The following is a 114,065-nucleotide window of genomic DNA, read 5'->3' as shown; positions in this document are numbered from 1 at the left end:
TTGGCAATCTCTCAACCAGCTTCACCTGGACTGCTTTTCCAACAGTCCTGAAGGAGTTCCAAATGCTGAGCACTTGTTGGCTGCTTTTCCTTCACTCAGTGGTCCAACTCATCCCAAACCATCTCAATCCGGTTGAGGTCGGATGATTGTGGAGGACAGGGCATCTGATGCAGCACTCCATCACTCTCCTTCTTAGCCCTTACACAGCCTGGAGGTGTGTTGGGTCATTGTCCTGTTGATAAACAAATGAATGTTCCACTAAGCGCAAACCAGGTGGGATGGCGTACCGCTGCAGAAAACTGTGGTAGCAATGCTGGTTCAGTGTGCCTTGAACACTAAATAAATCACAGACGGTGTCACCAGCAAAGCACCCCCACACCATCACACCTCCTCCTCCATGCTTCATGCTTCACATTGGGGAACCACACATAAGGAGATCATCCATTGACTTAATCTGCGTCTCACAAAGACACTGCAGTTGGAACCAAAAATGTCTAATTTGGACTCATCAGACCAAAGGACCGATTTCCACCGGTCTAATGGCCATTGCTCGTGTTTCTTGGCCCAAACCTGTCTCTTCTTCTTACTTCTTCCCCCACATTCTGAAATAGCATTTTTGTCCCCCCCAGTTTTATTATTGGAATGTGATGAGGATGTCTCCGATCGGTAGGGTAGGTTGTTTGGATAAACTGGATAAACACTCCACTTCAACTGGATATCCCCCCCACTTCTAAAATCAACGTTACACCCCTGATCATTATATTAATTCACAGTAATCTGTTAAATGCCTTTTCAGTCCTTCATCTTGCTTTAATAGTGGGGAAAGGTACAGAAAAAACGTGTGCGGGAGTTTTCCTGTGTGTGGGAGTGGTGTATCCAGGGAGATAACTAATTTTCTAAAAATGTAATTAATTGTGTTTATGCTGCCATCTATTGGAATAATTTATTAATTGCAGTAATACAGAATAAGTGTATATCCTTACTAATGACGTATTTACTAAAAATGACAAAATATATAATGCTGTAGTTCTTTTTATCAGTTAAAAACATTAAATAACCATTTATAGCATAACAATAAACAATGAAACTGACAAACCAAAAACACCATAACTTTAGTTAATTATATAAAAAACACTGCCCGTAGAACTTTCAGACTGCCATTGTTTTGGGGAAATAAGAATAATAAGAAATAAGAATAATTTCGCCAAGTATCTCACAATGTGTATATTTAGATTTTTAAAAGTCAGACACCGTTTTAATCAGGAAAATCACCTCCTTCTAATGACATACGGTTGGGCAGTGTACTCTGCTGTCATCGATCGCTAGATTAGAAATAGTCAGAAATTGCCATTTTTTTCTCTACCTCTTTGTTATGCCGACATAAGCACACTTGGCACCATAAAGGTGAGGATGTTTACTTTCTAAACAAGTTGTTATTTTTCAGTTTAATCCTAAAAACAGATTGTAGTTGTAAAATAAAAAGGTAGACATTTTTTTGGTGCCATTTAGGGAAAATGAAATTCTAAGGATCACTCCAGTCAGTAGAGGATCAGCGATGGTTCGTTTAAATTAATTTGCTATGGCCTCGCGCTGGTGTTGCAGCACAACCAGTTCTTTGGCCATTTTTTAGCTTTGGGTGATTTTTAACTCGTTCTATTGTCCAGCCTACTAGGACACAAATACATATTGGATGCAGCTATCGTGTTAATAGCTAACTCGTGTCTGACTACAACACTGTACTAACTGGCAGCAACAAACTGAAACCAACCCATGGCCATAGCAAAACATATCACAGTTGGTTGCATAGTGTAACGGTGTCACCGGTCTAAATCTAATCCAATCTAGAGCCAGTCAGTCTTCATCTGTAAAGCGTAGAATTAACTTCCAAATGAGATTGTTATTTCTCTAGTTTATTGAGGGATGATGACAATCGTTGACCCTGTTTTTCTGTTAGACAAAGTACATAGTTGGGTGCCAGACTTAAACAAAATAAACAATTTTATTTTATTCAACTCGGCAAGTCAGTTTACAATGACGGCCTACCCCGGCCAAACCCTAACCCGGATGACGCTGGGCCAATTGTCCGCCGCCCTATGGGACTCCCAATCACGGCCAGTTGTGATACAGCCTGGAATCGAACCAGGGTCTGTAGTGACGCCTCTGGCACTGAGATGCAGTGCCTTAGATCGCTGTGCCACTTGAGAGCAAAATTGATTGAGCCGACATATGCAGCGTTAAGCGGGAACATTGCCTTTAAATTTCAATCACACTTAGCAGAACTTCTTCAAAGTGGATTTAATAAAGCTCAAAGCTTCCTCTGGAATCTCACCATACATCTGCCTGTAGAAGTCAACATGTAGGAGATTTGTTTGTTGTGACTGAGTGGGGGGGGGGGGGGGGAAAGGCTGCAGGCAAGGTTCTGACTGATGGGTGTGTCAAACCACATCCCCAAGTCAACTCACGTTTGGTTTCTGTCATGGTTGCCAGCATTTCTTGAGGAACAAGCCAAAAAAAGAGGCCAAATCAGCAGTTGCAGTTCCCCTTTAAGGCTGACATGTTTGAGAGCACATAGAAAATGGACTTAGTGCTTTATGACTAAGTTTTTGAGGAAATTTGTCCACCTGCCTTCTGGCTGCTTCGCTTCCTGTGCCCCTTTGTTTCTTTGGTTTAGTTTGTATTTTTTTCTAATGATTTTAAGTAGCATGGTTATTAAGTTAAAAGTAAAGAGGAAATGGTATATGGAAATTAAGCATTCTAACTGAATTGTGAAAATGTTATTTGAATGTTAACTTGATTACTGAAACTGACTTGAAAACGAAGACATATGAAAATAAATGTTGAAAACGGTCCTGTTCGTTGTTTGTCTCTGCTTCACTCTGCTTGCTCAACCCAGTCCCTATAAAACCTGTCACTTATCTACCTTCTGACACTTGGCGTAACAAGTGCAGGGTCTTGGCCATTGAATGGGCAGGTGTGGAGCAGGGGCCAGTTGTGTTTTGCTTTTACAGTCTTGTGTTTCAGGTAATGCAGTCTCTCCCGTGGTGGTCTGGGCGCAGCTGGGGCAGAAGAGGAAGCCACCCCTGCTGGTTTATGAGACTTTGTGCGACCTAACAGGCCTGGCGTGTTAAGGTGCCCTATAAGTGAAGACTGAGCAGCTCTGTGGACATGGCTAAGGATGTGTGTGGTCTGATGAAGCCGAGGGGGAGGTTCCAGCTAAGAGAACAGGATAACACTGCCATGGGGGCCCGCAGAGAGCTGGATGGAATGGTCCACTCAAAGTGGGTGAGCGATGGGGCTGAAGCGACCAAGATGGGGCCACCTGATGCCCCAGGTCTACCAGGAGAGAGGAAACAGTGGATGGAGACGACAACAAGAATGGCCCTGGCTGCCCTAGGACACCATGTGGGAGAGCTGCTAGCTAGAAGGTATTGGAGACCTTTATGTTCAAGGGGACTTTGTTTGTTTTGAGTAAATATGGGGGGTTTATTTAAAAAAAGTGCTTTTGCTAACCGGTGTGTTAAACATAATATGTGTCATTTTGCAGTGTTTTCACTCACTCTGCGAGGAAACTCTCATTTTAAAGTGGGTGAGAATGTCACAGGAGTCACTACTTTACATGTGTAACAATCAAGCATTGCTATTGGATGGTTAACGTATCAAATGATTGAATTGTGTATTTAAATCCCCCTTCCCCACAGGAAGGGGTGTAGTCCAGAGGCATGGTGGATCCTTGTTGCAACAGAGCGTATGACCTGCCATTGGCATTAAACAAAGCCTGTGTGTACATGCATGCTGATGATTCAACCATATATGTGTTACCAACCACAGCTAATGAAGTCACTGAAATTCTTAACAAGGAGTTGCAGTCCTGAACATCCCTAAAACTAAGAGCATTGTATTTGGTACAAATCATTCCCTAAGTTCTAGACCTCAACTGAATCTGATAATGGTGTGGCTGTTGAACAAGTTGAGGAGACTAAATTACTTGGTGTTACCTTAGATGGTAAACTGTCATGGTGAAAACATATAGACTCAATGGTTATAAAGATGGAGAGAGGTCTGTCCATACTAAAGAGATGACACCAGACTCAAAAAAGCAAGTCCTGCAGGCTCTAGTTTTTGCTTATCTTGATTATTCTCCAGTCATGTGGTCAAGTGCTGCAAAGAAAGACCTAGTTGAGCTGCAGCTGGCCCAGAACATAGTGGCATGTTTTTTAAATTTAACTAGGCAAGTCCGTTAAGAACAAATTCTTATTTATAATGACAGCCTACACTAGCCAACTGTGCACCACCCTACGGGTACTGCCAAACACCACTGGTTGTGTTACAGCCAGGTGGCCCAGGGTATCTGTAGTGATGCCTCCAGCATTGAGATGCGGTGCCTTAGACCACTGCACAGCTCAATATTAGAACAGTTAATTCACATACCGGGAGTCAAACCTGGGCCACCTGGGTGAAAACCAGGAATCCTAACCGCTAGACCATATGGGAACCAATCATGTCTTGCTCTTCATTGTAATCAGAGGGCTAATATAAATACTATGCATACCAGTCTCTATTAGCTAAGAGTTGAGGAGAGACTGACTGTGTCACTTCTTTTTATAAGAAACGTGAAAATGGTTTGCATAGTCAACTTACACACAGCTCTGATACACACATTTACCCCACCAGACATGCCACCAGGGGTCTTTTCACAAACCCCAAATCCAAAACAAATTCAAGAAAGCGTACTGTATTATATAAAGCCGTTATTGTATGGAACTCCCTTCCATCTCATATTGCTCAAAAGAACAGCAAACCTAGTTTAAAAAAAAACAGAAAGCAATTCCTCTCCCCCTTTTGACCTAGAAATCGTGTGTATGTATTGATATATAGGCTATGTGTGCCGTTTTCAAATGTATGTAGTTCTGTCATTGAGCTGTTTTTGTCAATTAATGTTCTGTATAATGCTATGTTTTGTGTGGACCCCAGGAAGAGTAGCTGCTGCTTCCGCAACAGGTAATGCTTCAATCAACTCTGCCTCATGCCCCACCACTACAGAGTTTAGTTAGCTTCATAGTTAGCTGTAAAAGGTGTTAGTGTTATTAGCCTATTTAGCGCTAACCAGCTAATCTGCCAATGCCACAATGGATATTGGAAATCAAACCATCGAAGATGCCTCCAAGCCCAGCAGCAATGATGGTGCTGAGCTCCATATGCTGAGCTCCAGAGCCCCCCCATTCACATATGCCGCCAGGATAATGGCTCCACAGTCCCCTCCACCCCTGACTGTTCCTGACAATCTTGGAAGAGGAGCCAGCCCAGATTAGCCTAGAATCCTACCATAACAACATGTTTTCTGTCCAAAAACATTCATTTAATATCAACTGCTTCATAGGAGGAGAGTGGCTGGAATACTCAGTTACTGCAGATGCTGTATTTTTGTTCCAATGTCGAAAGTTCCGTATTGGGTCCATTGCTAATGCAGACAAGGCCTTCACCCAAAGCGGGTATTCTAACTAGAAGCATGCTTTTGATGAAACCAAGGGATTCGCTAGGCACGCATCAAGCATGGAGCATTTGAAATGCACTGCACCGTGGAAAGAAAAACGAATTGTATTCAGTTGCATTCACATAGGCTGTTTGTAATAGGTGAATTACCCCATCTATCTTGTAGCCTATATTCATTGGCAAATAGGCCTTGCTTTACTGTGTAAGGCGCTGTCCATTGTGCTGATACAGTGCAGCGGAGATGGGTTTATAGATTTCGCGCCAACCTGTCACTTCAAAAGCACTCAATGGTCTCAGAGTTTTGTCATTTTAACTTTGTTTGTGGTATAGCGTGATATAATCAGAATTCAATATATTTCCAATGCAAGAACCCCCCCCCCAAAAGTGTGTCCCCTCACCGATTTCAACTGTCCCCTTAGTCACTTTAACTTGCCGCAGGGTCTGTGCTGTATGACTGGGAGAATCTCAATGGCCTTTTCTGAAATAGATTTGGTCAACTCCTGCGTCCTCTCTCCCGTCCTCTCTAACCTCCTTTTGAAAAAGGTCAAAAGGTAATTGAGGAAGCCGCTAGGAGAGGGATCATGGACGAAGATGCGGTTGTTTGAAATCAGACTCTCCTTTTCCAATCGCGCGTCATAAATGTATAAAGTGATAGTTGTGCAAGACATTTTATAGATAAAAGGATCATTAGCATATTGTTTTTAAATGGTTGCATGCTTTTCTACTTCGAGTAAACAATAGCTGATTCATAGGGGGTGTAAAACGATTTCCAATCTCTTCCGCGAAGGACTCAGGTTGTGCTTCCTCGCCAATAGCAGGCTATTGAGGAGGGGACCGTGTTCTGTTTTTCCCACTAATGAACTGAAACATTCCTCGGCCACTTATCGGTTTCCGGCTCACTGAGGAGTTTGCCCAAAGGAGAACTCCAATTGCATACTCATGTCCTCTCTCCTCACCTTCCTTCTCAAAGAGAAAAAGGGTATACAGAAAGGAAGCATTCTAAGTGAATTGTGAAAACGAGTTGAGAATGTGTTGAAACTTGATTACAGAAAGGAAACCATGTCTTATGAAAATAAATGTAGAAAACTGTCCTGTTTGTTGTCTGCCTCTGCCTCTGCTTCACTCTCCCTGCTCAACCCAGACCAACCCTAGAACCTATTACATTTCCAGGCCTAGCAAAGGCAGATGGTAACCAAATGGTAGCATAGCCTACATTTGGTGACTAGCTGTGTACATTGCCTTGTTATCCAATTTAATTGATTGTTCACTATCTCCTCTGAGAGAAATCTGAGAAAAGTTAGGGGTTGGCTACCTACCATGAAACAAGGACATAGGTCTTTAAAAAAAGTTATCTTTAGGGTTTATACAATTTCGTATAAGTGGGCTATAGATTCCAGTTTATACGTAATGAATCATTATTTCTTATTACAGATTTACAAATGATCTGTAAACTAACTATTTACACTAGACACTCAAACTAGACACTAATGTACTTGTCCTCTTGCTCAGTTGTACACCGGGGCCTCTAACTGCTCTTTATATTCTGGTTAGAGACGCTGTGCGCTGTTCTGTGAAGGGTGTAGTAAGCAGGGTTGTATGAGATCTTCAGTTTCTTGGCAATTTCTCACATGGAATAGCTTTCATTTCTCAGAACATGAATAGTGTGACGAGTTTCAGAAGAAAGTTCTTCTGAACCCACAAATGCTGATGCTCCAGATACTCAACTAGTCTTAAGAGGGCCAGTTTTATTGCTTCTTTAATCAGAACAATAGTTTGCAGCTGTTCAAACATAATTGCAAAAGGGTTTTCTAATGATCAATTAGCCTTTTAAAATGATAAACTTGGATTAGCTAACACAACATCCCATTGGAACACAAGAGTGATGGTTGCTGATAATGGCCTCTGTACGCCTATGTAGATATTCCATAAAAAATAAAAAAAATCCAGTTACAATAGTCATTTACAACATTACCAATGTCTACACTGTATTTCTGATCAATTTGATGGTATTGTAAATGGACAAAAAAATGTCATTTTCTTTCATAAACAAGAACATTTCTAAGTGACCCAACATTTTTGAACCGTAGTGTACATATCCCAACCAGAAGTCAAGGATTACAGGCAACATCCGCATTGAGCTAAACGCTGCCGCTTTCAAATAGTGGGACACCAATCCGACACTTAAGAAATCGCACTATGCCCTCAGACGAATCATCAAACAGGCAAAGCGTCAATACAGGATTAAGATTGAATCCTACTACACTGGCTCTGACGCTCGTCGGATGTGGCAGGGCTTGAAAACTATTATGGACTACAAAGGGAAACCTAGCCATGAGCTGCCCAGGAAGCTTATAGATAAAAGGATCATTAGCATATTGTTTTTAAATGGTTGCATGCTTTTCTACTTCGAGTAAACAATAGCTGATTCATAGGGGGTGTAAAACGATTTCCAATCTCTTCCGCGAAGGACTCAGGTTGTGCTTCCTCGCCAATAGCAGGCTATTGAGGAGGGGACCGTGTTCTGTTTTTCCCACTAATGAACTGAAACATTCCTCGGCCACTTATCGGTTTCCGGCTCACTGAGGAGTTTGCCCAAAGGAGAACTCCAATTGCATACTCATGTCCTCTCTCCTCACCTTCCTTCTCAAAGAGAAAAAGGGTATACAGAAAGGAAGCATTCTAAGTGAATTGTGAAAACGAGTTGAGAATGTGTTGAAACTTGATTACAGAAAGGAAACCATGTCTTATGAAAATAAATGTAGAAAACTGTCCTGTTTGTTGTCTGCCTCTGCCTCTGCTTCACTCTCCCTGCTCAACCCAGACCAACCCTAGAACCTATTACATTTCCAGGCCTAGCAAAGGCAGATGGTAACCAAATGGTAGCATAGCCTACATTTGGTGACTAGCTGTGTACATTGCCTTGTTATCCAATTTAATTGATTGTTCACTATCTCCTCTGAGAGAAATCTGAGAAAAGTTAGGGGTTGGCTACCTACCATGAAACAAGGACATAGGTCTTTAAAAAAAGTTATCTTTAGGGTTTATACAATTTCGTATAAGTGGGCTATAGATTCCAGTTTATACGTAATGAATCATTATTTCTTATTACAGATTTACAAATGATCTGTAAACTAACTATTTACACTAGACACTCAAACTAGACACTAATGTACTTGTCCTCTTGCTCAGTTGTACACCGGGGCCTCTAACTGCTCTTTATATTCTGGTTAGAGACGCTGTGCGCTGTTCTGTGAAGGGTGTAGTAAGCAGGGTTGTATGAGATCTTCAGTTTCTTGGCAATTTCTCACATGGAATAGCTTTCATTTCTCAGAACATGAATAGTGTGACGAGTTTCAGAAGAAAGTTCTTCTGAACCCACAAATGCTGATGCTCCAGATACTCAACTAGTCTTAAGAGGGCCAGTTTTATTGCTTCTTTAATCAGAACAATAGTTTGCAGCTGTTCAAACATAATTGCAAAAGGGTTTTCTAATGATCAATTAGCCTTTTAAAATGATAAACTTGGATTAGCTAACACAACATCCCATTGGAACACAAGAGTGATGGTTGCTGATAATGGCCTCTGTACGCCTATGTAGATATTCCATAAAAAATAAAAAAATCCAGTTACAATAGTCATTTACAACATTACCAATGTCTACACTGTATTTCTGATCAATTTGATGGTATTGTAAATGGACAAAAAAATGTCATTTTCTTTCATAAACAAGAACATTTCTAAGTGACCCAACATTTTTGAACCGTAGTGTACATATCCCAACCAGAAGTCAAGGATTACAGGCAACATCCGCATTGAGCTAAACGCTGCCGCTTTCAAATAGTGGGACACCAATCCGACACTTAAGAAATCGCACTATGCCCTCAGACGAATCATCAAACAGGCAAAGCGTCAATACAGGATTAAGATTGAATCCTACTACACTGGCTCTGACGCTCGTCGGATGTGGCAGGGCTTGAAAACTATTATGGACTACAAAGGGAAACCTAGCCATGAGCTGCCCAGGAACACAAACCTACCAGACAAGCTAAATCCATTTTATGCTCGCTTCGAGCCAAGCAACAGTGAAGCATGCATGAGAGCACCAGCTGTTCCGGAAGACTGTGTGATAATGCTCTCAGTAGCCGATGTGAGCAAGACATTTAAACAGGTCAACATTCACAAAGCTGAATGTTGGGCCAGACGGATTACCAGGACGTGTACTCAAAGCATGCTCGGACCAACTGTCAAGTGTCTTCACTGACGTTTTCAACATCTCCCTGACCGAGTCTGTAATACCTACATGTTTCAAGCAGACCGTAACCTGCCTAAATTATTACCACCTGTAGCGCTCATATCGGTAGCCATGAAGTGCTTTGAAGGCTGTTCATGGCTCACATCAACAGCATCCTCCCAGACACCTTAGAACCACTCCAATTTGCCTACCACCCCAACAGATCCAGCAAAACACAACACCATCATTAAGTTTGCTGATGACACAACAGTGGTAGGCCAGATTACCAACAATTATGAGACTGCCTATAGGAGGTCAGAGGAGGAGGTCAGTACCGGTTCCCCCCATATATAGCCTCGTTATTGTTATTTTATTGTGTTACCTTTTATTATTTTTTACTTTAGTTTATTTGGTAAATATTGTTTTCTTTCTTGAACTGCATTGTTGGTTAAGGGCTTGTAAATAAGCATTTCATGGTAAGGTATAATACCTGTTGTATTCGGCGCATGTGACAAATAAAGTTTTAGATTTAGATTTTAGATCAGTTTTGTACTATCTCCACTAATAGTTAAGGTTAGGATTGGGGGAGGGGAAGCTGATATGACTGTATATCTGTACCTAGGGGAAACTTCACCCCGGACACGTATGTTTACCATCCTATTTCTATAGTACAATTCATATTTTTACACAGTTTTCCTAGCCTGGTACCAGATTTGTTTGTACTGTCTCGCCATGTCCTCAGGTAATTTCCACATGAAGCAATTGGCAATACAGCACAAACATACAGTATCTAGGACGAGGCTACAGTTCTCTCCTTTGCCTTGTAGTAGAAATAAGATAGGGAAGAGCACTGACCTGAAGGAAAGCCAGCTAACAGGCATCTCTACCAGAGAAATGGTACAACAGAGATCCACATCTTCAAATAAAGTTATGTACTTTGTCAAATACAACTAAAGTGGTATTCACCCCTGAAAAGCTGATCAGTTAGATTGACCACCACCCTTACATCAAATAGTCAAAAGTGGATCAGTCCACACAGTCATTTTAAGTGATTGAGGTTCACGCCCCCCCCCCCCCCCCGAAACACAAGTCAGTTCAATTGACCCAATCACACCCACAAGAAGAGGTCAAAGTGGTCCAGTCCACATGCAGTCATTTTAAGTGATCCAGAGGTTCGAAAGGAAATGCTTTACAGTCTCATCTTCCTCTGCTAGAACACTGCATAAACTTAATCCAAGATGTGCTCCTTCAAGTAGCCTGGGCAGGATTCTCCATTTTGTCTTCAAGTCATTTGCGATTACAGCTCGGATACGGAGGGGGAGGTGAGTAGCTGTCTATCCTGGGTGGGGTGGGGGTGTAGGGAGGGGGGCGCATGGCCGAAGGGTACATCTCATAGTCATAGGTGTAGGGGGGTGGGGGTCCTGGAGAAAGAGAGAGAGGCAGACAGACACAGAGAGAGAAAAGTGTTTATCATCAGTAGTTGCTGGATAAAGAAAGATTATGCCAATACACACATACAAGTACAGCAGACCCTGCCATGTCATTGTATCTGTTTTGATGGGCTTTAGAAACCAGTGGAGACTGCTGAGGAGAGGATGGCTCATAGTAAAGACTGGAATGGAGCAGCTATAGGAGTACAGGCTCATTGTAATGGCTGGAATTGGGTTTTTGGAACTGTATGAAACACAAAGACAACACCAGACTCCACTGGAGTCAATGGAATGATTTCAACCAATGGAAACGATGTTTCGATACCATTCCATTGTCTCCATTCCAGCCATTATTATGAGCTGTTCTCCCCTCAGCAGCCTGTATTGGTAGAAACATTCTAGACTTCAGTATGTGTTGGTCATTGGTGGAGGAGCAATGTCCTCTAGTGATGGAATCATTGTACTGCAGGGAAACGGGTAAATTGGTTTTCGGTTCAGCCGGTTAGTGGAGGCACAGTGGTTAAGGCACGTATTCATAAAGTCTCATAGTAGGAGTGCTGAGCTAGGATCAGTTTGCCCGTTTAGACCATAATGAATAAGATTAGGACATACACACCAAGCAGTGTCTAAGGAAGGCCTGAAAAATGACCAAAGACTCCAGCCACCCGTTCTCTCTTCTTCCGTCCGGCAGGCGGTACCAGAGTATCAGGTCTCGTAACAACAGGCTCCGAGACAGCTTATACCACCAAGTAATGAGACTTCTACACAGATAGACAATAGCTGCCCACCCCCACCAAGGACTATATGCGCTGAATGTAGAGTACCAGTCAAAAGTTTGGACACACCTACTCATTCAAGGGTTTTTCTTTATTTTTACATTGTAGAATAATAGTATAGACGTCAAATCTACAAAATAACATATGGAATCATGTAGTAACAAAAAAGTGTTAAACATATCAAAATATATTTTAGATTCTTTAAAGTAGCCACCCTTTGCCTTGATGACAGCTTTGCACACTCTTGGCATTCTCTCAACAAGCCTTACCTGGAATGCTTTTCCAACAGTCTTGAAGGAGTTCCCACATATTCTGAGCACTTATTGGCTGCTTTTCGTTCACTCTGCAGTCCAACTCATCTCAATTGGATTGAGGTCGGGTGATTGTGGAGGCTAGGTCATCTGATGCAGCACTCCATCACTCTCCTTCTTGGTAAAAATAGCCCTTACACAGCCTGGAGGTGTGTTGGGTCATTGTCCCGTTGAAAAAATATATGATAGTCCAACTAAGCGCAAACCAGATGGGATGGCGTATCGCTGCAGAATGCTGTGGAATCCATAATGGTTAACTGTGCCTTGAATTCTAAATAAATCACAGACAGTGTCACCCCCACACCATCACACCTCCTCCTCCATGATTCACATTGGGGAACCACACAAATGGAGATAATCAGTTCACTTACTCTGCGTCTCACAAAGACACAGTGGTTGGAACCAAAAATCTCAAATTTGGACTCATCAGAACAAAGAATAGATTTCAACCGGTCTAATGTCCATTGCCCACGTTTCTTGGCCCAAGAAAGTCTCTTCTTATTATTGGTATCCTTTAGTAGTGGTTTCTTTTCAGCAATTCGACCATGAATGCCTGATTCACGAAGTCTCCTCTGAACAGTTGATGTTGAGATGTGTCTGTTACTTGAACTCGGTGAAGCATTTATTTGGGCTGCAATTTCTCAAGCTGGTAACTCTAATGAACGTATCCTCTGCAGCAGAGGTAACTCTGGATCTTTCTTTCCTGTGGTGGACATAATGAGATCCAGTTTCATCAGAGAGCTTGATGGTTTTTGCGACTCCACTTGAAGAAACTTTTTAAAGTTCTTGAAATGTTCCTATTTGACTGACCTTCATGTCTTAAAATAGTGATGGACTGTCGTTTCTCTTTGCTTATTTGAGCTATTCTTGCCATAATATGGACTTGGTCTTTTGCCAAATAGGGCTACCTTGACCCAACACAACTGATTGGCTCAAACGCATTAAGAAGGAAATAAATTCCACAAATTAACTTTTAAGAAGGCACACTATTAATTGAAATGCATTCCAGGTGACTACCTCATGAAGCTGAGAATGCCAAGAGTGTGCAAAGCTGTCATCAAGGCAAAAGGTGGCTACTTTGAAGAATCTCAAATATAAAATATATTTTGATTTGTTTAACACTGTTTTGGTTACTATATGATTCCATATGTGCTATTTCATAGTGTTGATGTCTTCCCTATTATTCTACAATGTAGAAAATAGTCAAAATAAAGAAAAACCCTTGAATGAGTAGGTGTGTCCAAACTTTTGACTGGTACTGTATGCACACTCACAGGTCTCTACCCACATGCACACACTAACAACCACATACATACACTCGCAATCACGCACACTTATGCTGTTGCTATATTGGTTACTATTATTATTATTATTTATCCTGCTACCAGTCACTTTCTCGTAATCCCTGTCTACATGTACATACTGTATCTACCTCAACTACTCCATTATCCCTGCACATTGTACATTTGGTACTGGCACTGACCCTGTATATAGCTTACAGTCTTATGTTTTGTTATTCCTTTATTTCTCAGGTTTTTTTGTTATCGTATTTTGATACTGAATACTGCACTGGGCTTGCAAGGTAGTAACCCTTCCCACTCACAGCCCCTGTCATCCTGTATACGGCTTGAAAATGGCATTGATAAGCGCCTGCAGTGGCTGTACAGTAACATGCTATACATGACGTCAGAGCTCAGGTTCTCCTCTTCACAGCGTGTATGGGTTTTGACTGACAGCAGTTATAAACTTGAGCACTGACAAGAAGATCCTACCATTCCTCCCTCTAATTGTGCTACTTTTGCACATTTGTTGTTGTCTGTGTGAGGGAAATGCTGTAAATAGAGAGGAGTGGATGTGTTCTGAAATATGAGACATTGAGGATTATAATAAATACAGCTTTGATGTCATACAAGGAAACCACAGACCCGTGAGTACAAATATGCACTTCATTTTTCCATATTTGGAAACTCATGTAATTTTCAGTATCAATGTTTGTGACCACTATGTTTGATTCACAGTTACAAGGATGACATGCATTAAACCCTGGGTTGTCCTGAACAGATTTGGCCTATGTTTGTCATATTATATAAATAAATATCCACAGAGCATGCACCTTTTTTAACATGCAATCTACCTGCAGTGAAGCTGCTCAGCATTTACATTACTTTCAGTCATCTAGCAGACATTCCCACCCAGAGTGACCCACAGGAGCAACCAGGGTCAAGCGCCCCGCCCAATAGCACAAGAATAGATCCCTACCCAGTAAAATCGGGGACCCGAACCAGCAACCTCTCGGCCACCGGCCCAAGCTCTCAAATGCCAGGCCTCCAACCATCCAAGAACCCTCCCATAAGTTCCCCTCAAAAAACCTCCCCCCACCCCCCATCGCTATCCTCCCCTAAGCCACCATCCCCCTCCAACCCAACCAAAACCACCACCGACCCAATACGCCAAACAACCAACAAAAACAACAAAAGAGAGAAAAAAACAAAAACAAAGGACAACAACAGAAAACAAAAATCATGACAGCAAGGCCAACTGTATGCATTTGTGTGCATGTGTGGCACTATTTACATTTGTGTATGTGTGTGTGTGTCCGTGTCTGTGCACGTGTGTTCGTTTGAATGCAAGTGTGTGTATGCATGAGTACATGCATACAAGCGCTAGCATGGCATCAGTCTTAGGCAAACAGGCATTTGATGTAACAATGTTCCTTTTTAGTTCCAGTTAAACATGCACTTGAATGCGCTAATGACTCCATTCTATGTGCATCAAAATTACAATCTGCTTGCCTGAAGTGCCTTTTGAAAGCCTGACACGGTAAGATTTTATAACTTTGATGTATTTTATAACTTAGCTAATGACGGGGCACACACTGGTTGAATCAATGTTGTTTCCACGCCATTTCAATGAAAGAAAAGTAAATGTAAGTTGCACAAAAAAATCAACATCGACTCAGTGGGTTTTGTCCAACATATCTCCAGACCTACTCACTGCCACAGTCATACTCTGGACCTAGTTTTGTCCCGTGGAATAAATGTTGTGGATCTTAATGTTTTTCCTCATAATCCTGGAGTTAATCCTAATCCATAATCCTAATCGGACCGACATTTTATTATGTTTGCAATCGCAACAAATAATCAAATCAAATGTATTTATATAGCCCTTCTTGCATCAGCTGATATCTCAAAGTGCTGTACAGAAACCCAGCCTAAAACCCCACACAGCAAGCAATGCAGGTGTAGAAGCACGGTGGCTAGGAAAAACTCCCTAGAAAGGAGTTCTGCTCAGATCCCAACCAAGGATCATCAAACGTTGTGCTATAAATTATCGGACAACCCAAAGATTCCTAGATGCCCTTCCAGACTCCCTCCACCTACCCAAGGACGTCAGAGTACAAAAGTCAGTTAAACACCTAACTGGGGAACTCAATTTAACCTTGCGTAATACCCTAGATGCAGTCGCACCCCTAAAAACATTTGTCATAAGAAACATCTCCCTGGTATACAGAAAATACCCAAGCTCTGAAGCAAACTTCCAGGAAATTGGAACAGAAATGGAGCTACATGAAACGGGAAGTCTTCCGACTAGCTTGGAAAGACAGTACCGTGCAGTATCAATCATCCTATTTTTCAAACTTAATTGAGGAAAATAAGAACAATCCCAAATGTATTTTTGATACTGTCGCAAAGCTAACTAAAAAGCAGCATTCCCCAAGAGAGGATGGCTTTCACTTCAGCAGTGATAAATTCATGAACTTCTTTGACAAAAAGATCATGATCATTAGAAAGCAAATTACGGACTCCTCCTTAAATCTGTGTATTCCTCCAACGCTCAGTTGTCCTGAGTCTGCACAACACTGCCAGGACCTAGGATCAAGCGAGACACTCAAGTTTTTTAATACTATATCTCTTGACACATTGATGAAAATAATCACGGCCTCTAAACCTTCAAGCTGCATACTGGACCCTATTCCAACTAAACTACTGAAAGAGCTGCTTCCTGGCCTTCGCCCTCCTATGTTGAACATAATAAATGGCTTTCTATCCACCGGATGTGTACCAAACTCACTAAAAGTGGCAGTAATAAAGCCTCTCTTGAAAAAGCCAAACCTTGACCCAGAAAATATAAAAAACTATCTCCCATTCCTCTCAAACATTTTAGAAAAAGCTGTTGCGCAGCAACTCAATGCCTTCCTGAAGACAAACAATGTATATACGAAATGCTTCAGTCTGGTTTTAGACCCCATCATAGCACTGAGACTTCACTTGTGAATGTGGTAAATTACCTTTTAATGGTGTCAGACTGAGGCTCTGCATCTGTCCTCGTGCTCCTAAACCTTAGTGCTGCTTTTGATACCATCGATCACCACATTCTTTTGGAGAGAGAGATTGGACAAGTTCTGGCCTGGTTTACATCTTATCTGTTGGAAAGATATCAGTTTGTCTCTGTAGATGGTTTATCCTCTGACAAATCAACTGTAAATTTCGGTGTTCCTCAAGGCTCCGTTTTAGGACCACTATTGTTTTTACTATATATTTTACCTTTTGGTGATGTCATTCGGAAACATAATGTTAACTGCTATGCGGACGACACACAGCTGTACATTTTGATGAAACATGTTGACGCCCCAAAATTGCCCTCCCTGAAAGCTTGTGTTTCAGATATAATAAGGAAGTGGATGGCAGCAAATGTTCTACTTTTAAACTCGGACAAACCAGAGATGCTAGTTCTAGGTCACAAGAAACAAAGACATCTTCTGTTGAATCTGACAATTAATCTTGATCATTGTACAGTCATCTCAAATAAAACTGTGAATGACCTCTGCGTTACTTTGGGCCCCTGATCTCTCTTTTGAAGAAAATATCAAGACTGTTTGAAAGACAGCTTTTTTCCATCTATGTAATGTGGAAGGACCACTAGAGGGCAGGCTGGGCTCACGGATAGTAGCCCAACAAAGGCATGGGAGGCAAGGTAGCCAGAGGCAATTAAGCACAGCTGACAGTACTAATGACATATTCTCCTTCCCCTATAAGAGAGAGTATGGAACCAGCAGAAAGAAGGGGGGAAAAACGATCTCTGGAAGATGACCACCGAGACAGAGGAGCTATCCAGGAAGAACCATTAAGACGTAGCAATCCCGTGACTTTTATTGTAGTTTAAAGATAATCGTATTGTGTTCCTGTTTGATCTGGAGAAGAAGATGTATGTTTTGTCCTTGGGAGATATTCATTAATTATGTTGGAGTGTTTGTGTTGCCCAAATGCCTTCAATAGAGAACTGTGTTCAATCAAGAAAACCTACTCCTGACTCGTTTATTCCACCTTCCCGCTTTAGAGTGACGCCCAATTACTTGGTCCGCTCACAGTAACATTGCAAAAATCGGAAACTTTCTGTTAAAAAATGATGCAGAAAAATGAATCCATGCTTTTGTCACTTCTAGGTTAGACTACTGCAATGCTCTACTTTTAAAGCAGTAAATAAACTTCAGTTAGTGCTAAACATGACTGCTAGAATCTTGACTAAAACCAAAAAATGTGATCATATTACCCCCGTGCTAGCCTCTCTACACTGGCTTCCTGTTAAGGCAAGGGCTGATTTCAAGGTTTTAATGCTTGCCCCTACCCATCTGTCCAATTTGGTCTTGCCATACATACATACACGTACGCTATGGTCACAAGATGTAGGCCTCCTTACTATTCCTAGAATTTCTAAGCAAACAGCTGGAGGCAGGGCTTTCTCCTATAGAGCTCAATTTTTATGCAAATGATCTGCCTATCCATGTGAGAGACGCAAACTCAGTCTTGACCTTTAAGTCTATATTTTAGACTCATCTCTTCAGTATGTTTTATGATTGAGTGTAGTCTGGCCCAGGAGTGTGAAGCTGAACGGAAAGGCACTGGAGCAATGAACTGCCCTTGCTGTCTCTGCCTGGCCGGTTCCCCTCTCTCCACTGGGATTCTCTGCCTCAAACCCTATTACAGGGGATGAGTCACTGGCTAGGAGGGGTGCGTCACTTGAGTGGATTGAGTCACTGTGATCTTCCTATGCGGGTTGCCCCCCCCCCCCCCCCCCGGGTTCATGCCGTGGGGGAGATCTTCGTGGGCTATACTCGGCCTTGTCTCAGGATAGTAAGTTGGTGGTTGAAGATATCCCTCTAGTAGTGTCGTCGGACAGGGCCACAGTGTCACCCGACCCCTCCTGTCTCAGTCTCCAGTATTTATGCCGCAATAGTTTGTGTCGGGAAGCTAGGGACAGTCTGTTATATCTGGAGTATTTCTCCTGTCTTATCCGGTGTCCTGTGTGAATTTAAGTAAGCTCTCTCTAATTCTCTCTCTCTTTCATTCTTTCTTTCTCTCTGAGGACCTGAGCCCTTGGACCATGCCTCAGGACTACCTGGCCTGATGACTCCTTGCTGTCCCCAGTCCACCTGGTCATGCTGCTGCTCCGGTTTCAACTGTTCTGCCTGCATATATGGAACCCTGACCTGATCACCGGACGTGCTACCTTGTCCCAGACCTGCTGTTTTCAACTCTCTAGAGACAGCAAGAGCGGTAGAGATACTCTGAATGATCAGCTATGAAAAGCCAACTGACATTTACTCCTGTGGTGCTGACCTGTTGCACCCTCTACGACCACTGTGATTATTATTATTTGACCCTGCTGGTCATCTATTAACATTTTAACATCTTGGCCATGTTCTGTTATAATCTCCACCCGGCACAGCCAGAAGAGGCCACCCCTCATAGTCTGGTTCCTCTCTAGGTTTCTTTCTAGGTTCCGGCCTTTTTAGGGAGTTTTTCCTATCCACTGTTCTTCTACACCTACATTGCTTGCTGTTTGGGGTTTTAGGCTGGGTTTCTGTACCAGCACTTTGACATCAGCTGATGTAAGAAGGGCTCTATAAATACATTTGATTGATCGAACAGTGTAATGTTTGGAATCAGTCTCGTGTAAGGTGAACTGTTTTGTCCTCACCTTTGGTCTGATAATTTCCGCATAATCTCCAAAGTGTTCTCTTTCAATTGCTATCATGCTAAAGCATATGCTTTTTATAGTTATTCTTAAATATATATTTATTTGGCCCTATCCATAAAGGCCAATTTACACATGTATAAGGGGTTAAAGGACCAGTGCAGTCAAATGTGATTTTCTTGTTTCATATACTGTATATTTCCACACTATGAGGTTGGAATAATACCGTGAAATTGTGAAAATGATGATAATGCCCTTTTAGAGTGACATTTCTGGGATCTTTTAAGAAGAAACATGGGACCAACACTTTACATGTTATGTTTATCTTTTTGTTCCGTGTAGTTAATAGACCAATAAGAAAGAGAGTTCCAAAACTCTCTGACAATAACAGATCGTTTTCAATTTTCCCCTCCCCACTCAGACCACTCCCAGACAGTCGTAGCAAAATTCTTGCTTGAGATATTGCTCTTTGCTAAGAACCTAATTTTGTTTATTTTTTTGCCATTTGAATGGAAAAACAATCACATTAAGGTACTTAATTGTTACCTGGAAATTATTTGATATTGAGATAAAAATGGCTGGATTGGGATTTAAGCATTTCACTGTACTTGTGCATGTGACTAATAAAACGTGAAACCATATGGACTCTGAGAGCTGGCCTAGGATCAGTTTAGCCTTTTGATCATAATGAATAAGATTATATGGACAGGAGGGACCTGATCCTAGATCAGTCTTACCTGGGTAGCCCTGGGACACAGTGTTGATGTAGGAGGTGTTGAACACATCCACCCGGGCCCCGCGCCCATTCTTCACACACATGCACACACACAGGAAGAAGGCCGCCAGCGCTCCCATCAGAAACACCACACCAAACACGATGCCCGAGATCGCCGTGCCCCTAGAAAACGTACACACAAACACACGTTTGTCACTTTGACTGAATACTCCCCTTTTCATTCTAGTTTGTGGCTGCTGGTAAGTCATCTCATCCAATTAATCTTCTCACAAATCAATTCTGCACGGAATTTCAATTCACCTCCCTACCTCCTTAAAGAGTTAAAGAGTATCTTAAATAAACCTCACGGCCACCCCTCCCCCCAAAAAGGCTATTTTGTTGAAAACGACTTTGTTGAGGGAAAACGTACTTGCTAAGATTGTGATATGTTGTTGTCTCACCTAGCTATCTTAAGATGAATGCATTAATTTAAGCCGCTCTGGATAAGAGTGTCTTCTAAATTACTCAAATGTAAATGTATGATGTGACTTAATTGAAAAGTGAATTGACCCAAAGTTTGGGTCATATTCACTAGACACCAAATTTAAAAAAACCTGACTGAAACAGGGAGGGTCTACCTGGACACGTGCAATATGAAACATTTCAGTTTTTATTGCCAAATGTTTTGCTACAGTGTGCTACAATGAATACAACCCTGCTCTATAGAGAAGCAGTGCATTTTGGGATAGGGCCATCTAGGGCTGAGAAAAGGCTGGGAGCAGCTGCCTGTAACATACACTGGACCAAACATGTCTGTGGGCAACCATGGAGATCTGCTCAACCATCGGATTATATGACTCAGACCTGTGTGTATGTGTGTGAGTATGTGTCTGTGTTAGCGTGAGTGTGTGTGTACATATACGTGTGCTTTTGTGTATGTATGTGGTCAAACTCCATTTAAAAGGCTGTGGAGAAGCTGTAGAAAGAGATGAGATATCTCTCCTGAAACAAGGAACCATTATTCCTCCCCATTACCTTATGACAACCATGGCCTTGAAAGAGCTACATTATATGGATAGAAAAAAACGAGTCCACATTCAATGGGCCTATTCAATAGCACTTTTTTTTTGTGAAACCCCCACTTATTTAGCATCAGCTTTATGAGTCAAACTGTGAATTTGGGAATTTGAACTGTGACATGAATTAACGTTGCATGCATACACAACACTTTAATATCATGATTATCTTCATTGGTGGACTGTAGCAGGTAGCATGTGTTATACTCTGGTGAGAAAGAGGACAGAGAAAGTGAGAGGCCAGCTCTCTTGAGCCAAATGACGGTCAAACCTCTCAGAGGGGTCATACGCTGCATTTGGAAAGGGCAGGTGGTGAAGTGGTAGAGAAGTGATTTTGTGTGTGTGTAGTTGGGGAGTGTGTGTTTATAGATGGAGGGTGACTGAGCATGTGTGTATGTATAGAAGGTGACATTGTGTGTGTGTGTTTACTTACGAGAGGACATCTCCCATATAGGCGTAGTAGGAGCAGCAGAAAGGGGGAGAGCCTTCACAGCAGTACTCCACACAGCCATCACACTGGGCCTCACTGTGACCTGCAGGAGAGATGCAATACATTATATGGAGACGCCATACACACACACCTACCTCTACTACGGACATATGCACACACTCACTCTCTGCATCTAACATGCTGAGTGAAAGGTAGACTGTGCTCTTTGGAATCAAGATTTCCAAAACCCTTTAAATGGACAAAATCACAATGCTGTGTTCATATTACAAAAGGTTAAAAACATCATGGAAAGCAGCTAAGGCAGATACACTTAAAACGTTGTCTTTCGCTTAATTGAACCTTTTCTAAACATGGAAATGTCACTAAAATCAAGGCTTTTTAAAGAGTAACTTAGCTAGAGCAAAACAACCATATTGCACATAAACTCACAAAACAAGAATTTGACTTTAACTTCCTGACTGATGTCTTGAGATGTTGCTTCAATATATCCACATAATTTTCCTACCTCATAATGACATTTATTTTGTGAAGTGCACCAGTCCCTCCTGCAGCAGAGCACCCCCCACAACATGATGCTGCCATCCCCGTGCATCACGGTTGGGATGGTGTTCTTCGGCTTGCAAGCCTCTTACCTTTTTCCTCCAAACATAATGATGGTCATCATGGCCAAACAGTTATATTTTTGTTTCATCAGACCAGAGGACATTTCTCCAAAAAGTACGATCTTTGTCCCCATGTGCAGTTGCAAACCGCAGTCTGGCTTTTTTATGGCGGTTTTGGAGCAGTATCTTCTTCCTTGCTGAGTGGCCTTTCAGGTTATGTAGATATAGGAGTCATTTAACTGTGGATATAGATACTTTTGTACCGGTTTCCTCCAGCATCTTCACAAGGTCCTTTGCTGTTGTTCTGGGATTGATTTGCACTTTTTGCACAAAAGTACGTTAATCTCTTGGAGACAGAACATGTCTCCTTCCTGAGTGGTATGACGGCTGCGTGGTCCAATGGTGTTTATACTTGCGGACTATTGTTTGTACAGATGAATGTGGTACCTTCAGGCGTTTGGAAATTGCTCCCAAGGATGAACCAGACTTGTGGAGGTCTACAATTGTTTTGCTGAGGGCTTGGCTGATATATTTGGATTTTCCCATAATGTTAAGCAAAGAGGCACTGAGTTTGAATGTAGGCCTTGAAATACATCCACAGGTATACCTCCAATTGACTCAAATTATGTCAATTAGCCTATCAGAAGCTTCTAAAGCCATTACATAATTTTCTGGAATTTTCCAAGCTGTTTAAAGGCAGTCAACTTAGTGTATGTAAACTTCTGACCCACCTGAATTGTGATAAAGTGAATTATAAGTTAAATAATCTGTCTGTAAACAATTGTTGTAAAAATGTATTGTGTATAGTTTGTTAACAAGAAATTTGTGGAGTGGTTGAAAAAGGAGTTTTAATGACAACCTAAGTCTATGTAGACTCCCGAATTCAACTGTAAGTGGAAATATATAGTCCTTATAGAGGGTTTATGAAGGCTTCATTAAGCCTTAAAGGGTATTCATCCTGTAGAGTGGGACCTAACCCTAAACCGATAAGCACACAACACCACACATCAAAAAGGGTTATAACAATAAGATGAGTTGTGTGACAACAGGGCTATGTGGATGGAGATCATACAAGACATTTCAGAAAATATTTTATTTTTTCAACTACACTATTCACTAACTTCACCTGTGTTCTTTCTCTCTGCACTAGTCTAAACCTGCAGATACCTCTCTCTCACCAAAGCTTTCCCCTTTGTATACCCTGGTTTTCAGTGGTTTAGTCAGCCTTGGTTGGGTGGAGAGTGTGTGTGTGTAAATATATATATGTATGTGGGTGTGTGTGTCTAAAAAAAGGCATTTCTCTTTTCTCACTAGAACTGACTTTGCTGATAAATACTTTGTTGAGGGAAACTGTACCTGATACGATTGTGATGTGTTGTCTCCCCTAGCTACAGTATCTTAAGGTGAATGCACTCATTGTAAGTTGCTCTGGATAAGAGAATCTGCTAAATTACTAAAATGTAATCTAAAAATGTGTAAACCTGTGTATAAACCTTCTGTGTATGTGAGCACGACAAAGATGAAGCACTGAAGGTTATTACAGCCCCTCTGAGGCTTTGGAGAGCTGGTGGTGAGAGTCCTTCAGTGGAGAGACACACGGATATGTGACTTGAAATGAAGGGGATGGCTCAGGGAGAGGGGTCTCAAAATGAGAAAGCACTTGAAATAAAGAACATTTGGAAACACTACTTGTGGTTTTGTATTTGATTATTTTTGATATAGTATTTGAACACACACGGTCTGTCTAAAGGATATGTGTCCTATATCTGACTGTTTGCCCTCCTCAACAACCACATCATTTAACCCAGACACAGCCCTGCTTTTTCTCAACCTTCAAGCATACTGCCACAAATTACTGGTGTGTGTGTGTGTGTGTGTGTGTGTGTGTGTGTGTGTTCAATGATTTTCATCTTCATTCCAGCTTTGTTCAAAAGGATGGCATATTTTGTTTTCCAACCCTGAAAAGGCGTGTGTGGGCCTACAATAGTAATCTTGAAACAGAGTAGACATCATTTGGGTACATCCCTCTTCCCTATATACAGTAGTGCACTACTTGTGACCACAGACATTTGAGCCGCAAACATATTCCTCCCTGTGAAGTGTGGAGTGTAACCACTTTGATGTGTATGTCATCGATGGTAACGATGGTAGTCTATATGGGTGGTCCCTTGAGGTCTAGCTCCTTACCTCAGGGTCCTGTCGCTTTTTACGCTGGGGACAATGGCAGTATAGTTCTGCGACTAGTGCTGAGCAAGCCCCCCCGCCGCCACACACACACACACAAGCTCGCACACACTTTTTCTTCTTCTATGTATATCACTTCAGAGTTTTGATATAAGGTTTTATGCATATTGTTTGGTTACATTTATGAGATTCAAACTCAATTGAGTCTTTTTTTTTTATTGTAGGGGTAAACGGTAAACTACAGCACTTTTATTTATCGAGGGACTCTTTTACCATTGAGTACATGAACGGTAGTATGTCTAAGTTAATGATCGGCTACATTGAGGCAATGTTTTTTTTAGATAGCTACCATTCGTTTACGTTGTGAAACCATCCATGCATTGGGTTGATGAGTTCACATTCACAATTAGCCTAATAAAAAAGTAAACCATTGTTAAATGAACACTTCTGCTGATAATAACACATTTTCGCACGTTGAAGACGATAAAGCATCCTAGAGAACCAGGGACAAATGAACGAACTCTTACCGGCAAAAACACAAAGTAGGAGAGAGTCCCGTAGGAACTTCCACCCCGCTGCCTCCGTTCTTTCCATATCGACTGATAACATAGGCCTACTTGTTCTAAATGTTGCTCACAGTTATTCCCAAACGATAAATTCCGTGTTTTTCATTCATATGCGCCCACGAAGAAGACTATGGGATATAGTCGCTCACCGAAACATCGCTGATATGCGCAATCAATTGAGTTCTCTAAAAAGTTCAATCGAAGAGAGCCATGAACGCAAATTCATGGATCTTTGCTCCAGTCATTAAAATGCTTAAATCAGAATGAAAAGTCTCATTCGTTTTTTCTTTCATGTGTTCGTATCTCTAAAAGTGTCTCCTTCAGTCTTTCCTCGTTGTTTTCTTCTGTTCCCTTTTTCCTTGGAGTGGGTCCTAGCGCTTCCCCTCCCCCGCAACAGCTATTTTCTCAAATTACTGTTGACTGGGTGGGAAAAGGGATGGAAGTACCTCGATAACATTTGCATCTCTCCGACATAAAGGACGCCACCGCCCCCACTATCATGACCACTTTGAAAATGAAAAATATATTGGTCTATGTCGTGTACACACACATCTCAGGATAATTTTAGAGGAAACTAACTTTTTTTTAAACACTGTTTACCAACGTCCCTAGTCAGAAACCAAAACATATCCACCCGCCCCTCTCAATATGTCATACAAAACATCCATGAACCTCTATTTTAAATGTCCAAGGAGCACGAAGTTTGTTTGATATAACTTAGAACTAAACGATTTCATCTCGTAAAATGTAGGCTAAATGGGTTGCTCAAGCTTGTAGGATTGAATGACCTCCCTCTCAAACACCATCTTTAATCAACCTAGGCCTATTTACTTTGTGTGACAGTCAAACATGGTTATGCCTTAATATAGGGTCACTCATTCTGCATAAAATACTAATTGTTTTAGGTGAGAAGAGTCTAGTATCTCTTTATTACGAATTTATATCCTAATTCTAATAAAGACAGAATAAGCTTGAATTGCGGTTTTGGCTTTGCCATGATGCATGAAAGGAGAGCTTGTATACATAGATAGATTCATTCTAAAATGTAATGCAGTCGTTATAGTTAAAGTTTCCTCTAGGTGCAGATCTAGGATCAGCTTCCCCACCCCCAATCATAACCTTAAACGTTATTGGGGGAAATGCAAAACTGACTCACGACCATAGTCTAGGGGCAACTTCACCCTACACCTCAGAGTGGCATCTTGTCATTCTTAACTTCATAGGGAAACGTGACCTTTTACAGAAATGCCACCCATTCATAATTGTTCACAGATGTCAGGGGTTTTCGGCAGATAATTAATTGAGAGTGTGTTGGTGGGAGTTTTTGGTTTTGTCTTGCACCGGCATGCAGAGATGGGAAAACTAAACAAAAGTACAACAATAGTGTAATTGTATTCTATAAAGAAAGTCCCAGTTCCCAAGGAAATAAGCATTTTCCATTGGCAACAACAGCAACACAACTGTGGTAGGCTAACTCGGTGGCAACTCCACAGTGCTTATGGGAAGAGCACAGCATTTAATATAGCTAGTCCTATACAGACTCGGTTGTAGTATATTTTAAATGCTCTTTAAATAAATTGTAAGTCAGTCTTTTCAGTGGTTGAAACGGTATGTCACTGTAATGTGGACAAGTTAGCATTGAGCTTGAAAGGTTTGGGCTTCTCTTTTCATTTCCCTTCTTTGGCTCTTTTTTTCTTATAGTCAGCATAAGCTACATTTAGAGGGAATACCAATCCAGGACATTCTTTTTCTGTTCTGCAAACATGTTGTTTACAGAATCTGCTGACACATTGAATGCATCCCAAATCGCACCCTATTCCCATTATAGTACAGTACTATTGACCAGAGCCATATGGGCCCTGGTCAATCAAAAGTAGTGCATTATATAGGGAATAGGGTGCCATTTGAGATGAGAACCATTATGGTGCTACCCAAATTACAGTGATGTTGGAGTCTTGTTCTCCCATAATTACAGCGTAATGACTTCCTTTGAGTCTTGGCCCATAATCACAAAGCGTCTCAAAGTAGGAGTGCTGATCTAGGATCTGGTCTCTGCTGTCTATATAATCTTATTCATTATGGACAATAATTTTTGCAAATCCTATATCCAGGGGCCATATTCATAAAGCCTCTCAGAATAAGTGTACTGATCTAGGATCAGGTTCCTGCTGTCTATGTTATCTATTAATTCATTATAGACTAAAAGGCTAAACTGATACTACATCAGAGCCTGTATATGAGTGCTGAGACCATAATTAATAAGATTACATGGACAGGGGGTACTGATTTGAGATCAGCATTCCATTCATTGGAAAGCAGCTGCGGTCATCCCCCTCTTCAAAGGGGGGGACACTCTTGACCCAAACTGCTACAGACCTATATCTATCCTACCGTGCCTTTCTAAGGTCTTCGAAAGCCAAGTCAACAAACAGATTACCGACCATTTCGAATCTCACCATACCTTCTCTGCTATGCAATCCGGTTTCAGAGCTGGTCATGGGTGCACCTCAGCCACGCTCAAGGTCCTAAACGATATCTTAACCGCCATCGATAAGAAACATTACTGTGCAGCCGTATTCATTGATCTGGCCAAGGCTTTCGACTCTGTCAATCACCATATCCTCATCGGCAGACTCGACAGCCTTGGTTTCTCAAATGATTGCCTCGCCGGGTTCACCAACTACTTCTCTGATAGAGTTCAGTGAGTCAAATCGGAGGGTCTGCTGTCCGGACCTCTGGCAGTCTCTATGGGGGTGCCACAGGGTTCAATTCTTGGCCCGACTCTCTTCTCTGTATACATCAATGAGGTCGCTCTTGCTGCTGGTGAGTCCCTGATCCACCTCTACGCAGACGACACCATTCTGTATACTTCCGGCCCTTCTTTGGACACTGTGTTAACAACCCTCCAGGCAAGCTTCAATGCCATACAACTCTCCTTCCGTGGCCTCCAATTGCTCTTAAATACAAGTAAAACTAAATGCATGCTCTTCAACCGATCGCTACCTGCACCTACCCGCCTGTCCAACATCACTACTCTGGACGGCTCTGACTTAGAATACGTGGACAACTACAAATACTTAGGTGTCTGGTTAGACTGTAAACTCTCCTTCCAGACCCATATCAAACATCTCCAATCCAAAGTTAAATCTAGAATTGGCTTCCTATTTCGCAACAAAGCATCCTTCACTCATGTGGCCAAACATACCCTTGTAAAACTGACCATCCTACCAATCCTCGACTTTGGCGATGTCATTTACAAAATAGCCTCCAATACCCTACTCAACAAATTGGATGCAGTCTATCACAGTGCAATCCGTTTTATCACCAAAGCCCCATATACTACCCACCATTGCGACCTGTACGCTCTCGTTGGCTGGCCCTCGCTTCATACTCGTCGCCAAACCCACTGGCTCCATGTCATCTACAAGACCCTGCTAGGTAAAGTCCCCCCTTATCTCAGCTCGCTGGTCACCATAGCATCTCCCACCTGTAGCACACGCTCCAGCAGGTATATCTCTCTAGTCACCCCCAAAACCAATTCTTTCTTTGGCCGCCTCTCCTTCCAGTTCTCTGCTGCCAATGACTGGAACGAACTACAAAAATCTCTGAAACTGGAAACACTTATCTCCCTCACTAGCTTTAAGCACCAACTGTCAGAGCAGCTCACAGATTACTGCACCTGTACATAGCCCACCTATAATTTAGCCCAAACAACTACCTCTTTCCCAACTGTATTTAATTTTTATTTATTTATTTATTTTGCTGCTTTGCACCCCATTATTTTTATTTCTACTTTGCACATTCTTCCATTGCAAAACTACCATTCCAGTATTTTACTTGCTATATTGTACTTACTTTGACATCATGGCCTTTTTTGCCTTTACCTCCCTTCTCACCTCATTTGCTCACATTGTATATAGACTTGTTTATACCGCATTATTGACTGTATGTTTGTTTTTACTCCATGTGTAACTCTGTGTCGTTTTATCTGTCGAACTGCTTTGCTTTATCTTGGCCAGGTCGCAATTGTAAATGAGAACTTGTTCTCAACTTGCCTACCTGGTTAAATAAAGGTAAAATAAAATAAATAAATAAAATTCCTATCCTGAGACCCAGAGGAAGTCAGGAGGGGCCACCGAAACACTGCCATCCAGTGGATGATATGTTTATTACACACTGTCCATAAGAGAAATGTGATCAGACAATTAAGTATATATTGGGATTAGGTTTATTACACAAGTCCGCCATATATTTGCTGACGAGGGCCATGTTTGTGAGTGTGTGTGCACGCGCATAGAGTGGAATAAATTGAGGTGTGTGTATAGTCAGATATATTGAGGTGTGTGTGTGTATGGATGTGTAAGAATACCAAGACACACCACACATGACAACAGTATATAGGTCAACGTGATATTTTATTATTCATAAACCTAGGACCATATATATAATACTGTATAAATACTCTATATACTCTACATCCTTCTGTTATTTCAATATAATAACAAATAAAAATACAACAATAATAATAAAAGCAACAAGATTATACTTAACAACAATAAATAATGTTTGGATATTCTGTACAAAACGTCATCATAACAAAAAAAACCTTCTCGGAAGGCAGGAGACTTACTTATGAAGTAGTAGCAGGAGAGAAGCCACACACACACACACGCTTGCTCACACACCTCTTTGGTCTAGGACGGGGCGAGTGATATGGCTTTGAAATTGGTTTTGTTCAGTCCAGGATGCATCTTGAATAATAAGTGTATTGGAATGAGTCTATTGGGAGATTCTACTGGAATGTTAGCAGCACATATCAACTTGTTCAGGAATGACCGAAGTTGATTGAAATGAACTGTATTGAGTTAGTTTGGTTGCGTACAAAGTCGTATGGATTAGGAGGGACAATCCGGATTGTCTTTTGTTCAGCACCCTTTGAAACAGGAAGTGCCTCCAACCAATACCGGGAGTGGAATGTGTGGCAGTGAGACCATTCATTTGTTTCTAATACATATACATACATCCTCACCCCAAGGTAACCAATTCTGTACAGTGATACATATAGTCCCCCCCCAAGATGTCTGTCCAGTCCAGCTAGGACAGACTGCCCCCCACCCACACACACACACGAACACAAGCATGCCATTGGCACCTAAAGCAGCATGCTTTTTCGAAAGAGAAGTGTCCATTTAAACTCTTCCTCCATCTCAGCTCCACTGACATGGGTGGGGGGTGGAGGGAGGGAGAAGGGCGCAGTGTGCCTGCAATGTGCCCCCGTGCCAGCCCAGCAGGCAACTGCACCAAGTCTATGCGGTGTTCTAGGGGTGGCAGTGCCACGGAGCAGACCCAAACAACACTAAAGTCTAACCTCAAAGTGGCTGGAGGGAGTTGAGAGAGATGTTGTTGGCTCTGCAGTGTCAGTCAATCAGTCAGCCACTTTGGACCCATTGGACCCCAGAAAACACCCACGAAAGCACTCTGCTTGGGATGTAAACATTCTCATGATAGGTCAATGTGTTTTCAGATGCAAAGTTCATGACGATATGGTTGTTTTAGTCTTTTTCTATCTTTCTTTCATGAGTTGTTCTTTAGGGACGTAATAATGAGGTGGGCTGACAAACTTAGCAGGTGCTCTGGTTGCACAAGTCCAGCAGTGGTCGAGGCCTGTCTTTATGGTCGCAGCTCTCGTGGGCGAGTGTACGCCCGTTGTGTCCCACGCAGCGTAGCGGCCGCTTGCGGAACCCGCGGCCACAGCTCTTGGAGCACACCGACCACTCCCCCAGGAACCACGAAGGACAGGGGTCTGGGGCGCAGGGGCATGAAGCCAACGGGCGCAGCTCTTCCGGGCACTCCCGCGATGGCCGCCCCTGGGGATCCAGACACAGCACCTCCCTCAGTTGAGTACCGCCCCCACAGCTCTGCGAGCATGGGCCCCACTCCCGCAGGGTCCACTCAGCTTCCCCCAGCTCCCGGATGGCATTGATGGACTGGCGGCGTGCCACCGTTCCGCCACTAGGTGACGCCAAAACGGGTCTTGGCGCAAAGTAGCTGTATTTGACACGGGGGCGGGGCGAGTCGCCTACAGACAACACCTGGATGGTCAGGGCCTCGGGGAGGGGTGAGAAGCTGCGTAGACGCTCCAGGGAGGCGGAGCTACCGCTGTATCGTAGCAACGCCCCCTTGAGGGCGATGTCTGTTTCGAAAGTCATCAGCTTGTAGTCGCCGTTCAGGAGGTAGGTGCCGTCCTGGCGCAACACTGCCAGGTAGCTGTTGTCATGGCGACCCCCGCCGGGGGCACGTTGCTTCACGTCCAGGTGAGTGGCGCCAGCGGGGATGGTCACAACGTTCTGGTAACCAGGCCTGAGGGACAGAAACACACAAGGGTCAAACATAGCCAAGGGTAAAAAGTTATGCATAAGTGTAAGAGTTAAGTCTAAGAGTAAGAGACTGAGTAAAAAAAAATGTGGCAGTACTAAGAGGTGTGATAGAGATAGATTCATTAGAGAAAGATAGGATTCTACAGACTGTAGTAAAATATATTAAATGGGCTCAACTAGAAAACAGTCATTAAAAGTCAAAGATGGCTGTTTTGAGGTCATAGGTCATTGTTCTCACCTGGCACGCTCCAGGGCACCCGACACTTTCTTGCAGGTGGAGCCGTTGCCTCCGCACACGCTGCACTTGTCGAAGCGACGGCTGGAGCCGATGATTCGGTCACAGCCCGCCTTCACACATTGACCCTGAACACACACTGAGGTGGAGTCCGGGCTACAGGGAGTACCGTCAGCCACCTGACAGTTGCAGAGAAACAGATGTTAGCCTAGATAGTGTTTGTCTACATTTTTGCAAAAGTGTCTGTGGTGTGACCTGACTAACCTTTGGTTTCAGAATGAAGAAGTAGCCCGTGCCCTTGGCCAGGCAAACCAGCTTGCAGCGGTCTTTGGGTGAGACGCCGGCATATTTGGGAACCCACTCCACGCCCTCTCCCGAACCGAACGACACCTGTGCCGAAATATCGTTGTGGGCCAGACACTGCTCCTCGCGGAACGACAGACCTTTAGAGAGAGAGAGAGAGAGAGAGAGAGAGAGAGAGAGAGAGAGAGAGAAAGAGAGAGAGAGAGAGGTGTGATATTCACTGTTAGTTTAGCTTGAGCATTATGTTTACTTTACAGTAGGCTGTGATATTCAAATATGGCTATTCTCGAATGTGTAGAAAGCATAAGTATGGGTACAATATGCAAGTCAGTGGCCTATGTGCCTAAATAAGAATGTATAATATCAAAGTATAAATATATGAATGTGTTTAATAAGAGTAATTAGTGTATTAGCTATGTAATAAGCATGAACTAAGTATATAATAAGTGAGGCTAGTAGAGGCTCTTACCGTTGCTCTCAGGGCAGATCTCTGTGTTACAGGAGCGATATTGGATCCTCTTGCCCTCGCAGTACTTGCCCCCGTTTTTGGGCAGGGGGCTATCACAGTCCCTGAAGGAGTACTGCACCCCTCCGTTGCAGGTACGGGAGCAGTCTCCCCATGGTCCCCATACACCCCAGGCACCGTTGACTGGGGTCTGCAACAGGAGAGGACGCCATCGTTATTCATAGTCACACACACTAGCCCATATAACATTTCAATAGTCCTATAGGTAGTCCTATAGCTAAAAAGCTAATAGTAACCTTCACTTTAGCCCCTATAACAGGGGTACTCAACTCTTACCCTATGAGGTAAGGAGCTTGCTGGTTTTCTGTTCTACCCGATAATGAATTGCACACACCTGGTGTCCCTGGTCTAAATCAGTCTCTGATAACAAGAGAACAATGAAAAATGCAGTGGAACTGGCTTCAAAGTCCAGATTTGAGTTTGAGGGCCCTATAACATTTCAACACTCTAATAGCTAGCCTGATATTAAAAAAGACATAACATTGGACCTAATCCAATGTAGCTAACAATAACCAATCCCAAAGCTGCATTATGCTTCCTTTCCCCCCAATGGACCAATCCCATCACTCCCATTGACTTTAAGACTTTGTCATAGGGCTATGTTATAACAGTCTTAACACCCACCTGGTGACGAGCGGCCTCCGTCTTGCTCAGACACTGTCCTGCCAGGCAGAAGCTGTCATGGCCACACAGCGTCCCATCCGCCCACGGGAAGTTCTTGGTCTGACAGACCAGAAGTCCGTTGGTTGTGGTCACTGTGCACCACAGTGCCACACATGTGGTACTCAGGTCGGGACAGTGCTGTGACTCCTCCCCGAACGTCAGGCGACATTGGCGGTTGGCGTCGTACACGTTTCCGGGTAGCATGGCAGGGAGCGGCTGGGGCTTGTGGGGCTTGTCCAATAGGCACTGGCCGTGTCCGTTGTCCATGAAGGTGGTGACCATGAGGGCGGAGCAAGGGGACCACGGCTGGAGTTGGTCCAGGTTGGACAGGGTGGACGCCATCATGTGCGAGCCCCAATGGTCACCGTTGACGCTGGCACACTGCTTGGAATCGTCGTGGGGCATGTTGAACACGTGGCCTAGAGCGCAAAAGAGAGGGAGGAATGGAGAGAGGGGAGACAAGGGTTGGTTTGGGACTGAGAGAGGAGATGTGTACTGTGTGTGGCTAATGACAGAGATGTGAATATCTGGTGCACATGTTTCAGCTTGGCATCAGGGTGGCATCTTACCGAGTTCGTGTGCCACAGTGAATGCCGCCTGCAGCCCGTCGTCCTCGATGATGGAGCAGCTCCTCTCCGGATCGCACACCGTGCCCACATCCGCCATGCCTAGTGTGTCACAGGAGTGGGCGCCGCACAGGTCCTACAGGGGGTGAGAAGGGACAAAACACATCTGTCAAACTCACTGCTTTCCCACATACAGACACAAAACCGATATCATATAGCAGGACCCTGTTTCAAATCAAAAGTAGCGTACTATATAGTGAATAGGGTACCATTTGGAAAGCAGAATCAACCCTAGTAGTTGTGAAGGTGTTGCCTGTTACCACGGTAAACATTGGTGTAAAAACATTGTGAAAACAGTGCTAAAATGCAAAAGCAACATACCGTTCGGGTGAAGAGCACGGCCGTGTCGTAGTGCTCTGGGTGGCGGTCGCTGGGCGGGTTGTGCTGCCGCTGCCACTGGCAGAAGTTGCGGAGAGTCAGGGCAGCGTTAGACGACACCTGGGGGCCGCTCTCCTCCTCGTAAACCACCAGCAGCTTGACCACGGCTAGGCTGATGGAGTTGTGGATGGTGGGGTGGCGGTAGAGGCGCGATGCCACCGCCATGATGGTCAGCAGGTAGGGCTTGAGGCCGGCACCGTGGAACTCGGCCATGGACTGATCGGCCACGATCATGATCTCCACGAAGCGAGGCGTGGACACGAAGCGCTTTGACCTCTGGTGGTGGGCTGGTTGGAAAGAGAGAAGAAGGGAGAGAGGTCAGACACACTGGCCTAGAATCAGACTTTTAATACTGCTCTCTTGTGAGAGCCTGTTTTCTCTGGTTTAAATTGATGAACTGTTAGACACAAAGATGAAATGTCAAATTGCTTATGGCAAATATCTGAGTAGTCACAAGAGATTTTATGTGAGTTGTACCATGTGATACTACAGGCCAATCACGGGTTTGTAGGCTACACATGTGTATTTTCTAAGGCAGATGAAGAGCTACTGAGCACTGAGCAGATCATCTCTCCAGATGTGTGTGCTCCTTGGGTGACTCAGCAGCCCCTTACAAAAACTCACATGTATTTCAAATGTGATTATTACATTCCCAAATTGACTTTCACTGGGCGGAAATTATGCGTGAGCCGGGGGAAGAAAAATAATTCTGGGAAAATGTCTTGACAGTGCTGACCTGTAACGTGCAGTACCAGGAGGCGGCGAGACTAGTTTCCACGTATCACCCCCACCAGCCCCCGTCCCAGGCCCGTACCTCCCTCCCTCGTTCACTCCCCGCTCACTTCCTCCGAGCCTTACCCTCCCCCCTCTTGCCTGCGTATACTGTCAAAGCTGAGCCCATTCCCCGTTAACCCTCGTTGTACACCGGTCAAATTATCGACTTATCCACCCTTACCTCAACATTTAAATATATAGCCTGCGCTGTGTAATTATTAGAGTCTCAGATGTTTGCGTAAAAGGGGTATTTTACGGATCACTCCAAGACAGAAGTTGAGGTAGTTTGGATAGACAAATCCTCCGTTCCAGGAATTGAAGCCAGGACACAGGAATTGGTCCAGAGTCCATTTCGTTTGCCATACATGATGTAGACACATAACACAACTAAGTGACTATGTGGAACAGCTTGGCTTATTGTTTTTCTTACTAAAAGACGTAGGCCTATGAATATGATCTAAAGTCAGCATATTCCGAAATGGATCCAGGTCAAAGGTTTTATAAGTGTTAATGCATACCTGGGTGGTCGGAGTTAGTGGTTCCATGGTTTACTTTTGTCTCCCGATTCTCTGGCAACCTGTCCTCTTCCTCGTTGACCCCGCACTTTGAGCTGCTCTCCTCTGCAAAATATTCCCGACCTCTCCGGCGAATGAGGTGGAGGTCCCCATCCATAGGCTGTGCATCACTCGATTTATTGGGATGGATGAAGTACTCTTCACCTTGGAGGTAGAATCCGCCCCGTAGTCCGTGACACAGGTTGAGAGCAGCTGCGGAGTCCTCCTCCCCGTTCACCGTGCCCGAGAAGAAACACCGAGTCTCGGCTGCGCTGCTGTCAGATTCCCGCTGCGCCTGCGACTCTGGGCTTCCCACCACATGGAACACAAACCCAGGTGCCAGGAAGGTCTGATCCGGCTCTAGCTTCAAGACCACCCGTTTGCCAAATACGTCTAACCGGTAGACTCGCATCTCCGACTCCTTTTCTCGCTCCTCTACTGAAAGGGTCCGGCCCTGCTCGGCATCCCTCTCGGGCCGAACCGGGTCGAGTCTGACCGGTACAACTGTACTTTCCTCCCATGTGCCGTGCGCCGCTCTCACGCACAGAGCCGTAATCAAACTGAACGAGACGCAAACGAACGACATCATATTCCGTGTCAAACCCTTCTAACTGAAAGAGAAAACTATATTGAAGTGTCTGGCGGAAGCAAGTAAAATCCGTAAAAGACTCCACTAATAACTAAAAAACATAAGTCCAAGAACTAAAACACCTCCAGTAATGAAGTAAGTCTAAAAAAAACTAAAACGGAAACAAATCCAGTGCAAAACCCATTCAAAATAGTCTACAGCTCAGACTTCATATCTTGGTGCTTCAAGCTCGAGTCTTATATTCTCTTGCTCGAAAAAAGCTCAGCAATAGATCAATTCCAACTATTCGGAACGTTGGTGTTTCTTTCAGCCCCGTCTTGAATACTCAACAGCTGTTTGAGTTTCTATGTGACTTCGGGGCAGTAATTGTTTTCTACTGTGCCGTCTAGTTTCTGCTCATATTTCGCATTAAAGGCGGACAGACCCCGGCTCCCTATATATCCCCAAACTCGGGACCACCCCTTCCCGAAGCCGCTTTGATCTTTTAGAGGCAAAATCTCGTGCGCAACAAAACGCAGACATAGAGACGTGCCATAATAATCAATCAATGTGGAGTGGGACGCGTTTGGCCCAGGACACTTTTTTTCCCCTGCTCCGCTTGTAGGCGGGACTACAGCCCTCACTCCTCTCCCCATACCCCGTCCTCCCCCTAAATGTTCTCATCATTTACACTAAAAACTCTCATACTTTTCGCCCCTGCTACTTTTACGCGGTGCTCATATAGGCTATAGGCTATACCCACACGTTGAATGTAAATTATACTTCATGAGGGTAGAAGTGGTTTATCTGTGGCAGGGTTGTGGTGTCTGTGAAACTGGAGATCTGGGGATAGCATGTCATACATGGCATCTATAGCACCGGGGCTCGATACCCGGAGGTTGGAGTCGTTTGCATCGCCGCAGTGTCAATCGAGCGCCGTGGCGGCCTGGTGGGATTCCGTAGCTCTTCGGGGAGAGGGAGCGCAGAGGGGCCGGTGAGTTCTTAAGGTGGAATAGTCCCTTGGACGCATCTCCTCCACTCAACACTCCGAGGCCGTGGCCCCTCTCCTTGGGCGGACACCCCCCCCCCCCTCCCAGCCCCCCCCCCAGCCCCCTCAAACATATGGTGCAAACCGCATCACTTGTGTAAATCCAGAACTCTGGAACCTTCCCAAAATAATTATCGACGGATTACTCGCCCCCTCCTAGTGACCGAGAAATGATTTGCTAAGTATTATATATCACGTTTGAATAATGATACATGACACACCAATAAAATACAAAACCCAGCCGTGTCTATGTGTAGTAAGCCTATTTACATGTGCATGTTAGTCTATTCACCCAGATGACAGGACAGACAAGTGGTACATACCGTATGGGAACAAAACGAGACGTCACAGGTACAGTGCAGGAACACCAATAGCCAAGGGAAAAGATCAAGAGATAAGATGGATAAAGTTTCATACACGGTGGTCTCGCCCTCTTAGTGAACTGCGAGTCTGTTATGAATATGGCCTGGCAAGAAGAGTATATGAGGGAAACATTTATAATCAATTCACTAAATGCGTTTTTAACGCATTAGTTGGAGTCCACATCATGCTAATTTAACTTACCATTTCGAGGGGAGAAGCGTGATGGGCCACCTTAAGCGCAACAGGCCGGGGAGAGGGAATAGTTGTCGTGACATAGTTCTCCAACAGATGTCAGGCGTGGACCGTGGAAAAAGTATCCAAAGGACAATGGCTATGGCTCCACTACTGCCATAAATCCAATACATGGCACATGCTACATGTAAGGGACAAAAATATGAATTGGCTGTATGTAAGATCATAACTTCGATCTTTATTAACCCAGTTATGGAGTCATTAGGGATTCTAAATCATGTCCAAAAGGGCCACAACATGAACAGGGCCATGATACCACCCTCAACTGTACACTTCTGTGGCATAGAAGGGCATTTAGTCCCAATTCTTGTTGAAGGGTCATTGATTGCCAAATCCAATATCGTTGAATTAATTATGTATTACGAATGACATCTTGTCCTGTATGGCTCAGTTGGTAGAGCATGGCACTTGCAACAGCAGGATTCGGGGTTCAATTCCCGTGGGCCACCCACACAAAAAACTATAAGTCTAAGTAAGTTAAAGAGTCTGCTCAATGGCATATATGTATATGGCACCTCTGCTCTCTCTAAGTGTCTTATTCTGAGGTCCAATGTTATTTTGGGATCACAAGTGAAGGCAATAGGTTGTTGTTGTTTTTATTGGGTATTACATTTAGGCACAGAAAAGGATTTGCAAGGCGTAGTCATATAGTATTATTGTGTATGTGAAGATCATTTCTGCAGATGGCAGCACAACATCACATTTGACCTCAGTGTTCTGACTTCAGTACCACGGGACTGTAACTTCCATCAATGCAAACACTCGACAGGCCACATAGGTGACATACAGTGACTCTACAGCCCTCGTACTAGTCCCTAGAACGGATAAATAAATTACACTAGAACATAGTGAACATATCAGCCCTTAAAGGGGCAATCTGGGATTGCTACATACATTTTTCAACTTTTAAATGACTGATCACTGAACCCCTGTGAAGGGAGACAGGGCTATTATATAATAGCATATGCAGCTACACCATGATTGTTGTACACGGGAGTAACAGTTATTACGCTATCTTAGTGGACAAGTCATACGGAGAGATGGAGTCTACTACACAACATTTAGCACGCATATTCATTTATATGAGGGCGTGAAGGTTAAGTACACTACATCCCCATTGGCTATAAAAAGGAATGAATGTCACTACATTCTAGATTGTGTGTGTGTGTGTGTGTGTGTCAAATCTGACATTTGCACTTTTGCATATCAAACTCCATCCGCCGCTACTCATCAGTAGTTCATACAGTAGTCCCTGTGCCCTTTTGATGTCTTCTTAATAGCAACAGGGTAAACGCACGCACGCACGCATGCCAGCACTGCACACACGCACACACTTCTACTCTCATCTGACCTGGGATTGTGGTACAATGATCCATCATCATCGTAATCATCATCAATCGCGTAGTGAACAAGTTAAAGACAACGCCTTAGTAAATGCAGGTATATGAGGTACAGCCATTGAATAATGAGAAGGGAAGAGCAAGGGTATGGTCTTCCCTGAACTCCATGAGGTGAGGGTGACATTAAACAATAGCCAACTAGGTTTTTATGTTCCTTTTCTTAACTGTGACTTATGCTGTGAATTATAATGGTTATACTTTCATCACCTATCAGTTGTTTTCTCTCTTCTTCACAAAGAGTGGAAATAGTCTTTGAGTTCTTCTCTCCTAGCGGTTATACTGTCGCTGTTATACTGTTGCAGATCGGTGTAGTCTGGCTGTCCGTCTCCATCGTCCATTCCAATTCACAAAATGAAAAATGCCATTCATTGTCAATTGAAGAGATTTTTGAATGATTGAACTGGGATTTGAAATCAATTCCTGAATGGACTGATTACCGTACGTTCCATTTGACCCGAGTGCATTGTCACATGCTCTAACAGGAGTCGTTTTGATCACATTGTCATGGGGCACAACTTTCACTGTAACAACTGTATGCATGGTTTCATGACCATAGACCATAATCTAACAAGACCTGGCAACAAGGCTTTATCCTCTTGTATGTCATGTCAAAAGGCTGAATGAGAGGGAAAGAGAGAGAGAAGATGCTTTGCTACTTTAATTCAAGTCGCCCTTTCAAAATATGTTTCTTACCCCAAGGGTCTTTCCTAGTAAATGTTGAAAAAGTTCTGAACACGTCCAATAAATGAATGAAACAGACAGAGCTTTTAAAAATATACATGTAATGTACATATATTCATGTAGATGACTAGAAAATACACTTTTCTTAAAAATGATTTATTCTGCACAGTCATATTCTTAGTTAAATAGTAAATATGATACAACATTGCCATTATAATAAATAAATTCATCACGTTTTATTTCACATACCAGTTGTACAAACAATAAATTACAAGTTCAGTGCTGTGTTTCTGTCGTTCAACGAAAGGGTCTTTTCCCATGGGATGTGTCAAACAGTAATACATATACAGTATGTGTGTGTGTGTGTGTGTGTGTGTGTGTGTGTGTGTGTGTGTTTGTATGCGTGTGGTTTAATTTTCTTTCCATATTTATGTGTGTGTGCAAAATGTATTCTGTACATATGTTATATTGGTGTTTATATCTAAATGTGTAATTAATAATTTGGGGGTGTTGTGTATTCTTTATATGAATGTGTGTCTGTGCCTGTGTGTGAGAAATGAGAAATAGGGAGTTGTGCCTATGTGGCAAGAGCCCATATGTATCCAGTATAATGCATGTCTATCATCACTCTTGAAAAGGTGTGTGGTATAGCAGTACAAGCTCATGAGGGATAGAGGGATGACTGAGAATGGATGGTAGTGGATGTGACAGTGAGTGAAAGACTGAGTGTGAGAAATGGATAGCTTAAACAAGAATGTATCAATATGCTGAATGAGAGATGGAGAGGGTGAGCCAGTGAGAGAGAGATAGAGAGAAAGAGCGAGTGAGCGAGCTGTAGAAGTGTATTTGGTCAGGTATGACTGGGATAGTTTCCCTCTTGCTGTATTTGCGAGTATTTTTTTTAATTTTATTTTACCTTTATTTAACCAGGTAGGCAAGTTGAGAACAAGTTCTCATTTACAATTGCGACCTGAAAGTATCCAGTGCACACATTGTCATACTAGCAATCATTTCTTTACAGACAGACAGACAGACAGACAGACAGACAGACAGACAGACAGACAGACCAGACAGACAGACAGACAGACAGACAGACAGACAGACAGACAGACAGACAGACAGACAGACAGACAGACAGACAGACAGACAGACAGAGACAGACAGACAGACAGACAGACAGACAGACAGACAGACAGACAGACAGACAGACAGACAGACAGACAGACAGACAGACAGACAGACAGACAGACAGACAGACAGACAGACAGACAGACAGACAGACAGACAGAGACATGGAGAGCCAAAGAAACAGTGACAAAATGGTAGCGACCCTCTAGCACCCGCATAGTGATACAAATGGAACTGAGGGTTAAAGTCCATTAAGAGAGTTTAGGACACTGAATATGACAAAAACACTATATGTTCACACTTGTATGTTTACAACACACACACACACACACACACACACACACACACACACACACACACACACACACACACACACACACACACACACACACACACACACACACACACACACACACACACACACACACACAAATGTCAAGCTTAGCCCCACACATTATGTAATCCCATAAAATTACAACCTTTAACCTCCACAAAGGTCAGAGTTGAAGGGTCACCATGGTCTTTTGGCCCAGAGTCACTCTATAGGTGTCACTGGGCATTGGCAGTTGGTAGTGCTGAGCGATTAGTGCTTTTTGAGGTCAGTTCGGTTTTGGTTCGATTATTAAAATATCAATATTTAAAAAATATATTAAATGCACTATGCATTATCTGGGTTGAATGCTGTAACAACATTTATTCACATTACATTATTTTAATAAAATATTTCAGTTGTTTTTATTACATTTGTTTAATTTTATGATTTTATGATTTAATTCCAAGTTATTTCTATAGAGCTGCTGCCTATGCTGTCTGACAAAATCAGTATTTTAGTAGTTCTTAAAAGTAAAATAGGCTGCTGAATACCAACTATCAACCACTTAGATTATGCGTTTTCAGGTAGAGATACTTCGCAAAGTAACTGCTCTCTACCCCTCTTCTATCCCACATTCTTCTGTACTAACCTAATGTAGCAGGCATAAAAGAAAGACACAGACCGGACAAGTACGCACGCAATCGATTATCATCAATGTAGTTAATTAGCATGTTTTCTGCACTAAATTATTTCGAATATTGGCCTGTTGGAAACTACAACTCCCTACAACTACATCGCACAGTTCAGGATTCAGTTGATTTATTTCTAGAGAAACTGCCCAATGTACGCATTGACTTCACAGAACTAAATGGAATTCAAATAATTGAAACAAAGTCTGTCAATTAGTTGTTTAAAAACCAAAATAATAAACACAATTTAGGTTAATCGCTCAGCACTAGCTGTTGGGCACAACTCTGCCCCAACTCACTCCATCACTGTGTGTCCATTTTCTGACCTGGGATGTTTGCAGTGCAGTTCAACCCCATTTCTGGACTGGTTACAGTACGGATTGGTTGCTCTTGCTTGTGCCCCCAGCCTACTTTCTGGTCCGCAATCCAAACAGGAAGTTGGATAGACCAATCGTATGTGGAGGATCGGCCGTGGGAGGAGCAAGAAGAAAAAGGGGACCCCGAATGGAAGTGGAGAAAAAGTACCACGCAACAGACTAGTACGGAGGCCCATTGTCCAGAGGTGTGCAGTCACAGACAAAGAGACAAAGCGGACAATCATGAAAAACCCACAGTAGCAAGAACATACAGAAAAGCAAACAAAATGTGTCATTAACAGAGGAATACAAACGAAACCTTCAGATAGAGGAGGGATTTGGCAAGTGGGTGGTTGTTGATTGGGCGGCTGCACTATTCGGAAGTGTCCACATGTATCCGTCGTATGTCTGTAGCTATGCCAGGCAGGGGGGTAAGGAAGAGGAGGGGTTGACTGTCAATAACCAGTGTCTCTGTCTGTGTGTACCCCCTACTTTCAGGGGAGTCTAGTTTCTGGTCCTTTCAACACTTTTTCACTAGGCATTGTTTGAAGGCGGAGGGGCGGTCGCCCAGAGGGCAACCCTTGGCCAGCTTGGCCTGCGGGTCCTTGCACTGCACCGTGCGGCTCTGCCAGCCTGTGTCACAAGTCCTGGAGCAGATCATCCAGGGGCCAGTCACCCACTGGGGCCCAGAGGCCACCGTCGACACCCCTGGGGCTGTAGAGAGAGCCATGGCCGAAAACGGGGCCGATGTGGTCCTACTGCTTGATCTTGTAGAGGTGGTTGTTGTAGTAGTAGTGGTGGATGTGGTTGTGGAGGTGTGCGGGGGAGGTGGCGGTGGTGGAGCCAAAACCCGACGGGGCATGAAGAAGCTGTAGCGGATATCCAGTGGCCTCTTGGAGTCAGTGGCCAGAATCTGAACTGTAAGGGCCTCTCTGAGGGCCCCAGGGCCCATGCTGTGTAGCCACTCATCTCGCTGGCTCCAGCCACTGTAGTTGAGCACCGAGCCGTTGAGGGGGATGACTGTCTCTGAGGTAGAGATCATGAACTTGCCGTTGAGGAGGTAGTCGCCACCGGGACGACGCAGGGCCAGGTAGGCTGTGTACCGGGGCTGATCCTTGGGCTTGTGCTGGCGGACCTTGATGTGGGTGGAGCCCTCTGGGATCTTCACAACGTCTGTGTAGCCCTTACTGCATGGGGGAGGGAGAGAGGGGAGAAAGCAGTTACAGGACAGAATTTTACAAACTGACTCATTGGAAAGGTGGCATCCTATGATGGTGCCACGTTGAAAGTCACTGAACTCTTCAGTATGGCCATTCTACTGTCAATGTTTGTCTATGGAGATTGCATAGCTGTGTGCTCAATTTAAAAAACCTGTCAGCAACGGGTGTGGTTGAAATAGCAGAATTCACTCATTTGAAGGGGTGTATATATAGTGTATGTCTATCTTCACCATTAGAAGGTGTGATTTAGAATTACAAACTCATGACGTACAGTGAAAAGAAAAAGTATGAGAACCCTTTGGAATTACCTGGATTTATGCATAAATTGGTCATCACATTTGATCTGATCTTCATCTGAGTCACAACAATAGACAAACACAGTGTGCTTAAACTAATAACTCACAAATTATTGTATTTTTTCTTGTCTATAATGTATACATCATTTAAACATTCACAGTGTAGTTTGGAAAAGATATGTGAAACCCTAGGCTAATAACTTCTCCAAAAGCTAATTGGAGTCAGGAGTCAACTAACCCGGAGTCCAATCAATGAGACGAGATTGGAGATGTTGGTTAGTGCTGCCTTTCCCTATAAAAAACACTCACAACATTTGAGTTTGCTATTCACAAGAAGCATTGCCTGATGCGAGCCATGCCTCGAACAAAAGAGATCTCAGAAGATCTCAGATTAAGAATTTTTGACTTGCATAAAGCTGGAAAGGGTTACAAAAGTATCTCTAAAAGCCTTGATGTTCATACGGTAAGTCAAATTGTCTATAAATGGAGAAAGTTCAGCACTGTTGCTACTCTCCCTAGGAGTGGCCGTCCTGCAAAGACGACTACAAGAGCACAACGCAGAATGCTCAATGAGGTTACGAAGAATCCTAGTGTCAGCTAAAGACTTACAGAAACCTCTGGAACATGCTAACATCTCTGTTGACAAGTCTACGATACGTATAACACTAAACAAGAATGGTGCTCATGGGAGGACACCACGGAAGAAGCCACTGCTGTTAAAAAAAAAACATTACTGCACGTCTGAAGTTTGCAAAATGTGCACTTGGATGTTCCACAAAGTTACTGGCAAAATATTCTGTGTACAGATGGAACTACAGTTGAGATGTTTGGAGGAAACACACAACTCTATGTGTGGAGAAAAAATAAACAGCACACCAACAACAAAACCTCGTCCCAACTGTAAAGTATGGTGGAGGGAGCATCATGGTTTGGGGCTGCTTTGCTGCCTCAGGGCCTGGACAGCTTGCTAAAAATGAATTTGAAAGTTTATCAAGACATTTTGCAGGAGAATGTTAGGCTATCTGTCTGCCAATTGAAGCTCAACAGAAGTTGCGACAGGACAACGACCCAAAACACAGAAATAAATCAACAACCGAATGGGTTCAACAGAAGAAAATACACCTTCTGGAGTGGCCCAGTCAAAGTCCTGACCTCAACCCGATTGAGATGCTGTGGCATGACCTCAAAAGAACAGTTCACACCAGACATCCCAAGAATATTGCTGAACTGGAACAGTTTTGAACAGAGGAATGGTCTAAAATTCATCCTGACTGGTATATGCAGGTCTGATCCGCAACTACAGAAAATGTTTGGTTGAGGTTATTACTGCCAAAGGAGGGTCAACCGGTTATTAAATCCAAGTTCACATACTTTTCCCACCCTGCACTGTGAATGTTTACACGGTGTGTTCAATAAATGTGTGTTATTAGTTGAAACCGACTGTGTTTGTCTATTGTTGTGACCTAGATGAAGATCAGATCAAATTTTAGGACCAATTTATACAGAAATCCAGGTATTTCAAAAAGGTTCATACTTTTTCTTGCCACTGTATAGAGAGATGAGGGAGAAGGCTGGATGTGAGAGGGAGTGAAAGAGTGAGTGTGAGAAATGTATATCTTTAAGAGGAATGCGTCAATGTGTCGAATGAAAGCTGTCTTTCTCCCATTCCTTCAAATGTACTAAAGATGTACAGTTAAAATACAGTTTACTCGCACACTTTCACTTTACAATTGAGTGCAACGGAGCGGAATGTTTTTATTTTTCAAAATAGTTTGAACGGAAATGTTTTACCTATATGCACCTGCAACTTACTACAGGTGAGAGAAATTACACAATTAACAAGAATCATTGCCTCCAAACAAATATTTAGAATTTTGAATAATTAAGTAAAGGCCATTTTTGATTTTGATTTGGTCTTTTCTTGGTGACAAATACACATGTAAACACCAAGTGTTTTTTCAATTTCAGTGGTGTGTGGATTCCCTTACCTCATCTTGGTGAAGTTGCCTATCACTCTGATGCAGCCGCTGCTGTCTCCTCCACAGATGCCACACTTGTCAAACTGCAGCTTGGAGCCGATGATGCCGTCACAGCCGGTACGCACACACTTGCCCTTTACACACACTGAGCTGCTGTACGGTCGACATTCTGTCCCGTCCACCACCTGGAGAAGGAGATATTAGCATATTGGTTGTTGTTGTAGTCTTCATCATCATAGAGGCTCGCCTCGTAGGAGATTGTTGCTGATTACTGCCGAGGTGTGGTGGTCTCACAGGCGCTTATAGCTGCAGAAGCATTACCCAGGTGGGTGCTACAGATTTGGTGGTAGATTTATTAGCCTACCCACAAAGGAGGAGTAGCTGTGAACTTCAATGACAGAGGTGCCTGATGAAGAGCCTGACCGTCTGACTGTTATTTTTCTCTCGCTGGCTGTATGATGAACTATCGACTCCACCTGCACTCAACTCTACTTTACTGAACTGCGTCATTATTTATCTGTGGTAGACCATCTCCCTGAAATATATCTTTTTAAAGCGACTTTGAGATTCTGTATGAATAGCGGTACATAAAATAAATCTATCATCTTCATCATCATCATCATGGGTATATTATCATGTACAGTGCCTTCAGAAAGTATTCACACCCCTTGACTTTTTACATTTTTGTTGTTGTGTTACAGCCTGATCACACACAATACCCCATAATGTCAAAGTGGAATTTTGTTTGTCGAACATTTTTGAAATTAAAACAATTAAAAGCTGAAACGTCTTGAGTCAATAAATATTCAACCACTTTGTTATGGCAAGCCAAAATAAGTTCAGGAGTAAAAAATGGCTTAAAACACATAAGTTGCACAGACTCATTCTGTGTACAATAATAGTGGTTAATATGACTTTTGAATGACTACCCCATCACTGTACCCCACACATACAATTATCTGTTAAAGTCCCTCAATCGAGTAATGAATTTTAAGCAAAAGAAGGGCACCGATTGATATTTGTGAGGAAAAAAAAAGCAGATGTGGAATAGCCTTTTGAGCACGGTGAAGTTATTAAATACACTTTGGATGGTGTATCAATACACCCAGTCACTACAAAGATACAGGCGACCTTTCCAATTCAGTTGCCGGAGAGGAAGGATTTCACCATGCCTGTACACCAAGCATGTACTGAATAAAACATATTCCAAAACATGCATCCTGTTTGCAACAAGGCACTGAAGTAATACTGCAAAAAAATGTGGCTTTACTTTTTGTCCTGAATACAAAGCGTTATGTATGGGGTAAACCAACACAACCCTTCACTTAGTACCATTGTTCATATTTTCAAGCATGGTGGTGGCTGCATTAGGTTATGGGTGTGCTTGTCATTGGCAAGGACCAGGGAGTTTTTTAGGATAAAAAGAAATGGAATACAGCTAAGCACAGGCGAAATCCTAGAGGAAAACCTGGTTCAGTCTTCTTTCCAACAGACACTAGGAGACGAATTCACAATTGAGCAGGACAATAACCTAAAACACAAGGCCAAATCTACACTGGAGTTGCTTTCCAAGGCGACATTGAATGTTCCTGTCTATATCAATATCATCATCATCATCATCATCGTCATCATCATCATCATCATCATTATCATACTAGCAGAACGGACACTACAAGTCTTGCTAACATAGGTAGTGGACTAGTGGAAGACAGCACTCCAAAGTACTGTACCCTCACTCACACTCTTTCACTCCCCAGTGCCCTTCTCTTATTCACTCACCCTCTGCGAGAACACCACATAGTAGCCTGTGCCCTTAGCCCGGCATGTCAGCTTGCACACATCTTTGGGGAGCACTCCTGCGAACTTGGGTACCCACTCCACAAAGGTCTTCATCCCCTTAGGGTCTGTCTGGGGGCCGTTCCGCACCTCACACTGCTCCTGGCGGAAACTCTTACCTAGAGGAGGAAAGTTCCACCACACATTAGAGTGGGAACATTAGAGTTTCAGACTGTGTGTGTGTGTGTGTGTGTGTGTGTGTGTGTGTGTGTGTGTGTGTGTGTGTGTGAAAGAGAGAGTCAAAATATTTACCATTCATTGATCTATTGTAAGCCTGTGTATTTGCCTGAGCAAATGTATACTTGTGTGTGCTTATGCGTGTCTATACCACTATGTGATCACACGCGTCAGCTAGTCAATCTGCAGTGCTACACTCACTGGGCGAGGGGCACGGGGTGGCACTGCAGGACCTGTAGATGGCTCTCTTGCCGGTGCAGTAGCGCCCATTGTTTCGGGGTGGCGGGTTGTTACATAGACGCTGGGCGAACTGCACCCCTCCACCACACGTCCTCGAACATGCCCCCCACGGACCCCACGAACTCCAACTACCATGGTTAGATGCCTTGGAGAGGAGAATGAGGAGAGGAGAGCGGGAAGATGAAAGAGAAAGAGGAGATATGAGAGATGGAGGTGATAGGAAAGAGATTGAGAGAGAGATAGAGAGAGAGAGAAAGAGAGGAGAGAGATCAGAGGAGGAGAGGGAGGTGAGAGATAAGCGAGAACTGTTAAAAGTTGCCTAGTGCGCACATTAAAAGTTGGCAGCCAAGCCATGTGTAAAATGTGTGTCTGTGTGTGTGTGTGTTATGCATTTGTCTGTGCATGTGTGATGCATGTGTTTATGTGTGTGTGTGTGTGATCCATTTGTGTATCTGCATGCAGGTGATGGTCTGTGCAAGTTGAATACATTGAGAGGGTTGTGGGGTGATAGAAATGAAAGTAATGATGATGATAGAAATGAAAGTATTGTTCAAAGGCGACCCAGTACATCAAGGCAATGTCAGACTGTTGCATTGTGCTATGCTAGCTCACATGCTAGCCTACAACATCTTGAGGGTATAGGGTGAAGTTGCCCCTAGATGCTGATCTTGGGTCAGTTTAGCATTTTCCCAACTAATGGTTAAGGTTAGGATTGGGGGAGAGAAAGCTGATCTGAACTGTCTTGATTTTTTACGATCTGTCTCTATTCTTCTTTGTTTGTTTGTTCTGTGTATTATTACTATAATTGTATATGCTATAGATGTTGATATCATTATTATATAATCTAGAATATTGATATTTGCAATTCCAGAACTGTGATGACATCACAGAGATACATCTATCCTGATTTACCTCTATGACATGACCATTTACCATATATATATATATATTGTTTATATATTGTATATACTGTATATTGTTTGTATGGTATTTTGTATTGTTTTAGGTCTTGACGATGAAGGGGAGGTCACGGAGGCTGGCAGTCTCTAAAGTGATTGTCAAGTTTCTGTTTTTTACTTTATGTATTTTATGTACTTTGTTTCAGTTTGTACAGTTTCTAAACTGTTAGTAAAAACGAATCCATGATATTATTAGACTAATGGTAACAAGTTCCTCATCATGGAAAGATATAATGTTGCTAGTAGATCTGGGTTCAAATAGGCCTAGTATTCTATATCTTCAAAGAAAATATATAATACTTTCAGCATTGCTTAAGCCTGTCTGAGTTGCCAGATGGGCAGGGTTCACACTTTTGGGAGTATTCCATTGGTTCCAATGCGCCAGGCAAGCTCAATCAAGCACAGATTTAAACTCAGGTTCAGTTGTTAGATAGAATAACAATGATTCATTCTACAGGTTCTATTCATTCTAATTCTGAATTCTGTCTTACTACAACTATCAACCCATAGAATTAGAATGATTCATTCTATGGGTTCTATTCATTCCAATTCTATCCCACGACAACTATCAACCTATATAATTACAATGATTAATTATAATTCTATATTCTATCACACTACACTTCATTCTATTGGTTTTTGGGTTGTTAGTTGTAGTGGGTTCAGGCCTGGGTTCAGGACCTTGTGCTCAATTGAGCTTTCCTCAATGGACCAATAGAATTGTCCAAAAACGGTAAACCCCACCCATCTGGCACTCCAAGCAGTATAGAGCAATGATCAAAGTATTTGAAAGATTTCATATAGGTTTTGAACCCAGGTCTGAGTGGGTCATCATGACCAGCGACTGACTGTTGGGCTGAAATAGGCTGTAAAATTAACATGTACTCTCTTACTGACTTAAGGATTATCATTCTTACAGACTATCCTTCAGCTCAAAGCCATGGAGGAGGATAAGAAAAGTTCGGAGTCCAACCAGAAGAAGGAAGAGGAGTTAAGGAGGATGGAGGATGAGTTTAAGAGGAGGGAGGAGGTAATGGAGAAGAGGGAGGAGCAGGTGGAGAGGAAGGAGGTGGAGGTGGAGAAGAGGGAGCTGCAGGTGGAGAAGAGGGAGGAGCAGGTGATGGTGGAAAGGAGGGAGGTAGCGGAGGAGAGGAAGGAGGTGGTGGAGGAGAAGGAGGTAGCGGAGTAGAGGAAGAAGGTTGTGGAGGAGAGGAAGGAGATGGCGGAGGTGAGAAAAGAGGTCGAGGTGGCAAGGAGGGAGGTGGAGAAGAGGGAGATGCAAGTGGAGAAGATGGAGAAGACTGCAGGGAGAGAATAGAAGATTCTGAGAACAGAGAGGTGGCAGATTGTTCTGAAAATCAAGTGGCTGATGGAAGAGAGGATGGCTGTCAGGGAGGAGAAGGAGAATGTTCTGAACTGGGAAGAGGATGTGAAGGTGAAGGTGAAGGTGAAGGGAGAGGAAGTGGAGAGGTTGAAGCGCAGCTGGAGAAAGAGAAAGAGTTGACAGAGGGAAAGACACGGAAGATGGAGAAGGAGAGGCTGAGGAAGGAGAGAGAGGAGGTGGAAGTGAGGATGGAGAGGGAGAGGATGAACATGAATAGACTGGGGCAGGAGTCAATGTTGAAGAGATGGAGAGAGGAGGACTCTGGCAAATCAAGCCAAACTCCTGGACATAAAGAATGGAGAGATAGAGAAGAGAGAGAAAAGGACATCGCAGTCAAGGAGTGGATGAAGAAGGAGTTGGAGAGGAGGAAGGAGGAGACAGAGGCTGGTGAGTAGGATGGTCGAGAATGAAAGAGAGATGAAATCCTACAGGGACAGTTGCTATGTAGCATTAAGGTCAGGAGTAGAACATTTTATAGCCCTAACCCAACACATAATCAATAAACTAACAATGGACTGTAACCCCTCATCTTTGATCGTAGGATTAACCTAACCCCCCTATGTCCTGTTTTTATTTTGTTGCAGCTCTCAGTGGGTCGTTGTACCCCCCTCCTCTTCACCCTTAGGCCCCCCAGGGGGACCACCCTCGAGCAGGCTCCTCTCCTCTCCTATGCTCTCCTCACCTATCCTCCAATCCCATCCGCTCCCCTCTCCTCTTCCCATCCAAAATAAACATGCATATTTTCATTGAACATTTTGTTTGTGATTACTTTGAAATAGATCATTGGTCTAGATAGATCTACTGTATATTCTAGTTATTCTGTATATTCTAGTTCTAGATGTCTAGCAAGTTGGTCTAGATATACAATATAGACTGTGTTTGGGAATCTACTCTGAATATATAGTTTACCAAGCTACCAAATACTGCACACGGGAAGAAGTTAACCTACACTAAATCTACCCTTAAGAAAAATATAATTTACTTATCTAAAGTTACTAAATCTGAAATTGCAAGAACAGATCACTGGAGTCAGACGTTGACAGAATGTGTAATTTTGCCTATTAAACACAAAAACGATGTACCAAGTGAGAATTAGGCAGGTCTGCTGCTGAAAAAGAAAGGGAATTCTTGCCAACAACCATATATATATATTTTTTAAGTAGTGTATGTTTCCAGTGATTAGCTACACCACTACATGGCAAAAAAGTTATTAACTACTGAAAACACAAACAAGCTTCTGTAAAATGTGGTTAAATGACTAGTCGCAAAACATGTAGTTCACGACTCCACAACACTGAATATGTCTAGTTGGTCTAGAACTATATTCTAGTTAGGTGACTATAGCCTGACATATCATTAGTGTCAATAGCCACAAGTCAAAATATGAATGACCAAAGTATATACAGTAGGCTTTGTATATTCTGTTGACAGTGATTCAGGTGGGATGTCTCTTTTAATCATTCAAAATGAAGTGACACTCTTACACTGTAACTATAATAGAAGGAAAAGATTTTGAACGTCATGTTTCAACACAAAGACAACCAGAATGGTGGTTACGATTAAAGTATAGTGAGTTCTGTGCTGCTTGTCATAAGAGTGACTGAAACTCAGGGACTCAGAAGTTGAAAAGACTCAATAGAAACAGCCTGCTAAGAGGACAGTCTGAGAGGAGGGAGACATAGTAAACACACAGGCATGCTCACATACAAAAGAAACATTCTTTCCCTCCTTCTCCGACCTTCCAAAAATACACCCAGTCACTCCTCTGGTGATCTTGTTCCAAATGAAATTCAATGGAATTAGATTAATTGAGAGTATGTGACAGTAAAGCCTAAATAAATGACAACGTTACGGGAACCTTCTAATTCGTTCCAACTCTCTCCTACCCTCCCTCTACCGCTACACTGAGAGTACAAAACATTAAGAACACCTTGTACATGTAAAGACTAGATTCAACAAAGAATAGTCTGATGGGTGACAATATTAGCCTACCACTTGTGAATGATATATTATTACTGGTGAATGATGCCCAGTTTAAAGCAAGAAACAGTGCCTGCCTTTTTTTTGCGACTTTTTAAAATCATAGTCACACACCTCATGTAGGCTAGCCCATAGGCTATATTTTGACACGGTTTGTATCAAGACATTAAAGTGGCCAAATAACTTCTTAAAATGAAGCACATTAATCCGCTTTACAATGGGTGTACAGCCTAACAATGGGTGTACAGCCTAACTGGCGTGAATTTCAAGTTTGGGGAATAACTTTTTCGCCCTAAAAATGCACCTTTATAATAAAAGCAGTACATGCATAACCGCACTTGCGGTCACTATTGAGAATGCTGATTTCCAGCTAATGGAACATTCATATTCATACTGCCGTGTGCACATTGCTGAGCTTATAATGTGAAGAAATAGCCTAATAGTTTATCAACATTTTAAGCTAAACGTTCTGATCTGTTGTGTCAGGCTCATTGCTTAAAACATTTTTTTTTTATGCTAGTGGTTGTATTCATTTGGGATCCCACAATTGTCCCAGACTATGTTTGGAATATTTTTTTTCTTTCACAGAATAGGTCAACTTTTGTACTATGGGGGATAGTAGATTGACGTAGGCTAGTGCTTTTGCTGTTTGTTAGGCCTAATCATCTTGTTGGCTGACGAAAAGTAAATGTGGACAGTTCTTCCAATATCTTCAATATGCGCCTCGGAATTGGATAAGGACGTGTGCAGTTGCATCCCCGATGTGTCTGTCTTCACTTGTAGCCTGTGAGAAATACTCAATCACATGACGGAGAGCAATGTGAGTGAGAGGTGCTTCGTCACACAGCTGGGAGAAGGGAATTATAATTATTATATTCATCCCAAGGGCACAATGGCCACTGGCATGAACTTTTTTAGGGGGCATTACGGCCACACAAAAGGGATGGAGCTGGGAAATTCGAGGCACTATCAAGTGCTTGTCAAATTGTGAATGAGAGGCTGATGAAGTGTGTACAGCCTGCTCTAAAAAACAAAGCAGCGCTCATGCCTTTCATGCAACTTTTTTCAAACCATCATTTAAGTCACATCATGAAGCCTTAGAATGTATTAAAAATCAAAACATGTAGCCTAACATTGGAATCACAACTAAAGTTACATAAATAACTCTAAATTAAGCATATAGGAGTACCAGTTTCTTTGTTAACAGCTCAACACAGATTAGGCGCAGAATATTCTTTCTACTATATTCAGTTATTTTCAAGTCTATTCTTCATACTATACAATAATATAAAATACTGCCACGGAATTCTAAGCAAATCTTGTCTACTAAATGAACTAGCGTAGCCCACAGCCATATGGCATAGCCAGATCAGGGCCGAACATAAGGACTCAGAGTGTGCTATTCTGTTCTTCGGAAATAGACTACATTTTCTTCAAATCATGTTTCCTTAGACCTGTCTAAAATAAATAATGGATTTACTGTGATGGTGTAGCCTATATTACATGGATTTATTAGACTTAAAATGTAGATGTTCCAAAGGTCTGCATCAGTGGCTTGTAGGCTATGCGTGGAAGCTAGGAGATGCTAAATGTGTTTATGGTAATTAGGGTCAATTACCGTGATACGGGCAGTTATTTGCTTGAGAATCACAGGCTGACAAAATTTCATGACCGCCACAGCCCTACACCTACACCTACACTAAATCTTTCGTCTTGCCCATTCACGCTCTGAATGACACATGTACACAATCCACGTCTCAACTGTCTCAAGGCTTAGAAAATTCTTCTTTAACCCGTCTCCTCCCCTTCATCTACACTGACTGAAGTCGATTTAACAAGTGACATAAATAAGGGATCAAAGCTTTCACTTGGTCAATCAATGTCATTGAAAGAGCAGGTGTCCTTAATGTTTTGTACACTCAGTGTATATTTCCTGTGGCACTTGTCCACACTTTCACCTAACTCCATCCCTGCCTCTCATTCTCTCTGTCCCTCTCTCTATGCTCCCTCCCTCCCTCATTCCTATTCTCCTTGTTTTAAAGTGTCTCTCAATGCTATTGTTGGCTCTCTCACCCTACTCACCCTACTCCACAGTCCACCCGCCCCCCTCTACTACCACTCTCCCTACACTCCTCCCTCTCTCCCACTTTCAATCCTCTCACCAAGTAGTATAATTTCAGATGTTGTCACCCTATTGGGCAGGAGGTAGCCTAGTGGTTATAGGTTTGAGCCGACATGTTGAAAATCTGTTGATGTGCCCTTGTGCAAGGTATTTAACCCTAATGTGCTCCAGGGGTGCCATACTACTATGGCTGATCCTGTAAAACAACACATTTCACTGCACCTATCTGGTGTTTGTGACAATACATTTTATTTATAATTTTTGCATTGTTGCCTCCCGTTCCCTCTCTCAACACTCTTCCTCTCCTCTCCTTCCCATCCTCTCCTTTCCTCCCTCCCTCCCTCTCTAGATAATAATACATCATAATAAAGTAGCACTCATCTCTTTCACTACCTTCCACCCTGTCTATGCTGTATTGCGGTGTTGCTTCCCATTCCCTCTCCTCCCCTCCCGCCCTCCGCCCTGTCCTTACCGAGTAGTGTCTCTTGCGGGTCTTGTCCACGCACTTGCCCTGGAGGCAGATGCGACCCTTGCCACACGGCGTGCCCTCCACGGCAGGCAGCTTCTTGGTCAGGCACACCATCTGGCCCTGGCGTATCACTGCACACCACAGGCGGGCGCACACGTCCATGCCCGGGCAGACCGTGTACTCAGGCCCAAACGCCAGGCGGCACTGGCGCACGGCGTCGTAGCTCTGGCCGGGCAGCTCCTCTGAGCCAAGCATGGGCTGGCGAGGAGAGTCCAGGAGACAGTCGGCTGTAGAGGGGGAGAGAGGTAGACATGGTGTCCAATGCTAAAGGCTGTTTGTCTGTCTGGTTTGTCAAACCTTTGATCATTCTACTCTGCCACTCGATAGTTGTGAAGGGACATTGGATTCAATTTGGCAAAGACAACAGCACATTAACTATGTAGAGTAGGTGAGTCCATTGTTTAACCAAGTAAGTTATTCTCCTGACATTTACAATAAAGACTTGGTTAACTCCCTAACCATTAGTTCAGGGATAGTCAACTCTAGGCCTGGAGTGCCAAAATACTTCTGGATTTCATTCCCTCCCCTCCTCTCCTCTTCTCATCCCCCCTCTATCCTATCCTGCCATTCTTCCCTGCTCTCCTTCACTCATCTCCCTCTTCATGTCTTACCGTTGCCATCGTCAAAGAAGTCCGTGATGGTAGCTGAGGTGCAGCGGCTCCAGGGTTTGGAGGCGTCGATGGAGGTCAGGATGGACGACATGAGACGCTTGTCTGCGCTGGCGCCGAAACGCTCTTCGCAGAACTTGGAGTCGTCGTGGGACAGGCCCAGCAAGTGGCCTTTGGTTCACAGACAGAGAGACGGACAGGCAGGCAGACAGAAATACAGTGAGCAGTGAGCATTGTGTTCTTGAGAGTGTGTATTTGTATTTACTAAGAATCCCCATACTCTTCCTGGAGTCCAAACATGATTAAGGCAACTACATCACAAAAAATAAAACAGTACAACATATACAACACATTATTACACCACTACTCTACCATTACATATCTACAATACAAAATGCATAATACCACAATACAACAATATGCGTATGTGTGTGTGTGTACCTGTGTTTATGTCTCTTCACAGTCCACTTCATTCCATAACCTGTAGTTGTATCTGTTTTTTTTCCCATCAGATTTTACTGCTCGCTTGATTTACTTGATGTGGAATAGAGTTCCATGTAGTCATGGGTCTATGTAGTATTGTGTTTTCCAGAGTCTGTTCTGGATTTGGGGACTATGAAGAGACCCCTGGTGACAGTGATAGCAATAGAGTTTGGATGTGTGTTTGTATGTGCTTACGTACTTAAACAAATGTGTGGGAATGTGAGTGTGTATGTATGTATTGGCAGGTAATTGAGTGTGTGTGTGTGTGTTTGTATGCAGGTGTGTGAGCGGTGCCCACCTATCTCGTGTGCCACGGTGAAGGCGGCATGGAGTCCGTCGTCCTCTATGACGGCACAGCTTCTCTCTGGTGAGCAGATGGTGCCAACGTCGGCCATGCCCAGTGTGTCACACGAGTGGTGCCCACACAGGTCCTATACAGGGGGCACAAGCAAGTGGAAAGGGTGATATTACATAAAAATACTTTCCTGCACATTGCTTTACATACGGCTTTACTTTGTCCATCACCTGAGATTGAATGTATGTGTCATGTTAAATGTTGATTTTAAGTTAGTGTAAAGTTAGGGCACACATATGTACTGCAGGACTCACACACACACACACCAAAACACAGACAATGCAAGGACAAGCTGGAAAGATTACAGATGAGAAATGAGAGGAGATCAGAAGTCAATAGACCTTATTTGGCCCATAATTGTTGATTCACTATATTTCTGCTCTTTCTTCAACCAATCAATATCTCTCTTTCTCTCTCTCATAGGGCACTGTGTATTGCCCAGTGTTCCAGCTCCCACACAGATCTACACAGATGATGCCCAGAGGGCTTGAAGCTACTCTGCTGTGTAGAGGAATCAATCAGTCAATCAAACACTGTGTCCCTATGCCATCGACTGTCTCGTTCTCCGAAACACAGACACACATGCACGCACACGGACACACACACAGAGACACAAGTATGCATGCACACACAGACCCACATAGGCATGCACACACATAAACACACACACTCTCACAGTATACATACAGTGTGTACATTATTAACTGTAAAAGTGCACGTGTCATGTATGAATGAGATAAAGGCACACACACACACTCCTCTCCACTCCACCCACCAACCCAGGCCCCCCTCCCACACACATCCTGGGGACAGGATGAATCCCTTGATAAGTGGTGTTGACAGGCCCGTTGTGCCCTTTGTGAGAGACTCTCTGGGGTGTGTATTTACTTGTCTCAGATGGAGCACTTTAGGAACAAACCCGTCTATGTTCTGTTCTGGGCTCTCCAACACATGACCAACAGGGGGGAACGCCTCATACACATACTCTAGACACAAACTCTGTCTGTGTCTGAAATGGTACCCAATTCCCTACATAGTGCACTATTTTTGACCAGGGTCTATAGGGCCATTAGAGCCATTTCGGCCGTAGCCCTAGTGTGGTACCCTATTTACCCTATATACTGAACATCTTAGGGCTCTGGTCAAAAGTAATGCACTATGTAGGGAATAGGGTGCCATTTCGGACACACTCTTGCTTTAGACAGAAACTCTTAAAAGAGAAAGTCCCCTACTTACAAATACAGTGCAGTCCGATTCCATTTCACTAAATGCGTTGTGTTGGTCATTTTTAAGATTTTGACCCCTGATGTGTGTGCAGATGGAGAGAATAGACATGACATGTTTTCAACTCCTTGTTGTCACTATCAGATGAACTAGCCAATCGGGAGGGACATTGTAGAAACCAACATGTTCACCATAGATGTGCTGGTTTTCCTGTTTATTACTTACTAGCTGTCCCCGTCTCTCTTTCTCTCTCCCTTTTACTCTCTTTTGTTTACTTGAACTTGTTGTCCCCAACTCGCTCTGCCTCCCACTCCCCCTTACACTCTGTCCCCGTCTCCCTTTCACTCTCTTTTGTTTACTTGAACTTGTTGTCCCCAACTCGCTCTGCCTCCCACTCCCCCTTACACTCTGTCCCTGTCTCTCCCATGTTCCCTCTGTGTCTTTCTCACTTTCACTCTGTCTGTCTCTCTTTTTTTTTCTCCTCTCCCTCCCACTCTTCAGTGTGTTTCCAGCTTGGTATTTTCCTTTTTATCCTACGGGGCTTTCACAGACATAGAGGGTGGACGAGAGAAAGAAAAGAGGGAGGGTGAGAAAGAGAGAGCAAGAGAAATAAAGTTATGGAATCAGACACCTGGGGAAAGGGATGGGAGGATGGAGGAAATGAAAAGAGAGGAGGAAAGAATGGAGGGAATGGGATGTTATGGAAATATTGAGAAAAAAAAAACTCAGCAGCGGTGGTAAGGTATTTAGGTCAGGAGACAATCATATAAGAAGGCTGAGGGTGTGTGTGAGAAAGAAAGTTAGGGTGTGTTTGCATGTACATATACATGTGTATGTGTGTGTGACATGCACCTGTGTGTGTGTGTGTGTGTGTGTGTGTGTGTGTGTGTGTGTGTGTGTGTGTGTGTGTGTGTGTGTGTGTGTGTGTGTGTGTGTGTGTGTGTGTGTGTGTGTGTGTGTGTGTGAGAGTCTCGGGGTCAACTGGGGAACACACCCTAGCTTCGTTTCGAAAAACACAGTTCCACTCTGAGTAAAGGGAGAGTGTCAATCACAGACACACACACACACACACACTGTCAGTTGGTGGCGTTAGCGGTCTTGCACACACACACAAACACCGCTAATACTGTATCATGGAGAGAGTCCAGAGAGACTAACCACAACAACTTGTCACTCAAAAATCAGTGTCAACAATGTAATCGTCAACTAACCGTGAAATGAATGGCCTGCCAATCATCGGTGAGAGTGACATTAGCCTATTAAATGGCAATTGTACTAGGCTAGAGCCCGCCCTTCAAAGTTTTTCCTGGTCAGGCCCTGACAAAACTCCTGGCCCAGTGACCTATGACACACATCTAAGCGGATACTTTCATCCAATAACATGACAGTATCCTTCATATTCAACCATATCAGCCAATCAGAGAGACTGTGATTGTCATTCCAGAGGTAGGACATAAAAAGGCAAAATCCTAGAGCAGCAGTTCTACTCTGAGATGCTTTGTGAATATATATATATATATATATTTTTTTTTACCTTTATTTAACCAGGCAAGTCAGTTAAGAACACATTCTTATTTTCAATGACGGCCTAGGAACAGTGGGTTAACTTCTTGCGTCGAGCCATCCCGGATCCGGGATCGTGAATACAGCCTCAAGCTCATTAGCATAACGCAACGTTAACTATTCATGAAAATCGCAAATTAAATTAAATTAATATGCTAGCTCTCAAGCTTAGCCTTTTGTTAACAACACTGTCATCTCAGATTTTCTAAATATGCTTCTCAACCATAGCAAAACAAGCATTTGTGTAACAGCTAGCGTAGCTAGCGTAGCATTTAGCGTTAGCATCAGCAGGCAACATTATCACAAAAACCAGAAAATCATTCAAATAAAATCATTTACCTTTGAAGAACTTCAGATGTTTTCAATGAGGAGACTCTCAGTTAGATAGCAAATGCTCAGTTTTTCCTGAAAGATTATTTGTTTAGGAGAAATCGCTACGTTTGGCGCGTCACGTTTGGCTACCAAAAAAACCCGAAAAATCAGTCATCAAAACGCTGAACTTTTTTCCAAATTAACTCCATAATATCGACTGAAACATGGTAAACGTTGTTTAGAATCAATCCTCAAGGTGTTTTTCACATATCTCTTCATGATATATCGTTCGTTGAAAGCCTCCTCTCTCCTCTCAATCACTGGATGACTGCGTGCAGCTTGTAGATTACGCACCAATTTAGACAAAGGACACCGGGCGGACCCCTGGTAAATGTAGTCTCTTATGGCCAATCTTCCAATGATATGCCTACAAATACGTCACAATGCTGCAGACACCTTGGAGAAACGATAGAAAGGGCAGGCTCATTCCCGGCGCATTCACAGCCATATAAGGAGACAATGGAAAACAGAGCCTCAAAAATTCTGCCCATTTCCTGGTTGAAGTTTCATCTTGGTTTCGCCTGTAGCATGAGTTGAGTTCTGTGGCACTCACAGATAATATCTTTGCAGTTTTGGAAACGTTAGAGTGTTTTCTTTCCAAAGCAATTATATGCATAGTCGAAAAATATTGCGCTTAAAACGGGCACGTTTTTTTATCCATAAATTAAAAGAGCGCCCCCTATATCCAAGAAGTTAACTGCCTGTTCAGGGGCAGAACGACAGATTTGTACCTTGTCAGCTCGACAGATTTGTACCTTGTCAGCTCAGCTTGTCATCCCTGATCTTAACTGCTAGTTGATCATTTAACTTCATGGCATTGTTTTGTCTACTAAACAAATCAGATAGCAACAGACAGACCCCCTTCCAAAACATCCATATGTCCATACTCTATCATTCCAACTCCAGTGCACAAGCACACACTCTATCATATGTCCCGTGGAGAATTGAATATGTACGCAAGTGTATTATTTGACTTGAACAGAGTGTGTCCTGTGTGCTCTCCTGTCTCTTCTCCTCCTCGCTCATGTTTGTTTTGAGTGTGTATATGTGAGTGTGTGTCGGCTTACAGTGTTTCTGCTTACAGTGTGTGTGTGTGTGCTTTTATATTGTGTGTGTGTACTGTGTGTACAGTGTGTGTCTGCTGTGTGTGTGTGTGTGTGTGTGTGTGTGTGTGTGTGTGTGTGTGTGTGTGTGTGTGTGTGTGTGTGTGTGTGTGTGTGTGTGTGTGTGTATGCGTGTGTGTGAACATGCGCACATGTGTTTAAGGTGTGTGAGTTTCCCGGTCCTCTCCTCCTAATAGGTAGGCCTATATCTCCTCTGTTTGTTATAAGACTGGGGTATTTCACAGGTCCTATATTTCATTCCTATATAAACTCTGCCATTCAACTTTCGACCTATCACTCGGTCCACGTGATTGGTCAGGAACATCTTGTTATATGCCATAGATGCCTGGTAAGAGTGTGTGATAGGCTACTCTGCATCACAGATTATGAATGAACTTTTCAGACCCGGCACCTGCATAAGGTGATTGTGTGTTTTGTGTATACATTGACAATAACCTAAGTGTTATTGCTTTGAGCAAAGCCACTGGGCTGTGCACCACTGGGGTGACATGTCTGTCTGTCTGGTGAAACTAACAGGGATATCTGCAGGGTACTGTTCTTTAACATAGAAACAACAGTAATTGAACTTCTCAATAATGAATAAGAGGGCAGATCTGATCCTAGATCAGTAGTCCTACTTTGGGACGTTTCGCGAATACGTGCCCTTAACCTTCAACAGATATGTAACCTTAAAAAAAAAGGAGATGTAGCCTAACATTTCTATGCTTTCTTTGCTCTCTGCATACACACTCTCTCGTTTTCAGAGTCCTCCCTCTGTCCCTCTCTCTCTCCCTGTCTCTTTCTCAAAGTCCACACACACTCTCGCTCCTTCTTTCTTTCTCTGTGTCCTCTCTCTATCACTCTAGCCCCCTCGATCTTTCTCTCTCTACCTCTCTCTCTCTCTGGCAACAAGGAAACCTTAAACACGCATGTCCTAGTGCACGAGGGAACAATCAAAGAGGCTACAATAAACATCTCAATTGACAAACAGTACAGTGTAATGAGAGAAGGTGATATTGACATAGTTATGAATCACTGTTCATGACTCTGAATGATCGGCTATGAAAAGCCAACTGACAATTACTCCTAAGGTGCTGACCGGTTGCACCCTCTACAATCACTGTGATTATTATTATCTGACCCTGTTGGTCATTTATGAACTTTTGAACATCTTGGCCATGTTCTGTTATAACACCCAGCACAGCCAGAAGAGGACTGGCCACCCCTCAGAGCCTGGTTCCTCTCTAGCTTTCTTCCTAGGTTCTGGCCTTTCTAGGGAGTTTTTCCTAGCCACCGTGCTTCTACATCTGCATTGCTTGCTGTTTGGGGTTTTAGGCTGGGTTTCTGTACAGCACTTTGTGACCCCGATGTAAAACGGGTGTTATAAATACATTTGATTGATTGAGGATGTAATATTTATGGGGAATATTTCCATGCTGCATATTCATGTAATTATGTTTTCTTGGTTATTTCAAGTTGATTATTTCTGGGCTCTTTGTTTCTCTCTATGTCAGTGTTCCTAACTGGCAGCCCGCGGAACAATTTTATTCCCCCCCAAGTTTTCTCAGCGAACAACTAGTTTTTTTTTTTTATTACTTTTGATATTGTTGGACATAGACCGTAAAAACACCAACAAATCAACTCCAAGTGATTGTAATTTTGGAAATCTGTTTCCAAGTATTCTCACACATAATGATCATATACAAATATAAGCCATGTTTGAAAGGATTATGTTTTAGTCAAATATTATATCCGTTTGGCCTTCTTGTTAAGTTAAGAAGTTAAATTGCAGTCTACAAATTATTTATAATTATGTCCCGGCCCCCTGACCATCCACTCAAGAAAAAAAAAAAGGCCTGCGGCAGAATCTAGTCGATGATCCCTGCTCTATGTTCTGTCAGTAGAGAGCTCTTCTCCTCACAGTGAGGCTTTGTTTAATGTCCCGGTCCCCGGCGAGAGCAGTCATGCGTCCGGTCACACTGTGATGTAACCCCCAATAATCACACACAGGCACGTACATACACACGCGCATGCCAACACGCGCAATCCCACAAATGCACACACATACAAATTACAAATGCATACACACACAGAGTCCCCTCAATGTGTCTCTTGTTCGGTCCTGGTGCGGCATGCACAGAGCCCGGTGACACAGGCACAGGGTCAGCTCACTCAGGACACGGGGGTGTTGGAACCAGAGTAATTGGACCCATGCATGAATAACCTCATGTTCCAATAAAATCCCCCCCTCTACATCTCCAAAGAATGGATAGGTCTTGTCTCTGACTGCGAGAATGTAATATAATGATGGATTTGACTTATATTGAATGAGCGTGACTCACCCAAGCTACGACACTTACTTCTTTGATGACAAGCTACAGCAATGAGGGACAACTGAATGGAAGGGTTGTGTTTTAAAGATACAGTGATCTAACACTACAGCCAATCATGGAATCAGTGTTCAAATCCTATTGGCTGAGGGGATTCACTGACCTTTGACCTTTTGATATGTCATGCTCCACTCCAAACACCTTTCAGGTGTTATAATGTTGTTATGCTATGGAGTTGTTACTGTTGTTATGAACTGTCACTTGCCCCTGAGTAGTGCCTGCGCGAGGTATCTCCGTGCCCGTTGTTCCAACCACTGTACCATCCATGCCACCTTACCCCCTGCCGGTGACACAGAGGGAAAGCACTGCCAAGTGGGTGGAAAGTCCATGCCCATGCAGGTGGTGGTAATAGTTGGCACACCGTGCTCCGCCAACTTGCCAAGTCCAGGTATGCTCACATGGCGCTGCCAACAGCATCCACCTGGGCGCCGGTGACAAAAAAAGTTACCTTGGTATTCCCGAGGTATTATTCATTTGTAATAATGACAATTACAACAATACTGAATGAACAATGAACACTTTTATTTTAACTTAATATAATACATAAATAAAATCAATTTAGTCTCAAATAAAAAATGAAACATGTTCAATTTGGTTGAAATAATGCAAAAACTCGGTGTTGGAGAAGAAAGTAAAACTGCAAGATGTGCCATGTAAAAAAGCTAACGTTTAAGTTCCTTGCTCAGTAGACGAGAACATATGATGGCTGGTGGTTCCTTTTAACATGAGTCTTCAATATTCCCAGTTAAGATGTTTTAAGTTGTAGTTATTATAGGAATTATGACCAGTCGACTATTTCTCTCTATACCATTTGTATTTCATATACCTTTGACTATTGGATGTTCTTATAGGCACTATAGTATTGCCAGCCTAATCTCGAGAGTTGATAGGCTTGAAGTCATAAACAGTGCTGTGCTTCAAGCATTGCTAAGAGCTGCTGGCAAATGCAGGAAAGTGCTGTTTGAATGAATGCTTACGAGGCTGCTGCTGCCTACCACCGCTCAGTCAGACTGCTCTATCAAATACCAAATCATAGACTTAGTTATAATAAACACAAAGAAATACGAGCCTTTGGTCATTAATATGGTCAAATCCGGAAACTATCTGTCACGCCCTAGTCAAAGTATTTTGTGTTTATCTTTATGTATTTGGTCAGGCCAGGGTGTGGCATGGGGTTTTTGTATTGGGGTGTGTTTTGTCTTGGGGTTTTGGTGTTAGTATTGGGATTGTAGCGTAGTGGGTTATCTAGCAAAGTCTATGGCTGTCTGGAGTGGTTCTCAATTAGAGGCTGTGTTAGTTGACAAGTATAGGCTGTTTCGGTTTTCGTTACGTTTATTGTTTTGTAGTGTTTGTGTTATTTCGTGTTTACGTTTGTTTGATTAAAAATGGATCGAAATCTACACGCTGAGTTTTGGTCCGACTCTCCTTCACCACACCTAGAAAGCCGTAACAGAATCACCCACCACCAACGGACCGAAACAGCCTATACTTGTCAACTAACACAGCGACAGGAACAAAGACACTAAGGACAATCACCCACGACAAACTCAAAGAATATGGCTGCCTAAATATGGTTCCCAATCAGAGACAACGATAAACACCTGCCTCTAATTGAGAACCACTCCAGACAGGCATAGACTTTGCTAGATAACCCACTACGCTACAATCCCAATACTAACACCAAAACCCCAAGACAAAACACACCCCAATACAAAAACCCCATGCCACATCCTGGCCTGACCAAATACATAAAGATAAACACAAAATACTTTGACCAGGGCGTGACACTATCATTTCGAAAACAAAACGTTTATTCATTCAGTGAAATACAGAACCGTTCCGTATTTTATCGAACGGGTGGCAACCCTAAGTCTAAATATTGCTGTTACATTGCACAACTTCAATGTTATGTCATAACTATGTAAACTTCTGGCAAATGAATTACGGTCTTTGAAGAAATCTTCACACAGTTCGCAACGAGCCAGGAGGCCCAAACTGCTGCATATACGCTGACTCTGCTTGCACTGAACGCAAGAGAATTTCCCTAGTTAATATTGCCTGCCAACATGCATTTCTTTTAACTAAAAATGCAGGTTTAAAAAAAATATACTTCAGTGTATTGATTTTAAGAAAGGCATTGATGTTTATGAATAGGACCATTTGTGCAACAATTGTGCTTTTTTTCGCGAGTGTGCTTTTGTTAAATCATCACCTGTTTAGCGAAGGTGTAGTAGGCTGTGATTCGATGATAAACTAACGGGCACAGCTTTGATTACATGCAAAGCTGGACAAGCCAGCTAACCTAGTAATATCATCAACCGTGTGTAGTTAACTAGTGATTATGTGAAGATTGATAGTTTTTTATAAGTTTAATGCTAGATAGCAACTTAGCTTGGCTCCTTGCAGCCACAAGATCCTTTTGATGCTGCTCTTGCGTAACAGGTGGCCAGTCTGTAATCGGCCATAATCGACGTCCAAAAAGGCAGATTACCGGTTGTTATGAAAACTTGAAATCGGCCATAATTAATCGACCATGCCGAACTTACTTTTTTACTTATTTTGTGCATAATGTTGCTGCTACCATCTCTTATGACCGGAAAGAACTTCTGGACATCAGAACAGCGATTACTCACCACGAACTGGCAGAAGCTTTTTTTCCCTTTAACGAGTCTGACGAGCCTGACGTGAACGACATACTGCTTTCCTGGGAACAGGCCCAAATCCCCGAAATTTGCGTGAAGAGACAACAGAGAAAAAGAGGACGTAGGTTGTGCTGCCTTCTGAGAATTTGTAGGCGATCGAATAAACCCCCCCTGCCAGCCGTTCTACTAGCTAACGTGCAATCATTGGAAAATAAAATCGACGACCTACGAGGAAGATTAAACTACCAACAGGACAATAGAAACTGTAATATCTTATGCTTCACGGAGTCGTGGCTGAATGACGGTATTATCGACATACAGCTGGCTGGTTATACACTGTATCGGCAGGATACAACAGCAGCGTCTGGTAAGACAAGGGGTGGCAGACTATGCATATATGTAAACAACAGCTGGTGCATGATATCTAAGGAATTCTCGAGGTTTTGCTCGCCTGAGGTAGAGTATCTCATGATAAGCTGTAGACCACACTTATCTACCTTGAGAATTTTCATCTGCATTTTCATACCACCAGCTGTTTGGACGACTGTGTGGTCACGCTCTACGCAGCCAATGTGAGTAACAGGTCAACATTCACAAGGCCGCAGGGCCAGACGGATTACCAGGACTTGTACTGCGTGTCTGTAATACCAATACCAACATGTTTTAAGCAGACCACCATAGTTCCTGTGCCAAAGTACACTAAGGTAACCTGCCTAAATGACTACCGACCCGTAGCACTCATGTCTGTAGCCATGAAGTGCTTTCAAAGGCTGGTCATGGCTCACATCAACACCTTTATTCCAGAAAACCTAGACCCACCCTAATTTTCATACCGCCCTAACAGATACACAGATGATGCAATCTCCATTGCACTCCACACTGCCCTTTCCCACCTGGACAAAAGGAACACCTATGTGAGAATGCTATTAATTGACTACAGCTCAGAGTTCAACACCATTGTGCCCTCAAAGCTCATCAATAAGCTAAGGACCCTGGGACTAAACACCTCCCTCTGCAACTGGATCCTGGACTTCATGACAGGCCACACCCAGGTGGTAAGGGTAGGTAACAACACATCTGCCACACTGATCCCCAACACAGGGGCTCCTCAGGGGTGCGTGGTCAGTCCCCTCCTGTACTCTCTGTTCACTCATGACTGCACGGCCAGGCATGACTCCAACACCATCATTAAGTTTGCCGATGACACAACAGTGGTAGGCCTGATCACCAACAACGATGAGACAGCCTATAGGGAGAAAGTCAGAGATCTGGCCATGTGGTGCCAGGACAACAATCTCTCCCTCAACGTGATATAGACAAAGTTGACAAAACCTTTTTCCCCCTCAGATGAGTGTTAATATTTGGCATGGGTCTTCAGATCCTCAAAAGGTTCTACAGCTGCACCATCGAGAGCATCCTGATGGGTTGCATCACCACCTGGTATGGCAACTGCTCGGCCTCCGACCACAAGGCACTACAGAGGGTTGTGCATAAGAACCAGTACATAACTGGGGCCAAACTTCCTGCTATCCAGGTCCTCTATACCAGGCGGTGTCAGAGTAAAGTCCTAAAAATTGTCAAAGATTCCAACCACCCTAGTCATCGACTGTTCTCTCTGCTACCGCATGGCAAGCGGGACCGGAGCGCCAAGTCTAGGTCCAAGAGGCTTCTAAATAGCTTCTACCCCCAAGCCATAAGACTCCTGAATATCTAATGGAATTGCTACCCAGACTTTTTGCATTGCCCCCCCCCTTCTTTTATGCCTCTGCTACTCTCTGTTATTATCTATGCATAGTCACTTTAATAACTCTCTCTACCTACATGTCCATATTACATCAATTACCTCGACTAACCGGTGCCCCCACACATTGACTCTGTACCGGTACCCCCTTAGGCATGCTGCAAGGAGGCATGAGGACTGCAGCTGTGGCCAGGGCAATAAATTGCAATGTCTGTATGTACTGTGAGACGACTAAGACAGACTGTCCGCAATAGGCTGAGAGAGGCTGGACTGAAGGCTTGTAGGCCTGTTGTAAGGAAGGTCCTCACCAGACATCACCGGCAACAACGTTGCCTATGGGCACAAACCCACCATCGCTGGACCAGACAGGACTGGCAAAAAGTGCTCTTCACTGACGAGTCGCGGTTTTGTCTCACCAGGGGTGATGGTCGGATTCGCGTTTATTGTCTAAGGAATGGGCGTTACACTGAGGCCTGTACTCTGGAGTGGGATCGATTTGGAGGTGGAGGGTCTGTCATGGTCTGGGGCGGTGTGTCACAGTATCACAGGACTGATCTTGTTGTCATTGCAGGCAATCTCAACGCTGTGCGTTACAGGGAAGACATCCCCCTCCCTCATGTGGTACTCTTCCTGCAGGCTCATCCTGACATGACCCCCCAGCTTGACAATGCCACCAGGCATACTACTTGTTATGTGTGTCATTTGCTCCAAGACAGGAATGTCAGTGTTCTGCCATGGCCAGCTAAGAGCCTGGAAATATCTGGGAACTTGCAGGTGTCTTGGTGGAAGAGTGGAGTAACATCTCACAGCAAGAACTGGCAAATCTTGTGCAGTCCATGAGGAGGAGATGCACTGCAGTACTTAATGCAGCTGGTGGCCACACTGTTAATTTGGATTTTGACCACCCTTTGTTCAGCGACACATTATTCCATTTCTGTTAGTCACATGTCTGTGGAACTTGTTCAGTTTCAGTTGTTGAGTCTTGTTATGTTCATACAAATACACATGTTAAGTTTGCTGAAAATAAACACAGTTGACAGTGAGAGGATGTATCTTTTTTTTGCTGAGTTTAGTCTCGCTATTGTTATTTACTGCTGCTCTTTAAAACTACTTATTTGATTTCTTATTCGTATTTTGTAAACTGCATTGTTGGTTAGGGGCTTGTAAGTAAGCATTTATTAACTGTAAGGTCTACCTATACCTTTGACTGATAAAATGTGATTTGATTTGATATATGTGTTTGAGCTTTTGACTGTCCCAGCTCTGCTCAGAGAAAAAAAATGTAGGAGGGGGAAAAAAGAAAACTGGAAGGAAAAAAAACATAGGGCTGAAGGTCGGCTGCAGTTTCTAGTTGAGAGAAATATTCTGAACACTAACCTTCAGCTGATTTCAAGTTCATCCCTTCAACCCTGGAAGAATGTGCGTGCGCAGCGGGTGCGAGAGATCACATGGGCTCGAGACATTGGTTGTCAGGGAACTGGGAGAGTCTGGGACAGAGGAGACTGCCCCTAAAAACACAAGCTGAGGAAACGCTCTTTTTTAGGGTTGTTATAAGACACGCGCGAGAGCCCACACAGAGGGAGGGTGTGCAAGACAGACAGAGAGAAATAGAGAGAGAGGCGCACACTCACTCAATTTGGAAACACTAAACCGATGCAGATTTCTGCTTGATAACAACAATGTAATAAACATATTATGAGCCAAATGACTCTTGAATAACAGGTAAGAGTACATAAACGGTCTGTCACGCAAGCAGTACCATACCGTAACACCTCATTTTAAAATGCTCTAGTCCAGTGAGTGGGAAGGGATGGAGCTGGCGCGCAGTGGTCTGGGGGGGGGGGGGGGGGGGGGGGGTGCGAACTCTGTGGTTTTGTTTGTTTGTTTACCTGCCTGGTTTCTGCTTTCCTGGGAACAGGCCCAAATCCCCGAAATTTGCGTGAAGAGACAACAGAGAAAAAGAGGACGTAGGTTGTGCTGCCTTCTGAGAATTTGTAGGCGATCGAATAAACCCCCCCTGCCAGCCGTTCTACTAGCTAACGTGCAATCATTGGAAAATAAAATCGACGACCTACGAGGAAGATTAAACTACCAACAGGACAATAGAAACTGTAATATCTTATGCTTCACGGAGTCGTGGCTGAATGACGGTATTATCGACATACAGCTGGCTGGTTATACACTGTATCGGCAGGATACAACAGCAGCGTCTGGTAAGACAAGGGGTGGCAGACTATGCATATATGTAAACAACAGCTGGTGCATGATATCTAAGGAATTCTCGAGGTTTTGCTCGCCTGAGGTAGAGTATCTCATGATAAGCTGTAGACCACACTTATCTACCTTGAGAATTTTCATCTGCATTTTCATACCACCAGCTGTTTGGACGACTGTGTGGTCACGCTCTACGCAGCCAATGTGAGTAACAGGTCAACATTCACAAGGCCGCAGGGCCAGACGGATTACCAGGACTTGTACTGCGTGTCTGTAATACCAATACCAACATGTTTTAAGCAGACCACCATAGTTCCTGTGCCAAAGTACACTAAGGTAACCTGCCTAAATGACTACCGACCCGTAGCACTCATGTCTGTAGCCATGAAGTGCTTTCAAAGGCTGGTCATGGCTCACATCAACACCATTATTCCAGAAAACCTAGACCCACCCTAATTTTCATACCGCCCTAACAGATACACAGATGATGCAATCTCCATTGCACTCCACACTGCCCTTTCCCACCTGGACAAAAGGAACACCTATGTGAGAATGCTATTAATTGACTACAGCTCAGAGTTCAACACCATTGTGCCCTCAAAGCTCATCAATAAGCTAAGGACCCTGGGACTAAACACCTCCCTCTGCAACTGGATCCTGGACTTCATGACAGGCCACACCCAGGTGGTAAGGGTAGGTAACAACACATCTGCCACACTGATCCCCAACACAGGGGCTCCTCAGGGGTGCGTGGTCAGTCCCCTCCTGTACTCTCTGTTCACTCATGACTGCACGGCCAGGCATGACTCCAACACCATCATTAAGTTTGCCGATGACACAACAGTGGTAGGCCTGATCACCAACAACGATGAGACAGCCTATAGGGAGAAAGTCAGAGATCTGGCCATGTGGTGCCAGGACAACAATCTCTCCCTCAACGTGATATAGACAAAGTTGACAAAACCTTTTTCCCCCTCAGATGAGTGTTAATATTTGGCATGGGTCTTCAGATCCTCAAAAGGTTCTACAGCTGCACCATCGAGAGCATCCTGATGGGTTGCATCACCACCTGGTATGGCAACTGCTCGGCCTCCGACCACAAGGCACTACAGAGGGTTGTGCATAAGAACCAGTACATAACTGGGGCCAAACTTCCTGCTATCCAGGTCCTCTATACCAGGCGGTGTCAGAGTAAAGTCCTAAAAATTGTCAAAGATTCCAACCACCCTAGTCATCGACTGTTCTCTCTGCTACCGCATGGCAAGCGGGACCGGAGCGCCAAGTCTAGGTCCAAGAGGCTTCTAAATAGCTTCTACCCCCAAGCCATAAGACTCCTGAATATCTAATGGAATTGCTACCCAGACTTTTTGCATTGCCCCCCCCTTCTTTTATGCCTCTGCTACTCTCTGTTATTATCTATGCATAGTCACTTTAATAACTCTCTCTACCTACATGTCCATATTACATCAATTACCTCGACTAACCGGTGCCCCCACACATTGACTCTGTACCGGTACCCCCTTAGGCATGCTGCAAGGAGGCATGAGGACTGCAGCTGTGGCCAGGGCAATAAATTGCAATGTCTGTATGTACTGTGAGACGACTAAGACAGACTGTCCGCAATAGGCTGAGAGAGGCTGGACTGAAGGCTTGTAGGCCTGTTGTAAGGAAGGTCCTCACCAGACATCACCGGCAACAACGTTGCCTATGGGCACAAACCCACCATCGCTGGACCAGACAGGACTGGCAAAAAGTGCTCTTCACTGACGAGTCGCGGTTTTGTCTCACCAGGGGTGATGGTCGGATTCGCGTTTATTGTCTAAGGAATGGGCGTTACACTGAGGCCTGTACTCTGGAGTGGGATCGATTTGGAGGTGGAGGGTCTGTCATGGTCTGGGGCGGTGTGTCACAGTATCACAGGACTGATCTTGTTGTCATTGCAGGCAATCTCAACGCTGTGCGTTACAGGGAAGACATCCCCCTCCCTCATGTGGTACTCTTCCTGCAGGCTCATCCTGACATGACCCCCCAGCTTGACAATGACACCAGGCATACTACTTGTTATGTGTGTCATTTGCTCCAAGACAGGAATGTCAGTGTTCTGCCATGGCCAGCTAAGAGCCTGGAAATATCTGGGAACTTGCAGGTGTCTTGGTGGAAGAGTGGAGTAACATCTCACAGCAAGAACTGGCAAATCTTGTGCAGTCCATGAGGAGGAGATGCACTGCAGTACTTAATGCAGCTGGTGGCCACACTGTTAATTTGGATTTTGACCACCCTTTGTTCAGCGACACATTATTCCATTTCTGTTAGTCACATGTCTGTGGAACTTGTTCAGTTTCAGTTGTTGAGTCTTGTTATGTTCATACAAATACACATGTTAAGTTTGCTGAAAATAAACACAGTTGACAGTGAGAGGATGTATCTTTTTTTTGCTGAGTTTAGTCTCGCTATTGTTATTTACTGCTGCTCTTTAAAACTACTTATTTGATTTCTTATTCGTATTTTGTAAACTGCATTGTTGGTTAGGGGCTTGTAAGTAAGCATTTATTAACTGTAAGGTCTACCTATACCTTTGACTGATAAAATGTGATTTGATTTGATATATGTGTTTGAGCTTTTGACTGTCCCAGCTCTGCTCAGAGAAAAAAAATGTAGGAGGGGGAAAAAAGAAAACTGGAAGGAAAAAAAACATAGGGCTGAAGGTCGGCTGCAGTTTCTAGTTGAGAGAAATATTCTGAACACTAACCTTCAGCTGATTTCAAGTTCATCCCTTCAACCCTGGAAGAATGTGCGTGCGCAGCGGGTGCGAGAGATCACATGGGCTCGAGACATTGGTTGTCAGGGAACTGGGAGAGTCTGGGACAGAGGAGACTGCCCCTAAAAACACAAGCTGAGGAAACGCTCTTTTTTAGGGTTGTTATAAGACACGCGCGAGAGCCCACACAGAGGGAGGGTGTGCAAGACACACAGAGAGAAATAGAGAGAGAGGCGCACACTCACTCAATTTGGAAACACTAAACCGATGCAGATTTCTGCTTGATAACAACAATGTAATAAACATATTATGAGCCAAATGACTCTTGAATAACAGGTAAGAGTACATAAACGGTCTGTCACGCAAGCAGTACCATACCGTAACACCTCATTTTAAAATGCTCTAGTCCAGTGAGTGGGAAGGGATGGAGCTGGCGCGCAGTGGTCTGGGGGGGGGGGGGGGGGGGGGTGCGAACTCTGTGGTTTTGTTTGTTTGTTTACCTGCCTGGTTTCTGCTTTCCTGGGAACAGGCCCAAATCCCCGAAATTTGCGTGAAGAGACAACAGAGAAAAAGAGGACGTAGGTTGTGCTGCCTTCTGAGAATTTGTAGGCGATCGAATAAACCCCCCCTGCCAGCCGTTCTACTAGCTAACGTGCAATCATTGGAAAATAAAATCGACGACCTACGAGGAAGATTAAACTACCAACAGGACAATAGAAACTGTAATATCTTATGCTTCACGGAGTCGTGGCTGAATGACGGTATTATCGACATACAGCTGGCTGGTTATACACTGTATCGGCAGGATACAACAGCAGCGTCTGGTAAGACAAGGGGTGGCAGACTATGCATATATGTAAACAACAGCTGGTGCATGATATCTAAGGAATTCTCGAGGTTTTGCTCGCCTGAGGTAGAGTATCTCATGATAAGCTGTAGACCACACTTATCTACCTTGAGAATTTTCATCTGCATTTTCATACCACCAGCTGTTTGGACGACTGTGTGGTCACGCTCTACGCAGCCAATGTGAGTAACAGGTCAACATTCACAAGGCCGCAGGGCCAGACGGATTACCAGGACTTGTACTGCGTGTCTGTAATACCAATACCAACATGTTTTAAGCAGACCACCATAGTTCCTGTGCCAAAGTACACTAAGGTAACCTGCCTAAATGACTACCGACCCGTAGCACTCATGTCTGTAGCCATGAAGTGCTTTCAAAGGCTGGTCATGGCTCACATCAACACCATTATTCCAGAAAACCTAGACCCACCCTAATTTTCATACCGCCCTAACAGATACACAGATGATGCAATCTCCATTGCACTCCACACTGCCCTTTCCCACCTGGACAAAAGGAACACCTATGTGAGAATGCTATTAATTGACTACAGCTCAGAGTTCAACACCATTGTGCCCTCAAAGCTCATCAATAAGCTAAGGACCCTGGGACTAAACACCTCCCTCTGCAACTGGATCCTGGACTTCATGACAGGCCACACCCAGGTGGTAAGGGTAGGTAACAACACATCTGCCACACTGATCCCCAACACAGGGGCTCCTCAGGGGTGCGTGGTCAGTCCCCTCCTGTACTCTCTGTTCACTCATGACTGCACGGCCAGGCATGACTCCAACACCATCATTAAGTTTGCCGATGACACAACAGTGGTAGGCCTGATCACCAACAACGATGAGACAGCCTATAGGGAGAAAGTCAGAGATCTGGCCATGTGGTGCCAGGACAACAATCTCTCCCTCAACGTGATATAGACAAAGTTGACAAAACCTTTTTCCCCCTCAGATGAGTGTTAATATTTGGCATGGGTCTTCAGATCCTCAAAAGGTTCTACAGCTGCACCATCGAGAGCATCCTGATGGGTTGCATCACCACCTGGTATGGCAACTGCTCGGCCTCCGACCACAAGGCACTACAGAGGGTTGTGCATAAGAACCAGTACATAACTGGGGCCAAACTTCCTGCTATCCAGGTCCTCTATACCAGGCGGTGTCAGAGTAAAGTCCTAAAAATTGTCAAAGATTCCAACCACCCTAGTCATCGACTGTTCTCTCTGCTACCGCATGGCAAGCGGGACCGGAGCGCCAAGTCTAGGTCCAAGAGGCTTCTAAATAGCTTCTACCCCCAAGCCATAAGACTCCTGAATATCTAATGGAATTGCTACCCAGACTTTTTGCATTGCCCCCCCCCTTCTTTTATGCCTCTGCTACTCTCTGTTATTATCTATGCATAGTCACTTTAATAACTCTCTCTACCTACATGTCCATATTACATCAATTACCTCGACTAACCGGTGCCCCCACACATTGACTCTGTACCGGTACCCCCTTAGGCATGCTGCAAGGAGGCATGAGGACTGCAGCTGTGGCCAGGGCAATAAATTGCAATGTCTGTATGTACTGTGAGACGACTAAGACAGACTGTCCGCAATAGGCTGAGAGAGGCTGGACTGAAGGCTTGTAGGCCTGTTGTAAGGAAGGTCCTCACCAGACATCACCGGCAACAACGTTGCCTATGGGCACAAACCCACCATCGCTGGACCAGACAGGACTGGCAAAAAGTGCTCTTCACTGACGAGTCGCGGTTTTGTCTCACCAGGGGTGATGGTCGGATTCGCGTTTATTGTCTAAGGAATGGGCGTTACACTGAGGCCTGTACTCTGGAGTGGGATCGATTTGGAGGTGGAGGGTCTGTCATGGTCTGGGGCGGTGTGTCACAGTATCACAGGACTGATCTTGTTGTCATTGCAGGCAATCTCAACGCTGTGCGTTACAGGGAAGACATCCCCCTCCCTCATGTGGTACTCTTCCTGCAGGCTCATCCTGACATGACCCCCCAGCTTGACAATGCCACCAGGCATACTACTTGTTATGTGTGTCATTTGCTCCAAGACAGGAATGTCAGTGTTCTGCCATGGCCAGCTAAGAGCCTGGAAATATCTGGGAACTTGCAGGTGTCTTGGTGGAAGAGTGGAGTAACATCTCACAGCAAGAACTGGCAAATCTTGTGCAGTCCATGAGGAGGAGATGCACTGCAGTACTTAATGCAGCTGGTGGCCACACTGTTAATTTGGATTTTGACCACCCTTTGTTCAGCGACACATTATTCCATTTCTGTTAGTCACATGTCTGTGGAACTTGTTCAGTTTCAGTTGTTGAGTCTTGTTATGTTCATACAAATACACATGTTAAGTTTGCTGAAAATAAACACAGTTGACAGTGAGAGGATGTATCTTTTTTTTGCTGAGTTTAGTCTCGCTATTGTTATTTACTGCTGCTCTTTAAAACTACTTATTTGATTTCTTATTCGTATTTTGTAAACTGCATTGTTGGTTAGGGGCTTGTAAGTAAGCATTTATTAACTGTAAGGTCTACCTATACCTTTGACTGATAAAATGTGATTTGATTTGATATATGTGTTTGAGCTTTTGACTGTCCCAGCTCTGCTCAGAGAAAAAAAATGTAGGAGGGGGAAAAAAGAAAACTGGAAGGAAAAAAAACATAGGGCTGAAGGTCGGCTGCAGTTTCTAGTTGAGAGAAATATTCTGAACACTAACCTTCAGCTGATTTCAAGTTCATCCCTTCAACCCTGGAAGAATGTGCGTGCGCAGCGGGTGCGAGAGATCACATGGGCTCGAGACATTGGTTGTCAGGGAACTGGGAGAGTCTGGGACAGAGGAGACTGCCCCTAAAAACACAAGCTGAGGAAACGCTCTTTTTTAGGGTTGTTATAAGACACGCGCGAGAGCCCACACAGAGGGAGGGTGTGCAAGACAGACAGAGAGAAATAGAGAGAGAGGCGCACACTCACTCAATTTGGAAACACTAAACCGATGCAGATTTCTGCTTGATAACAACAATGTAATAAACATATTATGAGCCAAATGACTCTTGAATAACAGGTAAGAGTACATAAACGGTCTGTCACGCAAGCAGTACCATACCGTAACACCTCATTTTAAAATGCTCTAGTCCAGTGAGTGGGAAGGGATGGAGCTGGCGCGCAGTGGTCTGGGGGGGGGGGGGGGGGGGGGGGGGGGGTGCGAACTCTGTGGTTTTGTTTGTTTGTTTACCTGCCTGGTGAAGAGGATGGCGGCGTCGTGGTGGTGCTGGTTGTCGTCGTCCAGTGGGTTCTGCTGGTTCTGCCACTTGCAGAAGCTCTTGAGCGTGGCGGCTGCGTTCTTGGACACCTCCAACCCCTCCTTCTCCGTGACCATGGTCACCTTCACAACCGACAGACGGATGGGGTTCTCGATGCTGGAATGGCCGTACAACTTGGAAGCGATGGAGGCCAGCGTGAGCAGGTAGTGGTGCAGGTCCTTGCCGTACTTCTTGGACATGGACTCGTCAGCGACCAGCAGAAGCTCCACGTGCCTGGCGCGCGAAACTGACCTCTTGCGCCGACTTCCCAGTGAGGGCGGAGAGACAGGTTTGGAGAACTGCTTCCACCATCTTCTGCCGTGCGCTCTGCTTCGCTCCTCGCCCCTGTCCAGGGTGACACCGTGCGTGTTGCGTTTCCCGTTCCCTCTGCCCTTACGCCGGTGTTTCCTCGATGCACCCATGCGCCCGCGCCCTTCCTTGGTCCCACAGCTCTCGCTCACAGGCATGGCTTCGAATCTGAAGCTCTCCTGCGTGAAGTGGTGGAGCGCGCTCTCCGCATCCTTGTCATCCAGCAAACGCACGTCGCTATCGTGTCCCTTGGCTCGGATGAGGGGTGTGATTGTGTAGCGTGCGTGTTTCAAAGCGAAAAAGCCCTCTAGACCCCCACCACAGAGGCTGAAAACCGCCAGGGACTTGGGGTTGGAGTCCACGGTTCCCCGGTACACACACTCCCGGTGCAGAGGCGAGGCGCTTTCTCCCGCTCCCATCAGGGCCATCACATATTTCGGACTGAAGTGATGTGACAAAATTGACTCATCCCTCTCCATATCTAACTGAAACCTTCTCCCGTCCATGTAGAGTAGGTAACCAACCTTCCCACCTCCATGGTAAATCCGATCGACTGTCCGCACAACACCCTCTTTTGCAGGTGGAGCGAAAGCCCTGAAAGTGGTGAGACCGGCGGCGAGCACCGCATCGCAGCCCGTATGCAACTCCACGATGCACAGCAAAATAATCCTAAACACCAACATGACTCCAGCAAAAGCACAAAACACACGGGTCATCTTTACTCCAAAACAAGCAGTGCACGGCTAAACATTTATATTCCAACTAAAACACCAATGGAAACGAAGAACAAACGATTTTCAGAACAGGTCCCGTTTGAATGCGCATGGTCTCGATATCCAGAATTCCCATGAAAAGTGTAAAAACACAGAAAAATGATGGCATCGGAGGGAATGGAATAAAAGACGCCGCGGAGATGTAAGAAAAGAGCAGCGGAGAACAGGGCTTGATGACCGAGCTAAACTTGGAGAACAAAACACAAAAGTTCCCTCTTAATAGAGGAGAGAAAAAAAGTCCTGCCCCTTTGCACTCCCCCCCCCTCCTTCTCTCTCTCTGCTGCGTTCTCGTGTCTGCCGAAATCAAAGCAAAGTCAAGTACTGGAGGCTTCCGAGTTTGCCGTCCCACTCAACTCCATTTTTTTGGTCCTATCCCCGGCGCCGAGACGCAAACACAAGAGTAAAGGAGCACTATAACAAAGAATTGTTCAATAATGTCACCCATATCTTCAGCATTCCCACTAGTGGGGACAACAAGAGCGTGACCGTCTATCTGTGTGCGTTTTTAAGCGCACGAGCGTGTGTGTAGGCTAGATATGAGCGCGCGCAAGGGCTCAATTCGGGATGTCATCCCTCAAAATCTTCTTCCTTTGTGAGTTATAAAAAAATACACTCGTGTTTTGGAAGACGATATAAAAAAAAACGTGCCATCATTTACAGTAACAGGGCGTGCTATGTCATTTACAGTCACTATGTACTGCTATGGAAAGCCAGCGCTATAATACAACGCTCCAGCTACCCCAGACGCCCGCGGAGATCATTTCATCATCACTACTACCAGCCACACAATGTCAACAATAACAACACCCAGTCCCCACCACAACAACACTCAGTCACCACCACAACTCATAAGCTTCTGCTCTTGTTTTAGTCAGCCAAATTGAAAATAGCACTCTTTATCTCAGCATTTGAATGGGTGTATTTAACACTTGTCTGTTATTTTTACACTTCCTAAGTGTGTGTCTTTTAATAATTGAAGGGGCAATTGTAACAGTGGGCTGTAGAGTGTCTGAAGTCAGAATTATGCAACTGTAGAGATGGATAATTTAGGCCGTCTCGTTGTTGGCAATCAGGCCTACTACTCTCGTGTGGTTGCTGGTAATCAGGCCTACTACTCTCGTGTCGTCAGCGAACTTGATAATGGAGTGGGAACTGTGTAAGGCCACTCAGTCGTGGGTATACAAGGAGTACAGGAGGGGACAGAGGATGCACTCTTGTGGGGCAACCGTGTTTAAGAATCAGAGTCAAAATCAAATCAAATTTTATTGGTTACATACACGTGTTTAGCAGATGTTATTTTGGGTGTAGCGAAATGCTTGTGCTTCCAGTTCCGACAGTGCAGCAGTAATATCTAACAATTTAACAACATATACCCTATACACACAAATCTAAGTAAAGGAATGTAATTAAGAATACATAAATATCTGGATGAGCAATGTCAGAGCGGTGTAGGCTAAGATTTTAAGATTCATATAGTATAGAATACAGTATATACATATGAGATATGCAAGATATATAAACATTATTGAAGTGACATTATTAAAGTGACTTGTGTTCCATTAATTAAAGTGGCCAATGATTTCAAGTCTGTCTATATAGGCAGCAGCCTCTCTGTGCTAGCGATGGCTATTTAACAGTCTGATTGCCTTGAAATAGAAGCTGTTTATCAGTCTTTCGGTCCAAGCTTTGATGCACCTGTACTGACCTCACCTTCTGGATGATGGTGGGGTGAACAGGCAGTGGCTTGGGTGGTTGCTGTCCTTGATGATCTTTTTGGCCTTCCTGTGACATCGGGTGCTATAGGTGTTTGCCACTGGTAATGCGTTGTGCAGACCGCACCACCCTCTGGAGAGCCCTGCGGTTGTGGGCGGTGCAATTGCCGTACCAGGTGGTGGTACAGCCCGACAGCATCCTCTCAATTGTTCATCTATAAAAGTTTGTGCGGGTTTTAGGTGACAAGCCACATTTCTTCAGCCTCCTGGAGGTTGAAAAGGGGCTGTTGTGCCTTCTTCACCACACTGTGTAACGGCTTTCTTCTATCTCCTCCTCGGACGAGGAGGTGTAGCAAGGATCGGACCAAAATGCAGCGTGGCTATTGCAATCCATGTTTATTAAAATAATAAAGAAACACGAACTTACAAAAACAAACGTAATGTGAAAACCGAAACAGCCCTATCTGGTGCAAACACAAAGACAGGAACAATCACCCACAAACACACAGTGAAACACAGGCTACCTAAATATGGTTCCCAATCAGAGACAACGAGAATCACCTGACTCTGATTGAGAACCTCAGGCAGCCATAGACTATGCTAGACACCCCTACTCAGCCACAATCCCAATACCTACTAAAACCCCAATACAAAAACAACAAAAACAACAAAAACACAAAACAAAATAACCCCATGTCACACCCTGGCCTAACCAAATAAATATATAAACACAAAATACTAAGACCAGGGCGTGACAGAACCCCCACCCAAGGTGCGGACTCCCGGCCGCACACTAAAACCCATAGGGGAGGGTCCGGGTGGGCGTCTGTCCACGGTGGCGGCTCCGGCTCTGGACGTGGACCCCACTCCAACCAAGTCTTAGTCCCCCTGTAACGCGTCCATTGATTGGCGACCCTCGCCGCCGACCTAGGCCTAATAACCCTCACCAAGGACCCCACTGGACTGAGGGGCAGCTCGGGACTGAGGTAGAAGCTCGGGACTGAGGGGAAGCTCGGGACTGAGGGGAAGCTCGGGACTGAGGGGTAGCTCGGGACTGAGGGGTAGCTCGGGACTGAGGGGTAGCTCAGCACTGAGGGGTAGCTCAGCACTGAGGGGTAGCTCAGCATAGAGGGGTAGCTCAGCATAGAGGGGAAGCTCAGCATAGAGGGGAAGCTCAGCATAGAGGAGAAGCTCAGCATAGAGGGGAAGCTCAGCACTGAGGGGAAGCTCAGCACTGAGGGGAAGCTCAGCACTGAGGGGAAGCTCAGCACTGAGGGGAAGCTCAGCACTGAGGGGAAGCTCAGCACTGAGAGGAAGCCCAGTACTGAGAGGAAGCCCAGTACTGAGAGGAAACTCAGGCAGGTAGTAGGCTCTGGCAGATCCTGGCTAGCTGGTGGTTCTGGAAGATCCTGGCTGACTGGCGGATCCTGGCTAGCTGGTGGTTCTGGCAGATCCTGGCTGACTGGCGGATCCTGGCTGACTGGCGGATCTGGAAGATCATGGCTGACTGGCAGATCCTGGCTGACTGGCGGATCTGGAAGATCCTGGCTGACTGGTGGATCCTGGCTGACTGGCGGATCCGGCTGCTCCATGCAGACTGGCAGCTCTGGCTGCTCCATGCAGACTGGCTGCTCTGGCTGCTCCATGCAGACTGGCAGCTCTGGCTGCTCCATGCAGACTGGCAGCTCTGGCTGCTCCATGCAGACTGGCAGCTCTGGCTGCTCCATGCAGACTGGCGGCTCTGGCTGCTCCATGCAGACTGGCAGCTCTGGCTGCTCCATGCAGACTGGCAGTTCTGGCTGCTCCATGCAGGCTGGCAGCTCTGGCTGCTCCATGCAGACTGGCAGCTCTGGCTGCTCCATGCAGTCTGGCAGCTCTGGCTGCTCCATGCAGACTGGCAGCTCTGGCTGCTCCATGCAGATTGGCAGCTCAGGCTGCTCCATGCAGGCTGGCAGCTCTGGCTGCGCTGAACAGGCAGGAGACTCCAGCAGCGCTGTAGAGGAGGAAGGCTCTGGCTGCGCTGAACAGGCGGGAGACTCCGGCAGCGCTGGAGAGGAGGAAGGCTCTGGCAGCGCTAAACAGGCGGGAGATTCCGACAGCGCTGGAGAGGAGGAAGGCTCTGGCTGCGCTGAACAGGCGGGAGGCTCCGGCAGCGCTGTAGAGGAGGAAGGCTCTGGCTGCGCTGAACAGGCGGAAGACTCCGGTAGCGCAGGAGAGGAGGAAGGCTCTGGCAGCGCTGAACAGGCGGGAGGCTCCGGCAGCGCTAGAGAGGAGAAAGGCTCTGATAGCGCTAGACAGGCGGGAGACTCCGGCAGCGCTGGAGAGGAGAATGGCTCTGGCAGCGCTGAACAGGCGAGGCGCACTGAAGGCCTGGTGCGTGGTGCTGGCACTGGGTAGAGGACATGCACAGGAAGCCTGGTGCGGGGAGCTGCCACCGGAGGACTGGTGTGTGGAGGTGGCACTGGATAGACCGGACCGTGCAGGCGCACTGGAGCTCTTGAGCACCGAGCCTGCCCAACCTTACCTGGCTCGATGCCCACTTTAGCCCGGCCAATACGAAGAGCTGGTATGTACCGCACCGGGCTATGCACCCGCACTGGAGACACCGTGCGCTCCATAGCATAACACGGTGCCTGCCCGGTCTCTTTAGCCCCCCGGTAAGCACAGGAAGTTAGCGCAGGTCTCTTACCTGGTGTAGCCATCCTCCCTGTGAGCCCCCCCCAATACATTTTTGGGGCTGACTCTCAGGCTTCCATCCGCGTCGCCGTGCTGCCACTTCATAGCAGCGCCTCACCGCTTTCCCCGCCTCCAGTTCTTCTTTGGGGTGTCGATATTCACCACGCTGTGCCCAGGGTCCTTTTCCGTCCAATATTTCCTCCCAAGTCCAGAAGTCCTTCGATCGCTGCTCCTCACGATAAACAGGGGGAGTTGGCTCAGGTCTGAACCCTGACTCTGGTACACTCTCCCTGAGCCCCCCCCCCCCCCCAATACATTTTTGGGGCTGACTTTCGGGTTTCCTTGCCAACTGTGTTCCCTCGTATCGTCGGCTCCTATCTCCGGCTGCCTCTGCTCTCCTAAGTGCCTCCACCTGTTCCCATGGGAGGCGATCTCTTCCAGCCAGTATCTCCTCCCAAGTGTAACAACCTTTGCCATCCAAAACGTCTTCCCATGTCCATTCCTCCTTTCGCTGTTTCTGCTGTCGCTGCCTGTCACCACGCCGCTTGGTCCGTGTGTGGTGGGTGATTCTGTAACGGCTTTCTTCTATCTCCTCCTTGGACGAGGAGGTGTAGCAAGGATCGGACCAAAATGCAGCGTGGCTATTGCAATCCATGTTTATTAAAATAATAAAGAAACACGAACTTACAAAAACAATAAACGTAATGTGAAAACCGAAACAGCCCTATCTGGTGCAAACACAAAGACAGGAACAATCACCCACAAACACACAGTGAAACACAGGCTACCTAAATATGGTTCCCAATCAGAGACAACGAGAATCACCTGACTCTGATTGAGAACCTCAGGCAGCCATAGACTATGCTAGACACCCCTACTCAGCCACAATCCCAATACCTACTAAAACCCCAATACAAAAACACAACACAAAATAACCCCATGTCACACCCTGGCCTGACCAAATAAATATATAAACACAAAATACTAAGACCAGGGCGTGACACACTGTCTGTGTGGGTGGACCATTTCAGATTGTCAGTGATGTGTACGCTGAGGAACTTAAAACTTTCCACCTTCACTGCTGTCCCGTTGATGTGGAAAGGGGGGTGCACCCTCTGCTGTTTCCTGAAGTCCACGATCATCTCCTTTGTTTTGTTGCTGTTGATTGAGAGGTTATTTTCCTGGAACCACACTCCCAGAGCCTCCACCTCCTCCATGTAGGCAGTCTCGTTGTTGTTGGTAATCAAGTCTACTACTGTTGTGTCTGCAAACTTGATGATTGAGTTGGAGGTGTGCTTGGACACGCAGTCATGGGTGAACAGGGAGTACAGGAGGGGGCTGAACACACATGCTTGTGGGGCCCCAGTGTTGAGGATCAGCGAAGTGGCGGTGTTGTTTCCTACCTTCACCACCTAGGGGTGGCATATCAGGAAGTCCAGGACCCAATTGCACTGGGCGGGGTTCAGACTCAGGGCCTCAAGCTTAATGATGAGCTTGGAGGGTACTATGGTGTTGAATGCTGAGCTATAGTCAATAAAAAACATTCACATAGGTATTCCTCTTGTCCAGATGTGATAGGGCAGTGTGCAGTGTGATGGTGATTGCATCGTCTGTGGACCTATTGGGGCGGTAAGAGAATTGAAGTGGGTCTAGGGTGACAGGTAAGGAAAGGTCGAAGAGGTTATGTTGCCTACCATCACCACCTGGAGGCGACCCTTCATGTAGTCTAGGACCAGGTTGCAAAGGGAGGAGTTCAGTCCCAGGTCCGTGAGGAGGGACTGTCAGTGTGTGTGTGTCTTGGCAATTGATTGTGTCTTTAGGGAAGTGTGTGTGTGTCAGGGGTGTCATACCTGTGTGTTTGGAGAGAACTGAATCAAACATAGCAGTCTAGGGCCAAACTCTCAGAGGGGAAGTGTGACAATTCATGCGTCTCCAGCACTGTTTGTTTGCTAGTGTACTGGTGGCTGAGTCACAGAACAGTGTTTTCCCATAGGAGCCATCAAGTTACAGAGAGAGAGATATGGAAACTTTCTTCTGTTAGCTGCAAACACGCACGCACCCACACACACCCTCCCTCCCTCCAACCCACCAGTCCCCATTTGTCCTCTTGAGAAAGGCCTAGCTAAAACTTTAGGTTATCAAGAAATGTGTATTTTTGTGTGGGTGAACCCTACTCTCCTCTACCGAGTGCCCATCATCCCTCTCTAAAATCCTGAGATGTCCCTTGTTGTACTAATCCAGTAATACTGTGGCCTAGTATGAGAGAGGGAGAGAGAGAGCGAGAAAGAGGGTGTGTGTGGGTGGACTTCTAAGCATGGCCAAAACATTAAACAGAACACAAGCAACACAGTTGACCAAAAAAACAAGAAAACATTGTAAACCACTGAGGTGAATTCAGAATACATGTGCATTTTACAACTACATGTAAACCAATGACAGTCAATGCTTCTGCCGGTAATTTTGTGTGTGTTTGCTTACACAAAATCATGTGATTTGCTACACAAAGAACAACTTATAAAGAAATTGGTGATGATGGCAAAAAAAACTATATGGAAGGGGAGAGAGGTTAGGAAAGGGATAGAAAGAGTAGCCTAGATGGCATAGAAAGAGGAAAAGGAGGTGGGTGGGTAACAAAGACAAACCTAAACAATCATACAGTATGGCGCTTGGGCATGGACAAACTGCATCTGCCACACATCCTCCAAAATGTTTCTGTCTTTCATTCCCTCTATCTCTCTCACACACACTGGATCCTTTCTAATCCTGATCAGCTGAAATAGAGGATGTATGCTTGGGAACCATATGGGCCTGAACTAACCACCCCCTCATCTCCACTCACACACGCACGCACACACACACACGCACACACACACACGCACACACACACACACACTACAATGATAGATCACATGTTCTGCACAGGAGTCCCATAGTATCTAAAATACTCATCACCAAAACATGTGCATAACCACGTGTGCACAGACACGTGTGGAGCAGGGACAACCCGATTCCATAGTCGCCTGCTGTGGGGGAATCCAATACAGCTAATTGACACTGGACCTTTTTACATAACCAACTGGCTAAGTGATGGTGGATGGTTCCAGACTTCCCAGAGCACAGCTCTTCATCTCGATGACTTTCGGATATGTCCCAAATGGCACCCTGCTCCCTATATAGTGCACTACTTAGTGCACTATGCAGGGAATAGGGTGCCATTTGGGATGCACACACTCTCTTTTACGCACAAACTCTCTCCCGTCTCATCCATAATAGGCTACTAATGTCCGCTGGGGTAAAAATACATCAGATAAAGAACGTTGGCATAATAATGAGGATCACAACATTTGTTCTGGAGTGATGGATGACAAGTTGGCTTTGAGCCTTTCTAATGGAGCCCCTCCCTCTCTTCATCTCTCCTCCATCCATCTCTTAATCGCTCTGAAGTGTGGTATGCCTGTTCAGAGGCGCTCTCTCTTCTGTCATCCGTTGCCATTGCAGCCAGGGGGGTATGTGACAGGTACAGGGTGTCCTCTAGGACCTAGGTCACAGAGGTAACGTAATAGGACTCACTGGGGCCCTTGCTCCCTGCTATCCAGGGCCTCTATATCAGGTGGTGTGAACGAAAGGTCCAGAAAATTGTTAAAGACTCCAGCCACCCAAGCCATAGACAGTTCTCTCTGCTTCTGCACGGCAAGTGGAACCGGTGCATCAAGTCTGACACCAAGTCTTCTGAACAGCTTCTGTGTCCTAGCCCTAACACTGCTAAATAGCTAACAAAATGATTACACACACCGAGTTGACCCTTTTTTTGCACTGTCTCTATGCAAACTCAAAGGACCCTACACACACGCACACTAACACTCCAACACACACTTCATAATTTGTTCACATACACACCCACACACAATCATCATATACTCTGCTGCTACTCTGTTTATCATACATCCTGATGCCTAGTCAATCGATTATGGCAGCACCCCGCACCTCTCTGATTCAGAGCAGTTGGGTTAAATGTGGAAGACAACATTTCAGTTGAATTCATTCAGTTATACAACTGACTAGGTATCCCCCTTTCCCTAGCCCTGTACCACTCCAGTATCCCTGCACATTGTAAATATGGTACTGGAACTGGCTGACCCTCTATATAGTATGATTACTTACTTTCTCATGTATTTCTTATTTCTTATTTTTATTTATTGTGTGTTTTTGTTCTACCTTATGTTATTTTAAGTATTACATTTTTATTGATTACTGCATTGTTGGTTTTGGAGCTTGCAAGAATGGCATTTCACTGTACTTGTGCACGCAACATTAAAACTTGAAACTCTGTGGACGAACACAGTCTTCTGTACACACACAGACAGGCCCACACGCAGACAGGAACACACACAAACACATAAGTATGCATAGGGTTGCAAACTTAGGGTCTGAAACTTTCCTGTAAATTTCCAGAATAATTCTGGAAATTTTCCATGGGAAGTTTAGCCCTAGAATTTGGGGAATTTTTGATTCAATTCATCAAAAAAGTTAACTTAACAGTGAACCTTTTTTGTGGGATACACATGAGGCAATTCTAGGTCTTGTGGCATATTTTGGTTAAACTATCCCCAAATTAATGGAATTGCAACCTTCTTCATGCACAGTGCATTCTTCCATCACATGTGCAGTGCACTCTTCCATCACATGGACAGCTGATTCTCAAGCATCCCTATTGAGATGCTATTGAGCCCACACTACTACACTGTCTGAACCAAAGACTATATGCTTTCTGGTAAGTTTTGATTACAATACTGGGTGGGGTGAATATATCAATTATTTTTTGTTAACTAGTAAATAGTAGCCTACAGCAAAGTGTGTTTAAATAATTTCTAACATGTTAACAATTTCTGCTAGTTAGTTTTTGTTACCATTAAATCACATTTATTCATATAGCCCTTCTTACATCAGCTGATATATCAAAGTGCTATACAGAAACCCAGCCTAAAACCCCAAACAGCAAGCAATGCAGGTGTAGAAGCACGGTGGCTAGGAAAAACTCCCTAGAAAGGCCAAAACCTAGGAAGAAACCTAGAGAGGAACCAGGCTATGAGGGGTGGCCAGTCCTCTTCTGGCTGTGCCAGGTGGAGATTATAACAGAACCTGGTCAAGATGTTCAAATGTTCATAAATGACCAGCATGGTCAAATAAGAGTAATTACAGTGAACAGGTCAGGGTTCCATAGCTGCAGGCAGAACAGTTGAAACTGGAGCAGCAGCACAGCCAGGTGGACTGGGGACAACAAGGAGTCACCATGCCAGGCATGGTCCTAGGGCTCAGGTCCTCAGAGAGAGAGAAAAAGAAAGAAAGAGAGAAAGAGAGAGAGAATTAGAGAGAGCATACTTAAATACACACAGGACACCGGATAAGAAAGGAGAAATACTCCAGATATAACAGATGGACCCTAGCCCCCCGACACAAACTTCTGCAGCATAAATACTGGAGGCTGAGACAGGAGGGGTCAGGAGACACTCTGGGCCCATCCGATGATACCCCCAGACAGGGCCAAACAGGCAGGATATAAACCCACCCACTTTGCCAAAGCACAGCCCCCACACCACTAGAGGGATATCTTTGACCACCAACATACCATCCTGAGACAAGGCCGAGTATAGCCCACAAAGATCTCCGCCACGGCACAACCCAAGGGGGGGTGCCAACCGAGACAGGAAGACCACGTCAGTGACTCAACCCACTCAAGTGACGCACCCCTCCTAGGGACGGCATGGAAGAGCACCAGTAAGCCAGTGACTCAGCCCCGTAATAGGGTTAGAGGCAGAGAATCCCAGTGGAAAGAGGGGAACCGGCCAGACAGAGACAGCAAGGGCAGTTCGTTGCTCCAGTCCCTTTCCGTTCACCTTCACACTCCTGGGCCAGACTACACTCAATCATAGGACCTACTGAAGAGATGAGTAATTCAATAAAGACTTAAAGGTTGAGACCGAGTCTGCGCCTCTCACATGGGTAGGCAGACCGTTCCATAAAAATGGAGCTCTACAGGAGAAAGCCCTGCCTCCAGTTGTGTGCTTAGAAATTCTAGGGACAATTAGGAGGCCTGCGTCTTCTGAGCGTAGCGTACGTGTAGGTATGTACGGCAGGACCAAATTGGAAAGACCGGTAGGAGCAAGCCCATGTAATTCTTTGTAGGTTAGCAGTAAACCTTGAAATCAGCCCTTGCCTTAACAGGAAGCCAGTGTAGAGAGGCTAGCACTGGAGTAATATGATCAAATTATTTGGTTCTAGTCAGGACAATTAATCGTAATGGTTGTACAGTCTCAAATAAAACTGAAGGACCTCTGCGTTACTCTGGACGCAGACGTATTTAGCACTAACTGAAGTTTATTTAGTGCTTTATCCGGGTAGCCGGAAAGTAGAGCATTGCAGTAGTCTAACCTAGAAGTGACAAAAGCATGGATTAATTTTTCTGCATCATTTTTGGACAGAAAGTTTCTGATTTTTGCAATGTTACGTAGATGGAAAAAAGCTGTCTTTGAAACAGTCTGTTCGTCAAAAGAGAGATCTGCGTTACTCTGGACCCTGAGGTCCTTCACAGTTTTATTTGAGACTGTACAACCATTAGGATTAATTGTCAGATGTCTTTGTTTCTTGGGACCTAGAACAAGCATCTCTGTTTTGTCCAAGTTAAAAGTAGAACGTTTGCAGCCATCCACTTCCTAATGTCTGAAACATAGGCTTCTAGCGAGGGCAATTTTGGGGCTTCACCATGTTTCATTGAAATGTACAGCTGTGTGTCATCCGCATAGCAGTGAAAGTTAACATTATGTTTTCGAATGACATCCCCAAGAGGTAAAATATAGTGAAAACAATAGTGGTCCTTAAGCGGAACCTTGAGGAACACCAAAATTTACAGAGACAAACTGATATCTTTCTGACAGATAAGATCTAAACCAGGCCAGAACTTGTCCATGTAGCTCCAAGCTCTCCGAAAGAATGTGGTGATCGATGGTATCAAAAGCAGCACTAAGGTCTAGGAGCACGAGGACAGATGGAGAGCCTCGGTCTGACGCCATTAAAAGGTCATTTACCACCTTCACAAGTGCAGTCTCAGTGCTATGATGGGGTCTAAAACCAGACTGAAGCATTTCGTACACATCGTTTGTCTTCAGGAAGGGATTCGATATAGGCCGATAATCTTATATTTTCTAGGTCAAGGTTTGGCTTTTTCAAGAGAGGCTTTATTACTGCCACTTTTAGTGAGTTTGGTACACATCCGGTGGATAGAGAGCCGTTTATTATGTTCAACATAGGAGGGCCAAGCATAGGAAGCAGCTCTTTCAGTAGTTTAGTTGGAATAGTGTCCAGTATGCAGCTTGAAGGTTTAGAGGCCATGATTATATTCAGGTCCTGGCAGAGTTGTGCAGACTCAGGACAACTGGGCTTTGGAGGAATACGCAGATTTAAAGAGGAATCCGTAATTTGCTTTCTAATGATCATGCTCTTTTCCTCAAAAAAGTTCATGAATTTATTACTGCTGAATTGAAAGCCATCCTCTCTTGGGGAATGCTGCTTTTTAGTTAGCTTTGCGACAGTATCAAAAATAAATTTAGGATTGTTCTTATCTTCTTCAATTAAGTTTGAAAAATAGGATGATTGCACAGCAGTGAGGGCTCTTTGATACTGCACGGTACGGTCTTTCCAAGCTCGTGGGAAGACTTACAGTTTGGTGTGGTGTGGCGCCATTTCCTTTCCAATTTTCTGGAAGCTTGCTTCAGAGCTTGGGTATTTTCTGTATACCAGGGAGCTAGTTTCTTATGACAAATGTTTTTTTTTAGGGGTGCGACTGCATTTAGGGTATTGCGCAAGGTTAAATTGAGTTCTTCAGTTAGGTGGTTAACTGATTTTTGTCCTCTGACGTCCTTGGGTAGGCAGAGGGAGTCTGGAAGGGCATCAAGGAATCTTTGGGTTGTCTGAGAATTTATAGCATGACTTTGATGCTCCTTGGTTGGGGTCTGAGCAGATGATTTGTTGCGATTGCAAACGTGATGAAATGGTGGTCCGATAGTCCAGGATTATGAGGAAAAACATTAAGATCCACAACATTTATTCCATAGGACAAAACTAGGTCCAGAGTATGACTGTGGCAGTGAGTAGGTCCGGAGACATGTTGGACAAAACCCACTGAGTCGATGATGGCTCCGAAAGCCTTTTGGAGTGGGTCTGTGGACTTCTCCATGTGAATATTAAAGTTTCAAAAAATTAGAATATTATCTGCTATGACTACAAGGTCCGATAAGAATTCAGGGAACTCAGTGAGGAACGCTGTATATGGCCCAGGAGGCCTGTAAACAGTATCTATAAAAAGTGATTGAGTAGGCTGCATAGATTTAATGACTAGAAGCTCAAAAGACGAAAACATCTGGGTTTTTTTGTAAATTGAAATTTGCTATCGTAAATGTTAGCAACACCTCCGCGGGATGCACCAGGAGGTGAGGCCTCATTTAACACAGTAAAGTCATCAGGCTTAAGCCTGGAAACAGAGTTCAACAGAGTTCAAGTGAACGTCAAGCAAATCATAGAGAAAGCAGGCTGTAATGCAATCATCTCTGATGGGTGGCCTGATGTTTGTCGGCAAGGAATAATTAACTACATCAGACAGTATTCTACAAGAGAACAGACACAAGGGACAACAGATACACTGGTCTCTACATTGCAGATGAGCTGAAGGCAGTCATCAATGACCTTGGACCACAGAAGGTATTTGCACTGGTGACAGACAATGCTGCGAACATGAAGGCTGCTTGGTCTAAAGTGGAGGAGTCCTACCCTCACATCACACCCATTGGCTGTGCTGCTCATGCATTGAATCTGCTCCTCAAGGACATCATTGCACTGAAAACAATGGATACACTCTACAAGAGAGCCAAGGAAATGGTTAGGTATGTGAAGGGTCATCAAGTTATAGCAGCAATCTACCTCACCAAGTAAAGTGAGAAGAATAAGAACACCACATTGAAGCTGCACAGCAACACCCGTTTGGGTGGTGCTGTCATCATGTTTCACAGTCTCCTGGAGGGTAAGGAGTCTCTCCAAAAATGGCCATATCACAGTCTGCCAATATGAACAGCCCCATCAAGAAGATCCTCCTGGATGATGTATTTTGAGAGAGTGGTAAGCAGCCTGAAACCTATAGCAGTAGCCATTTCATGGATTGAGGGAGTCAATGCCATCCTGTCTGATGTTCAGAGACTGCTTGCTATGGCTATTTGATTTGATTTGATTTGCTGATGTTCTGAAAGAGCTGCAAAATCTGGACCCCAACAAATCAGCCGGGCTAGACAATTTGGACCCCCTCTTTCTTAAATTATCTGCCGAAATTGTTGCACCCCCTATTACTAGCCTGTTCAACCTCTCTTTCGTATCGTCTGAGATTCCCAAAGATTGGAAAGCAGCCGCAGTCAACCCGCTCTTCAAAGGGGGAGACACTCTCGACCCAAACTGCTACAGACCTATATCTATCCTACCCTGCATCTCTAAGGTCTTCGAAAGCCAAGTTAACAAACAGATTACTGACCATTTTGAATCACATCTTACCTTCTCCGCTATGCAATCTGGTTTCCGAGCTGGTCATGGGTGCACCTCAGCTACGCTCAAGGTCCTTAACGATATATAAAGATATATAAGAGACATTACTGTGCAGCTGTATTCATCGACCTGGCCAAGGCTTTCGACTCTGTCAATCACCACATTCTTATTGGCTGACTCAACAGCCTTGGTTTCTCAAATGATTGCCTCGCCTAACTATGTGTTGTTGTATGTGTCGAACTGCTATGCTTTACCTTGGCCAGGTCGCAGTTGCAAATGAGAACTTGTTCTCAAATAACCTACCTGGTTAAATAAAGGTGAAATGAAAAGAAAAAAAGAGAAAACATCTGTACTGCCCTGCCAACTTCACTGTTGCTCCAAGCAGAGGAAACTGCACTTTTGAAATACATCAAAAAGCGTGAAGAGTGGATTTGGGACTGTTTGAGTATCTTTTATCTCTCCCTCCCTTTCCCTCTCTTTCCCCCCTCCCCCTCATTCACAAAAATACACATAGTCAGGGACGTCACTAAGCCCAGTAGACGTATCCCAGGCCCAACAGCATACAGGCTGGATTCCATCACAGTTTCAACCACCATCCTGTCTCCATTTACCAGTGAGGACACAAGAGGGGCAGAGGCCTTCCCATCTCCATAAAAACATCCCTTGACCCCCGATTCCGATCTGTCCATTTGGTGCGCAGAAACCATGAGACCGTATCATTGGCTAAACCAAGGGTGGTCGTCCCTAGATCACAGCTGAGATTGTCTCCTTGGGTTTCCGGCGGGGAGAGCCAGACAGGGTTCAAAGGTGAGAGATGTGGTCCGGTGGTCCATGGCCAAATTGGAGTCGAGGGCAGGACGACACAGCCGGTGGAAACGCTACAGGTCAACAGGAGAGATGGACGGTTTGTTAGTCACACATCACATATGTCTTAATGCACTGTGCAGTATGTCTTATATGCTTAGTACAGTCTTGTGCACTGAATTACTGGCCAAACTATTCACTATAGCATGATGGGAAGGTACAAGTTATTTTCAAGACACACTAACTAATGTCTTGTGTAATCATAGGTTAAGTCACAGGGCAGAAGGAGGTAAGTAAGTGTAGAGTCAGTCCACATAATGCAGTGTTGGATGGTAGGGACAAGAGTAACGGTTAATGTGGGAGTCAGGGTTATGGTAGGGCCAAGTGTAGTAGTTGGTTGTTGGTGTAAAAATGTCACTGTGTGACTCACCTGTGTTAGGCTGCAGGGGATGGTGGCCAGGGCGTAAAGTGCACAGGGGGGGACAGAGGGATCCAGCACACCAAGGAGAACACAAACGTCACCTGGAGAGAGAGCGAGAATGAGAGTTGCACACACAGATTGCTTGTCTGAATAGGACCCAATGGATTCATCTTGGACCAGTGTATCAGTCTGATCCATTTGTCGGGTAAGAAATGTACCGAGAAAAGTCACAACAACTAGATTCTGCAAAAAAAGCGAACCAAATAATTCAGACAATTACTCACGTGTACACAGATATATACGATTACAGACACAATTGGGATATATAAACTTCACAGGACTCTTCCCACACACAGGGGTCAAGGGTTAAAGGTCACTCACCGTGCACATGGCTGGCATCAGGTAGCGCCAGCACAGCTTGAAGAAGGGCAGCGGGAAATCATGTGCTTAATGTTGTCATTGAACCTGTCAGACCCTAAGGAACAGGACGAGGGGTCGGGGGTTATTACATGGTTCTGTGGTCAAGGCCTGGTTCTGACCACAACAGTGGTTGAACCATGGTTCTGAATTGTAAGGACCATACAAGGTCAATCTGAAGTCCAGGCACAATCGTAAAGACTAGTAATTGAAAACTAGAAAATGGTCCTAGAAACCCCAAACCACTTAAATCGGAGACCCATATAAGATGGTAGAACCGTAGAACAGGATCTTGTCTAAGGTCCTGAATAGACCACCTTTAAATCTCACGGAAGTAACGACCATAGAGGAACCACTAGAGACCTGACCGTAGTCTAAACAACCATGGACAAACGCCATTTCCACAGCTCTCCACGGGGATGCTCAGAGAGTAGTAAAGCATGGCTACCTCAACTCTCCCAAGTGCATTCGGGGAGTATTTAGACCCCTTCCCCTTTTCAACATTTTGTTACCTTACAGCCTTATTGTTACGGTTTTCTAGGTGTGAAGGAGAGTCGGACCAAACTGCAGCGTGTAGATTGCGATCCATGTTTAATGAACAACGTACAACACGAATAAACACAAACACTACAAAACAAAGAACGTAACGAAAACCGAAACAGCCTATACTGGTGCTAACTAACATAGAGGACATCAGGACACTAAGGACAATCACCCACGACAAACTCAAAGAATATGGCTGCCTAAATATGGTTCCCAATCAGAGACAACGATAAACACCTGCCCCTGATTGAGAACCACTCCAGACAGCCATAGACTTTGCTAGATAACCCCACTAGCTACAATCCCAATACATACACACCAAAACCCCAAGACAAAACACACCACAATACAAAAACCCCATGCCACACCCTGGCCTGACCCAATACATGAAGATAAACACAAAATACTTAGACACTTATTCTAATATTGATTAAATTAACTTTTTTTCCTCATCAATCTACACACAATACACCATAATGACAAAGCGAAAACAGGTTTTTAGAAATGTTTGTACATTTACATAAGTATTCAGACCCTTTGCTATGAGACTCGAAATTGAGCTCAGGCGCATCCTGTTTCCATTGATCATCCTTCAGATGTTTCTACAACTTGATTGGAGTCCACCTGTGGTAAATTCAATTGATTGGACATGACTTGGAACGGCACACACCTGTCTATATAAGGTCCCACAGTTGACAGTGCATGTCAGAGCAAAAACCAAGCCACATGAGTTTGAAGGAATTGTCCGTAGAGCTCAGAGACAGGATTGTGTCGAGGCACAGATCTGGGGAAGGGTACCAAAAATGTCTTCAGCATTGAAGGTCCCCATGAACACAGTGGACTCCATCATTCTGAAATGGAAGAAGTTTGGAACCAGCAAGACTCTTCCTAGTGTCACGTCCTGACCTTAGATATCTCTGTTTTCTATATATTTTGGTTAGGTCAGGATGTGACTAGGGTGGGTACTCTACGTTATTGTATGTCTAGGGTTTTTGTATGTCTAGGGTTTTTGTATGTCTAAGGGTTTTGTATGTCTATGTTGGCCTGATATGGTTCCCAATCAGAGACAGCTGTTTATTGTTGTGTCTTATTGGAGATCATATTTAGGCACTTTCTGGTGTGGGATCTTGTCTATGTGTAGTTGCCTGTCAGCACTATATTGTATAGCTTCACTTTTCGTTTGTTATTTTGTTAGTTTGTTCGGTGTATATTCTTTTAATAAAGAGAATGTACGCATACCATGCTGCGCCTTGGTCTCCTTCATATAATGAACGTGACACCTAGAGCTGGCCGCCTGGATAAACTGAACAATCGTGGGAGAAGGGCCTTGGTCAGGGAGGTAACCAAGAACCCGATGATCACTCTGACAGAGCTCCAGAGTTTGTCTGTGGAGATGGGAGAACCTTCCAGAAAGACAACCATCTCTGCAGCACTCCTCATTGAAAGGCACATGACAGCTCGCCTGGAGTTTACCAAAAGGCACGTAAAGGACTCTCAGACCATGAGAAACAAGATTCTCTGGTCTGATGAAACAAAGATTGCATCACTTCTGGAAGAAACCTGGCAACATCAATACGGTGAAGCATGGTGGTGGCAGCATCATGCCGTGAGGATGTTTTTAGCTGCAGGGACTGGAAGACTAGTCAGGATCGAGGGAAAGATGAATGGAGCAAAGTAAAGAGAGATCCTTGATGAAAACCTTGAAGGTTCACCTTCCAACAGGACAACAACCCTATGCACACAGCCAAGGCAACTCAGGAGTGGCTTCAGGACAAGTCCCTGAATGTCCTTGAATGGCCCAGCAAGAGCCCGGACTTGAACCCCATCGAACATCTCTAGTCCGGGCTTCTGAGTGGCGCAGCGATTTAAGGTACTGCATCTCAGTGTTAGTGGCGTCACTACAGACCCTGGTTCAGTCCTGGGCTGTATCACATCCGGCCGTGATTCCCATAGGAATCCCATAGGGCAGCGCATAATTGGGTCCCATAGGGCAGCGCATAATTGGCCCAGCATCGTTAGGGTTTGGCTAGAGTAGGCTGTTATTTTAAATCAGAATTTGATCTTAACTGACTTGCCTACTTAAATAAAGGTTCAATCAAAAATTTAACAAAGACCTGAAGATAGCTGTGCAGCGACGCTCCACATCCAACCTGACAGAGCTTGAGAGGATCTGCAGAGAAGAATGGGATACAATCCCCAAATACAGGTGTGCCAAACTTGTCGCTTCATACCCAAGAAGACTCAAGGCTGTAATTCCTGCCAAAGATGCTTCAACAAAGTACTGAGTAAATGGTCTGAATACTTACGTAAATGTTACATTTCAGTTTAAAATATTTTAGACATGAGCAAAATGTTATAAAAACATGTTTTTGCTTCATCACTATGTGGTATTGTGTGGAGATGGATTTTTAAAATATATTAGAATGAGGCTGTAACGTAACAAAATGTGGAAATAGTGATGGAGTCTGAATACTTTACTAACGTAATGTAGGCACGCATGTATGAAGCTAAACTCACACACACACACACACACACACACACACACACACACACACACACACACACACACACACACACACACATAGTTCCCACTGCTTAAGAATTCACCAGAGCTGAGAGACAGCTCCAGTCCCCCATCATCATTCCTATCTACAGCCCATGTCTCTACCTCCTGGCTAGGGCTCTTATCGTAAAACAACAATCGTCTCTTACGCTCTCAACTTACATGGAAACAAATTAAAGTAGAACACCCAAAATCCCTCTGCAGTTCCACTGCAGATTCTCACCCTGGCTTTTCTTTGTCTGAGCTTGTCTATGTTAGAGACTTAGTGTTAGCATTGGAGACAGATCTATGCCTAGGCTTTTCTGTGTCTGGAGCTTTTGGGATGTTAGCGTTAGAATGTTAGCATGTTAGCGTTCGAAGAAGATTTATGCTCAGGTTTTTCTTTCATCTGAGTTTTTCTGTGTAAGCGACTTAGAGTTAGCATGTTATCATCCAAGGGAGATTCATGCCTGAGCTTTTCTTTGTCTATGCTTTTTGCGTGTTAGTATCTGAGGCAGCTACTGTGGGCTCCCCAGGGCCCCATGGCTGAGACTGTGTGGCGCAACGTTCAGCGGGAAGATTTAGGGGCTGGGGAGACAGTGACTCATTAATAGGGCTGGCGCTGGCTCTGTCTCCACTACACTACAGCTCATACTGAATGTCTGCAGCCCGCAATAGACTACTCCAGATTCACATACTGTTGACCTGAGTAGGAATGAGGAAGGTAAGGGTAGAGGACATACAAGATTTGTGCATAGTTAAACACCACTGTTAGCTTACTTTGTGTGTATTTGCACAATTGAGAGAGAAAGCCAAAGCGAGATCTATAGATAAAAGAAAGAAAGAAAGAAAGAAAGAAAGAAAGTACTGTGTTTCGAGGCACACGTCAGAGGGTGTGTGTTCATTACAGGTGTACAGTGTTAAGTCTACATTAGGGTGAAAGATGTTGTGTTAAGGTTGTGATAAGGTATTTGTTGTGCACAACCTCTGGACTCTGTAAACCCAGCCCACGGCCACCGACTGGAAGATGGACAGGAGCAGCAGACCGGCCCCACTGCAGGAGTAGTGGTCATAGATCTGGAACACATAGAGACCACCCTATCCAAAGAGATTGAGAGAACATTACATCACAGATGTATCACCACATCATAGATCTATACAATTGAAAAGTTAGAGGGAGATAATTTAATTGGGAGAAGACATTTGGATAATGTACTAATTGTAACACAGTGTCTAGCGGTAAGTGGATATGTCAACTAGTCAGACATTAGTTCAAATAGACAAACAGACAACCAATCATGTAGACAGATAGACAGACAGGCAAGCAGACTGACAGACAGTTAGCTAGCCAGCCACCCACCCAGCCAGCCAGCCAGCCAGCCAGTCAGCCAGCCACCCAGCTAGCAATGTAGCCAGTCACGTAGACAGCTCCCCAAGCTAACCAGCCAGTTATGTGGCCAGTAAAACAGACAACCATCCATTCACCTAGCCTGACGACTCACACTAAATTATTCTGCTGCTCGGTCATTTGCTACACACTTTAGGGGCATAAGGGGCGTTTTACAAAACAAAGTAATCAGCAATTGGACCGTCTCTAATCAATCGAAGTATCAAAGCCAAAGACACATTTTGAAACCGCCGCATTACCCATGCGTGCTCTGTTTCTTGACCAATCAGATGGCCCTGAATGTGTTCGCATTCGGTGAAGGGTTGAGGAGGTACTCAGATTCAGACTTCCAAAGAAGAAACTGGAGAGAAACACACACAGTCAGACATACAGAGGCATACAACACAGAGTCAGACACATATAGAAAGTATTCAAACCCGTTGGCTTTTTCCACATTTTGTTCTGTTACAAAGTGGGATTAAAATGGATATAATTGTACTCTTGGTCAAAAAGAATACTCTGTCATGTTAAAGTGGAAGAATTTTTAAAAACATTTATGAAACTTTTATTAAAAAAATAAGGGAAGAAACTAACGTCCATGGGCATGGGGTAGCTCTTGGATGGAGTAAGGAGTCTGGGTAGCCAGGCAATCATCTACTCACACATCCAATCAACCAGTCGCACCGGGGTGACCATGACCAGGCCAACCCAGGAAGCAGACGACACACACCATCAGCAGTAGCAGCTCTCGTCGATAACCTTGCTGGATCACCGTAGGGTAGAGGTCAGTCACATAGGTCACCAGGGCCTCCAGGCTCACAAACTGGACAGGGGGTGGAAAGGGGGAGGGGAATGGGGTAGGTTGGTGTGTGTAAGATGGTTGTTACATTGCAATGCTTGTCGTTTGCATACTGTGTGTGTTTGTGCCGGGGATACACTGGATGCATGTATGGAAGAAACCCTGTGTTTGTGTGTGCATGCACAAACACACACACACACACACACACACACACACACACACACACACACACACACACACACGCACGTTTGTCCAGCCCCAGCATGATGATCATGAGGAAGAACCACACAGCCCACAGCTGAGGGAAAAGCATCATGGTTACAGCCTGAGGGTATGCTATAAAGGCCAGCCCAGGGCCTGGAGAGAAACACACAGTCAGACAAACAGAGCCATACAACACATATAGAAAGTATTCACACCCCTTGACCTTTTCCACATTTTGTTCTGTTACAAAGTGGGATCAAAATGGATATAACTGTGTAGCGGTATTTATTAGAGAGGGTAAAGAAAGATTTTGTTCGGGCGCCAGGCAGGTATTAACCATGCCGAAAGGAAAAGAGTAAAATAGAGAGAGTACCACTACCAGACACACACACATCAGCAGAAGAGACTGCCTAGAGTGTAGCCTGTTTACCAGATAGCCAGTGGAGAGAAAAGAGAATACACACCATATAAAACCCACATCACAACACAGGGGTAACCCAAACAAGAATACCTCATACAATAATACTAATACTAATAATGGCAGAGCAATTCAACAGCAACCTCATACAAGAACGAACCCAGTCATCAACATAGGATTTGCAATAATCTGTATTATCTTCTAGTGGATGAGTGCAGAGGGTATGAATGTGGGGGGTGTTCATCGACACAAAGGCCTTAAAAATGTCCACAGTCTTCACGGCCACATGTCATTAGTACACCCCACCTCAATACAGTTCACATAATATACAACTTGCAAGCAACCTACTAAAATGTCCCTCCAAACACTTCTGGCAGGGAAATAATAGTCCAGCTCTAATGAACTTCCATGGGAAGTGCATTTGAAAAATAGAGAGTCTGTTGCAGGGTAAAGCACTGGAATGAGAGGGAAGAGAAAGAGAAAAAGATAAGAGAGATCTTAGCTGTGGTCTTCAGGCGTGCAGGTGTACTGTCTGACTGTCCGATGGTTTGTTGGTTTGTATGCCAAATGTAGCTACTAATCCATGCGATCCATAACGGGCGCGGTCCCAAACGAGAACAACCACGACCTAGAGCGATTACACCGATGATTGAGTTATATACTCTATAAACTACACATGCTGAAAACAAACAAAACTTCTGCAGCACAGCACACACAATCAAACTGTCGCGCCACCCAAGAGCCCCTCCCCAAAGAGCTGAACGAGCTCTCTTTATCTCCTCCTTCCTTACTGCTCATGCGCTCTTAAAGTGGCAGCGCACGGTGAAGGCTCCGAGCAGATTTCGCCACACTCCTCCCCCCATGAAAAAACAATGCCTGTAGAAACAGAGAGGATACAGGCTTTGACAGGTTCATGTTCCTGCTACACAAAACCAGGGAAGTCCTCCTCATCAGAGTCCTCCACGAAGAGGTCCTGCAGGTGTTGCTTTTGCCTGCGATCCAGCTCTTCTGCCGTAGGGTAGCAGGGCTTTAGGTCAACAACATGCACTGTCCTGACATCTTCCCCAGTGTCCTCCAAACAGACCAAGTAGTTCACTGGTCCAAACTGCTGCACTACACGGTATGGACCTTTCCATCTCGAAGCTAGCTTGGCAGTGAACTTCTTAGATGCCTTTGACAGATGATGTGAACGTACCCAGACACGAGACTGGGGTGGAAAACACACGTCTCGTCTATGTTTGTCATAGTTTCTCAGCTGTCGTTGTTTGGCTTTGGTTTTGCTGGCCTCCACTCTGGCTAGCAAGGTGTGGTGGTGTTGTACGGCATCAAACGCTGGGCAGTCAGGTGAAACATTCGAACTTTGCAAGACCCTGTCCATCGGACCTTTTAGTGGTCTTCCCAGGTGAAGTTCGGCGGGAGTGACCCCAGAAGTCTCCTGCACGGCAGAGTTCAGTGCAAAGCGAAATTCTGGAAGATGCTGATCCCACCTTGTGTGCTGATCCCCCACGAATGAAGCAATCATCCCCTTCAGGGTTCGGTTTACCCTCTCGGTCAGGTTGGTCTGAGGATGGTAGGCTGTGGTAAGCTTGGCAATTACACCCCAGTAGGTACAGAGCTCTTTGTATATTCCTGATATGAACTGCGGACCTCGGTCAGAGAGGATTTGGTCGGGAATTCCAAATCTGGTAAACACCTCCCTTCGCAGAATTAGAGCAATGGCTGATGCAGTAGCTTTGCGGAGGGGAAACAACTCCACCCAGTGTGTGTAGTAGTCCACTACCACCAATAAAAATTCATTCCGTGTCCCCCGGCTGGGAGGAAAAGGTCCCATGAGGTCAATTCCCAACATTTCATTTGGATGGTTCACCACGGTCTGCTGCATTTTCCCAGCAGGTCTGCCAATGTCTGGTTTGTATTTCTGGCAGACTTCACACTGCTGTACAAACTTCCGGGTATCAACCCACATGCCTGGCCAGTAAACCACCTCTTGTAGTCTTCGATAAGTTTTAAAAACTCCAAGATGCCCACTCATGGGATTGGCATGATAAGCTTGGATTATCTGGTCACACAATGTAGAGGGAATGAAGACGCGATAATGGGTGCTGTGTATTCCATCTCCTCTTGGAGTTTTTCGATACAATTTATCCTGAATTATGCTATACTTATCATTGAAGCGACTCTTGGAGTCTTCTTCCGACAGACTCTTGTGGATCGCCATGATGGCAGCATCCTTCTGCTGTGCTCTCCATACACTCTCATCGTCCAGAGGAAAGGAATCATCCAGACATTTAGCGGTAGTATAAGTACTGCACAAGGGAGGACAAACATTGGCAGTCTCTGTAATCCGAGAAAGGGCATCTGGTACAACGTTCAGTTTTCCTTTGCGATACTCAATGATGAAGTCAAACTTCTGCAGTCTGATAGACCAGCGAATAAGACGGCTGTTGGTCTTGCCTGATGCCAGAACCCACTGCAGAGCAGCATGGTCTGTGACAACGGTGAAGATCTTTGCCTCCAAGTAGTAGCTCCATTTCTCCAAAGCCCAGACCACAGCGAGGCACTCCCTTTCAGTCGTTGAATAATTCCTCTCTGCTGAATTAAGGGTGCGACTTGCATAGGCAAGAACTTCTTCTGTTCCAAGTCCTGTTTGTTGAGCCAAGACTGCTCCAAGTCCTGTTTGACTGGCGTCCGTGTACACAATGAAATGAGCATTCAGGTTAGGATGTCCAAGCACTGGAGGAGTAATTAGACTGTTTTTGAGTGTGTCAAATGCACCTTGGCATGCAGGGGTCCATTGGAATTTCACACCTTTCTTCTTAAGGTGGTTGAGGGGTTCGGCTACCTTTGAAAAGTCAGGCACAAACCTGTGGTACCATCCAGCCATACCCAGAAACCGCTGAACAGCCTTGAGGGATGTGGGAATTGGGAATTTCTGCACAGCTTCAACTTTGGCTGGATCTGCATGGATACCTTCAGCATTAACCACATGACCAAGGAACTTGAGTTCTGGTAGACAGAAACGACACTTCTTCAAATTCAAGGTCAAACCTGCAGCCTTTAGTCTGTCGAAGACGGACTGAATGTCTTGCAGATGATCCGCAACAGAGGAGGAGTAGATTATGATGTCATCCAGATACACGAGACAATTTCTACCCCTCAGATCTCCCAGGACAGTCTCCATCAACCGTTGGAAGGTTGCTGGAGCATTCTTCAAACCAAAAGGCATGACTTTGAAGGAGTACAAACCAGCAGGGGTGACAAAAGCAGTCTTGTCCTGACTAGCGGGATCCATTGACACCTGCCAATAGCCACTGTTCAGATCCAGATTACTAAAGATGGATGCTCCTGCCAGAGATTCCAGTATGTCATTTATGTTTGGTAGAGGGTAGGCATCGCTTTCTGTTATGGCATTCGGCTTCCTGTAGTCCACACAGAATCGATATCCACCATCTTTCTTAGGAATCAGGACAACCGGAGAAGCCCATCCAGAAAAAGAAGGTTCCACAATTCCATTCTCCAACATGCTTTTGAGCTGTTCATTGAGAATTGCCAGTTTGGCGGGGGACAGCCTGTAGGGACGCTGCTTAATGGGGACCTCATGCCGGGTATAGATTTTGTGTTTGAAGACGGTTGTACGGCCGAGTGTAAGAGTACAAACCTCACTGTTCATGTCCAACATCTGGGAGCTGCCACCTTTCATCATCCGACAGACATGCCTGTTCCACCGCTTGCTTGATGTAGAAATCCGCATCAGGTTTGTTTTTGCTCTCGGATAGAAGGGGGGGTACGGCGGTAATCAGGGTGATAGTTTGGTTCTCAGACTTCACTGGTGGAACATGTTTTTGTCTTTGTCTCTTTATATTTTCTCTGTCTCTGACTTGACCTTGTCCGGACTCTGCATAATGTAGCAGGCTCCAACCTGAAATCCGTGCATTACCAGGTTGAAATGGATGAGGCTGGGAATAGTCAGAGTGTAGCCGATATGAGGGATCGGACATAGAGATGGTCAGTCCACTGAAGAACAGGAAGTCTAGGCCAAGGACTACAGCAAATGCAAGGCTTGAGTCTGCAAGTATTGCCACAGGAAGGTTAATAGTCTCACCATGCAGTTTTATTATTATACTAATCCAGCCCAAGGGAGTGGTAGGTTCTCCATTGGCCAAGTACAATGGTCCTTCCTCCCATATTCGTAGCTCCTCATGAGGTAATGCCATGTTCTGCCACAGGGCCTCTTGCATCAGGGTGTAAGATGCCCCTGTGTCGATTATGGCCTTCCCTCTCCAGTTTCTAACAGTCAGAGGAACCAATAGTTGTTGCGGAATAGGAATAAGACCGCTAGCTGTACTGTCTAAAGGCTTCATGGTGGGCATTAAGGCTGACCCAATTGTATGCAAGCCACCACGCCTGTCTAGACTTTCAGTCTTCGGTCCTTTCTGACCTTTTCCTGAATCCTGACGCTGGACATAGAGCGGGCAAGAATCTGGAGGATGTTGGACTTTACACCTCCAACACACAACTGGACATTTGTCCTGGATCTTGGGTACAAATATCTGAGACGGTTTAGCCCTAAGAGAGTTATGGGTATACTGGGATGAGGGAACGGGGTTTTTAGTTTGGAGGTGGTGCTTCCAGTCCTTCTCAAACTGAGTCCCAAGACGCACCAGATCATCCACATTTTCCACACGTTCTCGAAGTTGACTAGCAAGGCGGGGAACCATGTTCTTAAGAAGGAGTTTAACCATCTCCTGCTCAGTAATGTCAGCCTTCCATCTCCTACATAGAACTCGATAGGAGAAGGCAAAGTCCCGTATTGGCTCTGCTTCACCCTGGACTCTGTTACGAACACGTTCCGCCAGTTCATCCCCATAGTCCTCTGAGAGGAAGGCTAAGAGGAATATTTTTTGAAACTCCTCCCAGGTTGACACATGTTCACGGGCTATCTCCCACCAGTCTCTTGCTGTACCATGGAGAACACTGCGGAGGGTGGCAAGAACCTCCAAGTCGGTAAGGGGCCGGATAGAAAGAAAATCATTACACTTCGATAAGAAAAACAGTGGATCAACATCATCTTCTGGGCTGCCAAAAGTGGGGAAAAGTAGTTTGATAGGGAGGGAGCGCTCTAGAGGAGACATGACAGTGGCAGCGGGAGTTCTGTTGTTTAACAGTATCTTCAGAGGGGTTTTTGTAGTACTACCTGTTCCTGTTCCCTTACTGGCCAAGCCAGTGGCAGAGGTAAGACCTGAGGGAGGTGCAGAAGATTTGTCCAGAAGGGAAAAGCACTGCATTACCTCCTGGTGCAGCTCTTCCAGTTGAAGGTCTGTGGCCTTCTGTGCTTTTTCCATCTCATTAACGGTGTCCTTTTGAGTCTGTTCAATCAAAAATCGTAGTTCCCCTGTGAGAGAGTTCTTCATGTCCTCCATAACTTCCTTCAGATAAGAACGCACTCCCTTCACAACAGAGGCTGACTCCTCTGCTCTCTGTTTTTGTTCCTCCTCAAGAAAGATTATGACTTGATGATGGTTAGTTTCCATTTGTGTTTTGAACCGGTGCAGTTTTCCTTGAATATCCTGCTTCAGAGAATCTTGTAAATATTTCTGCCTCTGAACCATTTGTTGTTGGTTTTCCTCCATTTGACAGGGAAGGTAATCCAACCTCCTCTGCACATCTGTCTGATGAGCCTCCACACATTCACTGAGTTTGCGAATTGCATTCTCCTGCATTGTCAAACTATGATTGGTGTGTGTCCATTGATGTTCCAGTTGTCCAGTGATCACAGAGACACCTCTCCCAGTCTCTCTGGACAGTGTAACCGGAAGGGTTTGAAGCGAGGTTAATGGTGGAGATGTTATAGGTGAGCCAGAAGCCTGGGGATTAGGGGCAGTGCTATCGAACTCCATTAGTTCATCGAGTCCTTCCACAATGAAAGAATCCCGAGCATGATTACCATCAGGTGTGTCCACATTGACACAGTATGGGGTTCCAACAAAAGACATGATTCAACCTTGTGTGGATGGTGTCATAGGTGTTTCTCTTCAAGTCCCTGTTCAGGCGCCAATTCTGTAGCGGTATTTATTAGAGAGGGTAAAGAAAGATTTTGTTCGGGCGCCAGGCAGGTATTAACCATGCCGAAAGGAAAAGAGTAAAATAGAGAGAGTACCACTACCAGACACACACACATCAGCAGAAGAGACTGCCTAGAGTGTAGCCTGTTTACCAGATAGCCAGTGGAGAGAAAAGAGAATACACACCATATAAAACCCACATCACAACACAGGGGTAACCCAAACAAGAATACCTCATACAATAATACTAATACTAATAATGGCAGAGCAATTCAACAGCAACCTCATACAAGAACGAACCCAGTCATCAACATAGGATTTGCAATAATCTGTATTATCTTCTAGTGGATGAGTGCAGAGGGTATGAATGTGGGGGGTGTTCATCGACACAAAGGCCTTAAAAATGTCCACAGTCTTCACGGCCACATGTCATTAGTACACCCCACCTCAATACAGTTCACATAATATACAACTTGCAAGCAACCTACTAAAATGTCCCTCCAAACACTTCTGGCAGGGAAATAATAGTCCAGCTCTAATGAACTTCCATGGGAAGTGCATTTGAAAAATAGAGAGTCTGTTGCAGGGTAAAGCACTGGAATGAGAGGGAAGAGAAAGAGAAAAAGATAAGAGAGATCTTAGCTGTGGTCTTCAGGCGTGCAGGTGTACTGTCTGACTGTCCGATGGTTTGTTGGTTTGTATGCCAAATGTAGCTACTAATCCATGCGATCCATAACGGGCGCGGTCCCAAACGAGAACAACCACGACCTAGAGCGATTACACCGATGATTGAGTTATATACTCTATAAACTACACATGCTGAAAACAAACAAAACTTCTGCAGCACAGCACACACAATCAAACTGTCGCGCCACCCAAGAGCCCCTCCCCAAAGAGCTGAACGAGCTCTCTTTATCTCCTCCTTCCTTACTGCTCATGCGCTCTTAAAGTGGCAGCGCACGGTGAAGGCTCCGAGCAGATTTCGCCACAACTGTACTTTCTGCCACAAAAATACTCTGTAATGTCAAAGTGGAAGAATAAAAAATAAATAAAAGACTAATATATCTTGACTATATAAGTATTCACACCCCTGAGCCAATACATGTTAGAAACAACTTTGGCAACGATTACAGCTGTGAGTCTTTTGGGGTAAGTCTCTAAGAGCTTTGCACACCTGGATTGTACAATATTTGCCCATTATTCTTTTGAAAATTCTTCAAGCTCTGTCAAGTTCATGGCTAAATAGCCACTTTCAAGTCTTGCAAAATATTTTTAAGACGATTTAAGTCAAAACTGTAACTCGGCCATTCAGGAACATTCAATGTCGTCTTGGTAGCAACTCCATTGAAGATTTGGTCTTGTGATTTAGGTTATTCTCCTGCTGAAATGTGAATTAATCTCCCAGTGTCGTTGGAAAGCAGACAAAAGGTTTTCCTATATAGGACTTTGCCTGTGATTAGTTGTACTCCGTTTCTTTTAATCCTAAACAAACTCCTTCGTCCTCGCCCATAACATGCATACCCATAACATGATGCAGCCACCACCGTGCTTGAAAATTTGAAGAGTGGTACTCAGTGATGTGTTGTGTTGGATTTGCCCCAAACATAATGCTTTGTATTCAGGCCAAAAGGTTAATTTCTTCACCACATTTTTTGCAGTATTACTTAAGTGCCTTTTATTCAGGATGCATGCTTTGGAATATTTGTTATTCTGTACAAGCTTCCTTTTTCCACACTGACATTTAGGTTAGGATTGTAGGATAACTACAATGTTGTTGATCCATCCATAATTCTCATATCACAACTAGAGCTGTTGCAGTGACCGTATTATCGCCCCACCGGCAGTCACGAGTCATAAAGGCAGTGAAATTCCATATGACCATTTAGTCACAGTTATTACGCTTCTATAATATACTATACTATTGACTGTGTTTATTGATACACCATCCAAAGTGTAATGAATAACTTCACCATGCTCAAAGGGATATTCAGCATTTGCTTTTTTTCCCCTTCACATCTACCAATCGGTGCCTTTCTTTGCAAGGCATTGGAAAACCTCCCTGTTCTTTATGGTTGAATCTGTGCTTGAAATTCATTACTCGATTATGGGACCTTACACATAATTGTATGTGTGGGGTAGAGAGATGGGGCAGTCATTAAAAATCATGTTAACCAGTATTATTGAACACAGAATGAGTCCATGCAACTTATTATGTGATTCGTGAAGCACATTTTTACTCCTGAACTTACTTAAGCTTGGCATAACAAAAGGGTTGATTACTAATTGACTCAAGATCTCTCAGCTTTTCATTTTTAATGAATTTGTAAAAAATGTAAAAAACTAAATTCAACTTACATTATGGGGTATTTTGTGTAAATCAGTGACAAAAAAATCTTAATTGAATCCATTTTAAATTCAGACTGTAACAACAAAATGTGGAAAAAGTAGAGGTGTGAATACTTTCTGAAGCCGCTATCTATACAACCGCACATGTTACACACAGTCAGGCGACATTGACTATTTAAGCGCATCTGTATTTGTGTCCAAGACATATATTGGCATAGAAAACAACTACAGAAGCAGCCCCATTTGGAACAAAGACAGGGAGTACCTTCAAAAGCAAAAGTTCTACAGATAAATTTGCCAAGTCATGAGATGAAAATTGAAAGGTGAAATTAATCCTTTAGTTTATTTGTCTTGGTGAGCTAAACTGATGAAATTACTACCACTTTGTGTGTATTTGGTTTCTAATACTCAGCAAAAAAGAAACGTCCTCTCACTGTCAACTGCGTTTATTTTCAGCAAACTTAACATGTGTAAATATTTGTATGAACATAACAAGATTCAACAACTGAGACATAAACTGAACAAGTTCCACAGACATGTGACTAAAAAGGACTAGCAAGGAAGAAGCCACTGCTCTGAAACCGACATATAAAAGCCAGACTACGGTTTGCAACTGCACATGGGGACAAAGATTATAGTTTTTGGAGAAATGTCCTCTGGTTTGATGAAATCGAAATGGAACTGTTTGGCCATAATGACCATTGTTATGTTTGGAGGGAAAAGGGGGGGGGGCTTGCAACCCAACCGTGATGCACGGGGGTGGCAGCATCATGTTGTGGGGGTGCTTTGCTGCAGGAGAGACTGGTGCACTTCACAAAATAGATGGCACTATGAGGTAGGAAACGTATTGGGATATATTGAAGCAACATCTCAAGACATCAGTCAGGAAGTTAAAAGCTTGGTTGCAAATGGGTTTTCTAAATTGATAATGACCCCAAGCATACTACCAAAGTTGTGGCAAAATGGCTTAAGGACAACAAAGTCAAGGTATTGGAGTGGCCATCACAAAGCCCTGACCTTAGTCCCATAGAAAAATTGTGGGCAGAGCTGAAAAAGCGTGTGCAAGCAAGGCCTGAGTTAGTTACACCAGCTCTGTGAGGAGGAATGGGCCAAAATTCACCCAAATTATTGTGGGAAGCTTGTGGAAACCTGAAAGGTTTGACTCAAGTTAAACCATTTAAAAGGCAATGCTACCAAATACTAATTGAGTGTATGTAAACTTCTGACCCACTGGGAATGTGATGGAATAAATCAAATTTGAAATAAATAATTCTCTCTACTATTATTCTGACATTTCACATTCTTAAAATAAAGTGGTGATCCTAACTGACCTAAGACAGGGAATATTTACTTGGATTAATTAAATGTCAGGAATGGTGAAAAACGGAGTTTGAATGTATTTGGCTAAGGTGTATGTAAACCTCAACTGTAGGTACATAGGCTCCTGTAGGTCAAATACCTTCAAATACTTGGACGGGATAATTGAGCTGCACTTGATTTAGTTTTTCCGGTACAGCAGAACCATTGGAATAGTTGCAAAAATGCAAATTCCAACCTAATCAACCACACCTCCAATGCTTTCAAGTATTTGACATGTGTGGACCTATTTGACATTACCTCTTTGAAAATAAGATAACCCATCAAGATCCCCAACTTCCAGTATGGTTCCAGCAACTATTTTGGATGCATAACCAGGCCAGCCAAGTATCGTTTGGCTCAGTTTGACTCTGTAGTGTGAAAAGGGTATCAGTGCATGGTGTACCTGTGTTCCAGGTGTTGTTGCAGTGAGCTCAGGGCAGCTCTGACTGGAAACTGTGGCCCAGGTAGAAGAGAGCCCAGGCCAGGACCACAATGTAATACACACACCCATGGAGGATCATCACCTGACTGGCAAAGCCCAGACCTGTGGAAACACATTCCAAATACTTTATTTAAATCTACAAATCACATTCCAGGTCCAGGTCTCTCTTGAAACTAACCTGGTTAAATAAAGGTAAATAAATAAAACATCACCTTCAAGGTTTTAAACGTTTCAAAAGTCACATGGATACAAAAGTACCAAAAGTGTCAAAAACCTTGTCAGGCCTTTACTGCATTAATAACATCAGTTACACACCCACTAAGACACAACACACACACACACACACACACGCACGTGAGCGCTTGCACACACACTCAGGCACACAGGCACATAGACAAAACACACACACCCACACACTCAAACAGAGGCAGAGGCACACAGACAACACACACGTAGTCACAGGAAAAAAATACTGACACATTCTCAGGGATACACCGTTATAATTCAAATAGAACAGTCAGTGTGCATTTGCGGTGCTATTTCGTGAACATTGCACAGCTTGGCTTTTAACCGATCACATTGAGTGGTTGTTACTAACCGTTTTATAAAACACGAGGCAGACCCACCCACCCACAAACTTTAACTCCCATGTAAATCATGGATTAACAAGGGTAAAGAAATGTGCACATACATTTGAGTTATATGCCTGCATAGCTTTCAAGATAGGATTTCACCTTTAAAACGTAGGGCACACTAAAGAGCATGCACACATGCACAGCCGTAGACACACACACATCTAAAAATCTACTAATAGCTAGTACTAGATGTACCAAAACACAGATGTAGCAGCAGCAGCAGAAGTGCTTGTCCATCTGCTAACACTTGGCTCTGTTGGCCATCACACAACTCGCTGTAAACACTCCACGCCTGCTGTCTTATCTGGGCTCTGTGTGTGTCTGTACGAGCGTATACAGCGCATTTGGAAAGTATTCAGACCCCTTGACTTTTTCCACATTTTGTTACGTTACAGCCTTATTCTAAAATTGGATCAACTGATTTTTCCCCCTCATTAATCTAAAAATAATAACCCAATACAGTTTTTTTGAAACGTTTGCAAATGTATATATTTTTAAATATCACATTTACGTATGCATTTAGACCTTTTACTCAGTACTTTGAAGCACTTTTGGCAGTGACTACAGCCTAGAGTATTCTTGGGTATGACGCTACAAGCTTGGCATACCTGTATTTGGAGAGTTTCTCCCATTCTTCTCTGCAGATCCTCTCAAGCTCTGTCAGGTTGGATGGAGAGCATCACTGCACAGCTTTTTTCAGGTCTCTCCTGAGATGTTCGATCGGGTTCAGTCTGGGCTTGGCTGAGCCACTCAAGGACATTCAGACTGCGTTGTCTTGGCTGTGTGCTTAGGGTCATTGTCCTGTTGGAAGGTGGACCTTCACCCCAGTCTGAGGTCCTGAGCGCTCTGGAGCAGGTTTTCATCAAGGATCTCTCTGTACTTTGCTCTGTTCATCTTTCCCTCGATCCTGACTTGTCTCCCAGTCCCTTGCTGCTGATAAATATCCCCACAGCATGATGCTGCCACCACAATGCTTCACAGTATGGATGGTGCCAGGTTTCCTGTAGATGTGACGCTTGGCATTCAGCCAGAGAATGTTGTTTCTCATTGTCTGAAAGTCATTTAGGTGCCTTTTGGCAAACTCCAAGCGGGCTGTCATGTGCATTTTACTGTGGAGTGGCTTCTGCAAGATGGCACCGACAGATGAGGCTGAAGAAATTTAGCTTGTTAACCCAAATCACAGACTCAATTTTACAGATCCACAATCGAGAGCATCCTGTTTGATCGAGAGCATCCTCTTCAAGATTGTTTCGATAACACGGACTGGGATATGTTCCGGTCAGCCTCAGAGAAAAACATCAACCTATACGCTGACTCGGTAAGTGAATTTATAGGGAAGTGCATTGGAGATGTTATACCCACTGTGACTATTAAAACCTACCCTAACATTAGCACTAAACTGAAAGCGCGAACCACTGCATTTAACCATAGAAAGAGGTCTGGGAATATGGCTGAATATAAACATTGAAGTTATTCCCTCCGCAAGGCAATCAAACAAGCCAAGTGCCGGTACAGGGACAAGGTGGAGTCGCAATGAAACGGCTCAGACACGAGATGTATGTGGCAGGGTCTACAGGAAATCACAGACTACAGTACAAAAAGAAAGCCAACCACGTCACGGACACCGACGTCATGCTTCCAGACCAACTAAACACCTTCTTTGCCCACTTTGAGGATAATACAGTGCCACCTTCGCAGCCCGCTAACAAGAACTGCGACCCCCCTCTTCTTCTCCATGGCCGACGTGAGTAAAACATTTAAACGTGTTAAACCTCGCAAAGCTGCTGGCCCAGACGGCATCCCTAGCTGCGTCCTTAGAGCACGCCAGCTGGCTGGTATGTTTACGGACATATTCAATCACTCCCTATCCCAGTCTGTTGTCCCCACATGCTTCAAGATGGCCACCATTGTACCCAAGGCAAAGATAACTGAACTAAATGACGACCGCCCCGTAGCACATACTAATGTCATCATGAAGTGCTTTGAGAGACGAGTCAAGGATTATATCACCTCCACCTTACCGGCCACCCTAGACCCACTTCAGTTTGCATACCGCCCTAACAGGTACACAGGTGATGCAATCGCCGTCACACTGCACAGTGCCCTATCCTATCAGGAAAAGAGGAATACTTATGTAAGATTGTCAATGTTCATTGACAACAACTCAGCATTCCACACAACATATTACCCTCCAAGCTCATCATCAAGCTGGAGGCCCTGGGCCTCAACCCCACCCTCTGTAATTGGGTCCTGGACCTTCTGACGGGCCGCCCCCAGGTGGTGAACACTGGGGTGGTCAACACTGGGGCCCCACAAGGGTGCGTGCTCAGCCCCCTCCTATACTCCCTGTTCACCCACGACTGAGTGGCAATGCATGCCTCAACTCAATCATCAAGTTTGCAGACAACACAACAGTAGTGGGCTTGATTACCAACAATGACGAGACAGTCTACGGGGAGGAGGTGAGGGCACTCGGAGTGTGTTCTCAGGAAAACAACCTCTCACTCAACATCAACAAAACAAAGGAGATGATCGTGGACTTCAGGAAACAGCAGAGGGAGCACCGCCCTATCCACATCAAAGGGACAGCATTGGAGAAAGTTCCACGGCGTACACATCAAGAACAAAATGAAATAGTCCACCCACACAAAGAGTATGGTTGAAGAAGGCTCAACAGCGCCTCTTCAACCTCAGGAGGCTGAAGAAATGTGGCTTATCATCCAAAACCCTGACTAAATTTTACAGAGCCACAACTGAGAGCACCCTGTTGGGCTGTATCACAATCTGGTATGGCAACTGCTCCTCCCTCAACCGCAAGGCTCTCCAGAGGGTGTTGCGGTCTGCACAAAGCACCACCTGGGGCAAACTACCTGCCCTCCATGACACCTATAGCACCTGATGTCACAGGAAGGCAAAAAAGGTCATCAAAGAAAACAACCACCCGAGCCACTGCCTGTTCACACCGCTACCATCCAGAAGGTGAGGTCAGTACAGGTGCATCAAATCTGGGACCTAGAGACTGAAGAACAGCTTCTATCTCAAGGCCATCAGACTGCTAAACAGCAATCACTAACTCAGAGAGGCTGCTGCCTACATGGAGACCCAATCACTGGCAACTTTAACAAATGGATCACTAGTCACTTTAAACAATGCCACTTCAAATAATGCCACTTTAATAATGTTTACATATCTTACATTACTCATATCATATGTATACGCATCTTACATTACTCATATCATATGCATATACTGTATTTTATATAATCTATTGCACCTTGCCTATACCGCTTGGCCATCACTCATCCATATATTTATATTTACATATTCTCATTCACCCCTTTTAGATTTGTGTGTATTAGGTAGTTGTTGGGGAACTGTTAGATTACTTGTTAGATATTGCTGCACCGTTGGAACCAGAAGCACAAGCATTTCGCTACACTCACATTAACATCTGCTAATCATGTGTATGTGACAAATAACATTTGATTTGATTTGTCTGGCCACTCTACCATAAAGGCCTGATTGTTGGAGTGCTGCAGAGATGGTTGTCCTTCTGGAAGGTTCTCTCATTTCCACAGAGGATCTCTGGAGCTGTGTCAGAGTGATCATCTGGTTCTTGGTCACCTCTCTGACCAAGGCCCTTCTCCCCCGATTGCTCATTTTGGCCGGACAGCCAGCCCTAGAAAGTCTTCCATTTGAGAATGATGGAGGCCAATGTGTTCATGGGGACCTTCAATGCTGCAGAAATGTTTTGGTAACCTTCCCCAGATCTGTCCTTGACACAATCCTGTCTCAGAGCTCTACGGACAATTTCTTCGACCTCATGGCTTAGTTTTTGCTCTGACATGCACTTCCAATTGTGGGACCTTATATAGACAAGTGTGTGCCTTTACAAATCATGTCCATTCAAATGTACCAATCAAGTTGTAGAAACATCTCAAGGACGATCAATGGAAACAGGATGCACCTGAGCTCAATTTCGAGTCTCATAGCAAAGGGTCTGAATACTTATGTATAAAAAATATTATTATTTTTAATTTTTTAAATTAAATTTGCTTTGTCATTATGAGGTATTGTGTGTAGATTGATGAGGATTTGTATTTTTTTAATCCATTTTAGAATAAGACTGTAACGTAAGAAAATGTGGAAAAGGGGAAGGGGTCTGAATAGTTTCCGAATGAACTGTACGTGTGTGTGTGTGTATGTGTGTGTGTGTGTGTGCGTGTGTGTGTGTGTGTGTACGAGCATGTACCGGTAAGTGTG

General features: G+C 44.4%; 3 protein-coding genes, 1 long non-coding RNA gene and 1 other non-coding gene across 5 annotated transcripts; all 5 read right to left on the bottom strand.

The window, feature by feature from the left end:
• Positions 1-4,419: 4,419 nt before the first annotated feature.
• trnae-uuc (transfer RNA glutamic acid (anticodon UUC)) lies at positions 4,420-4,491 on the bottom strand. Its single transcript has one exon. It is a non-coding gene; the product is annotated as a tRNA-Glu (tRNA).
• A 5,413-nt stretch (positions 4,492-9,904) lies between these two features.
• LOC109906168 (cysteine and tyrosine-rich protein 1) lies at positions 9,905-25,218 on the bottom strand. Its single transcript, XM_020503804.2, has 4 exons — positions 24,769-25,218; positions 21,438-21,537; positions 19,951-20,111; positions 9,905-11,142 (listed from the first exon to the last, which is right to left on the bottom strand). The coding sequence occupies exons 1-4, from the start codon at positions 24,848-24,850 to the stop codon at positions 11,009-11,011; spliced, it is 477 nt and encodes a 158-aa protein (XP_020359393.1). The 5' UTR covers positions 24,851-25,218; the 3' UTR covers positions 9,905-11,008.
• A 3,985-nt stretch (positions 25,219-29,203) lies between these two features.
• On the bottom strand, positions 29,204-36,248 carry LOC109906641 (A disintegrin and metalloproteinase with thrombospondin motifs 1). Its single transcript, XM_020504451.2, has 8 exons — positions 35,208-36,248; positions 33,859-34,202; positions 33,481-33,613; positions 32,873-33,330; positions 32,192-32,378; positions 31,684-31,862; positions 31,423-31,598; positions 29,204-31,167 (listed from the first exon to the last, which is right to left on the bottom strand). Exons 1-8 carry the CDS (start codon positions 35,830-35,832, stop codon positions 30,429-30,431), a joined length of 2,841 nt encoding a protein of 946 aa, XP_020360040.1. The 5' UTR covers positions 35,833-36,248; the 3' UTR covers positions 29,204-30,428.
• Positions 36,249-39,692: 3,444 nt separating this feature from the next.
• Positions 39,693-77,653, bottom strand: LOC109906639 (A disintegrin and metalloproteinase with thrombospondin motifs 5-like). Its single transcript, XM_020504450.2, has 8 exons — positions 76,308-77,653; positions 56,153-56,285; positions 55,375-55,542; positions 54,707-54,990; positions 47,751-47,934; positions 47,316-47,491; positions 45,546-45,721; positions 39,693-43,228 (listed from the first exon to the last, which is right to left on the bottom strand). Exons 1-8 carry the CDS (start codon positions 77,397-77,399, stop codon positions 42,562-42,564), a joined length of 2,880 nt encoding a protein of 959 aa, XP_020360039.1. The 5' UTR covers positions 77,400-77,653; the 3' UTR covers positions 39,693-42,561.
• Positions 77,654-91,867: 14,214 nt separating this feature from the next.
• On the bottom strand, positions 91,868-93,120 carry LOC116353988 (uncharacterized). Its single transcript, XR_004203431.1, has 3 exons — positions 93,030-93,120; positions 92,658-92,749; positions 91,868-92,301 (listed from the first exon to the last, which is right to left on the bottom strand). It is a non-coding gene; the product is annotated as an uncharacterized LOC116353988 (long non-coding RNA).
• Positions 93,121-114,065: the final 20,945 nt, after the last annotated feature.

This window comes from Oncorhynchus kisutch, linkage group LG16, assembly GCF_002021735.2.
Source record: "Oncorhynchus kisutch isolate 150728-3 linkage group LG16, Okis_V2, whole genome shotgun sequence".
Classification (NCBI taxonomy): Eukaryota; Metazoa; Chordata; class Actinopteri; order Salmoniformes; family Salmonidae; genus Oncorhynchus; species Oncorhynchus kisutch.
Note: the sequence above shows the minus strand (reverse complement) of the source record. Positions and strands in the feature narration are given on the sequence as shown.

Coding starts and splice junctions, on each gene's coding strand:
- LOC109906168 (XM_020503804.2), bottom strand. CDS start 24,850: ATGTTATCAGTCGATATGGAAAGAACGGAGGCAGCGGGGTGGAAGTTC. Junction 20,112..21,437: donor TATATGGGAGATGTCCTCTC/GTAAGTAAACAC, acceptor TACGTTTTCTAG/GGGCACGGCGATCTCGGGCA. Junction 11,143..19,950: donor TGTGTCCCAGGGCTACCCAG/GTAAGACTGATC, acceptor CTCTTTCTCCAG/GACCCCCACCCCCCTACACC.
- LOC109906641 (XM_020504451.2), bottom strand. CDS start 35,832: ATGATGTCGTTCGTTTGCGTCTCGTTCAGTTTGATTACGGCTCTGTGC. Junction 34,203..35,207: donor CACTAACTCCGACCACCCAG/GTATGCATTAAC, acceptor CTTTCCAACCAG/CCCACCACCAGAGGTCAAAG. Junction 33,331..33,480: donor CACTGTGGCACACGAACTCG/GTAAGATGCCAC, acceptor TTTGCGCTCTAG/GCCACGTGTTCAACATGCCC.
- LOC109906639 (XM_020504450.2), bottom strand. CDS start 77,399: ATGACCCGTGTGTTTTGTGCTTTTGCTGGAGTCATGTTGGTGTTTAGG. Junction 56,286..76,307: donor CCATCCTCTTCACCAGGCAG/GTAAACAAACAA, acceptor CCCCCTGTATAG/GACCTGTGTGGGCACCACTC. Junction 47,492..47,750: donor CACCCCGTGCCCCTCGCCCA/GTGAGTGTAGCA, acceptor TTCCTCCTCTAG/GTAAGAGTTTCCGCCAGGAG.